Source organism: Cyrtonyx montezumae, unplaced genomic scaffold, assembly GCF_038088225.1.
Source record: "Cyrtonyx montezumae isolate F1298 unplaced genomic scaffold, pur_monq_1.0 scaffold_0, whole genome shotgun sequence".
NCBI classification, from domain to species: Eukaryota; Metazoa; Chordata; class Aves; order Galliformes; family Odontophoridae; genus Cyrtonyx; species Cyrtonyx montezumae.
The window spans coordinates 26,289,720-26,411,615 of NW_027071824.1; the positions used below are offsets into that span (position 1 = coordinate 26,289,720).

Sequence of the window (121,896 nt, forward strand, 5' to 3'; positions counted from 1 at the left end):
CCTGGATTTCCATGACACCCAGCCCTAGATGAGCCTCCTTGATCTCATTTGCACACCTGTCTTCTGACTACAGTTACCCATTAAAAAGGAGAAATCACACTGCTTTGTAGGCACAGTCTTCACAATGCTGTCCTTACACATATCTTCTCATAGGTAAGGACTGAATAGCCACCACAGCACCAAGAAATGTCACGGGAATGGTGTTAACCTAGCAGTGTGGTTACTGTCACTGCAGCTTCCCCGCTTTCTGCATCCCTAGATAAATGTTCACATATCCTGTTTTCCCAACATACAACCCATGTTATTACCTTCCAGATAGAACCAATATATAGTTCAAGATTTCTTTCCTTTTGCAGTTGCTACTAATTGTCTTCTCTGACCTCTCTCTTCTCCAGGAAAACTTCTCAACCTCTTTTGCATCCTGACCGTCTTCAACAGCATTGACACCCATAAGAAAGTTTGTACCTCAGGCAAATACTGCCAGAAATATACCCTGAACCTAGTCCTAGCAGTACTTAAAGATTGGTGTGTAAATTACATTTCTCTAGAGCCTTGAACTTCTTAGTAGAAAAGATATTTGCTGCAGGCAGCTGCAGCAGAAGTCAAACCAATTTATTTAGTGTAGATTAATAATTTGATACAATTATTTTCCAAGGACACTTATGAGGGTTATTTTTGAATGTTCAGTCTTTCCTTGGTCTTAAATGTGCTCTATGATGAGTCTAGCTGGATTTACACTTCCAAGTAATCTTTGTCTCATTTCATCTCTTTTTTCCAAGCAGACTCTCTACAAAGAGGAGCAGAGGTCAAATCATCAGCTGTTGGCTTTAATGCTGTCCCTTTTCAATTAAGTCAGTGAGCTCAAATCCCATAAATTTTGTTGATTTTGAAATACACAAAAGCAAGCTGAAATCTAAAAGGAAAACCTGGCTGCCTCAGGAATGCCTTTCCAAACATATAGATTTATTCTGTGAATCTTGTTAAACAGATCTGTTCAGTATTAGGCATCTTTTGTTTGGTTGTACAAGTAAAGAGACATTGGTTCCACTGAGAAAAAATAATAAGTAAAAGCTACTGATAAAATACTTTACTGTATATCTGCTCTTGTTTGGAAATAAGGGCACATACCTGAATTTATACAGCTGTGGAAAATGTACTCATATTTTAAAGAAATCTGGCTTCTCCATCATCACATTTGCAGTGTCAATGGTTGATTGCTTGTTCATGAGGATATTTGTTTGTGGCAGTTACCAAATTACATCAGTCAATAGGTTAATCCAGGGTTGTAACATTTTGACTCAATAATATTCAGCCTTACTAGCCTTATCTGTCCGTCAGATGTGTGCTGGTCGTGTTTAGAAAGCTCCTTATTTGTTTGTGCTTGAGTCTGCAGTTTCTTGATTTATCCATCTTGTGCACTGAATCAGAAGCCCAGAAATGCAGGCCTGTGCTCTGCCCAGCCACAGCCCACATCCAGAGAGCCACCAACAATATCTGTCTTACTTGTACTGCTTTTTCCTTCAGAAAAAAATCTGCTATGTTGCCTCAGAAAGACTCAGACTCAGCAGAGAGCCAGCTGCTTGCTGGATGAATTGTCCAACAGACTGAATGTATGCCCATCACGTTAACTAAGAGATCGCCATCACTGGGTGACAAGTTGCTTGACAGAGTGACAGATGCCATGCGCAGTGCCGCATGAGAGTCCTATCACAAGACTGGAGATGGACTGTATTTGTGGTTTCCATGGGAAGCATCTTCCTCTGGCATGAGCACAGAGCCTTCTTTCCATGACAGCTCTGCTGGGAAAGATTTCAGATGTCTTCAGCACTGTATTAACTTCTTCTGCATCATCTCAGAAGCAGAACTCATTCCCCTGATCAATGCTGAATATAGAGCGCATCCATCCATTTCTTTTTTCTGTCTCTTAATTTAGTTTTACTATTGATCCCTGCAACCACAAGGAAATCTGTGAGATGTGGGCACAATATTATTAAGATGGAAGATACAGTGACATTTCTTTGTCCCTGAAGGCATTCTCAGCAATCTGCAAATGTTAAAAAAGGATGACATCTTCCAAAATCAGTTTATGTTCAGATCAGCTTACAACATACATAGTCAAGATATAAGGCTAATCAAGATATCTTTCCAGGATGACTCAACATCCAAGAATTCCTGTGAAAGAGGTGGAGCATATGGGAAACATACTGTGGGAAAGATGACCTGTTGGAGGAAAAGATCAGAAGATGAAGCTACCTACCAAGAGGGAAGAAAATAAAACAAGAACAATAATGCTAAGGCATCCGAAAGGGCTCACTTGCTGACTGACTCTTCTTGTCAAGCAGAAGCATAGAGAAAAGCCTAATGGGACAGTGCTCTGGTATGAGGCCAGTGAGACCCTGACTTTATCTTGTCTGCTTACCAGATTTCAGAGATGGATGTTGTAACTACATTATGTCTTTCTAACAGCCTTAGTAGGCTTTATTTCCAGTCATTTTTCTAATTGCTTTTTGAGCAGACTCATTCTTTTGGCTTTCTCAATGCCCTTCACAAGTTGTGGCCATTAATTCCAGTTTAAGAGCAGTATGTAAAGTATTTCCTTTTTATTAACCTGCCACTTGATCCTTTCACGTCCGTCAGTTCTTCCATTGTGAGAAATAGTCAATAATTATCAACCATTCTTTTTCTCTATGGCGTGATTTAATTTTTACTTTCCTTTTCTTTTTCTACTTTCACTGTTTAAACTCCGATTAATCAAAATTGCGTGAAGGTTTCAATATGTGAGTGTGTTGCATACTTTTGCAATGACCTACTCATGTTTTCTTCTTTTTTTGCCTATTCCCTTCTTGCTAGTTTTTAACCTTCCATTTTCCTTTTTCACTGATGTTGAATATTGAACTGATATTCTCGGGAATTATTCAGAAAAAAAAATCCAGTTCCTCTTTCATGAGTAATTATTGCTGACTGGAACATAAGATGCATAATTTCCGAGTTGATGTGGTTTGATCTAATGTAAAAACAGAGATAAACATGTGGAAAAGAAAACAAGTATGCAAATGTTTGTACAAAGTTGAATGATGCAGACTTTTTTTTTCCCAGACCATCTTCAGAAAGAACAGAGTTGGATGAGAGGAAACTACAGAGAAGCAAATAACAGTCAGTGTTAGGGGTAAGAGGTGATCAAGATGTCAACCATAACCTCACTTGTCACACTGGGATGGAGGAATTATCAAAGAGGAATAATAATAATAAATTTTATAATAAATAAAAATATTAACATTAAATTATATTAATGTTAAGTATTTAAAATTACTACAACATTATTATCATCAAACATTTGATAATTATCAAACAGATCATACTGTAATTCCTAATGAGAGCAGACGCTACAATTGTGATGATGATGAAATTTCAGTGGAGACATAAGGAGAAGAAAAGGTTAGTGAAGGAACGATGTAGCTTTTTGGCACACAACTGCACTGGGGACCACTTGTCAGGGGGGCCCAGGTGCAGGCTAGGAAGACAAGGGAAGCAATGGCTGTGTTAGCAGCTGGCAGGAGGTGCAGCTTCATTTCAGCGACTGTAGTGATGCCTCCATTAACCACAATAATACTGTTGAAGAGAAATGCAAAACTGGAAGATTAGTCCCAACTTCTCCTTCTAATTTTTCTTTTTTTTTAATTGAGAGAAAATGAGATGAGTGAATGAAAATAAGTATTTTGATGAACATTTTCTATGCATCTAGTGACAAGTTCTTGTAATGCATTATCTCTGTTAAAGAATTACATATGATTTTACAGCCATTATTGCCTTAGGCTTCCAGCAGTTATCTTCTAGAATACTTCATGTGAAAATTCATGTTCACCAAGCAGTATTACTCTTTACTGCACCTATGGGATTATGGTGCACATATGTTGGCTTTATCCTACTCAAATAATTTAATTGCTTCAGTCTCTTGCAATATGACCATCAGTCAGAGTGATTTTTATACTTTTCTATTGACACCATGAATGTCTACGTGATTAAATTAACCTGATTTTCTCCAGAGCAGTGTTACTCACTTGTCTCGGAGCAGGATGGAGACTAGAAATTTTTCTCTATATTTCCAGTTTTAAATCTGTTTTTTTTTTCTCATTTATTATTTTTGAATGACTAATTGATTTGGCTTCAAAACTGACTGAAATAATTTGAATTCTAAGAAAAATAATTCCAGAAAGCCTTAAAAAAAAAACAGGTATGTGAAGAAATGTCTTCTTTTCCAGCTATTTTGGATTTAAAACAATTGTTTATTGTAACATGGGGTAATTTCTAGAATGGTCAGGTCCTGTGGATGCAGTCAACTGGAAAAAATATACATACATATTTGGAAATTTTGATTAACGCCCTCTTCAGCTGCTTAAAATTGGACTTAAAAGCAGGCTTAAGTAGAGGAAAGAAGCCAGCACTAGAAGAAATCCAGACAGCAACAGCATATTTGGAAACTGGTTTGTTCTGTCGGCCCCGAAAAACAGGTTAGAGTTGAAAAAGGCTCATAAGTTCATAAGTTCATAAGGTTGGAAAGGACCTATAAGATCATCTAGTCCAACCATCCTCCTATCACTATCTCTACCCAACTACTAAATTAAATCCTTTAGCACCTCATCTAAACGCTTCTTGAACAGCGCTAGGGATGGTGCCTCAACCACCTCCCTAGGCAGGCCATTCCAGTGCCTGACCACTCTTTCAGAAAAGAAATGCTTCCTGAGGTCTAATCTAAATCTTCCCTGGCGCAACTTGTGGCCATTCCCTCTCGTCCTGTCATTACTTATCAGGGAGAAGAGGCCTACCCCCTCCTCACCACAACCCCCCTTCAGGAAGTGGTAGAGTGCAATAAGGTCTCCCCTGAGCCTCCTCTTCTCCAGACTAAACAATCCCAGCTCCCTCAGCCGCTCCTCATAAGACTTGTGCTCCAGGCCCCTCACCAGTTTTGTTGCCCTTCTCTGAACACGCTCCAGGGCCTCAATGTCCTTCTTGTAGTGAGGGGCCCAAAACTGAACACAGTACTCGAGGTGCGGCCGTACCAGAGCTGAGTACAGGGGGATGATCACCTCCCTGCTCCTGCTGGCTACACTTTCTAATACAGGCCAGGATGCTGTTGGCCTTCTTGGCCACCTGGGCACACTGCCGGCTCATGTTGAGCCGAGCATCAACCAACACCCCCAGGTCCTTTTCCTCTCTACATTCTTCAAGCCATTCTGCCCCAAGCCTATAGCATTGCATGGGGTTATTGTGGCCAAAGTGCAGGACCCGGCACTTGGTCTTATTGAACCTCATCCCATTTTGCTCAGCCCAGCTGTTCAGCCTATCCAAATCCCTCTGAAGGGCCTCCCTACCCTCAGGCAGTTTGACACATCCTCCCAGCTTTGTGTCATCTGCAAACTTACTGAGGGTACACTCAATTCCCTCGTCTAGGTCATCAATAAAGATATTAAACAAGATGGGCCCCAAAACTGACCCTTGGGGGACACCACTCGTTACAGGACGCCAGTTGGACTTAACTCCATTAACCACTACCCTCTGGGCACGGCCCTCCAGCCAGTTCTCCACCCAGAGAAGAGTGAACCTGTCCACACCACGGGCTGCCAGTTTCCTTAGGAGAATACTGTGGGAGACCGTGTCAAAGGCCTTGCTGAAGTCCAGGTAGACATCTTCAGGTAAGGCATCTTATTTCAAACAAAATCAGCAGCACACTGTCATCCAGGTATGATGCAGAATTACAGCAGGTTTCCTGAGGGAATGGAGGATAGATACTTGATTTGTCCCATCACCTCACTAGAACTCCCACATAGAGATACCAAAGCTGGTGTTGTCCCTTGGGTACCCGAGACTGAAAAACTTCAAGGGTGGAAAACATCTTGTGTAGTTTCTCCTCTTCCTGGTAAGAACAAGGACAACTCAGTGCCCCCTGCTGTCCCCAGGCACTGAGAAATGCTAGCACTGCTCCAGGGTAGCAGTCCATGTATCTGACCACAGCTGGGATCTCTCCTCAGACTGCAGCAGACCTGCACTCAGAGTACTGCTGGGTGGACTGGGCTCAGCTCTGATGATGCTGAGGCCACCCAGTCCACCTGATAAAGGTGCTGGATACAGGCTAAAGCAACCAGAAGGTTCAGGTGTTCCTCCTTTCCTCACACAGTGCCCTGCCAGAGATGGCATCTGTATGTTCACATATATATCCCTGAGGTGGATGAGTCCAGTCTGGAAACCAGGCTAACTTCTGTGTTTAACTGATGCTGCACATGGAGTTTTTGTTATCTCGCAACACTAGTCACATGCACACTGTCACAAAGAGCAGTGAAATAGCAGAGAAAATCTGCCTCCATCTCCTCCAGTACCTGAGGTCAGCTGTCTGTGTCCAGAACAAGCAGCAGTTGCACCTCGCAGAAGCTCCTTTACATGAGCACAGGCCCTGGAGAAATTATGAAGTCTCTCGGACATCCACGCTTTAAAGTGCACAAAATAAAATGCTTGGTAATGACTGGAGTTCAAGGCCTTTTTTTGCTCATGACAGCTCTGTTTTCACTTTGCTTACTATTTGAATTCACGCCTTGACTACTTTTAAAATCACCTCTTGCACAGCAACTTCTTCTCATATTTGGATTTCAGTCTTCCTCCAAAGCAGGAGGCAGCTGGTTCAGGAATACAGCCCTAATTGCTGTCCCTGATAGGCAGGAGTTTGCCTTTTTATTCCACATGGATGCACCTGGAAATCACAGTAGATCTCTCAGAAAGTTGTGTCAAAGACTTAATCAGGATAAGAAATCACATCATCTGGAACTGCTTTTCAGTGTGACTAAAGTTTCCTCTAGACCAACCCAGGGAAAAACATCAAACCAGAAAGAACTGCATTAATCTTATTTGGCACACTGACGGCTCTGGCTTCATGTGTGGAATTGAATAGCTATTGACTTCACAGATCCAAAAGATACGAGCCAAATGATCACTGGTGTTAGTTCACTGAAATAAATGGAATTAAAGCAGGATGAATCGCCCATGAGAACCTACCATAATTCATTAATTTGAAATACTTTTCTCAGCCATTTGGTTGCAACAATCAATATACACTGGATGGACTTTTTTGATTTGAGGGGATGGGATGAAGTTTGGCAAAACTGAGAAGTAATTCCAGGTGATAGTGTAGAAATAAATGCAAACTTTTCTGGCTGCTGAGCCAGGAGTCTAATTAGACTTATTAGGCTGAACAAAAGGATTAAAGGAGTATCAGAGCATGGTAGGAATTACAGTCTGAACAATGTAGGACAGATCTGCCCTGGGATTATAATTGCTAAATTTCTGGGATCCCAAATGATAACTTGGGTTTCTAATCTGCTGCAGTCTTGGGGGCCAGTGTTGAAGGCCCTCATCAGCTCTCTTGCTTTGTGCCAGCCCAGTGGTACTGTACAGCAGCAAAGCTCAAATGGCAGCATGTGTAGCTCAAAGGAAAAGCTACAGACTTGGGATACCACTGTCAGAGGGACAACACCGAGCACAGGGATCTCTGAGGGACAAAATCAGGTACAGAGACAGCTGCATAATGAGGGACCTGTCCAACTCTGACCCCTTGTGCAACCTGGGAAGAAAGAGGTGATCCAATCCAGAACGTGCAGGATCTTTTTGCTCTGTCCCCACTACTCATCCTCCTCCCCACCACCCAGCAGCACAGAGCAGGCTGTAGGGGCTGCTTGAGAGCAGTGGGAGGGAGGAGCAGCCCTCCTCCTAAGGCAAGTTTGCTGTGCTGGCACACAGAGTGACTTGTCAGACATAAAAACACAAGAAGATAGCAGTGGCTCAGAAGAGCGATTGCACTTGACATCCTTTTTTCATGCCCTAAATATTGCTAGAGCTAGGCAAGTGTGCTTAGTAGAATCAGTACGAAGTATTTAAACATGTTTAAATTTGCCTAAATTCTGGATTTAAAGTTGCATTATTATAATTAAATTTAATTTCAATTCAAAACAAAATCTCTTTACAACTTTGAATTACCTACTCTAAAATACTCAATTTCTGGCCAGTTTTTATCATATATCCTTTCTGTGCATGTTTAATTGTTGTTTTTTTTTTTTTAACTGCTTCCTTTGAAGTCTTTATATTCAGGACCATCAGCTGCTGAGATGCCTCCACCTGTGGCAGAGAGGACCTCTCAGACTGAAGTCACTTGCAGCAACACAAGTTCAGAATGTTTTTGTTGTTATTAATTTCTGACCTCTTTAACTTGCACATCTGTCATTTTGGAGTCTGGGGCTCAGAGATACAGAATAATAGAGATATAATCACCTACACCTATAGGTGTTTTTCTCCCTCATCAGCAATGGCAGTGTTTTCCACATTCCAAAAGTTCCCAAGTGCCACATCAGAAAATGTCAGAATTTCAGTCCCTGGAGATACCTCACCTTCTCAGCTAGTCCCATTTATTTAAAGAACAATTTCTGCTTCTACTGAATCCAATCTCAAATTTCACTATACCCTCTCCTTTTCTACGCCTATAACTGAAAAATCAGAATTCCTCTCTTCTTCACTCAGCTGCAAGAGAGCATGAAGTCTGATGTGTGGAAAAATGGAAAATGAACTGCAAAGAAATACATGTGGTCACCTTATTTAACAGAGGTTCAGCTTGTTAATAATCCATCATGTGATGACAGAATTAAAGAGCAAGGAAAATCTGAAGAAGCAAACAAAAACAGTAGAGACCAGTTAACAAAATGAAACAGACAAGTGCACAGTAGGATAAGTGATGCTTTAAAATAATATTTCATTGAATCAGGCATAACTTTTTCTATATTGGAAACTGAAGGAATTATAGTGATTATGCTGGGATGATGCCAGAAAGCATCCTGGCTGCATTTTTAAGCTCAAATGAATCAGCTTTGACTATGAAATGCATTGTGAAATAGACAAGGACAGTAGCAAATTATAGAAAGGAAAGTGAGGGAGGAGGGAGGACATTTTGTCACTGCATGGCATGTGTGTAACCACTGATCATCTGTCTTGCTGAGGACAGCCCAGGGAGGTGGGGAAATACCTGCAACAAAATCAAACCTTGGTACAAGGCCACTGTGGAAAGATCCTATCTGTTGGCATTTCAGCACAGGTGGCAGCCACAGATCAGCATGTTCAGCAGCACATCTGGGCTGGAGTGAGGTCCTGTGGGGGAAGGCTGATCCTTTTCAGGCAGGTGCAGTGCCTAATGAGCATCCTGCCAACAAGGCAAGCCATGTGGTGTGGGCACCGTTTGTTAAAAATGCTGATAACACAAATACACCAATGCTTAGAATACAAAATATAGCAGCATAAGGTGCCAGGGTGAGAAGGGTAGTCACAGATGGAGAGGAATTCAGTCTGGGTTACAGCTTTCCTACCTCTGTGATGCTAATGGCACTGCTCTGTTTTAACTAAAATTAGCTCATGTGTCAAGCAGAAATGAATACTACCTTGCAGTACACAGCAACAATGTGAGCCTGTCATGTATGTGTCTGTTTTGAAACAAGTGTTCTCAGTTGATAAATCAATAATAATGGAAGAACACTCTCAGGCAGCCTTTTGCTTCTAGAAGACATGCACATAGGTAGACAGAAATGGAAGCAACCTAATGGTGTCTTGGAAGGAAGGAAGGGAAGAAAGGAAGGAAGGAAGGGAGGGAAGAAGGGAGGGAGGGTGGGAAGGAGTCGGGGAGGGAGGAATACATTACTCAGTGTTCTGAAATTTGCTTTTTGCTATACTTATTCACCAGATGTAGATAGATACTCCCAGAGTTTTCTTAGGAAAAGCAAAGCAAACAATTTAATTTCTCTATAGATAAAGAGATGAAATAATGGTATTTGTGGGTGCTGATTTTTTTTTGTTTATGTAATAAATCCAGAAATAAATGAATTTTGAGAACTATCTTACTCAAACTACAGATTATCTTCCTTCATGAAGGAATCCTCTAAAACTAATGAAATATGCTGAAATTGGAAACTTAGTTATACTGAAATCTTTTGTAGTATTCCATTTTTTTCTATTCCATAGGAAACCCGTTTGCTGAAAACTTCTTCAGTGATCCACAGATTAATTAACTTCCACACTGCCCTGTTCCTAAATGTATGAATTCTGTTTTTCAAAGAACACCCCACAAAGTTAATTTACATGATGGATATTTTTCTTACTTAATTTAGACCTCACAATTTTGATCATTTAATATGGGGGAGGGGTTTGAAATGTTGAACTTTTTTCTCTCAGGCTCAGTTCAATTTGACTTTTTATTTTTAAGCTGAAATAAAATTTCTTTGGTGGTCAGATTTTTTCAGCTCCACACAATTCAAAAAAATCAATTTAGAAATTAGATGTATGGGTTACTCAGTAATGAGTAGAAAATAACTTGATTTTGTACTTGATTGAGTCCAAATTTATCTTTAAGATCTAAAGCACTGTATCTATTTGGAAGGACATTGGATTGGCTGTTTGAAAATACCAATATATTTTAGAGGTTCGTGAAGGGCTATATGTTTATGCTATTAAGCTGATCCAAATTTGAACTGACCATGAATGTTGCCCTGTGAAATGCTAGGCAAGAAGGTGGTTCCTCTTTTTGGTACAAAATACCCACCCCAGTTTCAGAACAACATGAAGGGGGATTCATCTTCAGGAGCCCAATCCCTGAAGGGAAAGAGGATCCAGAACTGGTTCTTCCACTGATTCTCATGGATCCAGGATCCCAGCCCTGTTTATGGAACTCGAAAAGCTGTATCGTTTTATTCTTTTTCCCAGGTAATTCCTTGAGGTCACTTTATGAACATTTATTAAACATCTAGAGTTCACCCAACTGACACATTGCTATACATTTAATGTTTTATTAAAAGTACATTGAATCATTAAGGTTGGAAAAGGCCTCTCAGACCACCTACTCCAACCACCAGCCCACTCCCACCCCTGCTATGCCCACTAACCACATCCTTCTGTGCCACACCCACACAGTTCTTGAATGCCCTGAGGAACTGTGACTCTACCACCTCCCTTGGGCAGTTTTGCCTCTTCCAGTACCTCATCACTCTTTCTGAGAAGAAGTGTCTTATAATATCCAACTTGGTATCCAAATTCCAGATTAAGGCTGCAGCAAAGTAAAATAATCTCCATCAATTATTGTGCTTTTCTTTTTTAAATCATTAACACTTTTGATCTCAAAATCAAGAAGAATATTACATTCATTTAGCACTCCAGATGAATTTATAGGTAGTGTTCTTCAAATTATGTACTTATAAGTGGAACATTTAAAACTCACCTAGAACACTTCTTGTCTGGACTCTTGTTGCCCTACCTGAGAGGTACACACCTCACATACTGTGAGTGTTAAGTCAGAGCTCACTCACAGCAAAGTCTGTGACACTGGCTCATACACTACTCAAGCACGTGCAGGAACAAGTGTTGGCCACATCCCATAAGTGAACTAAGCACTGTCATCCTTGGGTTATGATTAAATTAATTTTATCAGCTGAAGATGTAGCCCACTGTTTTGAACTAAGTGCTTAAGACCAGGGAGCTCTGCATTTCTCACTTTTAATATTCATTATCACTGGCTGTAGTTGGCTGCTGTCCTGTCTACATACAAAATATGTGTTGAAGCACCAAAGCTATTCAGTACAGATCAAACACAAAAAGAACACCTTCAAGCCAACTTAAGAGGAGAAATGTGTGGCTGCCTTTAAGAAGCAACACAGAGAGGCAAAGCTGGATTCACCTCGGTTTTGATACTGGGCACGTCTGACATCCCTTGTCAAAAGCACCTGTCATATTGCATTACCTTGGAATAACTTTGCCCCTTCAACCTTTCCCTTAATTCTACATGTTTAAGGAGGACGTGGAGGAAAATGTCAGTTCACCAGGATTTCTGAGAGCTTTGCATCTAAGGTACTCTGAGGGCTGTACTCTGGGGAAGCAAACCGACCATGCAGAGCTACAGATCTGTCGGGATTTTTTTCATCAAGAAAAGATGTTCACACCAAAAGACTCTGAAAAAAAACCAACAAAAAACAAAAAACAAAAAAAACAGCACTGCAACAACTATTTGGCATCTGCCTGAAAAGATACTGATATGGTGAATGGATGAAAGGCATGGTAGCATGAGGTGCACACCAGGTGCATTTGTATTGTATAACTTAAAGCTGTTTGTCAATAATTTCCTGTGTGACACAGATAATACTACAGAGCATTAGGAGCAGTGTCACCGTTGTCTGCTGCACACAGAGGCAGTATAGACATTTTTGCTGCAAGCAAGAATTTGGAGCTGTTTCTCTCTGTCAGTCTGCTGACCTGATATGACTTACGCTTCAGATCAGCTCAAACGCAGTGAAGAGAAAGCCTCAGTGAGCACCCAGCTGTAACACTGATGTGTGGGCAGCACGGCATGTGACCATAAAGGGGGTATGGCAGTCTGGGGACTGGCTGAAAACGTCTGTGTTTGTAGGCAGAGCTCTCAGTCCTGATGTCAGTGGGCATCCCAAAGTGTCCCCAGGCAAAGTTGCTGTTAAAAACTAAGGCAAGGCACTTAGGGAAAAAATGTGTGGTAAGTTCTGCTGGTGGGTGCAAAGCCAAGGCTGGGTCCAATTGTGGAAAAGGGTGAATTCTGCACAAGAGGCACAGTGAGCTACTGAAGAGCAAGCAGTTCAGGTCATCACCAGGGCAGATCTGTCCTACATTGTTCAGACTGTAATTCCTACTATGCTCTTTGGATTACCCCAGTTATGCCCTGAGCACCGCTCCCTCTCCATCTGGCTCTGGCAGAGACATCCCCAGGTGATGGCAACCCCCAGGAAGAACCAGGGGGCCAGCACCAGCCTTTGTGGCAATTCCCATCTGGGCAGCAGCCGTCACAGCCAGAGGGTGAACCCCACCACCAGGAGCCCATTACAGGCCTGTTTGTCATGTTGCCATTAGTGTGACGGAGAGGAATGGCTCTAGCCAGGAAAAGGCATTAGCTGAGGTCATTAATGAAAGGTTCTGGGTATTCTTAGAAAATCACAGCATTAGTGCGATGACTTGAAATATTTATTAATGCGGGGAATCATGTCCATTTGCAGATTTCTCTCATTACCCTACTTTTTTTTTTTTTTTTGGCTTGCTGAAGGCTTCAGAGCAGGCCTGTGAAAAACCCAGCAGCAGTCTCTTCAATCACAGAAAGTGCTTTTAGGAAACATTATGGTAATGTTCAGCACTAAACACTATTTCTCCCTGAAAAAAAAGAGAAAACTTTGTGAGAAAATAAGGAAGTACTACAGAGAGAAGAGTGTTCTCTGCAGGAAAACAGCTTCTTCATCTGCTGTTGTTTTTAGAAAGCAAAATCAAGACGGTTTCAAGCAATACAATTCAGATGGTGAACAGTAAATAGGCTTGAATACAAGTCAAATGCTACTCAAAGAAGCCAAAATCATTGTTTCCATCACTGGATTTCCTTTTGCTTGCCATCAGTTTTTATGACCTAAAAGAAAGTATGCAAGCATGGTGAACAAGCAGATATTTGAGGTAAATTGAGCTAGTTTTTAAAATGACCATCAAATATGCATTTGGAGGTCCTTTGTAGGTAAGTCTGGATGCCACAAAGTTTGAATTTTCTCCTTACTGATAACTTCCAAATGTCCATTGTAACTACTTTCTTTTGCAACTGTCAGAGACACAACACTCTGCAAGCACTGTGAATCTATGCCTACATCTGTAGCCTGGGAAAGTTCAGAAGCTACAGAATTTACAGAAGGGGATTTCAAAATAGGTTCTCAAAGTCTATGTTGAATCAGACTCACACAGGTGTAGCCACTTCTAGAAAAATCCTCTTGGAAACCTAATCACATGCACATCTCCAGCTGAGCATGAACAATCACTCAAAGTGAGTGTGAGCACAGATGAGAAAGGCTGCTTGATCCAGTTGTTGTTGCAGCAATGGAAGGGCTATGAGGGTTACTTGATGAAAGGAAAAATGATGATAGCCTTCATATTTGTGAGAATTTAGGTGATTGTCACAAATAGGCGACAGAGCGTTTGTCTTTTGTGTAGGAAGCCAGGCAGAAATGGTTGTGTGTGTGTGGAGCTGAGTGCGTGTTTGTTGTGGTTGATTTAGCTCATGTCAGTAAATCTGCTGAGATAAGTAACTGAAATGCCAGACGCAAATGAAGACAGTGAAAGGCACCTATCTGAACTTCTCTGGAATCTGAAATCAAGTGTAATACCTCCACAGTTGCTATCTAAAATACATTGTCAGTTGATTCTGGGCAGAATTTGAGTTAGATTGGAAAGCTATAAAAATGTAAGAATTTACTACACAAGAAAAACTAACAAGTGATTCTGTTGCTAGTGCTGCTTTTAGTAGTCACTGTAATGATTAACCATTTACCTTCTCTGTATCTAAACCAAAGCAAGATACTAGGGGCCAAAAAGAGATTTCTATAATCATATAAACATAGGCTTTATACATTTTCTAGTAAACCTACCACATCACCATGTTCTTCTCATCAATGGGGAAGCACACTGAAGAAGGAAGCACAGTATGTTATTAATCATTTTTAAACGTAAATGAAGGAGCACAGAATGTAAAGCATATACCGACTCTCTGAGTAATTAAGGGAAATCTGTGGGGCTCAAAGTCAGAGAGAAAATACCAACTTAGGATTACACCATGCAAACCTGACAGCACATGGCATTTTCCCACTAATGCAAAAGAAAGTGTTTCATTATTTATAAGTAGAATGCATTCGGTATGAAGTAGCTGGAGTCAACACAAGTGCTAAAATAAGTCATAGTTACCACATACAGCTTAAAAGTGGGTCAAAACACTAGAAGGTGACTTTAAAAACTTCATGTAAAATCTTTATTTCAGACATTGGTTACAAATCTAGATAAATCAAGGATTATAAATGCCTTGATCATCTGTTCCCTTCTTTTAGAGAAGGGACAAAGACAGATAACTGTCTACAGAGATACAGAAATTCCTTACTATCCTCTCATTCATTTAAGCAGGAATTCTCACGTGACTAAATATTCATCAGTATGAGTAACGATTAATAAAGCCTACCCCGTGAAGATCTTTCTACCACTCTCTGATGACTTTTCTCGTCATTAACAATGTTAAATATCTGAAACTGGAACATTGTTGCTTGGATTTGATGAGAGATATATTTATAATGTTAAATACATGCCTCTGGACTGGAAGAATATCACTTTTGGAAGCAAACCCCTAGAGAAATGATTCTGTGCTATGCGTGCAAAATATATTCCCTTATTTTTCTTATTACTGCTTTTATTGTTGTTGCAGTTATTAAAAATGCTATCCAGAAAGTCTCCTTCAAGATTTTTCTTGCACAAAGAAATTCCTATTCTTTTATGTAATTAATTTTTTCAACATGGAAACTTTTATGGTGTTGTCTCACCACATTTTCATCTTCTATAATGTCTGAAGGAATTAAGGAGGCTTTCAGGCCTTATGAAAGATCATTCCGCAGAGGATCATCTGGAGATCAACTGCCTAAATGGAGTTCAACTGAAGTTCACCTTCAAAATGCCTTTAACTTGCACTGAAAAATGTCTTCTCCATTAATTTTAAATGCTACAGAATGCACATCAACCCCTCTGAAAACAAAACAAAACAACGCACTTCCACCTTAAAAGGCTAGGAGACAAGAATGAAAAAACATCCAAATTATTAATTTCTGAAGCCCTGAATTGCAGTAATGCCACTTGAGAACCTGTCAGCAGCTGTAAATACGAAGGTAGACCCTGACCATTTTGGGTTTTATGCTGCAGGATGTCCTAAAAATAGCTGCCATCCCTGCTGCTTTCGTACATAGGTGGTGATGGCCCCCACAGCTTTCAATAACAGAACAGTGGCATGGGAGGTCATGGTTCCTGGAGCCCTGGTAGGAGAGAAGAGATTACAGCTGTGCTTATGAAGTGAAACTGCAACTGAGATGAGAAGTTTGCTGAAAAATGAAGACAAGTTGTAAGCCCTCAGAAACTCATTGTCTATGCAGCCAACTTCATTCACTGATGCATGGGCATAAAATGAAATTGTTTTCTCATCATGAAAATACTGAGGGCTTTTTAACACCTTACTTCTGAGTATTCATTCCTTCCATTATTCTTCTATAGCCTTTCCATTTCTTTCTGTCTGAACAATGCTTTTCGTTTTCTTCTTTTCTCTCATAGTTTTAGGATTTTTGCTTTTCTCTATCCATGTCTTGCAAATTTTTAAACTTGTGCTTATTTTTTTTCCTTTCAGTAGACCCACAGACACCCACTGATTCCAGTATCTGTCACTTTGTCTCTCTCTACATCACCAGTAAACACACACAAACACACAGCTATTAGTTTTTTCTTTCTGCCCAAAAAGTCAAACTGAATGAGAAGGCAATTGGTGGGGGTGAAAGCATTTGCAGAATGGTTGCCTTCAGCTTCAGCCATGTTAGAGTCAAGTTCCAAACTGAAAAGTGATCAGCAAATGTGCTGCAAGAAAGGTGGAGAAGATGACAAGGAGGTTTTTGAAGGTTTTTTACCAGTCTGGAAAGTTTGGGACAATTATGTTCTCAACAAAAGTTTTGCCTAGAAATACAACATCCTCAGCTGAAAGCATGTTTAGTACTGAAAATCTTGCTTTACTGGAAACTGTTTGCAACCAGCCTCGCTCTACGTGGGAAGTCTGAGTACAGCTTGCTCCCAGAAATCTTAGACTTGTACAAAGTGTAAGGACTTCGAGATATAGTCCATGAAGATAACTGCTGAAAGTCATGGCTTTGTGTGTCTAACTTTTCAAACTAATAACCCTCTGGGAGAATTGTCAGTAGTCTGAAAAGAAGAGAGGCACACTGTATTATCTGACACAGAAGTTTTCTTTTTTCTTTGTTATCTGAAATTTAAATTAAAGTCATCCAGTCTGAAAGAGTTTTTGGCCTTGTGCACCAAAATAGCAAAAGTCACCACTAGCACAGCACAATATATCATAATGAACAGTCTCTTCATGCAGTAAAAACATTTCTTCAATGATAAACCAGGTGCAAGACACTGATGAAAAATGAGAAGACTCTGCAAAAAAAATACTCACTCCTTTCTCTGCAGTTCTGTTGGTCACATTAAAACACATGGAAGAAATTTTGTCAAAGCAATCAGAACCCTGTCTCAGTCAACTAAAACGTATAGTTTTATATAAACTAAAATTCCCTCTCAACCATTACTTTGATTCAAATAAATCATTAGGTATTTCTATTTCCTTGCTTTTAAAAAGATACTAACATTTGATAAAGAGCAGTTTGAGTGCATGGAATTGTAGGGAATAAAAGTAAATTCAAGTAAGTACTATATTTTTATTATTTCTTAATAATAAAATATTAAGGACAATTTGGTGACTGCGGGGTCCACTAACCCTTACAAAGATGGATAGAGCATGTAGCATATCCAAAGACAAAAGACAAAGCTGGGGAATGAAGAGATGATTCTAAATATTTTTCAAAAACAGTTTTCAGCCTCTCTCAGAATGACGTAACATTTAAGTCAGATGGATCAGAGGTAAGCAATAGCATAAATAGAAAGCAGGATAGGTTGAATGAGAGACCTCACCCATCTAGAACTGTCTGTCTTCAGTCATCATTCATCAGAAATGGACCTGCTGGGAAGTGGGAATGCAGTATTTCCTCCAGCCTGCCTCGTCAGTCTATGGCACCTATGCTGGCATCCTTCATCACTAACAGTCTGATGAGAAACTGAGCTGTTGGCTCCAAATCAATATTTGTTGTGGGACAAACTAAGATACCAACTTCACTATGTCTGAAAGGCTAGACCATGAATTAATTGGCAGTTTCTAACACAGCATTTTAGGACCAAGGGTCTTCCATACATATAGAGAGGCTTGACTGTGAGAAACGGACCAGGGTGGAGCATACATACAGGGGAAATTCCTGTGTTGCCCCCATTTGAATGACTAGAGCTTGCAGATATAATCATACTGTACACAGATGAGCCCCACGATTCTAGTAAGACTTGAGCAATACAACTCTGATCTGGATTTAAACTGACAGTTGGAGAGGAATGAGATATAGAGCCTCTACCTTAAGTCATCTAATCGTTTTTCTGTGATGTGATTTTAATATAATTCTTTGCATTCACATAGCATGGGCATACTATGAATTAGCTTTCTGAGCAAGATCTGGCATGGGCTGATCATTTAGCCTCTCCAACCTGTTTTGTCTCAGCCAGTCCTAATTTTAGGTCTCCTTAATGTTTTCTCCAGCTGTTTTGTCATGACCTTCAGTAGCTCTAGCTTCCCTCTGACTGACCCAGATGCTTTGCTGCTGTAATCTGAATCCCTGGCTATTAAAGTTCAAAGCTCCTTTCTAAGCCTTCAGTAAGATCCTTCACAGCAAGCTTTTAAAGTAATATAGTTATCATGACACAGGAAAGAAGGCGCTCTTGTCATTATAAACTGCTCATGATGTAAGTGAAAGAATAGGAACAAATGGTCACTTTAAAAAATGAGGGGAAGTTACTAACAAGAATCCAAAATATTTTAAGCTTGGTCATGATAGATGGATATGAATGTCTAGATGAGAAAGTTTTTTTGGACAATAAAAGATAATTTAGGCAATGAAAAGAAACATCTCAGATAACCAGCTGTCCACAGCTGAGGCTGCAAGAAATGAGAGACACTGTTATATATTTGCCTTTCTTCTTACATTCTTTTTCTAAGTATCTAATTGCCCAGTATCAGAGACAGGATGCTGAGGTATAGAGTTGTTATTCTCACTCAGTACAGGCATTCTTCTGCAGTGAAGGAGGAATGGCTGCACAAAAATTTTCTACCAGAAGTACTTCCATGCATTGAATAAGAGAAGTAAGCACAGAAGAGATTATACAGGTAGGAAAAATATTTGGAATGCAGAAAGTTTGATTCCAGTGCAGAATCATCTCAAGAAAATTCTAGCCAAGGAAGATTCTTGTTCATATGTTATGTTGCCTAGATCTTCGGATGCTGTGTTAACATAGTGCCTGTGCAAGCTATCCTGCTCAGGGGAATTTTGTGAACCACATGATCAATTATTCGGCTGCACAAGGAGCAAGCTGGTGATGATCTCAAGCAAGCTATAAATAAAATGGAAAACATTAAATAAACAAGTCACATTATGGATGTCACTGAGATTTGCTATTATGAGAAATAATAACTTCTTGTGGGGAAAAAAAAGAGCATACACACTAATGGCTTTGCTAATAAGCTCGGCTTTGTGTCAGGTGTAGAAAGCAGACAGCAGTAGAAGGAAATATGATCTACATGTACTTGTTGTCACGGGCATGCTCTGAATGCAACAAGCCAAAAGCCAACATAAGGGACAGGCCAAAAACTGTTTGCATATCCATGAGGGGAAGAAAAAGGAAGAAAGAGATGATCCAAACAGGATGCTGCATTTCAGGACATGAGGTGGGAAGTGTTAGCTCACAGCATCAGGCATGCACTTCTTTCACCCAGTGTGAGGAACCATCTGTGTGAAAGCACTGGCTCTACTTTCCAAAGCTATCTGGTACAGTGTGTTTTCAAAGGAAGCAGTGAAAGGCCACAAAACGAGGCTCTGAATGGTGGAGCATGTCATGCCAAATTGGAAAGTTAATCTACCCCCTTGCTATGGAACCTCAATGATCCATCTCTCTAAAGCACTGCAAAGAATGGAAATGTCATCAACAACCCTTCAAAGGAAACAACACTTAATTCACTTCTATCCACCTGAAGAGTTAAGAAACCACAGCTTTTGCTGGAAGCAATGCTGCCAGGAGCTGGAAATTAATGAGGCTTCTGAGATCCCAATACCAAACAGAACTCTAAGAAAATGCAAACGTATGTGCAAAAGTAAATTCAAACAATCAGGGTAACAAGTGAATGTTTTTAAGCCACCTACTTCAAAATTTTCATTTCCCAAAGTGCAGTATCAAATTAAAATTTGAAGGCAAGAGCTGCAAAACTATTAAAAAACTGTTAACTTTACACTCCCATCAAATGCAGAAGTTTCAGTTAAGGGTGTATGTATAGAACTATATTCTCAATCCACCTATGACTGAAATTTTCCAGCTTTACTTAGCTGACATGGCAGAAGTGATGATGTCACGTACAGAAAGAAAATTTTCACAGCTGTGTGTGAAATTAAAAGTGTGACATTGACATTAGAACTCAAAAAGAAAGTGCTTTTCATATTATATGAAGACTGACCAAATATTTCTTGGCTTTCAGTTGTTGCAAAGGAATTCCCTGAGAGTGCAAGAAGAAAAAGTTCAGCACCTCTTTATTTTCAGAAGTCATACCCAGTGAGTTCCTTTCTGCCATGATTTATTTCTTCCACTTCAAAAACAAAATCAAGGTGTGAGCTTCTCTTACAAAGGCAGTGTTTCCTTTATACACTTACACAACCCACAAACACTCCAGAGAACAGTTGTTTTTTCAGTCCTATCTATAAGGCTGCTGTGGCTTATCCAGTATCCACATACATGACAATGAACTGAGGATTCTTTTCTGGATAGTTCTGCTTCATAGGATGGCAGCCTGAAATCTCTTTTTCCTGATGGTTAATACCATGAAAAGCTTCCCCATGGTTTCTTTTCTGTCACTGAGTATTTAGCTGGCATTAAAAGAAAAATAATAATAATAAAACCCAACACCTGTTTAGGATAGACACCCAGCAAGGCAAGTTCTGTCCTAAACAACCATAGAGTTGTAGAATTACAATCAAAGACAGTAGTTCTACCTGGGAAGTGTCAGGCAACCTAACTTCTAGGCAGTGATATGAACTTGGACTGTTTTTTCATGTTTCTTCTTGTTATTGGTTCCTCTAGGTAATTTTGTGCCCTATTTTTCACTGGTTGTATTACCTCAGTATTAGTCTTCCATAAAATCAATGGGGACAGTAAATTAAAGAATATAGATTAAGAGGAAAAAGAAGGTTTTTGCCAACCTAATATTAATGACTTGTCAAGACTGCTAAGCTTGGCATAAGAAGGCAGCTTTCCTTGCCTATCCAAAATAATTTCTGTCATAATTGGCTTCTTTCTCATATTTTTGAAGGATGTGTCTCCAGCACAGTACTACGCAACTGACAATTTATGCTTCTCATCAGACTAAGGAAACTACAGAAAAAATAGTGACTATACCACAGGAGGGAAACAAGTGACCATAAGTTTTCAACTAGAACTTTCTTAAGCCACTTGATTAATAATTTAGAAATGAGGAAACTGCAAGGAATCGTTCAAATCAGTAAAGCTCGGGGTTCTCACAAACTGCAAAGTCATTGCCATATTCAGTGACTGGAGAAGTTATTTCCCCAGATGATTGTTAAATAACTTCTACAAAACAACCTGCAGCCCGTATGGAGGAAGTGCTTTTACCAGTTCTATTTTCCTACAGTGACACCAAGGAGCAGCAGCTCTGGATTTTGGCATGCCATCCAGTTGATTTGGGCCTATGTGTTAGGAACATGAAGATCTGTCTTTGAGGAGTGGGAAATGGTGACAACAAGAACTGGGAGTAGGTGCTTCATAAACTCTTATTTGCTGGTGGCTGAGTTGGATTAATCGGTCTGGTAGGGGCAGAGTATGGCCGGTACATCTGTGACCAGGCAGTCATCTGTTTTATCTGCATCCTCTACACACCTTCACTGTCACGTCCTGGGTATGGAGCATGGTAGAACCACCTGCACACTCAAAAGTCCATACCTCAGTGATTGTTCTTCCCATGCAAGGAGAGGAGTTTTGCAGACACTGGGAAACAGAGGGACTATAAGGTGAGAAATCAAACACCTTTTCTTCCCTGTGAAAAGAATAAGGCTGGACTGTTCCAGTCTGATGGTCAATGATATTCCTGTAAGAACTGATAGCTAACAGAGTTTGTACCTTAGACGAGGAGATTTTTTCCATCAGCACCACAGCTGATCACTAAAAGAGAACAATAAATACAAGAAATAGTACTGGGCAGTGACTTCTGTAGAAACAGAATTACACTAATGCAATAAATGATACAGGTGTAAGAATGTGCTGTATTAGCAGTGAAGGAAAGAGGAATCCCCACATCAGTGCTTTCAAAAACTCCCCATTCAGTTTTTTTACAGAAGTATTTATTAGAATACAGAGATCTGTCCCAGAGGATATACTGATACTAAGGTAGTAGAATAGCTTGCAACATTGGCAGGATTAGAAAACAACAAAACACCAGGATGGTCATATTTCTGTCATGCCTGCAAAATTCTTCTCATGCCAGGCCTGATGTGGGCCAGCTCTGATGAGCATCTATCTGCATTATGCCTCACTTCACTGCTCAGAGCTGCAGGCCTTTCAAGCTTTAGCTTAGAGAGAAGACAGGGAAAGGCTGGAGGTGGGCCATGGACACCATGGACACTCCCAGACTGATAGCACTCTTGGTGAAGTTTCCTCATGTTGGTAATAAGGTAGAACCTCTATTCCTCTCACTCCTGCAGTGTTACTTGTGCAACTTGTGTTGGTGCCCTTGAGTAGCTGGCAGAACTCTACATAGTGGATTGAGATCCCCATAGCTTGTTGACTCGTTTCTCCATTGTGCTTTGTGCAGCTTAATCAAACTCTGCCAGATACTAATGTGGATGCTAATGAACTAATTAACATTTATCAGTAGCTGTGCTTCCTGGGAATGCTATGGGAGCTGCTCTTCACATATGTCACTGCCTCTGTTCCTAGCTTAATCAGAGATTTCCACCTGTTGTTGATTTTCTTCACTGTTTGGCAAACCTTGATGGAAAAAAAAAGGATAATGTGAACTAAAGCTGGGAAGTTTTACAGCACAGTCACTGTCAATTCATTGATCTCAGGAAGGTGCATCCATCAATGGGAAAGGCAGTGATGGGAAGAGAAATGGAGGTTCAGCCACCTGAGAGCAGTCTTGCATATCCCATAAATCAGCCTAAGAAGCTAGGCTTGATCTTTGTGCTAGCATGCTTTAGAGGAATGCTGTGTTTTCCTGGCCTATTTGACGCAGCAAGAATGAGGAATTAAATGCTTGATATACAAATATGACAGATCAACTAACTGAGCATAAAAGGACATCTTCAAAAAATGATTCCAGGTTTTAGGCAGGGCAGAGCTTGTCAAAGAAAGTAAAAATAAATGCATAAATAATAAGTATTATCTTCAAGGGAATACCAATATTGCTATAATATGAAACATTCACAAGGGAGTCTGTGTGTTAAAATTAAAAGAGATGTGGCTAATTCAGAAATGGGGAAGCATGCAGAAAGCCTACAAGAGGACTGGATTTCTGCAAGGGGAAAAAACAACATATGGGACAGATTTGCCAAATTCCAATGTGTGATCTGTTCTTTGGAAGAAGACACCAAATAGGCCAAACTCCTGTTCTTGTTATGCTATTTTTTCTTATAGCTGAAATAGAGAGATTTCTCTTGGTTAAAATGAGTTTTAAATCTGAACCAGTATTCACATGGATCCATCTGAGTATCTGAGCTACTCTTGCAGGGAGATGAAAGTGAAAAACTGTAAGGAAAGAGTAGAAAGAGTAAGAGAGGGAAAAAAAAAAACAAAAAACTGTAACAGATAAGAAGTGGGGAGAAGGAAGAAAACATGAAGGAATGTCTTTCAGAAAGTGTATGTAGGTAACATACACTACAAAAAAAGAAGTGTTAAAGACAACAACAACAAAACAAATCTTTCTATGAAATTTCTCTGCTTTTTGAAAATGTCAGAGAGTTAAGGCACTAGTGCTGATAAAACTGTCTTACAGTTGTGGAATGGAAGCATCTTGGTTCATTTAGAACAGTCAAAGGAAGACTATATAAGTTTAGTGTGGTTTGAAAGAATGATGGTTTGATAACAAGTACTGGAGACATCCATCCAACTATGTATTAACTTTCAGGGCACTGCAGACAGAAATAAAGGTGATAAGTTTTGGTGCAGTTGTCACTTCTTTTGAGTGTCATGCAGTTCGGATCCTAAAACAGTATTGCAATTTGTTAAAAACGTGCTTCTGTCTCCTGTGTGGCAGTGTCCCATTAATCACTGAAGAAGTGTTTGGACTTGTGTGTGCAGGTACAATGGTGCCTTGTCATAGGGCATACGACTTTGAAAAAAGGAGAGTCCCAAAGCAGAGACATTTTTAAAGATTTTATAAATAACCTTCCAGAATCTTTACCTTTAAATCAACCCTAGTTATTTGCAAAGAAGGGGGCTGAATAAAATGAAAATATTAAACAATATTTTAAATAGTGGTTTTCAATTTTACTAAAAACAACTCTAAATCCCTTGAAAAGATTATTTTTTGAGTTCTTTCAAAATTGGAATGAAGCAGGAAGGCAGGAAATTGGTAAAGCTGCATGCTGCCAGGGGTCAGTTCCTCACTCTTCCACTTATGCACAGCTATAGACGAGTATCATTACAATTTCTGTGCTTTCGTTTTCCTGTGGATAAGGCACTCCTACTAATAACATTGTGGTTACTTCTCAGGAATGAGATGAAGGTTAAATAACATTGTTTTCAGATCCACTAGTACAAAATAATAATAAAAAAAAATCAAGTGCTGTTGATAACTGTGTTTCCACAGAAGACAGTAGACAACTGTAGAGAAAATACTAAACAATAGATCCCTTGAAAGATTGACCTGAATTTCCCAGATATAATTCATTTCAAATAAGTTGGGATTGTTTACTTCGTTTCTCTTGAGTTAATATCATTTCTTGTCTTTGCTACTGCCTTTTCTGTGTCTTAGCTGCATAGCCAAAAGAGTGAGGGGAGTGGAGGGAGCGGCACGGCCTCACCTCATGTTACACCAGCCAGTGACATGCTAATGGTGCTGTCTGGATAGCTGATATCCCTTCACCTGCACTTGTAAATCTGTGTTTTACTACTTTGTATTAGAGCTGTGGAGAGGCAAAAATAGCTAGGGCAAAATTCTAAGGGCAAGTTCTCATAGCTTTTATTCTCTTGATGTATAAGGTACTATGTGAGTGCCTGAAACACTAAGTGAAGACTTATCTTGAATTTAATGATTCAGTTGCCCCATTCCATAGCAAACTGCAGGAATCACTAATTACATCTCTTAGAGGCCAAGCTACTGAACGTACATCAAATGAGAGGCTAGGAAAAAATAATTACTGTTAACAAGTGAACTGAAACTATTATGCAGTATTCCCTGGTGTGCAGAAGCTGCAAGCCATAATCTGAATGAGATAGAGGATAATAAATATGGTGATAGAGCACATGGAATATTTTGTGTCCTCTCTTAAAAAAAAATAAATAAATAATGTAACAATCTGAGAGGTCAATGCAAAAAAATACCAGCAGATTTCTGCCCTAGGGTCAGAATGACAAACCAAGATGCTGATGAGACTGCTTTCTGCAGAGCTTTCTGAGCTGAAGGAACAAATTGCACTATCACCATCAACTAGGCCAGTGAAGACCACTTGAAAGACCCCCTTTCCTTTCACTGTCTCTCTGCTTCCAGCTGGTCCTGTCAGCTCAGATGTTGTGAAGAAAACTTTTCTCCTCTGGTGAGGAGTGAATGTGTGCTGTAAAGACTGGCTTGAAATAAAACTGGGCCAGCAGCCAAGCTTGGATTCAGGAGCTCTAAAATAAGCACATTTACCTTCCCCTTAGGGATGAGCACCCATCCCATGGCTGTTCTCACCATTCCTACCTCTCCCACCCTCTCTCTGCTCACCTCCATTGCTCACTTCTCCCTGCACCCTGCTTCAAGCTCTCCAGAGCTTTTGCGGGCAGCACAGGTCCTGGCATCACTCAGCCTTTGCATGGTGTGCTGCAGAAGAGGTCTGGGAGCTGCAAACCCACCACCTCCCAGGTGGTGTGCTCCAAAGGGCACATCAAACTGTTTCTCCTCCAAGGAGAAGGAGGCATTGAATTGTCTTGCAGACAAGTAGTTGCTGCAGAGGGGCTGCCTGATGGGATGCAGGATTGGGCAGGGTGGAACATGATCATAGCAGTGATTGGTTCTGTGTATGCACAGTTTTGGTCTTTTGTTTCATTAATGGGGACATTCAAATCACTGTTTGTGTCAAAAACAGGTGTTTTATGCTTTGTTTTGTTTTGTTTTGTTTGTTTGTGTGTTTGGGGTTTGGTTTTTTTGACATCCCGTATTGTTAACTTGCTTTGAGGCATCTGAGTGCTTTCAAGAACTAGCTAGGGAGAAATTTCAGTAGAATATCTTTCAGGAGATTCAAGAAATACTCTTATTTTTAGACGCATCAAAGACAGAATGTGGGGACAGCTGAGCTGTCAGTCAGAGTTTCTGTAGCAACTGCCACCGTGTATATAAAAAAAAAGAGCTCAAACACTGAACTGGAAACATTTTTAATTTACGAATAGGAATAGAGAAAACATTTTAGGAGAGGCATGTCGCAGCATGGGAGTGAGCTGGGACAACAAATTAGAACTGAAACCTCCCATGCCATACTTTGTGAGACAAGGAGAGAAAATAGCAGTGAGTTATATTCGTAGCAAGGTGACCCCAAGTGCTTTCACGGCTGAACTCACCACCTGCACAAAATAGTCATGGATTAGGGCCTGTGAGACAGAAATAAATTTTGAACTTCCATTTTCTACACTGCAAGCAGTATTCCTTTTTCTCTTCTGCATTCTCTCGTCCTTGCTGAGTGTGACACTCAGAGCCTGTGATCTGGGGGACTGTTAGAGGAGAAAAGATGGTTTTAGTCTACTTACAGCTATCTTAAGTGCACCTCAACCTTGAAAATTCCTTCAGGCTCTTTTTCTTCTTTTTCAAACAATACTGTTATTGTTTATATGTGAGTGGTAATACAGCTAACCGAGCACCACTTAGTAAAGTAAGCTTAAGAAGCATCAGACAGATACAAAAGCAATCAGGCAATGGATATAAATCAAAAGAGGCTGCACCTGGACAAGAGGAATCCAGCTGTGACCAGCAAGGAAAAAGGTCATTGCATAGCACCATACAGCTCAGCACTGCCAGGAATTCTGAAGGCAGCAACTTAGAAGTGGGCTTAAGAAAGGCTTAGAGTATTACAGTCTCGTTTTCACCATGCTTCAGACAAGGGCTATCCCTTCTCTTGACTTCAATCCACTTTTTTTCAGTATTCCCAAATATCCCATAACTCTTCCATGTTCCTTTCTTGTGGATTCTTTACTTCAGATAATGTTAATTCACACGTAACTCTTGGACATCTCAGCAGAGCCTGTATATAGGTTTATTGGGTAAGTTCAGAGTTCTCCATCTCCTTCAATATCTTTCTTCCTCTGATTTTGTCCTCCTGAGATGAGCTGCCAGGATGCTCTGTATGGGCTTCCTCAGTCCTATATCTTTTTAAAGAATAATGCCAAGTGCCTGTCAAAAACACCAGTCAGTCCTGCTCTGGACATATCTGTGAGATGCAAAACTCTTTTTCAGGATGAGAAGTTCTCCTAACTTCTCTGATCATCCATTAAATGCCTTCCCCTTGGCCTCTGTACATGCCAGCAAGGATTCAACCGCTAATGAAAGCAACCATTGTTCATTCTGTCATTTAGCTATGGAAAAGGAAAGTGAAACAAGAACGGAAGAAACAAGGAAATAAGTGGTGTATTGTGAGACCTATAATGAAGATCACCAGCAAGCAGCAGGAGTGGGAACACTGAGAGCAGCTGACACGGATGCTTCCCCACACTGTGGGGTGGCTCAGGTGCAGTCACCCTGCTAGTTCAACAGGTAGGGGCCACAGGCAGGTTTCTGCACCCCTGCACTCTGCCCTCCACCTTTGCATTTCCAGGAGGTGCAAGAACCCAAGCAGAGAACACTCAGTGCTATTCATGCAAGGTCTACATGTAAAGACAAGCCATCTGTGCTCCAAAAATGAAGAATGGCCAATAACTGATCAGTGAGGGAAGAATGGAAGACGTTCTTCACAGCAAATGAATATTTAGCATGTCTGTTTCTTATCAGTCTCCACAGCATATTTTTCCCATATCTCACAGGAACCTCATACTCGCAGACAGCAGAAAAAACAAAACCATGGTTTTTGCTTTCCAGAGACTATCAAAGGTGGGCATTGTCATCTTGGCACAATGATTTTTTTATATCAAACGTTGACCATTCATCAAAGCAAGTCTCTCTAATCTATAAAAAGAAGAAATATCTTGCTGTCAGCCTTCTCTACGAGAAATGAAAGCTTATTTGTGCTATTTGTGCTCTGCATTGCATAGAAATTACCCTGCTGTAAAGGGACAGACTTTATGACCAAATAGGTAATTTCTATTGCTCATTTATTTGTTTATATCTCAGGAGGTTGCATGCTAAAAATTCTTCTTCATAAGAAGAGCTTTCTTATCCCAGTGTACATAATTACACCTCTGGTAAAGCACAGACTTGTTCTACTTTTTTATGACTCATGATTTTTCCTGCCTTGCCTTCAGATACTGAATGTGATCCATTTTGGAAGGATCTGATTCTTAAGAACCTCTGAATATGTGGTCTCTTCAAAGTGTTATAGCCTATCTAAGTCAAAAGCACTACAAAACTAATTGCTTCAAAATTTCATTACAGTATCTTTCTACACTGTAGCTGAGGTCGGGGGAACTTTTATTGAAAAAGGCACTTGGCTGCACAAATGTCCTGTTGAGAGCCATTCATTATGTTTAGACTGCAGAGGACAAGTTGAAAATGGTAGAATGGAGAGAAAATGTGAAGTCATGTCTGATCATTTATTGCCACGTGCAAATTAGTTGGTAGCTTAAGTGAGACCTGACAAAGATGGCCTAAGGACAGAATGAGGACTGCAAATCATAACCTTGATGCTTTGTTGTTGTTTTTTTTTCCCCCAGCTCTAACTCTACAGCATTATATGAGTGACTCAGCCTGCATCTTATCTCTAGTTCGAGTTGCCATATGTCTCAAATATGGTCTTTTCCTACTTAAAAATTTTGCCTGGGTAGAATGAGAGCATTTTTCACATTTGCCTGTAATTTCTGGGCAGATGGCAGAATTTCTCACTAGCTTCAGCCATGTATGTCTGAAAAGCTGGGGTATTTCCTCAGAGTGCCGACAGATCAGCTGTATAGTGCTGGAGACACAGGACCAACACATGAGCACAAGGCTGCACCCATAAATCCTGTGCTCCTCGGGAGCATCCACTGGTTAGCACACGCAACTGATGTGTCCATGCACAGTTGAGCGCAGCACTGAACAGTTTGCATGGCTCACTGCAATCAGCCCAGTCTCACAACTTACTGTGTGCCACATGCGTTAATTTGACAAACCCAACACACTACTATTAATATTTCCTGGGCAGATTCAAAAGGTTGGTCCCTGGTGATTAATAGAGCCAAGGCTCACCTGCCAGTGTGCTGACTGGAAACAGTAGCATGACAAATACAAAAAAAAAAAAAAAAAAGGGATGACACATACAATATTTCTATGAGGAGTTCTTTAAACTGTCAAGATGGGCAAACTTTTTCAAAAATATTTGTATAAAGAGGAGAAAGATCTCTCCTCTATCAGTGACTCAAATTCAAGTCCTTTATCTACAAGTATATTTTTTGTGATTTCAAGGTAAGGATAATGTTTCCTTACATGGCTGCATCAGAAAGGTGCTTGAAATGACTGTGCAGACTGTGAATTTATGTCTTCTGAGTGTGTATATGTGTGTGATTGGTGCAGCACTTGAATTAACAGCTGCCCAAACCTGGTCAAGTCCTCGCGGACATTATTTACACAGAGTGCTGATCAGGCACGAGGTAAAATGCTGAGAAAAAGAAAAGAAAAAAGGATGATTCTCTTTTTAAATCACTTTACATGGAGCAGTACTGCTGTCCTAAACAACTAGACACGCTGTAATCACAGAGCAATCTCTGGGTGAAGCAGGGGAGACCAACACAAGACATTCTATGATTCTAATGGGAGTCTGATGGCTTCTCAAGGAGGCAAACAGTTGGGGATGGGATGGGATGGGATGGGATGGGATGGGATGGGATGGGATGGGATGGGATGGGATGGGATGGGATGGGGAAGCCATATAGCAATCAAGTGCCTTTCTGGTCCTCTCCCCCACCAGCTCTGCCAGCAGCAGGCAGCTTTAAAGCTTCTTCCATTTGGTAAACAGTCCTTTCCTGCTGACCCTATTTACTTCTGGGGATGGCTCCCAGCACTGAGCAGTTGAGAGGGATTGCCAGCATTTGGTGACACTTCTCTCACCACTTCTGGACGAGGAAGTTGGGTGAGGAGTACAGCTCCCCAGCAGTAACATGGCAGGGTTAGCAGGGTGGGAAGGATCTCATACGGTGGAGAGGAAGAAATACTTTTCGCTTCTCATTTCCACTTACTTTCCAATCACTTGCTCTGATACAAGCTGAAGTGCTACTGCACACTTCAGCATAGAAAAATAAGAGGTTGAGACAGAGCCTGATCACATTGGTTGCTAAGAGAGTAACCTAATTTACAGCAGATGGTGTTTATTGTTACTTCCCATCTGCATAAGGATTAAGAATTCTTCTCTGAAGAAAACAATGCAGCCTGACAGCATCCTGGTAGGAAGGGGCAAAATTCCAATCAAATACAGCTTTTCTCATAAAGAGATTCTTTTTTCCAGACCTTTGGGTAAGCTTAACTTCAATAGAGTTTAGGATCATTATCATTTCTTTAATATCACTAAGTTTCTAGCTGTGCAGTGTCATTTTTAGAAATGTGGAGGAATGGAGTCAAGTAAAGGTTAAGTACATTGCCTCTGATCAGAAAGAAACTTAATGCCAGAGTCAAGATTAAAGTTTCAGCTCTCCAAGGTCTTAGAACAGGATGCTGTTCCACAGACGAACTGACAGCACATCTTGCAAGCATCTGTCCTTGGCCCAGGGACTCACAGAAGAAAGCTATAGGTGTGCTGTCTGTGAATGATCAGTCCCTTAGAATTGCAAGTGTTTCTCTTACATTCAGCTCCCATTGACCAACATTGACTCAGCATGACTTTTTGTTCATATTAAGAAATTAAATTGTTCTATTGGTAAAATCCATGTAAAATCATTAAAGTTATAGCAAGATAACATCATTATACTCTGACAGGGTTTTCTTTGTATGTCATATTGTAAAATTCATACATTAAATATGTTAGTGCTGCTGCCACTTTCGTTTGAGTTGTGCCTAGGCTTTAGAAAATGGACAAGCATCACAACGATGACAATTAAGAAAAAGCAATGAAACAGACCTTTAAAAGTCATCTAGTCCAACTCCCCTGCAATGAGCAGGGACACCTACAGCTGGATCAGGTTGCTCAAAGCCCCGTCCAGCCCTAACTGTGCAGCAGGCTGTACTGTACTTACAGTTTACCTTTACTTCTGCTCTCTGCTGTATGGTTAATAGAGTTTTGAGCCTGGCACATCATTTTTTACTTCCTGCAGTTTTGGTCCTGGAAGAATAAGCAGTCTGGCTATTTTTCTGGGATTTCTAGAAATGAGACAGATCTTGGCAGATGGCTGGTGGTTCACAAGCAGATTGTCTGGGTACATCAGGAAATTCACAGCATTCTCAGCAAGGGGAAGGCAACCGAGGCCACTGGATCTGACCAAAGCAGCTGCCTCGATGGCAGTAGGCAGCCATTCCTTGCAGAGTGGCTGCACAGTTGATCTCTAAATTTGCAGCAAATCTGAAGCGGTCAGGGTATGTCTGACATCTGGCTGCATAAATAGAAATATCTCTCTCAGATTTCTTGAATAGAAGTCTGGAAATCCCACATACAGATATTCTAGTGATAATTTAATCCAAAAATCATAAGTCACTGAGTATGTTGTCTTGTTGAGACTAGCAATCAGAACTGCATCTGCAATCTGAGATGCAAGCCATCCAAAAAGGCACACCAACAGTAACACCTATGTGGTGACACTGGACAAAAGATGCTTTGCCATTTTGAAGTACAGTTATTAAAACCCTCAGACAGGTATTCTTCCTCTTAACTGGTTTATACAATATTGGCATAATCTTAGACTTTTTATTATTTCCTCTCCTTTGCTGATAATAGCTGAACTCTTTGTGTGCGTGAAGGTACACTTACATGCAATATAAAATATACATACATCCCAGCTCTTATCTATGCCTTCCCATTTGTAGTTTCTCTTGCAGCTTGGTTATGCTTGTGCTCCTTAACTGATCTGTGCAAGAAGCCTTTGCAGGCTTTGTTTCTCAAAGTCTTACAATAGAAGATCTGCTTACCACTTATAAAGTCATCCAGTTCAACACAACTTGGTGATCCAAATCTGCTCTATGCTTGTTGTACACTGATACAATCTGCTCCCACTTCTAACAGAACTTCTTCTCCAGACCTGTTCCTTAAGTTATTCTTTTTACAGCCTGGAAATGTACATGGATTTCCATGTTTGTGTGAAGCATCAGTGACATCCAGTGGTTACCGATGCAAATGCTGAGAATGCTTAACCTCTGTTCTCAAGGGACACCTAAAATTCCTCCATCTCCTTCTGTAACAGCTATTTGAAAAAGGAGAAAAGCAAAAAAAAAAAAAATGTTTCCTCACTCTTCCACAACACAACCTTACTGTAAATTTGAATAAACCTCACTGATCTTGCACAATATAATTGTTATTGTTTGTTATCTGTACAGAGTTCCTTTGAGAAACCAGGTGGTTGAAATATGCCACCAAAGGCATCTTCCATCATAACAGATACAGCTGACAGTGAAAACCAACTAAACAATCAGATGTGGGACTACTGAGAAGTATTAGCTGTATACACACAAGGGTTTCACTAGGGGGTCTCCCATGGAGGTATGTGAATGACAGCATGAGAAGATGAAGGAAGAACACAGAAAGAAACAAAAGCAACAGCCTTAATGAATGAAAAACATCACAGGCACTTTTATGCAGAGCACTGGGTAAGAGAGGCTCAGGACTACAAAAAATATATACATTTTGCTGCTGTTTAATTCTCTTCTCTTAAAGAAAATATACTCTGTTATAAATAATCAGGTTCTCAAAGAAATAATTAACCTTACCATCCATTTTCTCTCCCAGTGGAGATAAGCTGATAGTCTCTGAATTTTGGGCAAAAGCCTGTTGAATCAGCCACAGGCAGTTGTCTCAGCTCCAGTGCTTGTACTGAACACATCAGGGAACAAAGGTAATTCTGCAACTTTTCAACATGACATACATTCAAAACATGTTTTAGGCCAGTTCATTTTCAAATCCCAGTTCTATATTGTGTGTGCATTCACTATAGATCTCACAGCACATATCATACTTACAAAAAAACAAATCAAAACATAATCAACCCAACAGATTTTAAGATGATCACAGAACAATGACATTACTTCAATTTTACTGTTGGTCTCCATCACTTGAAGAATTAGCAAACTTCTTTACCTTGTCCAACTAGGACAAAGGTTTTTTTTTAAGTTGCCTTCTGATATGATCACACTGGAATTATTTACATCTTTAGAGATAGGCAGTGACATGTTGCAACAAGTGACAATTATCAAATAAATCAGCAGCATTCATCCACTCATCCACTGACTTCAGTGTTCAGAAGTGGAACCAGGGACATAAACTCTTCTTTCTGTATTCACATAAACAAGTTCATTCCTATATCTTATGCTTTAAAAGAAAACAAATAAAAAGCAGTAAAACGTCAATATTAGGAAAATATTCTTTTCTCTTGTTCACTTCCATGTCTAACTGGATTTCTTTGTTTCTATTATCTGCTGAAAGCAGCAAACACAGATTTCACACTTTTTCCCAGAGCCAAGCAATATGTTGACGAAGAAGTCATTTTAGGCAGGCAAGGTACTCAAGTTAATGTATCAGTGCCGGCATGATAGTTTGTCAAATAGTATCTGCATTTCCTGAAGGATTTTTGTACCTGGAGCGTCTACCACAAATTAATTGTAGTATCTCTGACCCTGCATGATGCACACTGTCACACTTTTCTCCTTTATCAGAAATTGCATGCGATGCCTTCAGCTTTTTAAAATAATAGAAACAGTGATAAGTCTTAGACTGTGGTGGGAGGTAAAAGCAGATGCTTTCTTTCCCAGCTTACCTAATGTATATTGGAATGAAAGTGTTTCCAAGATAGTGGACTAGTTACTGGCAGCCTTCAAGAAAATGATGATACAATTATACTAAGCATGAATTGTCATATCATTAATTTAGTAGTTGGGTAGAGATAGTGATAGGAGGATGGTTGGACTAGATGATCTTATAGGTCCTTTCCAACCTTATGAACTTATGAACTTATGAACTTATGAACATTATGCATCCTTCACAGCATTCATTATTTGACAATAAGAAAGGGGCACTGGAATCTTCAAAATTCAGTGCCTACACAAAAGCTAAAAGTAACTGTTCTACTCTCTGGCCCCTACAACACCCCTATTCAGGTAATAGCAATAATGGTGAGACAGACTTTCAGATGCTCCCTCTTCATTCATTCAACGAGTTCATTAATCATGTTACACAAAATCTGCAGATTAAATAGTGATTACAGCTTTCATAAATAAGTATATTAAGTGTCACGTCTTCATGTCTCAAAAAGTATGATGATGTACAGTTAAAAACTGTATAATTTGCTAGGCCTAGAAATCTCGGAATGAGTGATAAGAATTGGGAAAGGATGAAAGGCTTATAGTAGTAATGAAATAAAAAATTCTAGTACAAAAATAATGGAAGACAGATTAAGGGGGAAGTTGTTTACTGAGAGAGTGGTGAGATGCTAGAAGAGGTTGCCAAGAGTTGTGGATGCCTTGTCTCCAGAGGTGTTTAAGGCCAGGTTGGTTGGGGCCCTAGGCAACCTGATCTAGTACTTGATCTATTGGCTGGCAACCCTGCTTGTGAAAGGAGAGCTGAACTTGACCCTTGAGGTCCCTTCCAACCCAAGCCATTCTATGATTCCTACAGTTCTATGAAATGGCTCGTTTCTCTTCTTGGTTTGGTCTGCTGAATCATGAGGATGCTCCGGTTCATGCATGGCTGCACCAGATGAAGGTGGCTGCTTAGTTCAGGTTTTACTGTTAACTTACCAAACGTTATATTTCAGTTTCCACTGGCAAATGAATGCATTCCACAGACACTGTGGTTCTTTTAGAAATACATATTATACAAAACAAATTTGAAGGATGTAAACAGTCCAACAACAAACAAATTCAAGTGGAAGCATACTCTTTATTTTTTTTTCTCAAAGAACTTTGTAAGCAAAAGCACAAATGAGTAGGTCTTTTTAGAGCAGCATTTGTCTTAGGTTAAACGTAGGTAGAAGGCGAAGCATCTGTGTGAAGAAGGAGGTGGTTTGTTCTTCCATTCTGAGGCAGCATACAGAAGGATGCCACAGCAGGGCATATTTTTAGAGCCAAATTAATCTTTATTAACACGTAAGAAACCACAAATGAAAGAATTTAAAGGAAAGAAGACGTTTGCAGGAAGGCAGCAGAATGGAGGAGGTGAATTACGCTCTGTTTCTGGTAGCCAGGAACACATAGCCAGCTCCAAGCGCGCCTCACACCCCTCCCCCCGGCCGCGCCATTTTGAGCCGCCCGCCGCTTCCCGCAGTGCCGCTCGGAGCGCTGCAGGTGGCGCTGCTATGGCGGCGGGCGGTGCCGCCCCTCTCCCGCCGCACGCCGGGCCCGCCCCGTCCGGGCCGCGGGGCGGAGGAGGAGTTTCGCTGCAGCTGGTTCCTGGTGCCGCGTTGGGCCTGCAGAACGGGGCAGGGTGGCTGCCCCTAGCCGCGGCACGGCGTTGGAGACTGAGAAGATGAACCTGCCGCGGGGTCCCGAGAACCTCTGCTTCGATAAGGATGAGTTCATGAAGGTGAGTGGGCGAGCGGGGCGGGCTGCAGCCTCGGTGTCCGGCCGAGGCCCCCCGGGGAAGCGGTGCGTGCCGCCGAGGGGTGATCCTGGTGACGGGATGGGGTACGTGCGTGCTTGGTTTGCGCTCCTCCTTCCAGCGTTCTCCCTTTCCTGTTTCGTTTCCAGCCGGATTTTGACGTCGATCACTTTGTATCCGAGTGTAGGAAGCGTGTGCAGTTGGAGGAGCTCAGAGAGGATCTGGAGCTCTATTATAAACTCCTTAAAACGGCCATGGTAGAGCTCATAAATAAGGACTATGCGGACTTCGTTAATCTCTCAACGAACCTAGTAAGTGTTACTGTCGTGCTCGCGATTCGTCCATTGTAACGTGCTTCTTATTTTTCATGTGAAAAGCATATGGCTTGTATTTTGTGTTGTGTTAAACAGTGACTCCTTGCAGAGAGAGAAGGCAAAAGGCCATTTCCTGGAGAATTAATCTGGAATAAAGGATCAACCTATCATAAATGTTTTAGAATGCACTTCCGTTGTCTAACTCCTTAGGAAAATCTACTCAAGGCAGACACTTTCTGTTTTTATCTGCCAACGCTTGAAAAATTGAAGGCAATGAAGTCATTAAGATTCGGTAGTAAACTTTCAAACAAGGTCACTCTGAAGTATCCTTTAGGAATCTTCAGACTTACTGTCCAACTTCTGAAATTCCAACTCATTTTACTGAGAATTTTAGTCCCTTTCATGCTAAAGTGCTGTTTCTCCTACTCTTTTATCTCAATTTACATCTTACAGGTTCAAACATTGATATTTATCTTTTTCTAGTGTAAGGAAAGCTGCTATGGGTTGTGATTTCTCTTTCATTTTTGTCTTTATGTAACAAAAACAACTTGACATCTTTATGTTTGCATTTAAAGTAACATATGTTTGCACTGCACTTAAAACTAGATACTATTAGAGAACGTGTTTCCTTCAGTGTCTCTAAAGTAATAGTCAGTAATTCACCAATTAAGTTACCAAATGAGTTATAAATGTTTTTATGGTAATTTCTTTAGGTTGGCATGGACAAGGCCCTCAACCAGCTTTCTGTACCCTTGGGACAGTTAAGAGAAGAAGTTATGGTATACTCAAAAAAGTCTTATAACTTGTGTTCGCTTTTGTATGATACATAAACGTTTTAAATTATTATAATTATAATCTTTAAAAATCATATTCTTAGGTGGGTAATAGGGGAGATGTATTTTCTAGAACTTGCTGTGAACTTAACATTTTCTGTAGTGCCTTTCAGTCAAGAGATGATGGATTCCTTAAATAATAAATGAATGTACTCTTGCAGGATAAATCTGTACAAAGTATTGGAACTATTTCTGCCTTTTTTACTTTGAGAGTAGGCAATCTGTTTCCTATTCTGTGTTATTAAAGTTTAGATTTTTTAAGTTTTTTAAACATCTTCATAATACTAAGTCAGCTTTTCATACTGACTTTTTTTCTCTCATAGAGTCTTAGGTCATGTGTAAGTGAAGGAATTCAAGCAATAGATGATCGTCTGTCCAAACAAGAAGATATCAGAAAAAAGAAGGTACAATAGATAAGATATTACTTTGAAGATATGCTCATTAGGGCAAATTCTGACATTAATCCCAAGAAAACTGAATTTACAAAGATGTAGGTCGTGTGGATGTATACAGTGCAGAATTTCTCTTTTATTAAAATGAGAGGTTTTGATTGACTGACTTCATTTTTATCAAGTTTTCTTGATGGTAAATCTTTAGTTTGTTGGCTCGATTGGCTTATTTTAATTACAGTTGCTCTTACTTTTGCTGACAGTAGTCTATAAACTTGTGTATTATGAAAGTAATTGAAACACAACAGCTTAATTTTTGTACGGGGGAAAAATAACATTTGACGTTTTGCTTGACTTGGAAAAATTCAGGGGTAAGGACAGCTGTTCTACAGCTGTGGCAAACACTGGGATTTTATAGGATCATATGATACGTGATTTAAATATTAAGATGGCATAGATCTTAACAGCATGGGGAGAATTAAAAAATAATAATTAGAAAAAAACACATCCAAAATATCTGCAGAGGTATTGTAATGGGATTGGGGTCAGACAGTAAAAGTCTTTCTTTGCTTACAGGTCTGTGTCCTGAGGCTTATTCATGTTATTCAGTCAGTTGAGAAAATTGAGAAAATTCTGCATTCCCAAGGCACTAACGAGTTATCCACATTAGAAGGAAACAGGTAAAAAATAAATAAGAAAAAGTGCTTGCTTAATTGATGGGACTAACTGAATTTTATGGTGGTGTTGTAGGTAAATTTACAAATAGTAAAGTATGTTGTATGGGAACTGTTGAATCATGGCCTGAACCACTGATGGATCCCCTGAGGCGAGCACTGAGTCAGCCACAGGAGCACAGGGGAAGGCAATGTACCTGTGTGACTGGAAGGGATGGAGTCTGACTCCACCTCTCCCAGACCTCATTTAAGGGCTGACCACCACTGTGGAGGGATGTCTTGTTGGAGATCCCTCCTGTGTGGAGTTCCAGGTGAGCCTTGACCATCAGTGACAGGTGAGTAGTACTTCTGAAAAGTTCTGAGAAGATTGGACTGTGAGAAGTTTTGAACAGGCTGCGAGGTTTTCATTTTTAACGACTTAGTGGAAAGTGTTCTTTCCCTCTATCCTGGATCAGTGAAAGATGTCTTTTTGTTAGTTTTGTAACTGATGTACCATCTGGGTGCTTGCATCCCAGTCAAGTATAGCAAGTTTTACTTAAAGGCAGAGGTAAAAGACAATTTCATGAACCTGTTTGAATGTGATTGGTGCCACGTAGATCCAAGAAAGATGGTATCTCTAGAGATAGCTGTCATTAGTTTTACTGTAGGACAGAGGGAGGAAATTGGGAAATTGAATGGTGAGGAGCACTTGTTGCAGTCTTTGAGCTCTGCAAGACTGACTTCTGTGACAGCAAGCAGCATCACCATATAAAAAAATTATTCATATTTCTGGGCAGGTTCTGCTTGCACATTTTATATCCTTGTGGGCCCCAAACAATTCTTATGGTCTGTGTTTTTATTGTGTGATTTCAGCAGTACTGAATTTCAAATATTTATGTTAAATCACAAAAATTGAAGGAGGGAACAGATGCAGATGGAAGTGAGTTGGTATGAGAGGATCTGTGCATGGTCATTTTCTCATTCTCTTTTCCAGCCCGCTTCTAACTGGACAGGTTTTAGAGAGAATTGCCACAGAATTTAATCAACTACAATTTCATGCAGTACAAAGCAAAGGAATGCCCCTTCTGGACAAAGTGAGACCAGTGAGTATTGCATAATAGCCATCTTAACATTTGCATGATCAAACTAAAATGATAAAATTGGAAGACTCGGAGGAGAAGGTCAGCTTCAAGAGGCCATTTTTTTTTGGCTGTGGTGAAGTGTTATTTCTTCTGAGAGCTTGTGTTTTGTTTGCTAACTTAGGATAAATTACTTAGAATAATAGTGGGAAATATGGCAGGCACTTCTGTTAGCCTAATACATCTTGCAGTTTGTCTGCTTATTAATAGCAAAACATAGTTCCAGAGATGTATATTGTTTTTGTTAGCTACAGTGTACAGACCAGAATATAAATTGAATGTGCCTTAGAGTGGCTGACTTGACAAGTTTGTCTTTCACTGATATTTGGTGCCTAACTGTTGGTATCCTGGCTGGTAGGGTAATTTCCTTGATAGCCTGTTTATAGCAACTATCTAGTGTAAAAGATGAAATACTGTTTGGTTTTTTTCCTGAATCTTTCATTTGAGAAGGAATGAAGACTGGTGCTTAAGAAATAGATAGTATGAGTTGAGGTAATGCTTCAAACAGATCAGCATGGAAGCTGTCATTCTTGATGGCTTTTGAGCTGGTGAGGTGCTTCATCATTACAGCTTCATACTATTACGTGTTATTACTGGCAGTATGAGCTTGTTTTATATGAAGACATCAGTGCTACCTTGTTGATTCATGGACTGTTCACAAGACTGTTCTGGCTACTGAACTATGAAATACAGATAACAGCAGGACTAGATGTGAGCAGCAGAATAGTACTTATGGTGGGAGAACCTTTGTTGTGTAGCTTCCTTAATATTGTTTACCAGGACTTCTGTACTTTTTGTTGATGTCCCAGTTTTGTTTGGGTAATCTCTTCATAGCCTGTATGGTGTTTTTTATTTTATTTTATTTTTTGGACTTGTGATGAAAAATTTGGGATGTACCACTGTTTTAGTTGTCATCAGATAGACAGTGGTTTCTGTGGCTAGTCAACAGTTTGGGGTACTGGCTTTGTATATTTGGAGCACGTTCTGTGGTCATGTGAAAAATCAGTATAAGATGGATGTGTGTAATATAGCATCTAAAATGCTAGAGAGAAAATTTGACTTGTTAAATTGGTAGTTCAGCTGTGATTAATTTAATGTATTATTGAATTAGCTCCCAGTATGGAACTGCAAGGGACCATCTTGGGCCAACAGTGTATCTGCAGCTAATGTAGCAATGAGTTGGATCTAATAGAAGAAATGTTGCAGATGAGGAAAAATGATTAGAATATACACTGAACTGGAGGATATACACTGACTGAAGCAGCTGTTTAGCAGAAGCCAGAAGGAATATACCTTTGTTGCCAGTATAATTCAATGTCTTTGATTTGCAATTATTTGGGAAGTAGTGCTGGAACACACCATAGCTTTATATTTTGACAGAGGGATGAATGCTGCAGTTGTTACTGAGGTAACATACTGAAAAACTTTTATGTATTATCACACACAGTGGTTCAGTTGAGCAAGGAATAATCATTGACTTATTTCTTCACTATAATGAGTACCTTAGATAAGTTACGGTGTCTCTTTCAAAATATAAAAGAAAATAATTGCCTTTTAATTTAACTTATTATTTAACACAGTATTTGTTATATTGTCAGTAAACAAGTAAGCTTGTGTTAATTTTTGATAACATTTATCAGAACTCATGTGCCTTTCAAATAAAAATTGAAAGCTGAATCAAGTATTTCTGGTGGAGTTTACATTAGCAGTGATTGGAAAGCTTTTTTAACTACTGTATTTTGTTTCTCTTCACAGCGTATAGCTGGAATAACAGCTATGTTGCAGCAGTCTCTGGAAGGACTGCTCTTGGAAGGACTGCAGACTTCAAATGTTGACATAATACGTCACTGTCTTCGCACTTACGCGACAATTGACAAAACACGAGATGCAGAGGCATTAGTTGGTCAAGTGCTTGTAAAACCTTACATAGATGAGGTAAGAGAAAATCAAGAATCCTAGGAAAATGAACTAGCTTGCAAGCATACTTATTTTTCCAGCTTCAATTAGCAGCTTTGAAGTGCTGTTGTGAAGTGAGCAAGGGATCTGACCCCTGGATGGTTTTATTTTATTGCTTAAGGAAAAAAGGTGGTGAAATTCACCTATCACCAATTTTGGTTACATCCATTTGAGATTCTTCTCCTTATCTATGTTTTTCTTGGGGCAGGGGAGAAATCCTAATAAACTTTAAGCAAATGACTGTAGTAAAATACAGTTTACTCTGGACCAGAGTGTGTTGGATCAGAGCTGGGGTGAGCCTTTCTCATCAGTTGGCTCTGTACCAGGCAAATGCAGCAAGAATAGTTCTTAGTGCAATGTCCTTTTCTTCCCATTGTGTGAAGAAGCAATATCTGCGGTCCCATCTGTACCAGGACAAAAGTAGGAGCAAAATCAAGGCTTTGTTTGGGAAGCATTGACTCTTATATGAGCGGAGTGGCAGTAGATACTAAGAAATTTTTCATCAGTGTGTTGGCAGTTATGTCCAGGTCAGGTGATAATGATGTGTCATTTTAGGCAGCTATTTTTTTCCCTACTGAGATAGATGTGAATCTGTTTCATTTTACAGTGTAAGTTCTAATGCTAACTAACTGCCCTGTTATAGGTAGTTTCCCTGGTTTTCACTAGGTTATCAGGATATTTCATAAAACCCTTAAATTCACTGGCCTTATAGAAAAAGTTATGCTGGCCTAGGGCTATAAAGTTCTATTAAACAAGTGTTGTGAACTGCTCAGCAGTGTTAATTATGGTTTTGTACAGGAAAGCCAAGGAGGGACTTTTTGTAAGGGCATGTGGTGACAGAGCAAGGGGAAGTACTTATAAACTGAAGAGAGCAGATTTAGACTAGATATTAGGAAGAAATTCTTTACTGTGAGGGTGATGAGACACTGGAACAGGTTGCCCAGAGAGGCTGTGGATGCCCCCTCCATGGAGGCCTTCAAGGCCAGGCTGGATGGGACTTTGAGCAACCTGGTCAAGAGGGAGACATTACTGCCTACAACAGGGGGTTGGAACCAGAAGATCTTACAGGTCCCTCGCAACCCAAACTATTCTGTGATTGTGTTTGATTCTGAGCTTTCACTATTGTATCTGTGGGGTGGAAAGGCCATCAAGTCTGAGTGCTGCCTCGGTAATTGCAGTTGCTCAAATTGGTGTATGCTAATGGAAAACAGACTAGATCTCCTTTCCCTCATAATTACTTCTATAAGAGACAGGACTTCTCAGTGGCTTTGAGTCCCGAGTTATACACTATTGTATCTTTCCCTTTGCTGTCCAGATTTTCCTTTATTACCATTACTCTCAAAATTGAAATGAGAACGTTATTAAACATTGCTTCACAGACCTCTAAGTGAGAGGCATGGGATGATGCAAGGCACTCTTATTTTTCTATTTTCAGGATACTTAAAACTTTTTCTACTGGTATTTTATGCTCATTTTACGAAGTTAACATTTCTATTAAGACCCATTAAAAAAATGTGAACATTATTCCTAAAAGTATTGAATGTGTAGCATTAGGCAGTAATACTTGCCTTTTATTAGGCTAGTGTGTCTTTCTACACATAAATGCAGGAGAACTTAAGGTATTTGTTTCCTTCTTTTATTTAGAGGCTGTTTGCCACTTAGTGTTTCCAGTCAGGCAAGTTAGTCTGTGTAACTTGGAATCAAGAAAGGGGAAATAAATTACTATTTATTTTTTTACACTCAGTAATTCCTGCAGCAGCCAAAATGTGGAATTATTTACCTTTCCCAGTGAAAGAATAATGCTTTCTAGGACTGTAGCAACTGCTGCAGTGGGGAACAGTTGTCTTTCCCTCAAGCTTGTGTGTCCTGCTTGGAAACTGGGGAAGCAATGTACTGAATATTGCCGTATTTTTGGACCTGGTGTTGGGAGTTTTGGGTGAATTGTCAGCTGAATCTTATATTAATGTATTTCATACTTGCTTTTCTGATATTTAACACTGAGTTCTTCCTGACAGGTGATTGTGGAACAGTACGTTCAAGCTCATCCTAATGGCCTTCAGGCCATGTACAATAAACTGCTGGAGTTTGTTCCTCATCACTGCCGTCTCTTGCGTGAAGTTACAGGGGGAGCTATCTCAAGGTAAAAGTTTGGGGTTTCTTTCAGTTGCTCTGAAGTTACCACAAAGATAATATATTTTTGAAATACCTTATGTGACGTTCCATGCACAAATAGCTTACGTGGCCTTTCCTGGGGATTCATATTCAATTTTGATCTGTCTCTTGTGTGTGTTTTTCAAACAGTGAACAAATTTTCTTGATCTGGGGTCCAAACCTTCACAGGAGGCAAAGAAAATCCTGCGTTTTAGTAGTAGAGTTGAGTACTGTTCATAATCCAATGTGCCACATACCTTGGGTTTTTTTTTTTTTTGACTCAAGGAAATGTGATTTGATGTTTCATCCAAGGGCAGAGGTGTCATAAAGCTATTAGAAAACACAAGTTCAAAAGTTTCTGGGTTGTTAGCATACATCAAAAAAGTGGGAATGATCCCCAGTGATTTGACAGATTTATTACATAACATCTTTAATTGATTTCTATAGTACTTTCATTGTTGTCTTGAAAAGAGCTTAATTTGTTATGCAATTAAATTGCCTTTTCTGAAGTTTAAATGTTTTATGTCTACTGAATTGTATCCACTTTCCCATCTGTTTGCAGGCTGGTTAATACAGTGGAATGCTGTAATTAGCAGAACTGCAAACGCATCCCATATGGACTGCAGAATTATTTTTTGGTCATCTTTTGCTCTGAAGTTGTGAAAATGCTTCAATACGTCTAGTCTTTCAGCAAGTTTTTACCTATATTTGTTGTAATAGAAGGTTTTGACTTTGGTATACTGAAATGGAAAGAAATGCTTCTATCTCTTCTGCTCTCAATTAATACATTTTCCTAATGAGAGTGGCTTTTAATCTTCTGCTTGGAAGCACTTTATTGTGTATAAATACAGCTTGGAACACATATAAAAAAGAATTCTTTGTTTCCATTGTGTTAGGCACTTTACACATATTTGGTATTTCTTTCAAGTTTGAAGCTGTTTAAATATTGAAAATACAGGAGTAAGGGGTAGGGGTTTTCAGCTGAAAAGTAGTTGCTTTCCAGGCACGCTTTCAAAATATGTAACTGATAAAATTTTACAAAGCTTTCAGAGTTACAAAACTACTTGCAGTTTGTTGAGGTCATTGGGATCATCCAAACCTGGAAGGAAGAACAGGAAGAATCAGCATTCCTATGCTTAAAAAAAGTAATAATAATAGTAATTACATTTTGTCTAATGCAGTGCATGTCTTTTTAGTTGTCCTTACCTCTAAATAGAAGCCTAGTGGGAAAATCCAACCGTGGAATCATTTCATTTTTATTTCAGTGAGAAAGCGGATATTGTTCCTGGATACGATTTCTTAGTGAACTCAGTGTGGCCAGAAATAGTACGTGGTTTAGAAGAAAAACTGCCATCGCTTTTTAACCCAGGAAACCCAGATGTGTTTCATGAGGTAATTAATTTTGTGGCTTATTTTCCGTTGGTTGTTTCTGTGACACCTGTAAGCATTGAATGAGTCGTTCTCTAGTTTTTTGGTTTTTTTCCTGCTGCTTTTATGTTGTGCGTGGCTTGGAAGAGAAGACTATCCCACAGCACTTCATTTTTCATAGTAATTAATTCTCTCTTCAGGTTTGTCAGTGTCGTGGTTTCAGTTTGGTGCCTGGTATGGTGCTGTGTTTGGGGTTTAGGATGGGAATTATGTTGATAACAGACTGATGCTTCAGTTGCTGCTGAGCAGTGCTGCACATCAGAAAGGACCCACAAGGATCGTGGAGTCCAGCTCCTGGCTCCACACAGCTCTACCCCAAGTTCAAGCCCTATGTCTGAGAGCATTGTCCAACCACTGCTTGAACTTGGCAGCCTGGAGGGGATTGTGACTTTCATTGCTTAATGGGGCACTGGCAGTGATCAGAATGCTCATTCTCTTCCTGCAGAAGTACACTTCCAGTATGGATTTTGTACGGAAATTTGAACGGCAGTGTGGCTCACAGGCCAGTGTGAAACGATTGAGATCTCATCCCTCCTACCACAGCTTTAACAACAAATGGAATTTGCCTGTTTATTTTCAAATAAGGTTGGTAAGCACCTGTTGATTGTTTCAAAGGTAGAGTTGTTACAGCAAAAAGACCTCAAGGTCACATCTCATTGTGTTACAAAGTTTAATTTGTCAGCAAATCATAGCAGAAGTCATACTAGGAAAGTATAATTACTAAGCCAAGTGATTGTCCTATATATCTTCCCACACTTGAGCAAAATCATACTCTGCACGTTAGTTGGCTGTACTCTGTTGTCATTACACTGAATTTGATAAGTTGTTCATGATGCTTTCGTGAACAGATCTAGGTAAGACTTGGAAATCTTGTTTCAAGTTCTGTTTTTCCAGTGTCCCTGGAGCTAAGCTGTATGTTAAGTGGTTGGTGCAAAGTAATTGCTGTGAGGGAAGAAGTCTTTATCCTTAGAATAAAGGACTGACAATGAAGAGCTTTTCCTTATCTGTCTGTGTTTTTGACCTCTTTTTTCTGTCTCACAGAATTGCTACAACTTATGTGCAGTATGTTAATCTCTCTTTGTCAGTAGTCACAGAATCACTGAATAGAGGTTGGAAGGGACCTCTGGAGGTCATCAAGTCCAGCCCACCAGCTAAAGCAGGTTCCCTAGAGGAGGTTGCAAATGTTGAAAAGTCTTCTGAGAGTCCTTGTGTTGTTTGTTACAGGAGTAGATCTCATTGTCTTGAGGGTAATGCAGCACTGTTAGTTGGGAATCAGATGATAAGCAGAGGCAGCTAACAGTTTCCTTCTTCAGACCTCTGTACCATGCGTCTTTTAGTTTGCATACACACAGTGAGGATGAATGCTTGATTTTATGATTGTTTTTGTTTACAGTTAAACAATATTAATGAAGTTTTTAATATGCTGCCTTGTGGTTTTGAACATGCTAGCCTAACTGTGTTGTCTATGCTGTGCTGTAGCCTCTTGTCCTGCACTCTACTTGAAACGTGGTTTGATAATGTTTCCTGTGCTGGCAAAACCAGTCACAAGATTTTCGTGCCATCATTTCCCATTCTGCTGCTCATTTATTTGTTCCACCACAACTGTTTATGGGGCTAACCTACATGCTGGATCACTGAAATTATCGTCTTTTTTACAAGATAAAGTGGGAGAAATAGATGGTGGCAGAAAAGGGAATAATTTGCAAAAAGGAAAGGTAAGAAAATGAGGTTTATTTTTAACCTGGATCACCATGGTGGCTTTCCTTATTGTGTGTCTCCATAAATGATAATTATGGTACAGCCATAGCCACATTTATATGGCTTGTAAATCTATGATGCTGCTGAAAAGTTCCATCTGAGAATCTTACAAGGGCTGGAGCTAATTCAGGATCAGTGACAGGAATATGGGGGATGGGAGCATGTTTGTTAGTGTTGTGCTGCATTTTGTAAAATGATGGTCTTGGCTTCTTCTGACATCTTCCTTTTTTTTTACTTTTTCTTTCCATTTACACAACTGTTCTGTGTAGTGAACTAGCATGAAGAACTGTTACCTTGGGCAAAAAAAGGCTGACTTCCAACTCCAGTCAATGTTTCCAAACCACTTAACTGTACAAATATTGATGCTGGCCCAAGGGGAAGGGCAGGAGCACTCACTACAGTAGTGGTGCTGACTGTGCAGACCGTGTCTGTAGAACTACAGCAATTAGAAACTTCTTAATGAAAGACAGGTATCATTAGTGGGTCTGTGAATCTGCCCTTTTGTAAGCACGGCTTTTCTAACAGGTGACCACTTGGTCAAGCTTTGATACTGCTGTCCTAAACATTGAAATGAAGCTTCAGCATTTTCTTTCCAAAGAAAATAACAATCTGATATTCTGAGTTCTGGCTGATGGAAAGGAAAAAAATAGTAATTCTCCTTTAAGATTACCTTAATTTCAGTAAATGAGTGGAATAACAGGAGTTGCTTTGTCTTTCATCGTATCATTCCTATATGTTTTTTATGATCTGATAACTTCTGGAGTTGCCAGTGAGTCCTTTAGTACATAACTGTGAAAATAATGAAACATATTCATAGCAGGGAGGCTATTTCTGTAACTACGTATGTAACTATCCTCAAGTCACACAGGATTTGTATTGAAGGGTGCTCTTCCATTATTACATGTATGGTTAAGATTGGTAGTTTTTTTCAGTTCCAGAAATTGCCCAGAACAAAGAGCCCTTGCTAAAATCTGTACAGAGGAGTCTGCAAGGAATAGATGGGCATAGAGGCATTTCTTCTGTAGCAGTGCTGACTCAAGCAGTCTCAGCAACTCTTTTGTTTGCTATTTCTTTCAGTTATGTCAGCTCTACAGATAATGGAACTGTAGTAAGTTCACTCTGGGGATTTTTTTCCCCATGTAAGAAATATTCAGCAAAAGCTGCATAACTTCAGGAAAATAAAAAAAAGAAAAATGTGATTCAGATCTCTAATTCATTTCACTGTAAGAACTGAACATGCTGTTTTGTCAGTGAAAGTGTTGTGGAGGCAGGAATGAGGATGTGAAGCCATTTCACAAAAACTTCAGAACATATGCTAACAGTTGGGAGCAACTGAATGAGATCATAGAATCATAGAATGGCCTGTGGGTTGAGAAGGACCTCACAGATCATCTCATTCCAACCCCCTGCCTTGGGCAGGATCACCAACCACTAGAGCAGGCTGCCCAGAGCCACATGCAGCCTGGCCTTGAATGTCTCCAGGGATGGGGCATCCACATCTTCTCTGGGCAACCTGTTCCAGTGCACCACCACCCTCTGAATCTAATCTACATCTCCCATTTTAGTTTAAAACCATTTCCCCCTTGTTCTGTCACCATCAACCTGTGTAAGCAGTCATTCCCCCTTGTGTTTATACGCTCCCTTCAAGTATTGTAAGGCTACAGTGAGATCTCCCAGGAGCCTTCTCTTCTCCAAGATGGACCATCTCTTGTGGGTCTCTTCCTCTGTGATGTGTCAATCACAGATTGCTTCTTAAATTACTTCAAATATGCATCTAGTACATCAGCAGCTGGAACAGGAAAAGCTGGGCAGGTCCCTGATAGTTGAGAAGTTTTAAAATGAGCCTTGCAGGTTCATAATTAGAAAGTTTGGTAGCGGTAGAGATTACTGTGGTGAATGAAAAAGCAAGGAGGAAACATGAAAAAGCCTTCTGAAGAGTTCAAAATACAATTTTGTTTCAACGCTAGGTATAAAAATGTTATTAATGAATGCATTTGCATGAGGCTTATTTGATTTTTACCCAAGGGAAATGTTGTCTTATTTGCTGTTGAACTTCATGGGGAAAAAAAAAGGCAAAAAAAAAGGGGGGGGGAGTAGGGTATCCTGTGGGAACTATTGATTTTTATCAGTTACAGAGTTGTTTGCAAAACCTTGTGCCACTGTCCATTAACAAACACATAGAAAGCTAAAGGCTCCCAGTGTCACGTGACATACCTGAAGGCCAGCTTAAGAATGAGATAATACGTTCACTTAATACTAATTTATATGGTTTTTTGTAATGTGAGGTTTTAAATCTGCCTATATAAAATCAAATGTTGTCTTTCAAGTGTTTGTTGTCGGTCTTATTTTCCTCAGTGTAAGCCAGGTTATAAATAATAAATGCTTACTCTGTTAGTGTGTACGCCAATGGCATAGAGATTGAAGTTTGAAAAGTATTGAGGTGTCAGTTTAAGAAATGATTTATTTATAATCGAACCTTTCCTGTCTTTCAGATTTAGAGAAATAGCAGGAGCCTTAGAAGCTGCACTTTCAGATTCCCTAGAGGAAGCACCAGGTAAACTTTGCAAAAATTAATAATTTCCCTGTTATCATGAAAGCTGTATTTTAAGAAGTAGTGATCATTGCCTCTTCATCATTTACTGACTTGCATCCTTAGGATTCACGAGTGCTGTTTTTTAATGAACTGATTTAACAGTAGACTATGTTTCTATAGGGAATATTTGGTCCACTGATGCTTCACTCCATCATTGAAGGCACGACCTTCCCTTGGTGAAGCCCTGCTGGCTGTCTTGGATCACAAGTTTGGCCCTCTTGTGCCTTAACATGTCTTCCAGGAGGATTTTTCCATGGTCTTTCCAGGCATAGAGGTGAAGCTCACTGGCCTGTAGTTCCCTGGTTCCTTCTTTGTCTCTTTTCTTTCAAATGGGAATGATGTTTCCCTTTCTCCTATCACTGGGGACTTCACCCAACAACCAGGACTTTTCAAATATGGTGGAGAGTGTCTCAAGAGCCACATCAGCCAGCTCCCTTAGAATCTTAGGCTGCATGTCATCCGACCCCATAGACCAATGTATATACATTTGGTCTTGTGGGATGGTCTCAGACTTGCTCTGCTCTTGCAGTGTGGGGGGAGCTTGCACCCCCAGTTCCCACAAAGTGGTTCAGGGACATGAGAAATAAGAGGATGCTGGCTGCCAGTGAAGACTGAGACGAAGAACTCATTGAGTACATATGTCGTTTCCATGTCTGTTGTAGCCAGTTCTCCTTTCCCATTTATCAGAGGAGGTATGCTCTCTTTGGCCTGTTTCTTCTGACGTAAGTACCTGTAGAATCTCTTCTTGTTTTTAAGATTTCTTGACAAGTTCAGTTCCATCTGTGCCTTGGCTTTCCTAATCCCATTTCTGCATGTCTACAGTGCATCCCTGGATTCTTCCTAGGTCACACATCCTTGTTTTCGCAGCCTGTACTTGCCCTACTTTTCCCTCAGCTTGAGCAGCATTCTGATTTCCTACTTCCCCTGCCTTCCATATTCTGAGGGATGGAGACCTTTCAGAAGGGCATCCTTAAAGAGTAGCCAGCTTTGTTCCACTGTTTTGTTTCTAAGGATGGCTTCCCAGGATATCTCATTCAGCAATTCCTTAAACTGACCAAAGTTCACTCTCCTGAAGTTCAGGATCCTGACTCCACTCTTTGCCAGGCCCGCGTTCTTTGTGATCACTAAATTGATCAGTGTATGCTTGCTACAGCCCAGGCTGTCTCTGATCTTAACCTGTTTAACGTTGTCTTCCCTGTTGGTGAGCACCAGGTCCAGCAACACTTCACCTCTGATCATCTGTCCAGCATCTGAACCAGAAGGTTATCACTGATGGGCTCCAGGAGTCTCCTGGATCACTTACAGCTCACTGTGTTATATTTTCCCAGCAGATACCTGAGTGAAATACCCCATCCAGATGAAAGCCTGCAAGTGTGATACCTCTTGCAGCTGAAGACCTCCTCAACAGCTCCCCTTGATTAAGTGCCCTGTAGCAGGCCCTGATGACCAGTTGTCCTTTATTAGTCCAGTCTCTAATCTTAACCCACATGTTAAGTCTCAACCTGTTCCTGACTGTTTCTCAGAGGGAGCTCCTCACAGTCTACCACTTTTAACATAGAGGGCAGCTCCCCCCACCCCTGCTACCTTGTCTGTCCCTTCTGAAAAGCCCTCAGTATTCCAGTTATGAAAATCATCCCACCATATTTCCATAATAGCAGTAAGATCATAGTTCTGCAATTGCACCACAGTGTCTAGCTCCTGCTAATTTCCCACCGATGCATTGGTATAGAGGCACTTCATCTGGTCTTTCAGTCACATTACCTTCCAAGGGGAAAAATGGTTAGTGCATAAACTGCTTTATAAGTATTTGGTTTCAATATGGATATTCCCACTGTTTTCAGTACATATTTCTAGCATGTTCCTTGGACTTAACTGTGAAAGGAACAATGCTTTAGTGCTAATACAGTTTTGCTATTGCACACGGCCGTGCAAAGTATGCCTGCCATTAGTCAGCATTCTTAAGGAAGGAATGAGGAGCTAGCATATTCAGAGTTTGTTTTAGTCCGTGTTTAATAAATCCTCTTTTCTGTCTTTGTGGTTGTGTCTCTTAGGGATATTTTTTTTGTTAAATACTGGATAATGAATTTATTAACATCACTAATGTTACATCTTTCGAGAGTGTGTTTAGGACCTTAACCTTTGTTGCCTGATCCTTTTTAGAGGGCAGCTCGTATTGTCTTTTGGCTACACACATGGTCTGGATGAGTCTTTCAAAGTGCTGGTCGGATCAGATGTTTTTACCATTGTTAGCACACCGTCTCTGGAAACTTAGTCTGCAAATTTTGGCACGTTACTCTGTGTTCATTAATGAGGTAAGAGAACAACATAGTTCCAGTTCTGATAAATATGTCCATCAGTAAGAGACATCTTGAAAGGAAGTTGCATACTTTTTTTTTTGTAAGTCCTACTTCTGAATTTAAAAATGCTTAATAAGAACACTCAAATTAGTGAGTTTGTTTTATGAAAACAGACTGCAAAACACATCATTGGCATAGAATGTTGTTACTGCCCCGATGTTCTTGTCTGCTGGTTGCCAAGGCAGTAGTTCCAGATATGCTTAAGACTGCCTCTGCTACTGACAGGAGTTGTAATAATCTTATTGTTTTGTTCTGTTACTGTGTTTCCATATTGATACAGTGAATTAAGTTGTGAAACTGAGGTAGGTGGAAAGCAACCTTGAGGGGAAAAAAAAAACAGGCAGTGAGTTAAACTGGATCAGTTGTTCTGTGTTCAGGCTGCAAAGCTCAAAATATCGTGGTCAACTATCCCAATATTGTAACTCCAACTTCTGAGCAGAAAATGTTGTCCTTTGCTCCTCTGCATCCTCTCCAAGCCATATGTTTTCCCCTATTCCATGTGTCACAGAATGACAGCATGATATTGGGGAATAACAGGTTAAAAGGGATATTTGGAAATCACATGGTCCAAATTCCTGCTCAAAACAGGGCCAGTGTAGGTAAGGTTATGAAAACCTTGTTGAGTTTTGAATGTTCGAAGGTGGAGACTTCACAGCCTCTTTAGGAGCCTGTTTCCAATGACTGACCACCCTCACAATGAAATACATCCTCATATTTGGTACAGTTACCTTTGTTGCACTCGTCCAAATTCTTTTCTCTGAAGATAACAGTGATAGAATAAAGAAGTATGTTTCCATTTTCTCTATACCTTCCCCTTAGTTGTTTGAAGGCCATACTCCTTCTCTTGAGTCTGGTGGATAGTACAGTTCTTTCAGCTTAGCTGTCTCATGAAAAGTGTTAAAAAACATAGGAATCCTTTATGTGTTGTCTCTATATATGCATCTTCAGCTGCCGTTACTAGGATTCACATCTCAGTTTGACTTTTCAGGTTTCTGTAAGGCCCATTTCCAGTGAGAATACAAAAGAAAGCAAAAAACTAATGCCAGCTGGTAGAAAGGAAACTTCTGTGAATCTCAACCCTGGTGAGGACCAAGGGAATGGATCTTCTCCAGAAAGCCAGCCTTTGCCTTCTGTATCCAGTACTCAGTTGGTGTATGTTGCTGCAGATCTGGACAAACTCCAGGAAAGGGTTGGTGCTCATGTCTTTTTACAGAAGTCTTTGTTTACTCTGTGTGCCAGTGTTGTTTGGGATCCTGTCAGTTCAAAAACAAGTAAACAAACATAGATCTTTTATTTTTTTGTTTGTTTGTTTTTATCTTAAATGCTGAAACTGGAGTAGTCTGATCACAAAAATATCACCTGAATTAAAGGGTCTATTCTTTACCTAGTTGGGGTTACAAGTTGCAGAGAAACCACTTCAGGTAGTTAAACCTTATAGTATATTCTCTGCAATAAGAAAGCAGAGAAGACCAGAAGTGTCTTTTGATATGCTGCTAACTTTCAGAGTATATGAAGAGCTATTTAAATATGTTTATTATGAGTCCATGTCTGTCTTATGCTTCTTCTTCAGATTCCTGACATCTTAGAAATGATTAAACCAAAACTTGAGATGGTTGGCTTCAAGAATTTGTCTTGTATCGAAGGTAAATGTGAAAGACTGAATTCAGTCTTTCCCTTCTTTTCCCAAATCCCTCTGCTAACCAAACAGAATCAGCTCTTATACACAGTTTTGTTGAAAAAACTTGAAAATAAGTGTTTTTTGTTTATGTAATGGTGCCTTGTTTCTGACCTGAGCTGTCCTGTGATTCTGAGAAATAAAAACTGCCTTAAATGGTATTGTGAAGTCTAGAAAACGTTTGATTAAAATTCAATGAGTCTGAAGTCGTTTCTTGGGAAATAACTTGGTATTGTCTAGTGATTGGGATGGTTCTTCAGAAACTGAGGAACCTCAGTCTGAAAGATCAATATCAAATCTTTAAATTCTAGCAGAAAGGAAAACAGAGAACAATAAAGGAGATGGTGTGCATTATTCAGTTGAAACTACAATATTATGGATAGATTTCCATGTCTGTAGAGAGGTAGGTGCCAGTGGACATCTGCAACTCATAGATGGTCTCCTGGCAATTGCAGGTGTGCATTAGGCATGGCCCAGTTATTCCCTAGAGAAGTTAGGTACTGTGGGAAAGAAATTTACAACCCGTTTCCTTTTTAGGTCTGAGCATTTTGACTCAAGCATTGATAATGCTATAAAGAAATGTGAACCTGGAGAGTCTCTTTACTTTTTTTTTTTCCTCTGTGTATCCATTTTTCTATCTGAAGAATGACTGATATTAGTAGAGATGCTTTATAAATGGCTAGAATATCTGTATTTATTAACTGTCCTGTGTTTGACACCAGGAGCAGCCACCTAGGATGGTGAGATGGGACTGATGTTGATTTCTATTGTGATTGGGCAGGGTAGCTCATCTTAAACTTTAGTATTTTTACTTCAATAGGAGCCTTGGAAGACTCAAAGACTTCTTTATCAGCCTGCATTCCTATGTTGAATAACAGGATTATCCAGGATCTCACTGACTCTTCTTTCACATACCTGAAGAGTGCCCTGGAAATTCCAAGATTATATAGGAGAACCAATAAGGTCAGTGCTGATGGCAGGTTTAAAAATAGATCTCAGGAGAGTCTGTGTTAAGAATGCTAAGTGAGCAGTACATTTATGATATATTCCATATCTATTTAACAGTCAACAGAACTGTTTATTTAGTCATTACTGTTTACCCTTAGAAAACAAGGGGGATTCCAAGGGAGATGAGGTGAAATGCCTTCCTGAGTACCAACAGCTCTCTACAACTACCTGAAAGGAGGCTGTGGGTGGGGCAGCAACAGTGAGGACACAGGCTTGTGATGAAGGAAAGACAAGAAGTAGAACTATTTGACAAACAAAAAAAGGATTAGTAAGAATGTTTCGCTGCTCTGGTATCGTGTATCAGAAGATGAACTGTTCCTGAGCTGCAGGCTTCTTTTTGGAGTAAGGGGCAGGAGGAGACCCTTCTGACTCCTGTGTCAAGAAACTTTCTCCCAGTGTGCTCCCTCCCTTGCACAGAAGGAACAAATGAGAATGGCCAAAAGAAATCTGTTTTGATGAGAAACTAGTAAAGGCTAATTATTAAATATGTTACCAAAACTCCCGATCAGATCAGTTTTGTTACTGTGATTTTGTTTTTGCCAGACTGCACAGTTGTTACTGTGGCTAGTTTGGTCTCATGTAAGAAAATGACAGTGTAAGAAAACATGAGTAACAGATGTTTCAGGTGTGTATGTACCCTGTGTGTTTGGTTTCTTTGCAATGCATGATTCTTGTCCAAGCTCTTGGATGGAGCAGCCCTGGGGAGGTGAAGCATTCTGCATCCAGGACTGGCTAAGAAGAAGGTGGTGAAGGGATAGATATTAGAGCTGTCCCAAAAGCATTCCTGAAAGTATGTTGAGCTAATAGGGTGGTATAAGAATAGAAGGAGCAACATTTCAATTTAATGAAGTATAATACAAGATAGTAGCTATTTTAACAAAAGTAGGTGGTTTGTACTTAGCCTGTTCAGCTTTCCGTGAAGTTGGTGTGAGTAGGAAGTGCCCTTACAATACGAGTAGCTGGTTGGCACCTGCATCCACAAAAGCTTTGGTCATTTTTGGATGTTGTTCCATAGTAAGTTCCATAGAATAACACTACTGAATGATTTTGTCATAGTGTCTTTCCTGCGTATGAAGACATCTTAGGTCTCAGGTTTCAGGGATTTGATTTAGTAGTTGGGTAGGGATAGTGATAGGAGGATGGTTGGACTAGATGATCTTGTAGGTCCTTTCCAACCTTATGAACCTATGGTCATGTGTAAGGTTTCTACTTCTTGGCTTACATGTACACTTAACATTTTACATACAGGCTGTAATTGGTGCCCATCTTTTCAGTAGATAAATTACAGGTTCTTTTTCCCACCTTCTTTCCCTGTCATCTCCCAGGAAGTGCCAACTAAAGCTTCATCTTATGTTGACAGTGCTCTTAAGCCCTTCTACAGACTGCAGAATGAATACAGAAATGTACTGAAGCAGCCCATGATCCATCAGTGGTTGGAAGGTGCCCTCTCTGAAAGCACACAGAAGTAAGAGAGCCATACAGAGCGTTCTGCCCAGAAAGTGGGTTTTTCTGTAGAAGTAAACTTTTTCTTCTCATTATTTTTCCTTCTTCTAGGTATTATGAAACTGTTTCAGATGTCTTAAGTTCCGTTAAGAAAATGGAAGAGAGCCTAAAAAGGTTGAAGCAGGCCAGAAAAACCGCAGCTTTGAACCCTGTCGGTACAAATGGTGGTATGAGTGATGATGATAAAATCCGACTGCAGCTGGCTCTAGATGTTGAGTATTTTGGAGAGCAAGTAAGTTAAAAGAGAAAGCATTTGTTTGCTGCTGTTACAGGTTTTGGGAAGGGAGTGAGATACAGGAGGAAAGTTCAGCTTTGTTTTTTGAACTTGAAACTTTAGTTAGCTTTTACTCAAAGCTGAAAGAAATACTAAGTGGATAGATGAGGTCTGATAGAAATGACTTAATGCCTTCAAGGTTTTTCTTTGCCTTCTCTCTGGGTATTTCAAGCCTTGCCTTAATATGTGGTCAACGGTTTACATCCAAGAACTTTGAGGATCTCTTATTTGTTGTGTTATGTAATAGTAAGCTCTTTTCAAAGCCAAATATGAAACCTTAATTAACAAAGTAAAAACAAGTGGAAGAAAATAGTCCAGGATGTGTGTAGTAGCTGTGTCAAACTACACAAACGTACTGATTTGCAGTCATTATTCTATATGTAATATGTAGATATGAACTTCTAAGTGTAGGTCATTGATGCCAACTGCTTGGCAGCTCATCTTGTTTATGAGCAGGAGCTGTGGAAGCTCTCTAACAGGCAGCCTTGGTGTAAGCTGATGCTTTTCTCATTTCTGAAGCTTAACAGAAAGGAATGTGATTTAGGTGGAGGTGTGGAAATTGTTAATAGCAAATACCATTTGGCAGGTTTGTAGCTAGGAGCGTGAGTTGGGTTCTGTGCATTAATGTCAGATAAAACAACTGGGAAAGCATACATTTTAAGAACATGAACTTCCGTTGCTTCAAAGGAAATCAGTGTTTCTTTTGTTTCTTTATAGATACGAAAAATGGGAGTGGAAACAAGCAACATAAAAAGCTTTTCAGCCCTTACAGAGCTTGTTCTGACTGCCAAGGATCAGGCTACAATGGAACAGTCCTAGGTGGTTTTGAAAATATGTCATTGAAGATGAAGGAGAATGTAGCTGTTGATTATTTTACCAAATAAGTAGCAATGAAGTGCTTCCTATTGCATCCCAAGCAACAAATCAGTGCATCTTCTGTTTGTTTCACCAAAAGACTGAGAGTTTATCAAGTTTTCCATTATATGGAAAGCAATCATAAGTTCTAAACTTCTTACTGTAGAAGTGGAAAGTGGAAGAAAATGTTTCCATTATTTTGTAAATCTTACCATATAGAAGAGGGAACTTATATGATGAAAATAGTATGTAATAAATTGTTGTCTTAACTCTGATGTCTCATGTTTTTTGAATCAGATATATTGCTAGCTGTCTAAACCTTCTGAAGGAACAGCTCTTCTGGAATAATGAGATTGTTCACAGGAATACCAGTCCACTGTTTATTGCTGTTGCTTTGCATTCGCCAGCTTTCCCTCATCACGGGTCATGGTTGGCTCTTGTTAGGATTTCGGATGTTTTTGTCTTACAGATTTTTTAATGGACCTTGTTGGTGAGAAGTGCTCCATGCAGAAAGCTCCTAATGTACTGTATAATTCAAAAATCGTATACCAGTACCTATTTTCTGACCATTACTTTCCTGCATAATTGTTTCTCTTCAAACTAGAACTTAGTATTCTAAGCTAGAATTTATTCAGAGCTGGTGTAGTTCAATCTGTGTTATATTTTCTGTTGAGAGGAGCACTGTGCTTAAATACACGTGGAATTCTTCTGATTTGAAACCTAGCTGCCTCAGTACAAAATGCATCATTACATAGTTGGAAATTTTAAAAGTGTTATTAAAGTTTAAATGGTTAAAAGGGTTAACAGAGGGCTGCCTCAAACCTGCAATGATTTGCCTTCTGACACATTTTTACTTGAACAGGTAACAGAGTCTGAGATGAGCAGGAGATCAGTTTGAGGCTTTATATGCATAGCTGTAAGCTGTGCTTAGTGACGAGCCATGTTGTTTTGCTGAAACTTTAAAAGTCTGTTGTTATCCTCTGTTTTCTTCCCCCCAAATCTCCCATCTGCTAGAGCATGATTTGAGGTGGTCATTCAGTAGGCTGTTGATGGGAACTACAGCTGAGAGCTCATTGTTTGAATGGCACTTAGGATACCTACAGTGTATGCTACTGGATGTGGGGCAGAAGAATTCACTGTAACTGGGGAGACTGTTTCCTGCATTTCAGTGGGGATTTTGCATCCATATTCTGATGGGACAAACAGAAGGGTGGGTAGAGTATGTGTGGCACTGACAGAACAGATGCTGAGAAGTGGCAGACCTAGAAGCTGCCATTGTGCTTCAGTAGTGTTTAGTGTGCAGTTATATAAGAAAGATACAGTGTGAATACCACCAGGAGAAAATCTGCCTTAATGTGTTTCATTTTAGAGAGAGAGTGAGAGCTTTTTATACTGTTAGCCTGGCAAACTCCCTCATGGGTTTGGTGGAAGTCTGTCTGAGCTCTTGTTGACATCTGCTTTGCTGCCTGTACTGAAGTTCTTGGAGCTTAGGTATCAAGAAAATTGCTAACAGAGGAGGTAAAAAAGAATTAAAAATAAATAAAAACAATGCATCACCTTTCTGTTAGGACTTCGTTAGCTGTATGGAGTGAAGAGTAATGTGTGGTAAAGAATTTTAGACATAAAATTGATGTCAGAACAAGACTAAATGGAATGTATGTTGTTGGGAAAGTGAACAGCATTTGAATATTCAGGAAAAAGGTTGCATAAATCTAGTCTTTTTCATTCTGTAGCACAGACTCCAGAACTTCCCTCTTTCAAGTAGAACCCCCTCATCCTTTTCTGTGGGGCTGCTCTCCAGCCTCTCCTTCCCCAGGTTATACATATACCAGGGCTTGCCCAACCCCAGGTGCAGAACTGGTCATTTGTTATAATTCATGCAGCTGATGATTGTCCAGCTCTCTAGTTTGTCAGGATGTCTCTGCAAGGCTTTGTGGGTGTCAGCAGCTCCTCCCAATTTAATGTTGTCCTCAAACTTGCTTAATATACCTTCAAATCCTGTATCCAAGTAATTGATGACAACACTGAAGAGACCTGGACCTAAAACAGAGCCCTGCAGAACCTCAACAGTGAGATGTAACCCCATCTATTAGCATCCTTTGAGCCCAACCTGCCAACCAATTGTTCACCCTTCCTATTATGTTTTTGTCTAGCCATGTGCTAGACACTTTGTCCATTAGGAAGCTGTGAGAAACACTATGGAAAGCTTAGCTGAGATACAAAAAGATTACATCAACTGTCTTCCATTGCTCAACTAGGTAGGCAGTTTTTGTCATAAAAGGAGATTCTGTTCGTTAAAAACTTTCTCATGATCCCACGTTGATTGTGACCAATGCCTGCATTGTATTTCAGATGCTTTTCAATACGTCCTTGAATAATTTTGTGGTTTGTAGTTACCAGGCTCTTCTTTTTTGCACTGCTTGAAGAGTGGGGGAGCATTTGTCAGCCCCTACTCAACCAAGCCCTTTCCAGATTTGCAAGACTGCTGAAAAATAGGTCTTTCCTGTCTTTCAGATTTAGAACCTTTCCTGTCTTTCAGATTTAGAGAAATAGCAGGAGCCTTAGAAGCTGCACTTTCAGATTCCCTAGAGGAAGCACCAGGTAAACTTTGCAAAAATTAATAATTTCCCTGTTATCATGAAAGCTGTATTTTAAGAAGTAGTGATCATTGCCTCTTCATCATTTACTGACTTGCATCCTTAGGATTCACGAGTGCTGTTTTTTAATGAACTGATTTAACAGTAGACTATGTTTCTATAGGGAATATTTGGTCCACTGATGCTTCACTCCATCATTGAAGGCACGACCTTCCCTTGGTGAAGCCCTGCTGGCTGTCTTGGATCACAAGTTTGGCCCTCTTGTGCCTTAACATGTCTTCCAGGAGGATTTTTCCATGGTCTTTCCAGGCATAGAGGTGAAGCTCACTGGCCTGTAGTTCCCTGGTTCCTTCTTTGTCTCTTTTCTTTCAAATGGGAATGATGTTTCCCTTTCTCCTATCACTGGGGACTTCACCCAACAACCAGGACTTTTCAAATATGGTGGAGAGTGTCTCAAGAGCCACATCAGCCAGCTCCCTTAGAATCTTAGGCTGCATGTCATCCGACCCCATAGACCAATGTATATACATTTGGTCTTGTGGGATGGTCTCAGACTTGCTCTGCTCTTGCAGTGTGGGGGGAGCTTGCACCCCCAGTTCCCACAAAGTGGTTCAGGGACATGAGAAATAAGAGGATGCTGGCTGCCAGTGAAGACTGAGACGAAGAACTCATTGAGTACATATGTCGTTTCCATGTCTGTTGTAGCCAGTTCTCCTTTCCCATTTATCAGAGGAGGTATGCTCTCTTTGGCCTGTTTCTTCTGACGTAAGTACCTGTAGAATCTCTTCTTGTTTTTAAGATTTCTTGACAAGTTCAGTTCCATCTGTGCCTTGGCTTTCCTAATCCCATTTCTGCATGTCTACAGTGCATCCCTGGATTCTTCCTAGGTCACACATCCTTGTTTTCGCAGCCTGTACTTGCCCTACTTTTCCCTCAGCTTGAGCAGCATTCTGATTTCCTACTTCCCCTGCCTTCCATATTCTGAGGGATGGAGACCTTTCAGAAGGGCATCCTTAAAGAGTAGCCAGCTTTGTTCCACTGTTTTGTTTCTAAGGATGGCTTCCCAGGATATCTCATTCAGCAATTCCTTAAACTGACCAAAGTTCACTCTCCTGAAGTTCAGGATCCTGACTCCACTCTTTGCCAGGCCCGCGTTCTTTGTGATCACTAAATTGATCAGTGTATGCTTGCTACAGCCCAGGCTGTCTCTGATCTTAACCTGTTTAACGTTGTCTTCCCTGTTGGTGAGCACCAGGTCCAGCAACACTTCACCTCTGATCATCTGTCCAGCATCTGAACCAGAAGGTTATCACTGATGGGCTCCAGGAGTCTCCTGGATCACTTACAGCTCACTGTGTTATATTTTCCCAGCAGATACCTGAGTGAAATACCCCATCCAGATGAAAGCCTGCAAGTGTGATACCTCTTGCAGCTGAAGACCTCCTCAACAGCTCCCCTTGATTAAGTGCCCTGTAGCAGGCCCTGATGACCAGTTGTCCTTTATTAGTCCAGTCTCTAATCTTAACCCACATGTTAAGTCTCAACCTGTTCCTGACTGTTTCTCAGAGGGAGCTCCTCACAGTCTACCACTTTTAACATAGAGGGCAGCTCCCCCCACCCCTGCTACCTTGTCTGTCCCTTCTGAAAAGCCCTCAGTATTCCAGTTATGAAAATCATCCCACCATATTTCCATAATAGCAGTAAGATCATAGTTCTGCAATTGCACCACAGTGTCTAGCTCCTGCTAATTTCCCACCGATGCATTGGTATAGAGGCACTTCATCTGGTCTTTCAGTCACATTACCTTCCAAGGGGAAAAATGGTTAGTGCATAAACTGCTTTATAAGTATTTGGTTTCAATATGGATATTCCCACTGTTTTCAGTACATATTTCTAGCATGTTCCTTGGACTTAACTGTGAAAGGAACAATGCTTTAGTGCTAATACAGTTTTGCTATTGCACACGGCCGTGCAAAGTATGCCTGCCATTAGTCAGCATTCTTAAGGAAGGAATGAGGAGCTAGCATATTCAGAGTTTGTTTTAGTCCGTGTTTAATAAATCCTCTTTTCTGTCTTTGTGGTTGTGTCTCTTAGGGATATTTTTTTTGTTAAATACTGGATAATGAATTTATTAACATCACTAATGTTACATCTTTCGAGAGTGTGTTTAGGACCTTAACCTTTGTTGCCTGATCCTTTTTAGAGGGCAGCTCGTATTGTCTTTTGGCTACACACATGGTCTGGATGAGTCTTTCAAAGTGCTGGTCGGATCAGATGTTTTTACCATTGTTAGCACACCGTCTCTGGAAACTTAGTCTGCAAATTTTGGCACGTTACTCTGTGTTCATTAATGAGGTAAGAGAACAACATAGTTCCAGTTCTGATAAATATGTCCATCAGTAAGAGACATCTTGAAAGGAAGTTGCATACTTTTTTTTTTGTAAGTCCTACTTCTGAATTTAAAAATGCTTAATAAGAACACTCAAATTAGTGAGTTTGTTTTATGAAAACAGACTGCAAAACACATCATTGGCATAGAATGTTGTTACTGCCCCGATGTTCTTGTCTGCTGGTTGCCAAGGCAGTAGTTCCAGATATGCTTAAGACTGCCTCTGCTACTGACAGGAGTTGTAATAATCTTATTGTTTTGTTCTGTTACTGTGTTTCCATATTGATACAGTGAATTAAGTTGTGAAACTGAGGTAGGTGGAAAGCAACCTTGAGGGGAAAAAAAAAACAGGCAGTGAGTTAAACTGGATCAGTTGTTCTGTGTTCAGGCTGCAAAGCTCAAAATATCGTGGTCAACTATCCCAATATTGTAACTCCAACTTCTGAGCAGAAAATGTTGTCCTTTGCTCCTCTGCATCCTCTCCAAGCCATATGTTTTCCCCTATTCCATGTGTCACAGAATGACAGCATGATATTGGGGAATAACAGGTTAAAAGGGATATTTGGAAATCACATGGTCCAAATTCCTGCTCAAAACAGGGCCAGTGTAGGTAAGGTTATGAAAACCTTGTTGAGTTTTGAATGTTCGAAGGTGGAGACTTCACAGCCTCTTTAGGAGCCTGTTTCCAATGACTGACCACCCTCACAATGAAATACATCCTCATATTTGGTACAGTTACCTTTGTTGCACTCGTCCAAATTCTTTTCTCTGAAGATAACAGTGATAGAATAAAGAAGTATGTTTCCATTTTCTCTATACCTTCCCCTTAGTTGTTTGAAGGCCATACTCCTTCTCTTGAGTCTGGTGGATAGTACAGTTCTTTCAGCTTAGCTGTCTCATGAAAAGTGTTAAAAAACATAGGAATCCTTTATGTGTTGTCTCTATATATGCATCTTCAGCTGCCGTTACTAGGATTCACATCTCAGTTTGACTTTTCAGGTTTCTGTAAGGCCCATTTCCAGTGAGAATACAAAAGAAAGCAAAAAACTAATGCCAGCTGGTAGAAAGGAAACTTCTGTGAATCTCAACCCTGGTGAGGACCAAGGGAATGGATCTTCTCCAGAAAGCCAGCCTTTGCCTTCTGTATCCAGTACTCAGTTGGTGTATGTTGCTGCAGATCTGGACAAACTCCAGGAAAGGGTTGGTGCTCATGTCTTTTTACAGAAGTCTTTGTTTACTCTGTGTGCCAGTGTTGTTTGGGATCCTGTCAGTTCAAAAACAAGTAAACAAACATAGATCTTTTATTTTTTTGTTTGTTTGTTTTTATCTTAAATGCTGAAACTGGAGTAGTCTGATCACAAAAATATCACCTGAATTAAAGGGTCTATTCTTTACCTAGTTGGGGTTACAAGTTGCAGAGAAACCACTTCAGGTAGTTAAACCTTATAGTATATTCTCTGCAATAAGAAAGCAGAGAAGACCAGAAGTGTCTTTTGATATGCTGCTAACTTTCAGAGTATATGAAGAGCTATTTAAATATGTTTATTATGAGTCCATGTCTGTCTTATGCTTCTTCTTCAGATTCCTGACATCTTAGAAATGATTAAACCAAAACTTGAGATGGTTGGCTTCAAGAATTTGTCTTGTATCGAAGGTAAATGTGAAAGACTGAATTCAGTCTTTCCCTTCTTTTCCCAAATCCCTCTGCTAACCAAACAGAATCAGCTCTTATACACAGTTTTGTTGAAAAAACTTGAAAATAAGTGTTTTTTGTTTATGTAATGGTGCCTTGTTTCTGACCTGAGCTGTCCTGTGATTCTGAGAAATAAAAACTGCCTTAAATGGTATTGTGAAGTCTAGAAAACGTTTGATTAAAATTCAATGAGTCTGAAGTCGTTTCTTGGGAAATAACTTGGTATTGTCTAGTGATTGGGATGGTTCTTCAGAAACTGAGGAACCTCAGTCTGAAAGATCAATATCAAATCTTTAAATTCTAGCAGAAAGGAAAACAGAGAACAATAAAGGAGATGGTGTGCATTATTCAGTTGAAACTACAATATTATGGATAGATTTCCATGTCTGTAGAGAGGTAGGTGCCAGTGGACATCTGCAACTCATAGATGGTCTCCTGGCAATTGCAGGTGTGCATTAGGCATGGCCCAGTTATTCCCTAGAGAAGTTAGGTACTGTGGGAAAGAAATTTACAACCCGTTTCCTTTTTAGGTCTGAGCATTTTGACTCAAGCATTGATAATGCTATAAAGAAATGTGAACCTGGAGAGTCTCTTTACTTTTTTTTTTTCCTCTGTGTATCCATTTTTCTATCTGAAGAATGACTGATATTAGTAGAGATGCTTTATAAATGGCTAGAATATCTGTATTTATTAACTGTCCTGTGTTTGACACCAGGAGCAGCCACCTAGGATGGTGAGATGGGACTGATGTTGATTTCTATTGTGATTGGGCAGGGTAGCTCATCTTAAACTTTAGTATTTTTACTTCAATAGGAGCCTTGGAAGACTCAAAGACTTCTTTATCAGCCTGCATTCCTATGTTGAATAACAGGATTATCCAGGATCTCACTGACTCTTCTTTCACATACCTGAAGAGTGCCCTGGAAATTCCAAGATTATATAGGAGAACCAATAAGGTCAGTGCTGATGGCAGGTTTAAAAATAGATCTCAGGAGAGTCTGTGTTAAGAATGCTAAGTGAGCAGTACATTTATGATATATTCCATATCTATTTAACAGTCAACAGAACTGTTTATTTAGTCATTACTGTTTACCCTTAGAAAACAAGGGGGATTCCAAGGGAGATGAGGTGAAATGCCTTCCTGAGTACCAACAGCTCTCTACAACTACCTGAAAGGAGGCTGTGGGTGGGGCAGCAACAGTGAGGACACAGGCTTGTGATGAAGGAAAGACAAGAAGTAGAACTATTTGACAAACAAAAAAAGGATTAGTAAGAATGTTTCGCTGCTCTGGTATCGTGTATCAGAAGATGAACTGTTCCTGAGCTGCAGGCTTCTTTTTGGAGTAAGGGGCAGGAGGAGACCCTTCTGACTCCTGTGTCAAGAAACTTTCTCCCAGTGTGCTCCCTCCCTTGCACAGAAGGAACAAATGAGAATGGCCAAAAGAAATCTGTTTTGATGAGAAACTAGTAAAGGCTAATTATTAAATATGTTACCAAAACTCCCGATCAGATCAGTTTTGTTACTGTGATTTTGTTTTTGCCAGACTGCACAGTTGTTACTGTGGCTAGTTTGGTCTCATGTAAGAAAATGACAGTGTAAGAAAACATGAGTAACAGATGTTTCAGGTGTGTATGTACCCTGTGTGTTTGGTTTCTTTGCAATGCATGATTCTTGTCCAAGCTCTTGGATGGAGCAGCCCTGGGGAGGTGAAGCATTCTGCATCCAGGACTGGCTAAGAAGAAGGTGGTGAAGGGATAGATATTAGAGCTGTCCCAAAAGCATTCCTGAAAGTATGTTGAGCTAATAGGGTGGTATAAGAATAGAAGGAGCAACATTTCAATTTAATGAAGTATAATACAAGATAGTAGCTATTTTAACAAAAGTAGGTGGTTTGTACTTAGCCTGTTCAGCTTTCCGTGAAGTTGGTGTGAGTAGGAAGTGCCCTTACAATACGAGTAGCTGGTTGGCACCTGCATCCACAAAAGCTTTGGTCATTTTTGGATGTTGTTCCATAGTAAGTTCCATAGAATAACACTACTGAATGATTTTGTCATAGTGTCTTTCCTGCGTATGAAGACATCTTAGGTCTCAGGTTTCAGGGATTTGATTTAGTAGTTGGGTAGGGATAGTGATAGGAGGATGGTTGGACTAGATGATCTTGTAGGTCCTTTCCAACCTTATGAACCTATGGTCATGTGTAAGGTTTCTACTTCTTGGCTTACATGTACACTTAACATTTTACATACAGGCTGTAATTGGTGCCCATCTTTTCAGTAGATAAATTACAGGTTCTTTTTCCCACCTTCTTTCCCTGTCATCTCCCAGGAAGTGCCAACTAAAGCTTCATCTTATGTTGACAGTGCTCTTAAGCCCTTCTACAGACTGCAGAATGAATACAGAAATGTACTGAAGCAGCCCATGATCCATCAGTGGTTGGAAGGTGCCCTCTCTGAAAGCACACAGAAGTAAGAGAGCCATACAGAGCGTTCTGCCCAGAAAGTGGGTTTTTCTGTAGAAGTAAACTTTTTCTTCTCATTATTTTTCCTTCTTCTAGGTATTATGAAACTGTTTCAGATGTCTTAAGTTCCGTTAAGAAAATGGAAGAGAGCCTAAAAAGGTTGAAGCAGGCCAGAAAAACCGCAGCTTTGAACCCTGTCGGTACAAATGGTGGTATGAGTGATGATGATAAAATCCGACTGCAGCTGGCTCTAGATGTTGAGTATTTTGGAGAGCAAGTAAGTTAAAAGAGAAAGCATTTGTTTGCTGCTGTTACAGGTTTTGGGAAGGGAGTGAGATACAGGAGGAAAGTTCAGCTTTGTTTTTTGAACTTGAAACTTTAGTTAGCTTTTACTCAAAGCTGAAAGAAATACTAAGTGGATAGATGAGGTCTGATAGAAATGACTTAATGCCTTCAAGGTTTTTCTTTGCCTTCTCTCTGGGTATTTCAAGCCTTGCCTTAATATGTGGTCAACGGTTTACATCCAAGAACTTTGAGGATCTCTTATTTGTTGTGTTATGTAATAGTAAGCTCTTTTCAAAGCCAAATATGAAACCTTAATTAACAAAGTAAAAACAAGTGGAAGAAAATAGTCCAGGATGTGTGTAGTAGCTGTGTCAAACTACACAAACGTACTGATTTGCAGTCATTATTCTATATGTAATATGTAGATATGAACTTCTAAGTGTAGGTCATTGATGCCAACTGCTTGGCAGCTCATCTTGTTTATGAGCAGGAGCTGTGGAAGCTCTCTAACAGGCAGCCTTGGTGTAAGCTGATGCTTTTCTCATTTCTGAAGCTTAACAGAAAGGAATGTGATTTAGGTGGAGGTGTGGAAATTGTTAATAGCAAATACCATTTGGCAGGTTTGTAGCTAGGAGCGTGAGTTGGGTTCTGTGCATTAATGTCAGATAAAACAACTGGGAAAGCATACATTTTAAGAACATGAACTTCCGTTGCTTCAAAGGAAATCAGTGTTTCTTTTGTTTCTTTATAGATACGAAAAATGGGAGTGGAAACAAGCAACATAAAAAGCTTTTCAGCCCTTACAGAGCTTGTTCTGACTGCCAAGGATCAGGCTACAATGGAACAGTCCTAGGTGGTTTTGAAAATATGTCATTGAAGATGAAGGAGAATGTAGCTGTTGATTATTTTACCAAATAAGTAGCAATGAAGTGCTTCCTATTGCATCCCAAGCAACAAATCAGTGCATCTTCTGTTTGTTTCACCAAAAGACTGAGAGTTTATCAAGTTTTCCATTATATGGAAAGCAATCATAAGTTCTAAACTTCTTACTGTAGAAGTGGAAAGTGGAAGAAAATGTTTCCATTATTTTGTAAATCTTACCATATAGAAGAGGGAACTTATATGATGAAAATAGTATGTAATAAATTGTTGTCTTAACTCTGATGTCTCATGTTTTTTGAATCAGATATATTGCTAGCTGTCTAAACCTTCTGAAGGAACAGCTCTTCTGGAATAATGAGATTGTTCACAGGAATACCAGTCCACTGTTTATTGCTGTTGCTTTGCATTCGCCAGCTTTCCCTCATCACGGGTCATGGTTGGCTCTTGTTAGGATTTCGGATGTTTTTGTCTTACAGATTTTTTAATGGACCTTGTTGGTGAGAAGTGCTCCATGCAGAAAGCTCCTAATGTACTGTATAATTCAAAAATCGTATACCAGTACCTATTTTCTGACCATTACTTTCCTGCATAATTGTTTCTCTTCAAACTAGAACTTAGTATTCTAAGCTAGAATTTATTCAGAGCTGGTGTAGTTCAATCTGTGTTATATTTTCTGTTGAGAGGAGCACTGTGCTTAAATACACGTGGAATTCTTCTGATTTGAAACCTAGCTGCCTCAGTACAAAATGCATCATTACATAGTTGGAAATTTTAAAAGTGTTATTAAAGTTTAAATGGTTAAAAGGGTTAACAGAGGGCTGCCTCAAACCTGCAATGATTTGCCTTCTGACACATTTTTACTTGAACAGGTAACAGAGTCTGAGATGAGCAGGAGATCAGTTTGAGGCTTTATATGCATAGCTGTAAGCTGTGCTTAGTGACGAGCCATGTTGTTTTGCTGAAACTTTAAAAGTCTGTTGTTATCCTCTGTTTTCTTCCCCCCAAATCTCCCATCTGCTAGAGCATGATTTGAGGTGGTCATTCAGTAGGCTGTTGATGGGAACTACAGCTGAGAGCTCATTGTTTGAATGGCACTTAGGATACCTACAGTGTATGCTACTGGATGTGGGGCAGAAGAATTCACTGTAACTGGGGAGACTGTTTCCTGCATTTCAGTGGGGATTTTGCATCCATATTCTGATGGGACAAACAGAAGGGTGGGTAGAGTATGTGTGGCACTGACAGAACAGATGCTGAGAAGTGGCAGACCTAGAAGCTGCCATTGTGCTTCAGTAGTGTTTAGTGTGCAGTTATATAAGAAAGATACAGTGTGAATACCACCAGGAGAAAATCTGCCTTAATGTGTTTCATTTTAGAGAGAGAGTGAGAGCTTTTTATACTGTTAGCCTGGCAAACTCCCTCATGGGTTTGGTGGAAGTCTGTCTGAGCTCTTGTTGACATCTGCTTTGCTGCCTGTACTGAAGTTCTTGGAGCTTAGGTATCAAGAAAATTGCTAACAGAGGAGGTAAAAAAGAATTAAAAATAAATAAAAACAATGCATCACCTTTCTGTTAGGACTTCGTTAGCTGTATGGAGTGAAGAGTAATGTGTGGTAAAGAATTTTAGACATAAAATTGATGTCAGAACAAGACTAAATGGAATGTATGTTGTTGGGAAAGTGAACAGCATTTGAATATTCAGGAAAAAGGTTGCATAAATCTAGTCTTTTTCATTCTGTAGCACAGACTCCAGAACTTCCCTCTTTCAAGTAGAACCCCCTCATCCTTTTCTGTGGGGCTGCTCTCCAGCCTCTCCTTCCCCAGGTTATACATATACCAGGGCTTGCCCAACCCCAGGTGCAGAACTGGTCATTTGTTATAATTCATGCAGCTGATGATTGTCCAGCTCTCTAGTTTGTCAGGATGTCTCTGCAAGGCTTTGTGGGTGTCAGCAGCTCCTCCCAATTTAATGTTGTCCTCAAACTTGCTTAATATACCTTCAAATCCTGTATCCAAGTAATTGATGACAACACTGAAGAGACCTGGACCTAAAACAGAGCCCTGCAGAACCTCAACAGTGAGATGTAACCCCATCTATTAGCATCCTTTGAGCCCAACCTGCCAACCAATTGTTCACCCTTCCTATTATGTTTTTGTCTAGCCATGTGCTAGACACTTTGTCCATTAGGAAGCTGTGAGAAACACTATGGAAAGCTTAGCTGAGATACAAAAAGATTACATCAACTGTCTTCCATTGCTCAACTAGGTAGGCAGTTTTTGTCATAAAAGGAGATTCTGTTCGTTAAAAACTTTCTCATGATCCCACGTTGATTGTGACCAATGCCTGCATTGTATTTCAGATGCTTTTCAATACGTCCTTGAATAATTTTGTGGTTTGTAGTTACCAGGCTCTTCTTTTTTGCACTGCTTGAAGAGTGGGGGAGCATTTGTCAGCCCCTACTCAACCAAGCCCTTTCCAGATTTGCAAGACTGCTGAAAAATAGGTCTCATGATAACATCAGCCAGCTGTGAGTTCTCTAGGATGAATCCCTTTTGGACTTGTACACTTAAATATCCAGCTGGATGCATCTGCATTCCTTCTTTCCTCAGTGTGTCAATGGACAGGTGCTTTCTACTGCCAGTGTTATGTTTCTTTTCTCTCAAATACTGAACAGTATATGGAGTCCTCCATATCCTTTAGTCTTCAACTACAAATAATGGTGTTTGGTCCCAGAGCTTAGTGGCAGCATTGCCAGAGGCTCTCTTATATTACACTCAATTTTCTTGGTAAAAATGGAAACTTCTGTGGTCTGCAGTTTCATTTGTGACTGATGCTACCTCTGGCTGCAATGAATAAGTGGAATAACTTAATAGAACTCCTACAAATACTTGGAAACTATCTGTTTCATGCTTGCAGCTACACCATTGGCCGTAATTCACAACTGTCTTATAAAACAGAAAGTTGTTAGAGGCATAAACCCAAATGAACTGTGGCAAAGCAATTAGAAGGTGGTTTTATTTGCAACTTCCTTGTTCTGTGTCTTCATAATTAATTGCTGCTGTATATAATGCAAGCACAGTATTTGTTAGAGCATCTGCAATACATACAGTATAATCAGATAAATGCTTGGATGTTTTAGCATTGGACATCCTTGTGTTCACAAGATACTGTGTTGTTAATGTCTTTTTTTATTAAGCTAGAAGGATCCATTGTATATCTGTAGCACTGACAGCTGTAGCTGCTGACATGAGTGGTTTTGGATAAGACAGATATTTGTACCACCATGGATGACAGAAAGCTGCTGCACTCTGCAGAATCCATCTGGTATCATACTGCAAAGTGGTTTGCAGTTACTGTCTGAGTGCCATGAGCTCTAAAGGCAAGTCTAGGAATGGGAGGTGGAAATCTGTGTGCCAATGAGATCAGAGGGAAAAGCTCTTGCAGGCTTTCCTTCATACCAAGATTTCACTCCCAGTTTCTCCCTTTGTCATTCAGGATTCATACCTAATCATCTGTTGTTCCACTTTAGTAAGCTTGAATGAAATGGTTTCAATAATCCAGTTCATGTGCAGCAGCCCACTCACCATTAGAAGAGACACTACTCTAGATTACTGCCACTAATACTCTTCCGTAGCTTTTTATTGAAGAAAAGATGGTTTGGATGTGCTAAGGCTTACAGATCTGAGCACTAACCAGTAGCATTCCTTTTTTCACTCTTAAGACATTTTTTCCACTAATAATGTCTCTCAGATTGGCAAATACTCTAAGTAGCAGAATTGTATTGAAATAAAACAACAGGAGACTTACTAAGTAATTGGAGATAATGCTGTCAGAATTCATCTGCAGCAGTTCATTAATGCTACCAGCCCTATTTTTAGTTTTTCCATGGAGTTAAGAAATAAATGCATCCATCTGGGCTGCAGAAAGAAGAAGCTTCCCTTAAATGTGGTTTTGCTTCCAAGGCAAAATCTCATCTCCGTGGGATAAGTAAAACCCCACCCATGCTGTTGGCAGCATTTCCAAGGCAAATATTGCTGATCAAGCTAGCAATCTCCCTGGATAATTTGAAAAATTGGAGAGGCTGCATTTCTTGCAAAACTGATCAAACTACAAGGTGACCTCTCAAGGAATCAAGATATCCTTCTTTATGCCTTTCTGTAGTAAATGGCACTTGCACTTAGAAAATAACACTGAGATCAGTGGCTTGCCGCTAACTGTTTTATCCCGACTGCCTTGGAAAACATTGGAAGGAAGACAAGAGGGGGAGAAGGAAAGAAGGGAACTGAGTGGAAGAGTTTGTCACTTCACATGAAGCAGATGAAGATGGAATGTCTTAATTTTTTAGCTTTTAAAAAGCTGCATTTCAAACTCATCCTGCTTCATCTCCAAGCAAGGTAGAGCACTCAGCATGATCTTAAATATAGCTTACGGGTACAGAAAAGGTGATGGGAAACACACATCCTTTTTCTTCTCCCGTCATCCTTGGTGCTCGCATTTAAACCTCCTGCAGTGGGTTTGTTACTCTACCCAGGAAAAGCATTGCCCTTGACTTTGCTTCAAAAACAGCTAAAAGAAATGGTTTGTTCAGCATTACTTCCTGTGGCACCGAATCTTCCTGTGCTGGGGCATCTTCTGCTTGATCTGTTCCATCACTGTCCAGTTTGAAAAAGGCTTTATTCATTACCTGTAAAGCAAAAGGCGTAAGTCATCAGAATCATGATAGAGTTTAAGTAGATGAAAAATCACATGCAGTAATCAGTAGCTATGACCAGCTGTAAGCACAGTGACTGTCCCCTGCTGATCATATGTCCCACATGGTGGGATTTTTAATTCAGGCTTGCTTTTTACAGGTAACAATTTTAGGAAGGATATTGCTTTCACTTGCTTGAGTTCCTAGTTGCTGGAAAGCCCCAGGGAAGTGGTGAAAGCACCATGTCTGGAGGCTTTCAAGAAGAGGGGAGGTGTGGCACTCAGGGATGTGGCTCATTGGACATGCTGGTGAGGCTAGATGATTTTAGTGACTTTTTCCAACCTTAATTATTCTAAAGTTATACAGCTACAGGAGGAGTGTTTGTCAAACACCAGTGATGTTTACTGTACCTTTCCAACAGTGAGGTGGGTGTCACTTATTTTACTGAGGTCTGCCTCCTTCCCCAGCAGAGCAGGCAGTTTCATATCTGCAAGAAATCCTTGTAGATCAGAGCTGTCTTCTATTCTTAATTCTGGCAAAGTTAATTTAATTTTTCTGTGGGAAAAAAACAGAAAGATGAGAGTGTATCCTTCACAGTGACAGGGCAGTGGCACAGCTGCACAGAGAGGTGGTGGAGTCTCCTTCTCTGGAGATGTTCAAGACCCACCTGGATGCCTACCTGTGCAACCTGGGCTAGGGAGCTGCTTTGGCAGGGGGGTTGGACTTGATGATCTCTAGAGGTCCCTTCCAAGCCCTACAGTTCTGTGATATCAAAGCATGCTGTTTGGGCAGTTTGGGGGCACTTGGTGGAAGATTTTTCCACTAGTATTGTGACATTCCTGGGTTTCTGTGTGTCTGTTTGCACTAGACATTACAGTCTCACTGCTAGGATCCAACTCGTGCTGGACAGCAGGAAGTAGGCAGAGCTGTGCCACACACCCTCACCCACTCATTCCTACAGAAGGCTATGTGCTGAGATGTACCTTGGGGACAGGTTCTCAAGCCAGGCTGACGACTGCAAAGGGAGCTCAGCTTCTACTTTGTCCAGGTCATTGCCATTGATGGGCTGCAGCAGCACCAGCAGAACATTCTTGCCCACAGGGACTTCAGTCGCAGAAAAGATCCCACTGGCATCAGTCATGTACTTGACCATCCCAGTTACTGACAGCATGGGGACCAAGATCGCCCGCTTGGAATCAACCCAGAACTCCTGAGGCTCTTTCAGCCGAGAGGCTTTCCTAGCATTTACTGAAAAACAGATAGAGAAACTTAATATTGATTCTTCTCTTTCATCCTCCCCCCACCCCTTAACTGAGGGGTATCTTTGTTTATAACACACTGTGTCAGACAGGGATTGCGTGTGTGAAATCACACTTAGCTACTGTAAGCTTGCGTATCCTGCCTTTAACATGCCTTCTGGTAGCAGCAGGTAGTGGCTGGGGCAGACACTATCACAACTGTGACCAAAACTGTTGTGTTTATACCACTTTTGCAGTCAGAGAGGACCACAAGGCTGGCAGAAATTTGCTCCGCTGTCTACTCCCCCCCCAAGCTGCTAAGAGGTTGCTGAGTGTCTAATACAGATGGTATGCATTCCCTTGCTCATGGCAGGGGGTTGGGTCTGGGAAAGCGTTGAGGTCTGTTCTAAACTAAACTGTTCTATGATCAATAACAAAACCTACAAAAATATATATATTAAAGAAAAAAAAGCAGAAAAAAGTTGCTCACTTTAACATCTCATGAGAAGGAGAGAGCACCTGAAAGCAGAAGTGAGCCACTTTCACAGCATCTGTGCAGCCTTGCCAAACTTAGTCACAGGACAGCAGAAGTCAGGAGTGGAACAGAATTAAACAAAAGGGAAAAAATTAGAACCAAGCCTTCAGGTAGTTAAATTGGGGTTGTAACTGTTTTTAAATGGTCTTGGGAGGGGAAAATAAAGTGGCATCCAACTCCTCATGAGGCAGCAGGTGATCAGTAAGCTGCCTACTGGTGTTTCTCATCCATTTCCCTGAAGCAGAGGTGAATGCCTGAGGGCAAAGACCTCGGCTTTGCTCCAGTTAAGTTTCTGCATTCCTGTTAAATGGAAAGAGCTTCCAGTAAGGCTGGACACAAAGTGCTGGGAAACTCACTGCCTCTAGAGCATTTAACATGACTCTAGATGCAGAAAGTTTGCCATCTGAAGCTAGGGTGCTGCTTGGGAACATCACCATTTAGTTATATGAGGAAGTTTAGCTTTTGTTTTGTATAGATTTCTGCTGCATCATTATATCAATCCTTTGGCTCTTGATAGAGTTTCATAAACCTATGTAATGTGCTTCAGAGTAAGACAACTGGTTTACTTTCTTCCTTTCTACAGCTATGAGGCAGAACATGAGACACAACAGCAGTAGCTATCATGGTTGCCCCTCTGTAACTGAACAGCCAAGCCAGTGCTGCCATCCATCGCTCGTGCTTATTAATAAAGAGTTGCTTATCTAATTACTTCATCCTTAAGCCAATATTTTCCACCCCACAGGTGGGGACTGCAGCATCTCAAATGCATCATTTTGAGAGAGAAGGCAGCACAGCTGACCTAGTGATATTCAGACCTTCAAGCATGATTTTATTAGCTTGGGAAAACATAAGTTTCTAATATAGAAGATGAAAAACTGCTCTGTTAAAAGAAAATTTTGCTCTTATGACTATGTCTACATCTGCTATACAAAAATTGTTTTTGTAGTGCTATCTCTATGCTAGACCTCACATTAAGGAAAAGGTGATCGTCTCAGCTCATTCGGGATTGAATTAATGAGCATTTGGGATTGGTTAATGAGCATTACAGAGCATCCTCTGACAGCACCCATGAAAGGCAAAGGAAATCTGAAATACAGTTTGCAGATGAGAAGATAAAGGTACAAAAGCATTTCGTGAATGCCAGAGCTCCCATGCTAGCAGTAGAAACCCACTCAGAAACTTAACAGTTCACTGCAAATTTTCTGAAATTCAGTCACTGGTACATGAATTGCCCTGAAGTTTGCCATCTCTGGCATTGCATTCAGGCATTAGGATGCTGAAAACCAGCTACTCTCAAAATTGCAGTACAGAGGGATTTCTGGCATGTCAGCAATGGAATAACACTAGGTAATAATGAGATTGCCCTACTTCGAGTTTTGGATTTTCTCCCAGCTTCCATAACTGGCAGTTTACTTTCTAACCTTGATATTTCCTTTAGTCTGTGGAGAGGTATTGCTTTTGTTTGCTTTAAACCTACTTTCCAGGTGACTTTTGCCAAAAGCTCCTCATGACATTTAATTCTTTTCTGGTAAGAAATCAAGCATAGTACTCTATTACTCAACTTCCCACACCTTTCTGCACCCTTAGCTCCCTGGTTAAGGAACATCCCCTGACACCACCTCCCTTCATCTTTTATCCATTGCCCTGGTTTTCTTGTGGCTGGGTGAGAGGAGGTGATGTATGGGCAGGACCACAGCCAGGAACAGGACAGTGCTTGGAGTGCACTGAAGTTCCCCACATGAGTGAGCTCCTCCCTGTCACCTCTTGGCCTTGTTTCTACCCTGGGAAGCAGGGTAGCTAACTTCTCCTTGACCCAGCCTGCCTCCAGCAGGAGTGCTTTGCTCCCTCTTACCTGCCAAGCGAACATCCACTGCAAACAGTAAGTCAGTAGTTGGCTCGAGGTCTGTCAGTAAGTGCTTGCTTTGGCCCTTGCTTTTGGCCTCCACAAAGGCATTTATTTGTTTCATTGCCTCACTGGGGTTTGTAAAGTCCACCGCTCGCGTGTAGAAAGCATCAGCAGAGGGAAGCAAGTTATGCACAAACTGCAGGGATAAGGGTATGCCAGGTGCAGAGAAGAGGCACAGCATCTTGGAAAACAGTAGCTCCTCATCCTGGTTTCTGATGAGGCTTTCAATAGTCCTTAGACTTGCAAGGAGCTTGCGGCCATCCACCCTGGAAGTGCAATTGGAGTCTCCAGAGGGGGGAACAAACCCCAACAAACCCTGCAAATCAGCAGCTGTCTGGTTGGATGCACCCAAGTAGAAAGACACCAAGGAGCCATAAAGACTGGTAGGGGAAAGGAGAATATTTTGTCCCTGCCGTGCTTCCCTCTGCAAACTGTAAAACCGCATGCCAAGGACGTGTACAAAGTCTTTCAGGTAGCTCAGTTTCTGCCTCCCACGGAGGCTCAGGCTCGGGGAGTCCAGCCTGACTTCATCGTTCAGGTTCCCTTCATAGGCAGGTGTGGTTTGGGATTCAATGGAGGCAGGCACAAATGTTTTCTTTCCCTCCTGGGAAAAGTGTTCCAGCTCCTCACAGGCACTCTCATTGAAAGCATACAAACTGAAAGGGTGGACGTAGACCCGGTCACAACCCACTGCAACAAGACACAGGAGCAAACAGAGAAGATCTGCCACCAGCTTCATGTTGAAAAACCACTTCCACAGCGTCTGCTGAAAGAAAAAGCAGGGAGGAAAGAAGACCAGTCAACCTGTTATAAGTACTTTTTCTTGTACTGATACGGTGAGGTGCTCGTACTGTGTGTGTTACGAAGGCTGGAAGCACAGTTTCTAGTGCTGGCTATGTTGTCTGCTCACTGAAAAGGCCAGGGTGGTACGGCCACCAGTTTCAGCAGCAGCAGGTGGGAAAATGCTAAGTGTGAACCTGACTGCATTGTCCACTGTTGCATCCTGAAGACTGAGCACTGGAAGCAACAGGGCTGTGTATTGCAATGAGCTAGGCTTGCAAGCTAGACTGCTAGTTCTTCTAAAACATTATAACAATGCAGCTACATTGCTCCCAGAACCCAGTCAGAGCTGTCCCTGCAAACAGCTATACTAAATCTTGCTGACACATGGACAGGCTAAGCAATTTGCCTGCTGTTACAGGGGAAGTGGGTTTGAAAACCAGGTCTCTTAAGGTCCCACCACTGAACTCTCCAGCTTTGTATGTCAAGTCAGCGTAATGCATGTCACTGACAAAGCACTTCGTGTTTCCACAGCTCAGCGCAAACATTCATTGAAGCTTCTAGGCAAACTGCCTCAAGGCTCACTTACTCAAACATACTACCACTGAAATCAAGTACATACATCCATAGCACCTTCATTATTTAAAAACAGGTTAGGAGTCAAACTGTTTTTCTTTACTGCACAAGCAATCCTCTCCTCTGGAGAAAGGTTTCCTGCTGCTCTTGTTTTTCATGACTGAAACGGAGACTTTTCCTGAATGTAGGCTTCACCACAGTTTTAGCACAAGGGATGTGGTGCATACAGGGTACAAGAAAGACACAGAAATGTATGTGCACACATTCATATACACTTGCATATGCAAACACACTGATAACTTCTTTGTATTTAGAATTTTCACTTTTCCCATATCAATTTTTTGATAACTAATACTCTGTTGCTCATTCCTTCCTTCTTCTCTTGAGATTTTCTCTGAACATTTTTTCTCTGAAAGAGTGGTCAGGCACTGGAATGGCCTGCCTAGGGAGGTGGTTGAGGCACCATCCCTAGCACTGTTCAAGAAGCGTTTAGATGAGGTGCTGAGGGATTTGATTTAGTAGTTGGGTAGGGATAGTGATAGGAGGATGGTTGGACTAGATGATCTTGTAGGTCCTTTCCAACCTTATGAACCTATGAGATGTTCAAGCCCCGCCTGGACACCTACCTGTGCCACCTGGGCTAGGGAGCTGCTTTGGCAGGGGGTTGGACTCCATGATCTCTAGAGGTCCCTTCCAACCCCTACAGTTCTGTGATTCCAGAGGTTTGTAGCCTGCCACTTCAAATTCGCACAGTTGAAATCCAAATACGTCAAACTGTTCTTCTGCACGAGTAACACCTGTTGCTGGCCACAGTGCTGTTATCTGGGGCTACATTTTGACACTACTAGTCATACCTGGTTTGTTTCAACTCTTCACCCTCTTACTGACCCTTCCAGTCTCTGCAGGGTTCATTGAATGGGTGAAATGCTAACCAAGCTCTTGTCACCACCTTCTTCCTCCAGTTTTTGAGTGGTGCCAGTCCCCAGGTAACCTGACACTTTTAAGAAGGCACAATGCAATATCTGTTTCATCAGCACTTTAATTTTACACAGAGCAGAAATATTCGGGATTGAACCCAGCCATTCAAGATCTGACACACAACCTGATTCACAAAGTATAACAAAATCCATCTCGCTTACAGATCTCCAGGTGTTCTCCTGAGATGAACAGACACTTAGTAATTAGACAGACAACTTCCTAGGTATGTTTGCCTGTTAACATGCATTTACATTCCCAAGCTGAAGGAACACATTTAACAAGTTGGCTTGCAAATTGAATTTCTGCTATTGTAGTTAACCCCACCCCACCTTCTAAATCAGCATGCTGGCAGCAGTAGCTGGTGCTGCTATTCCCTCGACTCTCTGCCTTTATCCTCTCAGCAGCTGCCGCTGGCAACTTGTTGTTTCTGCCCATGAGGGTTGACATGTTGGCTCTGGGGAGAAACAAGAGGGCAGTTCTCACCACTGTTGCTTAAACAACCCAATCTGTAGAAAACAAACACATTGTAATTCCCTAAATAAATCCACCCAGAGCTTCTCAGAAAAGTAAGAAAACTGAGCAACTGGCATTCAGAGCAAACCCACCGAGCGTGCTTACTGTCCGTGCTGCTGTCCCCCCACAGATGTCCTGCTCTCTGGTGCAGGCTCCTCGTGGCTCCTTCTGAGCGGTGCGTGGTGACCGCAGGGACATTTATGCCCTTTCCCAAGGGAAGGGCCTCTTTGAATGTCTCCAGTGACATTGCACAAAGCTACCTCATGGGTGGGAAAGCCAAAAAAAGTTAGATCAGAGCAGATAAGGCCCAATGAAACTCGAGTGTAATTTAACACTGGATGATACACAGAAAACTCTAGAGGTCAGTACACAACCTTTAACCTGGCCCAGCTCATTTGTGTAGCCTGCAGCCCTACAGTTACACATTGACTAAGACAGACACAGACATGCAAGCTCTGTCTGAAGTCCTCAGCACCAAGAACACAGAAGCCTGGGTTGTTTCAGGAAAGGGCACCTTGTGCGCCATAAAACTGAGAAGTATCCTTAATGAGGGCTGCTCAGTAATAAGCTGCCAGACATATATTTATTGAGGACATTAAGTACTGGATGAGAAATCATCTAACCTATAGTCACTGTATTTATTTCCCCCCCAAGTCATAACACCTTCTGCAAGATACAGAAATGCTGCTGTAGCATCCAGTGTGAACAGTCTGGGTAACCCCAGCTTCTAGCTGCCCTGTGGGCTGTGACCACATCCCATTGCAGCTCCTGCAGTGAACCACAGTCTCCTTTTGCTGTCTGTAGGCACAGTTCCCAACAGCAGTAACTCCCTTATAGTGGTGTAGCCTTTGATTTCAGCCCACGTTTATGCCCCAGTGCAAAGCTCAGACAAACCCCAACAGATTTGCCAGGCACTTACACTCATTCCATTAATATTCCTCCACAATTACATATCACACACAAGTGTATTTCTTAGAGATCTAATATTTATCTTCTCAGTTTCTGAGAAAGAAGATACTTTCAGACTATGGAGAGCGTACACTGCCACAACTGGGAACATATTTTATCCTAGTATGGCTTGATTACAGTTAGCTTTTCATTTCACTTCTGAGCCTTTTTTTGAGGTAGACAGCACAAGTATTATCATAATTATTACAAGTAGACCTTCTAGTCAGGCCTTTCTTCGTTGGGTTGCCATGATTTTAGGAACAATGTTGTGCTTGAAGAGCTAGACTTCAGCAAGATTACGGTCTCTATCCTGCCTTTTAGCTACAATGACTACAGGTTTGCTTCCTCATAGAGAACTCTGCCAGAAAAATTACACTGGGAAAAAAAGAAATGGTTGAAAAAGTTTCATAGAACCAAAAGGTTGGAACAGACCACTAAAATCACCTCATCCAACCACTATGCCCACTAAGCCACATCCCAAGCGCCACACCTGCCTTCTTGAAAAGTTCCAGAGATGGTGATTCTACTACTCCCCTGGGACTTTCCAGGAGTTAGGAACTCAAGCAGGTAAAAGCAAGATCCTTCCTAAAAATCACTGCATGTACAATGTAAGCTGCACAACAAATATCCTGCAATAGCAACAATGAAGGAAGCATAGAGCTCTCAAACCTGCTCTTCAATAAAGAGGTTCCCGTCCTTCCTTTGCCCCACTCCTCCTGATCTCTGGAGGGGTCTCAGGTCTCCCTTTTATACTCACCCTTATGTAAGCTGGCCTGAGCTCCTTTCTTCCCCTGCCCTGCCCTATTTATTTTTCCTCTTCAAGACCTGTCTCTGTTTTTCCTGTTTGTTATTCATGGCCACACTGCCTTTTCCAGAGAAGTGGAGCAGAGAATGCCTGAAAAGCTGCTCCTGCTGGTACTGCAGTCACTGCTCTGTTTGCAGTCTCCCTCATCTCCTTTGCTCCATTGAAATGAAATCCTTTCGCCACCCTTCCTCTTCTGAAGTGCAAATAGGTGATCACTCTGCTGCCCAGAAAACCTTCTGGAAGAAGTTCTGCTTACTTATGTAAAAACTGCCAGATATATTTCAGAATTTTTAACCCTACCAGAGCAACATCAATATTATAGTCAGATCTTCAATAGGAAAAATGTTTTTGTCCAAGACCAAGTTTTAATTGATTGGCCAGCCAGCAATGCTCTTGCTGAATAACACCTGGTCTCCGTTCTGCTGAAGCATTCATTGATCTAAAAATAACACTTCTATAAGGAATAGCTTCATATGTAATTAAAGTAGTTCTCCATAAAATTACTTTGCACAGCCTTTCCCTGTCAGAGATAGGAAAGTTTAGAGAGTTCTGGGAAAGGCTGTATGAAATTCAGCACTTAGTGCAGAGACAATAGTAAATATTTTATTCTGCTTTTTTTCCTTTTTGTTTTCCACTCTTCCAAGATTTTGCTCTGACACCTGAATTTAAAGGAGCCTGACATACTTCTAGGATGGCATTCTAGTAGTCTCCTGTGAAGTCAGGATAGGATTGATGAAGAAAGAAGTGATCTGGAGGGAGGATAATGAACGATGCTGCTCAGACTCAGCCCATGGGCACGACTAAGAACCTCAAAACAAGCTCTTCACAGGCTGAGCTGGCACTTCTGGCATGCATTGATTTTGAGTTTGTATAGGGTTAACTCAGAGTGCCTACACATATTCATATGTTGTTTGTTCCTAAAATTGAGAGTTTTTCTTTAAGACTAAAATTACCTTGGATAGGAAGCAGGACACAGTTTATCAATACAACCTGTGTATTTAAGTTGGTAATCACAAATCTCTATTCCCAGTCAACATTCATTACTCCTCCCTCTCTTTTGCTTCAAAAAGGGAACTCCACATCAGGTCTGGACAAGGCACTGAGTGGACAAACTGCAAAAATGACAGGAAAGAGAGAAAGAGGGTGCCTGTGTGGGAGGAGTCGCCAAGAAGTAGGCAGGAAATATTGCTTCATGGGTAAGTGCAGTGATTGCTGCAGGATGGAAGGCAGAGCTTTTGTAAATGCCCCCAGTAAAATCTTTGCAGAGCAACCAAGTGCTTGTGGAGACAACAGCAGTTTGGTTTGGAAGAGTAACCACTGAGATGGGGAGAGCAAAAGCAGAATCATGAAGGCATGCACCAAGTCCTGACTGTTTCTACCATAATGTCAGAATAAGCAGGTTCCCAGTAAAATTACAGGCAGAAAACATAAAAGAAAAGAAGTGTCTTCCTTCACATACAAACTGCAGAAGGCACTGCCACAGGATACTGTGGGAATTGACGATGTTAACTGGAGCAAGAAAGATTACATGAAATCACCAAGGACACAGCCATCAGAAGCTACAGAACATGATGGTCCAGGTGCTAACTTGGGAGATTTCCACACAATCAGCTGTCACAAGTTCAGTTTGATCCATGTAGTAGCTCACACACTCCTCTCTAAGTACCTGTCTACAGCCTGTGATGGAAATAGAGATATCTGAGCCAAGGTCAGCTTAACCTGGCTCATCCAGCAGCAATGGAAATACTACTTCAGTGTCACCACATCAGTGAAGCATCACACCCAGCAAACATGACCCCAGCTGGGCAGTGCTCCTTTGTACAGCACATTTAGGAGCCCACTATTGCCTCTTCAAAAAAAAAAAAAAAAAAAAAAATCAATAAGCCCTGGGAAATGTGAGCAATTTTTAAAAACAATGCCTAGGCTTCTAATATTAGTTAGCCACTTTTCAGGGCATTTTTTTTTCTTGGTTAGTCAAAACACCTGTAGCAGCAGATTGATTGCACAGGGGGCTGAAATTTGTCCCTCTACCACCTGACATATTCTTGGGGTCTGTTCTCATTTCTGCTGCACAAAAAGTACTCATTGGACTTTTCCAGAGTAAATAAGGAGGGAAGAGTCAGGTGGTACAGATCTGCCAGTGGGCCAGGCAGGTTTCTGTATGATAGTAAACCAGTCTTCCCCCCGTCCTGTGAAAACTGCGGGAAGTTGCCATGGGCCCAGTTTATTTTTCCTATCTCTGACAAGGAAAGGCTGTGCAAAGTAATTTTTTGGAGAACTACTTTAATTACATATGAAGCTATTCCTTATAGAAGTGTTATTTTTAGTTTTCCCATGTTCTCTCTGTACTCCTGACTTCTGCCCTTGTTGGCAGGACACACTTTTCTGTGAAAGCAGCTGGTGAGCATGGGGAGGGTGGGGGGAAATGTACTCAGCATTGCCCAATTTTTTGTGTAAAGAGGATTGCAAAAACACTTCTCAATAATAGCATTCAAAGTACAGATGACGAAAGAGAGATTATCCAGCTTCTGCTGCTGGTTCTCACCAGGAATAGCACAATGAGGAATAGCACAACTAAACCCTGGGACTGTGTGAGTGAAGGTTAACCCTAACACCAATCTTTCGGTGTGAAAACTGAATCAGTGCCATGCTCGACTTGGTCATAGAAACATAAAATCATTCAGGTTGGAAAGACCACAAAGATCATCTAGTCCAACCATCCCTACCATGCCCACTAACCATGTCCTGCAGTGCCACATCTACACTGTTCTTAGACGCCTCCACCACCTTCCTGGGCAGCCTGTGCATGCAAGTACCACACCACTCTTCCTTCCTTTTGGCTCCCACCTACCTGCAACCCTCCCCTAACAATACAACACCTGCAAACGAGCGCTTACGAACACCAGCAGGCGTTGCTCCGGCTAATAACTGCGCTCGGTACGATACAGCCGCTGTCGGCACGCTCTGAGCCGGCGGAGCAGCAGCTCCGCCCGCAGGCCGACTGCTGCAGCTCCTCTCTCCCGACCTAAAGCTGCCGCCGTGCGGAGGGCCCCGGCCCAGCAGCGCTTGGAAATGCCATTATCCTCCCCTCGCTTTGCTCAGCCGACAGCTCTGGAAGCGAGGAGGGAAAAGAATTAAACGTAGGGCCGCCGGTGTTTTCTTACAGGAAGCAATGAAAGCGAGTGAAGCTTCGTAAATCCTAAGCTCCCCAAAAGCTCAGTGGGTGCCCTGACACCTGTTCTCCCAGTACAGCCTGAGTGCCTGCAGGGCTTTCCTGCGATGCAAGGGCTGAGGGGTGCAGCAGCTGGCTCCACTCCCACGCTGCCACTTGCCGTTTCTCAGGTCAAAAGAAAAGAACAAAAATAAATAATCTTCCAAAGTAACTTCTGAACGCACCAGGGCTGGCTCGGCTCTGACAAATGCCTGGAACTGCAGATCAGAGAGCTGCGAGTGTTTGTCTTGGTAGAGCACTTTGAGGGCTGCAGCTGCCAGCACAGATAATGCTGTCATTACTCACCAAAGCGTACAGGATGATGTATTTTATCTTTTCTTCCGGGTGCACAAAGAGAGGAATAGCAACCCGGGCTTGGGCAGGGAGGGCAGGAAAGGGGCCTGCTCATAGGGTTTGTGAGTGTCAGAGCATCCTGGGCAAGGTGGGCTGCATCAGGGGCCTGCTCTGGGTGTCACCCCTCCTTAGGGTGCACCAGCTCTGTGTCAGCATTTCATTGCCGGCAGTCAGCCACAGGTGGTGTGAGCACATCTGAGTCTTAAGACCACATTTGGGGCAAACACCTCTTTAGGACAAGGCCCGTTTGTTACTACTCAGCAGGGAAGGCAACCAAGCTGTGACCTCTAGCATCTCTCTGCTGTGCAAAATGATACTAAGCACTTACTGTAATTTTGGCCTCCCCCTTTGGAAGAGATTTTGATATCTGTCAGTCGTGCCAACATTTTTTCTTTAGTCAAATCAGAGCAGGATTTTCAGAGGGCAGTTATTAAACACCCTCCCCTTGATTTCCAGTACTCTTTTGTCTCATTGCTCTGCAGCATTTTTCACTAGGCTGGCCATGACATTTTGTAGGGCAGCCTAGTCCTTAAGTCTGGCTTGCAGTCCCAGCACAACTCCTAAAACCCTGCATGACCTTCCCAACCTCCCCTTCCTTTGCCTCTCTTCTGCCTCAGGAAACGAGAGAGACAAAGATGTTCTCCTTAGAGAACAGACCCGAGAAAGTCTATATTGCCTTACTGCTGAAAGCTGAAGAAAAAGTCTTTAAAAAAAACCCTAACCCCAAGCTGGACTGAGTTTCATCTGATCTCAGCTATAACTGCAGCATTACTGCACGTTCCCAGTTAGCAAAGATGTGTGCAGGAACATGAGAAAAGTCCACCAGGCTGAAAGACACTGGGCAGAAGTCCACACTACACTGGGCCAAAGTAATGGAAAGTATAAGAAACAGTGTGGTTTCATGTAACTGTGGCTGTGACATTTGGATTCAAATCAATGCAAAGTTCAGAAGGCGCCAAGCAGTTTAAAGTGAGACTAATCTCAGAGACAGAACAAAGATGTTTTATATAACTTCATACAAAGTCAGAGGAAGAAGGAAGGACAGAGAGCTGCTCAGTTACACAGAACGCACCTCAGTCCACATGGTAAATTCTATCCATAAATCAGTACAAATATAGGGAGAGCTATAAAGGGACCCAGACAAAACTACTTGTGTTGCTCAAACCCCTGGAGACAGCACAAAGTGAAATCATCTGGCCTAAAACAGCCCCCTTAGAGAAGGGCAGACAGTAGTGGAAGGGCTTAGCTAGCAGTCACAGGCACTGGAGAACCTGGGACCAGTCAGGTCAAAGGCTACAGATAAACCCTGAAACTTTAAACTGATGACAGGGCATAAGGTTTAATGACAACAAGGTTATGAAAGACTTAATCAGGTTGCTGTCATCTAAATAACCAACTTTAAATCCTAGAGCAACCAGGGTCCACCTGGTGTCAATGGGGATGGTTTTATATAAGTGGGACAAAGAAAAGCACACACCAGATGTCGAAAAATGAGGGCTGAAAGTCAAAGCTGTAGCATGAAGCTCAGCAAGAGGCCAGGGAGAAGCAGACATAATAGTTTCCTATGCTGGAGCTTCTGGGTTCAATTTATGTCACCTTGAATAACAGCTGCAGAGAGAGAGAGAGACTAAGTCTTCCTCTGTGGCAGTTACAGCCACAGAAAACCTTATACATTCTCAATGAAAAGGCAGCAATTCAGGAGAATCTGGTCTGACAGCACCGGTGATAGAAAAGAAAATTAAGTCTCATCACTCAAAAGCTCTGGAGAACAGGAACAAAGGTATCACCTCCAGGGCAAAAGAAGTGAAATCCCACCTCTCCAAGCTGCTATGGGCTGGTGGTTCCTATCTCTGTGTTTCATGCAACCTTTGCCTAAGGGTTTCAATAGCAGCCTACATCCTTTGTGCCAGCGGTCTTCATCTGTAGCCAGCAGTCTGAATGATGTCTATGAGCAGCAGCTGAACTAGAGCTCACACTCTGTAGGTTTTAGAGCCCTTGGATAGGGCTGAGGGTAAAAGAAAACTCCATGCATTTTAAGGAGCAGGTGTTTAACGACAGATAGAGAAGAAAATGACTTTCAACTTTACCAAACATTGCCAGTCTGTGCATTACGTGTACTCTGCACTGTCAACTTGACTTCTTACCCAGTCACCTCCACAGGAGACCACTGGTTTTCCAGGGTAGGCCTACTGGGAACTGATTGCATGCACTCTGACATCTATCTTACAGCACCTTTGCACCCATGGAGGCACCCACTTTGCTGGGCCAAGGCAGACCTGCCCTATCATCCCCACTTCCCATGAGACAGTGCAAACACAGAGGAAGGAGTTCATTGCTCTGGCCAGTCAGAAGTCGTGCTCTTACATTGCTTTAATGTGACAATATGCCCATTGCAACAGCTTACCAGGTGAAAGTGTACTAAGCCTGCTGTTACAGACCCTTATTGTCTGCGTTCACTTCTTCCAGCATTAAAACCTACTCAGAGAAGAAGCATGCTTACTAATCAAAGCAGGTACTGTGAACTACAACAACATGCTTTTGTTATCTGTATTCTATAACATGATGGAAAGCACAACATTAATAATGGAGTTGCATGAGCAATATACATACAGCAAATGAGAACAAGTCCAAACGCAACCACCGTGGATGCAGAAACAAAAGGAGAAAAACCACTTACCTTTGGAAGACCCTCCAGTGGGCAGGGATCTCCAGAGGGATACCCTTACCTCCCCCCTGCCAACCCTTATATGAGGTCTGGGAGGGGGTAGATCCTGGCTCCACCCCTTCTGGTCACTCAGGTTCACTGCGTGCACCTGAGCATCCCTGGGTTGGACTTCCAGGTGCTTAATCACTGTTTCAGGCTACGACTTATCATTTCTGCTATGCTGTCTATAGTAGAATGACACAAAAATAATTGCTTTTCTTGGTGTCCTTTCACTTATCCATGACAAAGAGGCCAGGACAAATAGGTATAATTTCCCTTTTATCCAGGTAATCCCTTCACATCAAATCTCCCAGCCACATCCACCTTTCAAAACCACTTTTATAGCCTTTCCCTTTTATCTTCCCATTACCTTGTATCTTACACATATACTGTTGTTCCTGCAGGTCAAGATATATCTTAAAGTTACATATCTACACAGCAACAAACACAATGCAGAGTTGAATAGTCCCCACTATACATAAATCTAATACAAATAATTTCCCTGATGAGTGAAGGGACTGGCCCATGTCATTCATAAAGAGATGTTATCAATTTCTTTCACCCACTCTTTTCCTGTCAGAAATGCACAATTTACTGCAACATACTACCTTATATAAGATGCAAAAATTTCACTTTATCCCAACGTGTAGCCACACCTGAGGACTCATAGACAGCACCAAGTGGCAGCAATAACAAGAGTTGTCTCAGGGAAAAACTGTACTTCTCTCTGCTTTCAGAAGTGGACTTCATGTTAAAGAGCAAAACTGCTGGAAGACCCTTCTCTTGTAAAATATCTGAGCATAGCTAGCTAGATACAAAGTGATATAGAAAACTGGGAAACATTTTGCAGGCATTTTCTGATCATTCGTCTCTTTCCATCTGCCCTCCCCAGGTATAGTCTGTTTAGGCCATTTTCAGGCAGACTTGAACTAAGGCTGAGATCTCAGAAATAAGAAGTTTCACACAGCATTCCTATTTTAACCACTGTCTGAATGTGGGACACTCAGTACGTCACATCCCTAAAACTTGTGTTGGCATTTGTGCCCTTTGCCTGCCTTAGACTTTTAGCTGAGATTCATCTCACTTGATGTACACATTTATTAGCTGGGTATCTACAGTAAGCTAGGCCATGAGGCTTCGCCTGCAGGCTATCAAAAGACACGGTCATTTCCAGAGAGATTTTATGGATGAGGGCATGATGAATCAGCTGCTGGAGGCACAACTCTTCTGCACTGACAGTAGAAAAAGCAGAGGTGAGTAGGTTGGGATCTGGTCTGCAAACTCAGGGTTTGGTCAAATGACTGGCACATTTGGAGCACAAGGCCTGGTTCTTCTCACACATTTGGACAGCATCTGTATTCTTGGACAATGGCAACTTGGTCTCAGGAGGGAGCCTGCAGACATCAACAGTGGGAGCAATTATGAGGAATAAACATGGGAATATATGCTCTGAGAAAGCTTTTCTCACAGCACTGTTGTGAAAAATAGCAGAACAGAAAGGAATTAATTCTGTTTCACCTAATTACTCTCCATAAATAATCTCTGACAGCAAGCTCTGACTGGCCCACCAAAGGGCCAATTAAAGAAAAGGGAAGCTGAGCAGTGTTTGTAATCAGGGCTGTGTTTTGTATTACAGGAGCTGTAATTTGTTCTGAGGGGGTGGCATCTCTTGCCTCTCAATCCATGGAGGAGTATCCATGCCTGTTTGGCTCCGAAACCTTGCCATTATTTCTTCAGAGCATCCTCAGTACTGACATCCTCTCTAGGACATTGTTTTGCTGTCAAATGTGAGATGTGAGGTGGCGGGCAGCAAAATCACAACAGGAGATGAACAAGGTTGTGAAACTCATAACTCAGTGGCAAGAAAGCATGTGTTTGGTTTTAAAATCCTGTGTTACAGAGCACACAGATCTCCTTCAGTGCCCAGTCCAGTAGGGTCCCTCCCTCAGGTAAAACCTCCTGCTACCTGCTCTGTTCTGAGCTCTCTGCACAAGTGTCCACCACCTCAAATATGGGGCCAGCCCTTAACAAATCTCAGCCCTAGTGTCTTTCAACAGGGTCAACACCTGGCCACAGAGTCAGCCCTGCCATCAGGCATGCCAGGCTTTTCTTGTGTGCGGGATAAAAAGGGTGAGCTTTCAGTGGCTGCAGAGGCTACACCCTCCTGCAGCTCCAGTTTCACTCCAGTGGCTCGCTGCCACCAGGGCTTTCCTCAGGATCTGCATACCTCGAAGTCAGTGGCCACCTCCTGCCCAGCCCCACATCCTCGTTGGGGCAGTGGGGAGTGGTGCCAGCCCCCATGTGGGCCCATTGTCACCAGGTGGGCACAGCAGCCCTGCCCCAGGGAGGGCCTGGCACCACCTCCCCGCTCCCATCCCAGCAGCTGGTGTGGTTGGGTCAGATGCTTTCCCTCCCTGTTTGCTTTCAGGGTGTTCATCATCTCCCGTGCTGCTCAGAACTGCTCCCGCTCATTTCTCCCCTTGTATCCTGTACTGCTAGACCTCAGCCCACTGCACTTCTCCCTGTTGGGAGCCATGCCCTACCTCCTCCACAACTCAAAGCCGAGGCCACCGCCGCTGCCGCAGGAGGCACGTGGCACCCACAGCTCTGGGAAGGCCTACCAGGAGCTGAAGCAGGAGTGCCTGCGCAGTGGCTGCCTCTTTGAGGACCCTGACTTCCCTGCCAACAATGCCTCCCTCTTCTTCAGTGAAAAGCCACCGATTCCCTTCCTCTGGAAGAGGCCTGGGGTGAGTATACAATGTCCGCTCACCCCACTGTTCTGTGGGATCGCTGCTGTGTCCAGCAGTGAAATGTGATGGATGCTTGGGGTGCTGTTGTGAGATTTCATCCTCTCAGCAAGGAGCAGAGCTGGAAGGTTTTGCCCACCAGAGCTGCATGTTGCTGGCTTACAACCGCAGAGAGGTGTGGAAGGGTAGGGATCGTGCTATAAATGCTAAAATCTTTCATAAAACATTGCAAGTGTTTCTGAAATACAACTTTTTAGCCTATTCTGTAAAATCCTATAATTAGTCCATTTCCCCTTGCTCGTCTCGGTTTATTCATTTAAATATTGTATGTAGTTTTTCTTCTGTTCTGCCTTCTGTAGCTTAATGTGCAGCCACACTTAATGTGCTCAAGTTTACGTGTGTGCAAAAACAACTTCTAATCAGGCTTCTCTCCTACATTATTGCTAAACAAAAGTAGTGTAAAGATGGAAATGAGAGGGCATGCAAGGAATTAAAGGTAAAATACATCATGATGATGTGATGACTACTTAAAAAACAGGCGTTCTTAATGTAGGAAATTCATAATTAAGGCTAAACAAAAATTAAAAAAATTAACTTTTTAAAATGAGAGATGCTTGCCTCTTTCATGAGGCACTGAGAAATTAGGAATGCATGCCATGGTTACTGAGCCATTCAGCAGTAGCCAAGGGCTTGATGAGTACCTCTTAATGCATCTTGCATAACAGTCATTAATAACACAGTGATAGCCTGAAGCTTCACCAGTCGTATGCTCTCAGATCACAAACCCACCATCATCCCAGGTTCCCAAGTTTAACTAGTAGCCACAGAAAAATTGTGGCTAATTTTGTTTCTTTTCTAATGCTTGACATTTATTCTCTTTTCCTTTGTAGTCTGAAAACTTCTCACTTAATAGAAAGCTTTCCTTTGCTGATAGTGATAACGAGAGAAAAGGAACAAAAGAGGCTTAGGTTTTAGTTTCACTTAATACACGAGAAACTTTCAAATGCCATAGTGTGTGATAGCTAACAAAGTGCCACTGCAGTGTCATTCCTCAACAAATTTCAGCTATGAAAAGACAGGAGATGGCCCCAATGGCACTGATGCCACCTTGCCTGGTAGTGCCCTGAAAGATAGCTGGGCTTTGGGCTGCCCCAGGAGCAGGCTGGATGTGTGGGTTGGCTTCTTCCAAAGTGTGACAGGTAGCAACTGAGAGCTTCTGTGTCCCTGTATGTGGCACCCAGGGACAGGAGAGCGGTCTGTCTGTTGTACTTACTGCTCTCAACTACTCTTCCTGTGTTAATTTGTGCCAGAGTTTAATTGTTGATGTGGCTAGTATATCTCTCATTTATTTCTAATAGCTCTATGTCTGGGAAAGCTAGAGACTTGTAAGTTGAAGAATGAAAAACCGGAAAACAAAGAACAGATGTACTTTACCCAGGGTCTACAGGAGGAATTAATAAGGAAATTACCCTAATACAAACAGCCACTGGTCTGACAAGAACTATATACTGGAAACAAACAGAGAAACATAATCACAAAAATAAGGCTCTAATAAGCCTTATTTTCTCAGATCTCCACATACCACCATACCAACATGTGACAGAGACCCAAGGGATGCTATTTATCTTCCTGTGTCTCCAAAAAAACAAAGGCAGCAGGAGAGATACAGGTGCTCCTTTCATCTCTCTGAGCATTGCCCTGCCCTGCTTCTAGGCAACACCCTTCTGCTATCTGCTGTGCATGAATGCAAGACTTAATTCTGGGCTTTGTCCTTTAACCTTCTGAAAGGACTGATTAAAAATGATATACTATCTAGTCTGAGAAACCCTTAAAGAATATTTTTATAATGCCTACTCATAAATTGCAATACTTGTTTTTTTTTCTCATGTAGCAGAGAACATGACACAAGTCCATTCAGAGTCCTTTAAATCTCTTTTAATTGATTTTTATTTGCTTTAGATACAGAGATTGAAAACATTTTGCCATTTGTTAGTTGTAGAGCTGTGTAATAGGCAATGAGCCGTGAAACTCTCACAATGCTCAGCAGCATTTGAGCCTATGCCAGCATATCTCAGCCCTCGCTAACACACAGGGTTTCTTGGTAACAGCTAAATGCAGCGCTTGCTGTAAGAATCATGTTCCCCAGGAGCACTGGTGCTAAAATAAGGCATGTTCTTAAAGATCAGCTACATTATCAGCCATTGTGATACTCATGTCTAAAGGCAATGAACTGTACTTTTATCACTCCCATCTCATCCACACATACTGCGTGTATTTAACAAGCAGGTGGGCCAGGTGACAGGGAGGTGCTGTTTGGTTTCCCTGTGCCAGGTACACTAGGGACGCAGCATAACCTCACTGCCACCTCCTCCACAGCAAAGGCAAACAAAATATGCTTCCTGCCCAAATGCTGCCTCTGTGAGACTGGCTTTGTAAGTGCTGCTTCCCTCATCTGTGGCCATGTGCTCTTTTCCTTTACCATCTAAGTGATTCTTTCTTCCCCTCGGCTATAAGAGTTGGCTCATTGGTGTCTGCAGGTGTGTACTTCAGTAGCCAAAACTGGCAGTAGGCATTGAGAACTTGTTCAAATAGAGTGTTAATGACAGGAGAAGGCTGACTTGCCCCTGTTCTCTAAGGACCACTCTCCAACACTGGAGTCATAGAAAACCTCTTATCAGCTGGTTGACAGCCAGGTAAGCTGCTCATACATAGACATAGTACCTGGGCCGTTTTCACTGTTATCATTGCACTCTGGCAAGGATGGAATAGAGTTGGTTATCTGCAGTGCTCTAGATGCTATGGGAGAATCCCTGTTACGGGATGGACAGAGAGGTGCAGATTTTCTCTGAAAGGCTGGGTCACCCACTGTGTGTCTTAAATGTGAACTTTGGAGAGGATTCAGGATAGCCATTGCCTTAGAGCAGCACTGTTGGCTCTCAGCCATGGACATCCAAAGCAGAAAGCTTAAGACACTATAGTCAGGATCGCACATTCACCAGTGATCTGCAGCTGTTCCTCTCTTCCCTCCTTTTTGTACAGTCCACAATAGAGTTTTCAACAGCTCAGTCCTGCCTAAAGGCTTTCAGCAATTTGGAGAGAGGCTGTGTGGTTCGGCACAAACTGCCCATCAGAGGGTGACTTTGCCAGGAGAAACTCACTTATCAACAGATAAAGCATGGCTAACTTGCTCTTTTAAACAGGGAGGTGGCTGATGTGATGAGCTGCATGGTTTGCTGTAATACTCATCATGTCTTCTGGGCACAGCCACCTCACAGGAAGTGATGATTACAACAAAATGTACTGAGAAGGCTTGAGGAAATGAAAAAGTGGTGCTGGCATGCCTTGCTTGGCTCACTGGACAATGCTTGTGTGTTGCCTGCTACAGAATGACACATAGCATGATCTTTTTGTACTGCTGCTGCAGTAAACCTGCTCTGACTGACCAAAAAACACATCTGTGCTTTTTGTTTAAAAATTTTTTAGATATGTTGCAAATTGTGCACATCCTAGCTGAACTCTCAGGCATGACATCTTCAAACGGCAGCTCCCCTGTCTAGTAAAACTGCTTGGCATCAGTACTAGTCCATTACCATCTGCAAACCCTTGGTAAAGCACTGCATGACCTGACAGACCAAAAAGTCAGGCTGCATATCTGGGGCATGCCCAGGATTTGCTGGCAAAGATAAACACAGCAGTAGGGATTGATTGAGTCGCAGCCCAGGTGTCAGCAGTAGCCAGTGGCAGATGCTTCATAAGCGCAGGAAGCTGGACAAAACTGTCAGTATCCTACCCTGATGGCCTAACTGAATGCAGTGACAGGAACCAAGAGTAACCTAGTTTCCTTCTGGATAAATGACAGGTTAAGTGATTGAATCAGCTTTGCTACTTTTTCTCCTCTTTAATTTGCTTTTTTTTTTTTTTTTGCAAGCTTCTGGTTACATAAAGAACCTCGTGCAACAGTGTGTGCAGTAGGATATATCAGGGCAATCTGATTAATTAAAGGAAAATTCTTCCAGTAGTATATTACATGTTATCCTCTCTTTCTTATTCAATTCCATCCGATTTACAGTTCATTGGGAAGGAGAGAAGGAAGGGAAGTTTTTGCCATTTTTATGGGTTTACCACTGTAATTTTTCTATCTGGCTGACATACTTGAGAATTGCTTTAATGCCACCACGATCACACGCTCCCTCCAACCTCTGAGTACACAAGGGTGGATAGTGTTAAAAAAAAAATAACTCCTAAAAACCAACTCTATAAAACAAACAAGGCTGGAGTCCACTTTTTTGTTTCCTTATTTGAGAAGGAAATAGAACATATAGTGTTTGACAACTGTATTATGTACAGGTATATACAAGACATAATGCTTTGTTTAAAGTAAATTACCAGTTTCAGGGTTTCTTTTTCAGCTGATGGGGAAAGAAAAAAAAAGTATTAGCCAGGCTTGTAACTTAACTTTGGGATTCTGGACCAGGATGTGCTATGTTTTAACAATTGCCCATGGGTGAACAAAGAATGCCAGCCTTTCATTAGAAGCCAACTAATTAGGAAGAAATGAGGGTAGCAGATTCTTTAATTGCTCTACACTATAATTCATTAACAAGGAATCCCCATCTCGTTCTCTGTGGTGGTTACACTGCTGCAGGAAAATGTGGCTCACATGCAGAGAATGCTGCACATCTGGGCTCAAGGTGACAGCAATATTTCCTGGCATGTTTTCAGTCACTCTGTGTCTTACTCCTGCTCTTCCAGGATATTGTCAAAGATCCCAAGTTTATCCTCGGAGGAGCCACAAGAACTGACATTTGCCAAGGGGATCTTGGTGAGTGATTCCTCTGCAGGCTGTGCAGAGCAGCAGGCATATTCTCACAAGCGAGGGGATGTTGTTCTTCCCAAACTGATGGGAGCAGTCAGGCTGGAGTTACCTCCCATGCTGACATTGGCCTTAACTACCTCTTTGGTGGCACCCTCCCATCTTTGTCAGGGATCATTCTGATACAGTGGGATTCAAGTCCAGGGAAGGATCACCATGCAAGTGTACTGAGAACCAAAAGGAGCTTTTCATCTCTTAGCACAACTCAACCACGCTGGCTGGTCAGGGACATTTCCTGGGGACACAGGGGTCACTTTTTAATGGGGGTGGCAGCTGTCTGTGACAACATCTCTCCTCATTCCCATGACACCTTCTTTACCTCTCAAGTGAAAGAAAATAAGGCTTTTTCTTCCTCCTTCTCAATTCACAGGTGATTGCTGGCTGTTAGCAGCCATAGCTTCTCTCACACTGAATGAGAAAACACTAGCAAGAGTAGTGCCACTGGATCAAAATTTTGGGCCTGGTTATGCTGGAATATTTCACTTCCAGGTAAGATGAATATCTGGCACAGCACAACAACAGTTCTGACAGTTGATCATTGCATGTTGTGATTTGCTTTGTGGTGGGGAAAACACTTATTCCAGAGGAAACTTCACAAGAAGTGAGATTGCTGTACTCACTGCACTGTTTCATTTTGAGGAGCAGCCTCTTACAGGCATATACATAGTCACTCTCTGTGAAGAGAAATATGGCTTTAAGTCATTTCTCATTTTCCACCCTAACCTCTCTCAGGATACACGGTGTTAAAGATGAATCAAGAGTTGGACTATGCCCTTCCTTCAGACCAACCTAACACGGCATAGTGGGAGCAGACAGTCTACATCTGACTTCTGAACAAGCCTTTGCTTGTCACTGACTTATGCTTAGAAGCACTGGGACACCAGATTCTTAAGCTCAGGAAATGACACACTGTCATGATACTCATTCTTCGTCCTTTCTAAATAGTTTTGGCAGCACAATGAGTGGCTGGATGTTGTGATTGATGATCGACTGCCTACCTTCAAAGACCGGTTGGTATTTGTACATTCAGCTGAACACAATGAATTTTGGAGTGCTTTACTAGAGAAAGCCTATGCCAAGTAAGTCTGGTATACCACACTGTACATATACAGTTTGCTATTTGTACATACATTTTACACAGTTCAAGCTAACAGCTTCTATCCAGGTTTTTTTTTTTTAACTATTACTATTATCAGCATCCTCTTTGCTGCTGTCCTGATCTAAAGATGTGCCTATTCCTTGTAAGCTGGTCCATCTTCCATGACATCATTAAATACAATCTGAGATGACAGCAGTAGAGCTGGATCAAAGCCCAAATCCTACCATTTGTGTCTCTACTGAGACTGAAATGATGGTTCTGGCTAACTCTAGATTTTTTACTGATCTCGGGGGTAGCAAGCCACTGATATGCAAAGATATCCAGTCCTTGACAATCTGATGACAGAAAAAAAGCTCCAGGCTTTAAGATATGGAGGAACAAATGAATTAAAAAGAAATGAATGAGCAAAGCAGAAGGATCCCAATACACTCATGTGTCTCCTGGGTACGTTCTGGAACACTTCTCTTGATTTAATTTCCCTTGTTGCAATTTTATCCCCACATGAGAAAGCTCTCAAGTATGGGTATCTTCAAAGTTTTTAAAGCATTTCTCACATTAACATGTGTTTTCCAGGCTGAACGGTAGCTATGAGGCTCTGAAAGGAGGCAGTACAATAGAAGCCATGGAGGATTTCACTGGGGGAGTGGGAGAAATGTATGAGGTTAAGAAAGCTCCTGACAATTTCTATGAAATCCTAGAGAAAGCTCTGGAAAGATCTTCAATGGTGGGCTGCTCTATTGACGTGAGTAAGAAATGGGTACTGATTTTCTGTTTTCTGCATTTAAAAAAATGCACTGGACTCCAAAAATGATAGCTATGAAATGATATATATGTGTAGGGTGAATAACCCAAAAGAATAGCATGCACAGAAAATAGTGAGGAAGATGGTATATTTTGCTTGGCTTATCTGAATGGAAAACCAACAACCAGTAAATAAAGAGAAGCTCACCTTTTGCAGATGGTCAAGGCTCACCAGTAACTCCACAGGGGGACCTCCAACAAGAGATCCTTCCTCAGTGGTGGTCAGCCCTTAAATGGGGTCTAGGAGAGGTGGAGTCAGATTCCACCTCTTCTGATCACACAGGTGAACTGCCTTCACCTGTGCCCCTGCAGCTGACTCAGTGCTCGCCTCAGGTGACCAATCAGTGGTTCAGGCCATGATTCAATGGTTCCCATACAATATGTAATATTGTTATAATCACTAGTTTAAAAACTGTTTAAAAGAAAAAAAAAGATTCAGCACATTTCATCAGCTGATGGCCACAGTATTTAAGGCAATAATGAGCATCGTAAATAATAATAGTAATAATAAAGTATGAGCACTTGAGGAGGGTGAATTTTATTTCCTAGCTTACATGGTCACTAAAACTAGCCATAGCTTTGTGAGGGCTTAAAGGCTCTGGAGACCAAAAATTGATTTTCTTCATCCCTACACTCTGTAACATCTGTTGGGTCTTAGGGGACTCTAGAAACTTTTCAGGATCAGTGTTAGTTAGTAAACAGTGTCTGTGTCTTAGAGTGTGTCAGATTTATCCCTTTAGATACTGAAACTTTCCTTCCCTTTTCCCTGAGAAAAGGTTGCAGGTCGGTAGTGGCTGTGTAGGAGGCTTTACACTGCTTTGACAGCATGTCTGACATGGATGAGCCACTCATCTGTCTTCACCCTTCTGGTGAAAAAGCCTGAGTTGCTCAACACCCACAGAGAAAGCTCCATTGCTGTTCCCTGTCCACCATGCCCATTGGAAGGGCAGTTCAGAAACAAAAGTGTGTCAGGTTTCTGAACAACTGGAGAGGAAGGTTTCGAGGCACATGAAAAATCCCAACAGGCACAAAACGAGACTGTATCAACACCAGTCCAAGAGCACCTTTTCCTACCCCTTCACTTAAACCCTTTGAGTGGTAGTTTATATTGGTTTCCAGGAGCTGTGGATGATGTTGATACAAAATCTCAGGGACATAGAAAGGATCTGGGATGGGAACAACCTTGCTTTCCCTCAGAGTGCACAACACTCCAAAAAAAAAAAACAACAACAAAAAAAACCCACACAGCTCTAAGGTGCTCCCTTTCAGAGAGCACCATTGCACCATCACTGCCTGCATGGAGCAGAAAGACAAATTGCCCATTTGCAATGCTGTTTAGCCACTGGTGTCCCACTTGATGCTTGGAAGGGACCAAGTGGCACCGCTTGCAGTCTCACCACAAAAAGAGATATTCACATTGTTTTCCATATTTCAGACCAGCAGTGCTGCCGAGTCAGAAGCCAGGACACCCTTTGGTCTCATAAAGGGCCATGCTTACTCTGTAACTGGGATTGATGAGGTACGTTCCCTCTGGTTTGTGTCAGCAGTGCAGGGCAAGGAGAGGTTTGGTCAAGAGACAAAGGAGTGTCCAACACCCTTAAGAGATGGGAGGAATTATCCTGGGGGAGTTATCCAATTTCCCATCCATCTTTCCCTCCCACATCTCTTGTGGCAGTGCACCTTTAGCCTGGCTGTTACACCAACTTGGCCAACCTATGCATGTTGGAGAAGACCTGCTCCCTAACTAATGATGTTCAGTATTTTCTCTGCTTCCTTCTACTGTAGGTGAGCTATCGGGGCCAGAAAGTGCAGCTCATAAGAATAAGGAACCCCTGGGGACAAGTGGAGTGGAACGGCCCTTGGAGCGACAAGTGCGTGCACTGTACCATATATACTCACAATGCAGAAAATCAACCTGCTGCTCTACATCTAGCTTTCTGTAAATGCAGTTATTTTACAGATAATTAAATCAAGGATTTGCATACGCTTAACCATATTACTATCACACTGGCATGCCATCCTCAATATTTTCATGGCTGCTCAATTAATGGGATGCTGTCCAGATTGTTTAGCCCCTAAAATTCAGTATTAGCAAAAATCATGCATTAATATAAATAGGATAAGTGAATTTTAAGACACTCCCCAAAGTTACTTGTTTGAAGTAATTTTTTTTTTAATATAAGCCTGTTCCTGTAGTACTTGTAACACAACATCCATAGTTAGTCTTACTGCAGATAAAGTTAAAACTAATATTATATTGCCTCATCTAGATTCATTTACTGTTCTGGGTTTCTAAACATTTTAGGAATAGGCAAGATCCTTGGGAGATTTAGATCGGTCATAAGGAAAAGTTTTTTATGATAAGGTTGGTAAAGCACTGGAACAGATTGCACAGAGAGGTGGTGGGTACCCCTTCCTTGGAGATGTTCAAAGTCAGACTGGTAAGGTGTCCCTGTTCATTGTAGTGGAGTTGAACTAGACGACCTTTAGAAGACCCTTCAAACTCAGATGATTCAATGATGATTCTATGATAAGGCAGTTAGATGAGACTCTCTCCATGTGGTACCATTCAAAGTTGTGGGAGGACACAAAAATACGATAGGACTGGTCTGAAAATCAGTCTGCTTCTGCTACTAAAAGTGCAAATAATACAAAAGGAAAAAAAAGGAAGTAGTAAAAAACAATAACACATCTCCCTTCCAACATATACTTTTCCAATATATTCTTACACACATAAATCTTACTTCCTTTTTATTTCACTTTCTTCTGATGAGTATTTTCTTATTCACACAGATGAGGTGGAGAGGAGCTGTAGCCTGGCTGGGCCTTTAAAATTGCTGAGACTTGCAGTCCTCTCTAGCATTCCTTTGAATGCAAATCAATGAATTATTTTTGCATAATCTCAAGTCCTTTGTTTTACATGAAAAAATGCAGATATTTGGCGCACATAATGGGTGATGAAATCTCAAAAAAAATAAAAGAGAGGTTATGATCAGGACAGGCATCTGACAGTTCAGGTTGTGTGTTGAAAATCCTGTCTCTGTAAAGCAGAGCTCTGATTCTGCGCTTTGGAGGAGTTCTGGAGCTCAGGATACCAGAGCTTTGCTAAGGCATAATATACCTTACTTTGCTAAGGCAGAGGGTCTCCCCGGTCAATTCAGGAATTGCATTATCTTTTTGCAATGATTACTGGAACTGAAAACCTGGCAAGAGGTGCCCTATATATCCTATCAGATTGAAAATGCATTAGGGCAATTCCAATTTTTTACTACAAGCTTTAGTAGATTTTTGTTTGGTTTTGACCTGCTGCAGGTAGAGATGTAAAGATAAATAAATTGAGGAAAAGATTTTATCTGCAACCCCAGCTACTTCAGCAAATCTCTCTGTACAGGGCAAGGAGTCTATTTGGTTCCCATTAAGTCAACTTTGTCAAAATGTCTGTCCGGAAATTACTGACAAACCTAAAAGAAGAGATGGTGCTATTGATGAAAAACAGATTTAAGGAGGAGTGTGACTTAGTAAAAACTCGGTGTTTACTGACTACTGCATTTTACCTAAGTCCAATGCCTGGCAGCAGTCCCAGTGCTGAGTGCAGAGAATAATTCAGGCAGGATGCTCCTGGGGAAGTCTGGGAATCTTTGTCTCAGACCTGCTTCCAGGTACATTAGTTGAGTCTATTCCACTAGGTGAAATGGTAGTAGAGTTCAGGAGACCTTTTAAAGGCGTACATGTTTGTGTGTGCTGCTCAAATAAAATACATTTGGAAGAACAGCAGCTTACTGATGTGTCCAGCCAGTTGAGTGAGGAGAAATTAAATGCCATATATCCTGCTGGAGCTGTATTCAATTAATGGAGTTGTACTTGATGACAGAGTTGGATTTGTGATCCTTGTGGGTCCCCTTCCAACTCGGGATGTTCTATTATTCATAGTGAATCTTGATTTTATTTTCTTGCAGCTCTCTAGAGTGGCGTTCTGTCAGCCCATCGGAGCAGAAGCGCTTGGCTCAGACTGCACTGGATGATGGGGAGTTCTGGTAAGCTACAGGGTTCGAGTGTGACTTCAGTCAGAAATCAAGACACAAGTGGGCAAAATGAGTGATAAGTAAGAGATTTGAGTGATCAACTGCTCAGTTTCCTCCTAGGAGAGAGTGGGTACTGCATGTTTCATGTGAGTACATGCGTATTTTATGAACAAAAAGTTTTTTAAATATTGGTTTAGTTATTTGTATTAGCATATTTCAAATACTGTGTCTCCCATGGCTTTAAATCCTTAACAAGCACACTCTATGCAAGGAAGCATTGAACTGCACTGTATTAGCTATGAAATGCCTTCAGGGTTGATCTTAGTCATACACTGCTAGGGAAGGGAAAGCTTAGAAGCAATGCTACATGTTATAGAAAGTACAAGAACACCAGAATATGTGTGAAATGATGGAAAGATTTAAGAAAAGATGAAATGAAGGGGGGAAAATGTGGTAGCAATTGCTTTAGAAGTGTGAAGTGTTCTTCATGCCAAATTCACTATCTCAGACAGAGCAGATGGCTGACTTGCACAAGATTCCTCTCCCACCCTACACCATGTCAGCTATGCCATGCTCTCCTGACAGTGTGTCTGGTCATATTCTCTGGGGCCAGATGCTTATCTCTTTTACACAGAGGCATTCAGCAGCACTACTCCAAATCTTTCTCACATGTTAATTTTAGGCCTGAAAGGCAATTTAATACAGATGATAAAGAACATAAAGTCACACAAAATGATTTCTCCTACACTTGGGTAGCTCCTGAAGGAAGTAGGACCAGTGACTGATCCATTACTTAAGCATACCTACATATGATGTTTTTCAGTTATTTTGCTACTGACATTGGAAATACAGTAGTGCATTTCTGGCTTTTCCAAAAAGTTTTAATGTCCTTTTTTTTCCTTTTGTTTTGACTTGCTGCAACTGCATCATAAGGGATTAATAAAAAGAAGACAAAAACTTCATCTGTGACTCCAGTTATTCCAGCAAATCTCTCTGTACAGGACATGGCTAAAAGTCTGACTGTGTAACAGAATACAGGTGTGCAAGCAGGCATCAATGAGGGATGAAATTAATCAGATAGCTGTCCAACAGTGCTAGGCTGATACCTAAGTAAGTTCTCAGAAGGTCAGTAAAATGAATGAGGTTGAGCACACTCAGGCAAATGCTGGTCTTCTTCATATAGCATCTCAGACACTGAGAGCAGAAACAAAAACTATTGGGACTGAAGTTTTCTGTGAAGGGGTTATGTGGACAAAAATCATTTGCAGAATATAAGAAATTCTTCCAAAACCAGTCAGGCAAGTTTGAGACTAGTTAACTTTCCGCTTAGTCCATCAAACTTATTTATTGTGATGCCTTTTGACTTTTGTGTGGTTCTCTAAGGAGTGTTTGTCTGTTTGCTCTTTCAAAGACACTTTGATGGTTTCCCCATCAGGATAAGTACACAGACTCTGGATGATCAGTGATTGTGGTGCACCCCTAAGGACACTGAAACAGTCAGGAGAGGAACAAGATGAACAGAGCTGCTTCTCCCCTGCTTTCAGTTTGCTCCTACTGCTGACAGAGTTTAGATGAGGAGATGGAGTTTTATTATTATTTCTGCAGCCTGTTCACCACGTCTGGCAGTGACTTGGCTTGCTTCCCTGGAAAGCTGGAGTGATCTTTGTGAGGTGTTTTTAAACCTGCTGCTAGAAACTTTGAGTAGCAAAGTAATTAGATCTTAAAGCATTCAAAACATTCTCTGTGACACACATTATCTTCGAGCTTAGTAAATAACATCGGGTACACTGTCGCTTTTCTTGCTGGTGATAACTAGTTTCTACTGAAGTAGACCTAATGTCAGGTATTACAGTCAGAGAGCTCAACAAGTATCCTCTTTGTCATTTCTGAATGTGTCTGCAAGGTGAAAAGAAGCCCAAGAAACCTACTGCGAGCTCCTGAACAACTGCTGTAATTGTGCTCCAGGTTTTGGACCCAGCTTATTTCATGTGCTGACTGCACACAAAGCAATGGTCCTTTCTCATGTGCAGACTCATTTTTGTTAAACAGAAGAAGCGGAAGAGGAAAGACACCTGTTTGTTCTCAAGCACTGTGTTTGGTTTCATGCAAGGTAGAACAGGAAGGCTAGGAGGATGGATAGTGTAGGAAGTGAAGACTGACCAAAAGCCACAGGACATTTAAAGGGAGATAACTGTTGTTTTGTCACAGTGGCTTCACTCAGTGTAAAAAGACAGCACAGTTGTGAAGTAGTACACAGAATAAGGCAGCCAAGGTGGGCGAAGTCATCTCATAAGTCCTTTTGAACTTTCTACTCTTTGGGCTGAAGAGGATCTTTGTGGTAACATGCTCAGGGCCTACTGATCTCATGAACTATCCCAAAGATATTTGTCTATGTTTTATAAGTAAAGGTCTGTCTTGTCAGGGCAGATGAAATGATGCTTCTACCAGATGGGAAAAAGATACCCTACTGTTCACTAACAAATGAGCTTCTTACTTGCCCTAGTCTCTTCTCTTCTAAAATCAGAGGGTTGGAGTTTTCTCTTGCCTTCAGCACTGGAAATCTAGGACAACCTTACAGAAGTCAAAACAGATGTTGTATCTCTTAGAAGCCAAATCCAATCCATAAAGGATAATTCCTTCATCTACTTTGCAGCATGCTTCCAAAAAGCCCCAAATTGCCTAGTATGACCAGGAAATTGGAGGCAGAGATTTTGCTGTACTGCTCCTGCTATAGTGTACTGAGCACCATAATGAGAATTAGCAGAGCCTGTGATGTGCAGTGCTAGCAATATATATGAGAACAGCTGACAAGAAAGAGGAAGAATCCCAGGAACACAAGTTGTACCATTTCATCCCACACTGAAAAAATGTTGTAAAATGGCCCATGGCAGATGTAAAGATCTACATGAGCTGGGAGCCTGGCCCTGGGACCCTGGCATATAAATGCTTTTCTGGTCATTCACTGAAGTGAATCATTGCCCATCCGTTCCCATATCTTTCACTCAGGATGAAATTTGAAGACTTCAAAGTGCATTTTGATAAAGTTGAGATCTGCAACCTGACTCCAGATGCCCTGGAAGACAGCACTGCCCACAAGTGGGAGGTGACGATCCACCAGGGGAGCTGGGTCCGGGGATCCACTGCAGGAGGATGCAGGAATTTTCTAGGTAAGTAGATACCACATTGAAAATGAAAAGCAGGCACAGAAACCCGTACCTCTCTCAACTACCTCTCCTGTTACTTACTCTAGAGCTACAACTGTGGATGTAGGACAGACTGGCTGAGTCTCAGCTAGTAGAAGCCAGCCAAAGGTACAAATACAATCCCACTTGAAACTTTGGGATAAAAGAACTGCTTTCTTTGCTCTCAAGTTCGTTGGATTTGTCATTTGTCTCTCACATTTGTACAAGCTGTACTAGCTCTAAGTAAGTAGCTTAAAATGCAGCAGTAAGTGTAAAATGAGACAAAATTCCAGCTCCACTAGCATGTTTATGTGGCTCTGAAGCAGCATTGTGGATCTGAACTGTGTTACTCCATATTGGCACCAGTACTATGGAATCATTGTAACCATGTGAACAAAATCCCAGCTGACAGCTTTATTTAAACCACGGTAACTTAATAAAATATCAGCCCTAAAATCTTTTCTACACCTAACTCCATGAAGGACTTTGGGATTCGGCTAATTTTCTGCAGAGTTGAGTGGAAAGAAGCATGAGAACTAATTAAAAAAAAAAAAAGTAATTTTGAGCAAAACCTCAGCTGAATTGTCCTTTTTGTTTACTTATTTATTTTTGTGGTTGTGGTATTACTCTGAGGCAAGAAATGTTCTGTTGTTCTTTACCTTGGCAGATACTTTCTGGACAAATCCACAAATCAAGCTGCATTTGACAGAGAAAGATGATGGTCAAGATGACTGCACATTCATAGCAGCACTGATGCAAAAGGATCGCCGTAAACTTAGGAAGCTTGGTGCTGAAATGCTGAGCATTGGCTACTCAATTTATGAGGTGCTCCATTGCTTTTACAGTGCAGTAGCCTCACCATCAATATTAGCATCTTTCTCCAGATTTGTAATCCTGCCAGTCATCGGATATTTTTAGGGACCTTTCTCCTGAAATACTCTTCTTGGTTACATCAAACCCCATGGAGAATTTTGACTTGGTTAGGACAGAGTCCTTTCAAAGGAGGATTTAAGAGTCCCTTGGGTATCTAGGGTAAACTCCTCAGTCCTTTGACTGTGTCACTCCCCTGCCTGGCTCCCAGAGAGAGGATGTTGCTTCTTGTGAGCCTCCTGGGGCTCATCATGCACAGTGGTTGCTGTCCCTGTATGAAGTCTGGATTAGAAAGTCTTTTAAGGCATTTTCTCCAGCCAGAAGAGGACTGTGAAGTCTCACCTGGGATTATGATATTTAATAGCAAGGAATGTTTAAGCAGGAAGGCAGTGTCCTAGTGTCCTCTTAAACTGTCTTCTGGGTGGGAGAGAACTGTTGGTAACAGGTCTTTGTCATAAAGCATGAGCTAGGTTGCTGTGAGTGCTTGGGAAAGGGAGTGACAGTTAAGGTTGTGTTGTGCCAGGCAGAGTTTGGTGAATGAGAGTTTGGAAGAGGGCAGGGGTAGCCCTCAGTATTCCACAGCCAATGCAGTGCTGCCTTGAATCCCCTGTAGAGCCCTGGTGGAGATGAACACCTGAGCAAAGACTTCTTCAGGTACCACGCCTCCAAGGTCAGAAGCAAAACCTACATCAATTTGAGGGAAGTGTCTGACAGATTCAAGCTGCCGCCAGGTGATTACATCCTTGTTCCAACCACATTTGAGCCACACCAGGAGGCAGATTTCTGCCTGAGAATCTTTTCAGAGAAGAAAGCCATCACTGAGTAAGTCAGCAGAAAGCACCAGGCCTTTTGGTGCTTTCCTCTGTGTGGGGCTGCCAGCTCCTGGGAAGGGTCTGGTTGCTGGGTGCTCAGTACTATGGCAGAACCCTATGGCTTCTGAGGGCTTTTTGCCTCTATGCAATTTTTATTTGCTTAGTAAGGAGAATAAGGAAAGGTCTGAAAATGAGCTTTTGGCTCATGGTGCATCCTCCAATGTGAGGCTGAACTGGGTCAAGGTTCATCTGCCTGGTTCCTTTCAAAGTAGTTGGGAAAAATCCATCTGCAGATGCATTTGTCCATTTTTGCTAAATCTGGATGTTTTGGAGAGGAGTGTAGGAAGTGGAGAAATACAGCTTGCCATGATGAATCCATTGGAAGCCTGCAGGGAACAACTGCTAGCTGCCTCCTGCTGTTCAGTAATATGTGGGTGCAGTAGCACATGTTAGTTTCATCTTTGTTTCTGCACAAATTCTGCCCACGTGACAATTCTGTATTAAGAAGGAAAAAAATGGGGAAAAAAGAGTGCACAATTGATCAGATTAATTCTTTTGCAGAAGCATGCACAGAGGCTATGCCTTTACTGAGTCCTGCTTAAAATCTGTTATAATGGCTCCTGCCAAAATTCGAATTGTGCAAAAAGCTGTCTGATTAATTTTGTCTAAACATAAGAAGTTCAGAAAAAAAAATAAATGCATTTTTATCTTTCATCTCTGGAAAATGCAATGAGCAAGCTTGTGTCCTTTCCACACCAAGCAGACATTGAGCATCTTCAAATACTGAATAAGGTTTTGTTTTCCCCAGGGATCTGGATGAAAATGTTGCCATTGATCTCCCCGAGGTAAGTCTACAGAGTTAAAATAGCAAGGGGATAGCTCAGTGTAAGCCAGCTCACACTGCTTTTACTGTCTTTGGCTAAAACACGTTCATTTCTTAGGAATGTTCCACAATTGCCAGCTTTGTGTGAGTGACTGAAACATTCAGTTCTGCTGAATATGGTAAAAGAGCTACAACAATTAAAATCTCAGTCATTGTACTTCTGCAGCTGCTTCAAGACAGAGTCAGATAGACCAGAGGCTGCTGTCAGCCACCACAGGTGCACTGAAAGTGCAACCCACTTAGCATGGAATTGCACATGGCCTTTCCTATCTGTTAAAATTCTGTTTATTGTAGAAAATGAAAATCAATAGAATTTCCACAGAACTATGTTTGTTTTCAGTACAAACCTACCAATATCCACAGGGCTTGGAAGGAAAGGCTTGGTACATGCGTGTGCCCAGTGAGGTGATTAAATTCTTTTTGTGCCAAGCACCAATTGCAGCTGAATCCAATTCAGCTCCTGTTTTAGTGTTTCCCCGCAACATATCTGCTGATTGTGGTGTGAAGTCCTATGGAAACAAGCTAAGCCCTGATTCCATGTGAACCTCTTCATTAGAAACCTCCTCCAGAGACCACCTAGCAAATGTACCCCTTCATTTTAGGGCCACATTCAGGGTCAAAGTAAATCTGCCCAGTATCATTCAAGGAATTCCTCCAAACCTGAGCAATACAAAGTGAGGAACAGACACGTGGTAAAAAAATAAGTGCAAGTGACCAAGCAGTGCTGACAGGGTGACGGTAAGCTGAATATCACCCATATTGTATCTCCTTTGGGTAGAGAAAGCAAAGCTCAGTTATTTGCATCCTGAGCTGTGCTGTTAGTTGCCTTCTTTTTCCCCAGTTTTTGACTCAAGAACTCTGTGTGCATGGTCACCACAGCTATGGCAATGGTCCTGTCCATATGCTGCTGCATGTCTCACTGGCAGACTGCAGCCTGGGTTCTATACTCCTGCAATGATACTAAGGCTCTCAGTTGGCTGAAAACACTTCTAGGCATGCAAGGGTTCTGTGTAAAGTGCTGAGATGCAGCCACCTCTAGCTGCTGCCATTGCGAGAGGCCAGAGGTCCCTGAATGATGCCTCTAGAAGGAGCTGCCTTGAACTAAGTAGTTCAAAGACTGTGGAAGCAAAGTGGTGCAGGGGTGGGATGAGACAAGAGGCAATTTTTCAGGACAGATGCTCATGGTTCTGAAATAGCCAAAGCAACAGCACACTATGTAATCGTTCAGGAAAAGGAAATAAGAGCTGAGACTCCCCTCAAGAAACGAGATGCTTGGAAGGCCTGAGGTCTGCACTCAAAGCAGTGTTCAGGAGCATGTACCCTTATTGTAAGATTTGCTATGGTCTCCTGTTGCAAAAAAAGGACAGTGTGCAGGAGAAACACCATATTTTACATATAGTGTCTTACTGTGGTTGATATTGCAGCCTCCAAACCCAACCCAAAGTCCACAAGAAACTGAGGAAGAAAAGCAGTTCCGGGCTCTGTTTGAGCAGATCTCAGGAAAGGTAAGTGCCAAGTCTTTGTGGGTCATGGCAGCGCATAGAAAGGAGGAGATGATTCTGCTCCCTCCCATGGAGGCAGAAACGTCGTTATTCTGGGGGACAGTATGCTTAGCTGTAGTGTGTCGTTTAGGCACCAGATGTCACCATGCCTTATACTTAGATGAAGAAGGGCACAGTTCCTACTAAGCAAACAGGAGGTTCACAACCAGAACCCAAGCTCTGAGGGGGCCTATCTGTTTCAGTGTCCAGATGCATTTTTCTCTTCCTTTGAATCATCTTGAGATTGCTTTCAGACAGCCTCATGCACAGTAGCACTCCCATATTTTGCTAGCTCTTCGATTTTTAGCCTTTTCTGAGTTTTGTATGATTCCTTTTTCCTGAGTACAGGTAGATAGGATTATATTTTCTGAGGTTTTTGATATGTCTTATTCCGGAAACACTCAAGTAACAGCTGCGTCTTCCCTTTTTTTCTCTTTTAACTTTAGGACATGGAAGTAGATGCAGAAGAACTTGAATATGTTCTAAACGCCGTATTAAAAAACAGTAAGTGCTGATAATCTCTGTACTTGCTCACTGGCATGCAGTTAAGGGCCATAAAGAACTTTATAAAAGCTGCTCTTAAGCTCCCTTACAGGTGTAAAAATGAAGGCTGTGCTACTTGGCATCCTCCAGCCAGGGGAGAGCTGGAAAAACATCTGTTCTGCGATCTAACCACTTGATTGCCCTGCCCCCTGCATGATCCATGTCAATTCAGTGAGGCTAGGTCTACACTGCACTACTGCTATGCTCTAGGAAGACAGGGAGGGGGACTAGTGAGACCTGGATGGCTTGTTTGAACAGCCATCATGGCTCTGCTATAGGCCCTTAGTATAACAGGAGACAAAGACAGTATTTCCTTTTATGTTTTCAGTACCTACCTCCTCTGTCTGGATTGTGATTTCCACACAGTTTGGGCTCTCTTCATTTTCCAGTGCAGAAGTCTTTCCACAATGAGGCCTAAAAGCCAGTTATCAGTGCTTATCAGGTCCTGTTTTCTACTATGAAATTAAAAAAGGCAGATTTGCCCAATGATTTCTTTCTTATTTGTGTTCTTTTTCAGGAAAGGACATAAAATTCAAGAAGTTAACTCTCATTTCATGCCGAAACATCATTTCTCTTATGGATGTATCCTTTTAAATATGTGCTTGTGAAGCCAAACAAATACAGAATATAATTGTTCATAGCAGGGAAAGTCCTGGATTTTGGAAATGAATGTGGTGATGTTGTGTGAGAATGCTGTCCGCAGGAAAAAAAATAAGTGAAAGTAGTATCCTGATTTTTGCATTAGATATTCAGGGTTAGGATCTTCAAGTCAGACCATTTTCTGCTGCAGACTTCAGAGAGAGATGTTTCAAGCTGAGTACTTGTAGAAAGAAATCTAAAATTATTTACATACAGAACAGTGGATTTTTCAAGATGCAGATTATTCAAGAAAGATCTGGAAAAGATTACTTGAAGTAAATCCTGTTGTCTGAGAGTGGAATTCACCAGACAGAGGTGTGCATGGAAATTATGGTTCAAAAATCAGGAGATTGGTAAAAATTATTGACATCAAGACTAGGTTTTTTTTTTGTTTGTTTGTTTGTTTTTTACTAGTAGATGAAAAGCTGGTAAATCTGTTCATTCAGCTAGACTATGGAACTTCAGGAAGCAGACTCGTGGGTAAGATTTTTCTGGCCAAATTTAGGCATTTGTGATGGAGGTGGCCACATCTATGCTAGCTTTCTAGACAACTGTGAGAAATGCTAATTCATGGCATAGATATTTAGATCTGATGAATCACAGCTCTGATAGCTCTTCACCAGGTTCATCCTTTGCAATGTTTTGCTGTCTGTTTAATTTAGTATGGCTTCTCTTCAGGTAGAACTATTTTTGATGGTATGCTTTTCTGACTGCTGATTTTGTTACACAAGACAAAACAGATACAGTTCTGACAAGGCAACTATCTAACATTTGGGTTTTGTCCTGCTTGTTCAGCTAGTAAATTCTTATGTTTTCCTTCAGTTGTTCAAGTTCATGATGGAAGTAGCATGCTCTCAAACACTTCCAATACAAAACCAAAACAAACAAAACTGCATCCTGTAGAAGCCATGTCCATAGTGTCAAAATTTGGTGCAGATCAGTCACTGTGCACATGCAACAATGAATAGTGGACCAGTCTTAAATCTTCTCCATTAGAAACGAAGCTTTGGTAGGGAGCCAGTCCCTGCTCACCTCTCATCCTTACATGGTATTGGAGCACAACAGGGATCTATACTTGACCCTGGTGCATGGCAGTCCCTACTGTTTAGGTTATAACTAAATAGTTTCCATTTTGCAATACTTCCAAGAAAATCTCTGCATAGTTTCAAATTAATGGAGAGATATCTCTTCATCTCCTTTGGAACCATGAAGAATGCAGGCTCAATCATCCCATTCTGGTCGTGGCATTTAAAGCACAATGGAGGAGTGAAAGAACATGAATGGAAGCTTGAGCTGACACTTCCAAGTCCACTCCATATCATATGCCAACAAATTCCCTGGTTGTCACCATAAAACAGTGGGGATGGGAGTGAAGACTTGACACGACACCAGGAAGAAGAACCTGGCTGGGTACAAAGACAGACTTTTCATAGGAATGACAATGTCGATGGAACCTGTGGGTGCCCTCAGTAATATCACTAGTATAGGTGCTTAAACAATAGCATGCTTTTTAAATAATGGCAAGCTAGACCCTGCTTGGTGCATATTGGCCATTGTGAATACTTGCTGATCTAGTGTCCATAGGAGCAAGGGCGTTATCTTGAAAAGTAAGAGGGGAAGGGGAATATGACTGAGTTCTACTTCGGGACTATCCGTAACTCAGTACTAAGTACTAAATATTAAATAATTATATAATTAAATAATATTATACTCAGTACTAAATACTAAATACTAATAACTCAGTATTAAGAAGAACCTCACATTTCAGGAACAGTGAAGTCCAGGTACATGTTGTCACCATCTCTTGGCAGCCTTGCCTCACAACTCTCATTAAATCTTTGATAGAGTCATTGCAGCAGAGCCTCGTCTCTAGATAACAATACTGAATAACACATTGGCTGACTAACTGCTTCAACTACAGTAGCAATTTGTTTTAATCAGGTAATTTCATTCTCTGAATCATTTATATCACATTTACATCCAAAGCTGTTCTTACCTCAGAACAATCTGTCCTTCTTACTCCCGTGGAGCCTGAATTGTTCAGCTGTGTTTTTCTATCACATTATGTTCCCTAAGTATCGCAGCCATGAGTGTAACTGCTTGAGCTGCACCTCGTGATAAATCTCACATCAGGTTCAGTGGCACCAGACAATGCAATGTTATATGTTTAAAGAAATAGAAAATTCAGCTAGAATTTGCACCTTTATAAAGTATGTCGTTTTCCTTAATTCAGATCATTAGACCAGTGGCAACGGGAAACTGGAATTCAGTGAATTCAAAGTTTTCTGGGAAAAACTGAAGAAATGGATAGTAGGTGACATTATGCATTGTATTTGTTTCTCCGTGTTACTAGCTATTTCATGCCTAGCTTATTATGCATATGCAGACAAAAATAGAGACAGGAGTGTTTATAAGCCAGAAATTTTAACTCAAAACAAATGTTTTAAAAGTACACTGCTTGTTTTGGATTATCAAAGACATCCTTAGCTTTCCGTGATGCTAAACCTTAATGGTTTTCTGGAAATAACAGATATTTATAAGGAAATCAAGTATGTTTGGGACAAAGAATGTAGTGGGCGCTACCAAGGAATCCAATCAAAATGAAACTTAAGGAGTTTCCATTACTGTTGTACAGAGGAAGAAAATGATGATTCATCACTAGTAGGAAACAATCATCTCATAAGTCACTGCATTTCCATTATCGATCTCTCAGCAGTCAAAAGTACTGAAGTCTGGGAAAGTCAATTCCAATTTTAAACACATTTCCCTGCCACTGTATATGGTAGTAAAAAGAAGCAGACTTTCAGAATCAGGGCACAGACGGAATATTTAAATAAAGTCATCCTAATTACTTCCTCATGGTCGTTAACAGTTTTTTTCTGAATTCATACTTCACCCAAGCATTCAAAATATGCAGTTTTCTGCTTCTTGTCTGAGCCATCAGAAATGGCAAACTCTTATTCTGGGTCCTAATGCCGTACCTCTCTTATCAAAAGATGCATTGTTTTTTTAGCAAGGAAACTTGAGAAATTCTTGTCTTTTGTAAGAGGATTGAACATATATCTAATAGAAAATTTTAAACTGAACATGAAAACAGCTCCATTTAACTCACATTCTAAGGGAGGTTTGTGTTTGCCGTCTCATTAAAAAGATGGATTTTAACTCCAACTTAATCATTTAATACTTTCGTCAAAATTAAAACCATCTGCACCAGTTATACCATGAATGTTTAGAACCTTTATACCCACAAGCAAATGACAAGTAGGGGATAATCTCAATATCATGTTAAACAATTTGTTTCTACCTTTGGGATTATAGAAAAAAAAAAAAAACAAAAAAAAAACACCCCAACAACATCAAAAGAGATTCAGGATTCTGCCTCAAGACAAGTGAAAATACATCCTTCTCAGATAAAATTACTTATTAAAAGATCACTTCATTATTTCTGAATGCTTGGGTCTGGCAGTGTTTAAGTTCCATAACAGCCTATTCATATGACAGAGAATTGGGTCCCAGATTTTCTTCTCAGTTACTGCAGATCAAACTAGATCTAGACTAAAGCCTTGTTGGCCTTCCTGAATGCTTATGTCATACAGAGGTTAACACCTTGCCTTTGTATGCCATTTCTGCTCTCCCTTTCATGTGGAAATACTGAGCTTTTCATCTGCTCCTTTTATAACAGAACATCTTTCTTCGATTTGACTTTGATAAATCCGGCTCCATGTCTTCCTATGAGCTTCGCAGTGCTCTCAAAGCTGCAGGTAAGACAAGCACTATGAGCACTACAGGTAAGACAAGTCAGGCAAGTTTGCTGTAGGCAAAGCTTGCTGCAGCCAATGATGCCAGCTGGGCACCCCTTAACTGCAAGAAGTGCTAAGACCCAGAAAGGACTTGGGTATATAGAAGGTAAATTGAATGGACTTTTAGCATCTAAGTGAAAACCTGCAAGCTTCTTTATGATGATCCTGCAGCCTCTGATCCTGCAGCACAGAGATGTAGGTAAGACCAAACATCCCTTTAGTTAAAGCACTTGTTCGGCCAAACTTAGCTTTCCTTGTGCCCACAAGGGTTTGAAGCAGCATGGTCAAGCTGGGGCTGAGAGCAGCCAGTGATGGATCAGTGGCATTCCCCATCCTCCTGTTTGTCAGATAAATGTTTACATTTTTACTGAGCCCTGTAAAACTGAATACTGCAGGTTTAGGTCCTAAAAGAAAACACTTCAGAACCCACCTCCACCTGAGGTGTGGAGGAGCAGTGAGTGAGCTGTTTGTTTGAAGAGCAGTCAGTGGGTTTGCATAACATCACAAAAAATTTTTATTAAAGTACCTAGCTTTGGAGAAATCTCTTCAGTTTTCAGAGAAACTTAATAGTCTGTCATATGCAGTGACCACAAAATTCGTTGTTCACCACTAGATTGAAACACTCTGCAATCAGATCACCTTCTGGGTGGATGTGTGCCATTGCTCATCCTCCTGTTGACTGGTTTTCAACACTAGCTAGTACAGGTTTGCAGAATCCTTCCTGTTCTATGAGGCTCCTCATTTTTTGTTTGTGTGTATGTTTGGCAAGGATACCAGCTCAACAACTACCTGCTGCAGCTGATTGTTCTCCGATACTCTGATGAACAGTTCCAGATTGATTTTGATGACTTTCTAAACTGCCTAGTTCGCTTAGAGAATGCAAGTCGTGAGTATCTTCTTCCTTTGGAATTTCTTTCCCTTTGAAAAGAAAATTCCACTTTTGGCTGCCATCAAGCATATCATGTAATATCTGAGATAAAGTGTGTATGTTCAATGGCTAACATAAAATAGCTGTGTTTAGCATTTGTTTTTAGAATAGCTTTTCTCCTGTAAAGAGAAAAATGCTCTGCTGCTGATGGAAATTTTCCCTGTGTGAATAGAGCCAGCTTCATAAACTCCACAGCAATGCAGAAGGCACGTAAAGAATGCTGGCAAAGTCTTTGTTGTGTTCTTTTTATGTGGCTCACCCATTAGACTAGTGGTGCCCAGCCACTTTTTAGCCAAATCTCACCCATAAAAATATGGAGCAGTTGTGTGTCCTGTTGGGTCGAGCCCCAGTAATCAAACTCACTGTCACCACTTCCCTCCAATTCCTTTTGAGCTGGCTAAAGACACTGTTCTCTGCTCATCAAGGCACCTTAGGTCTCAGATCATTTGCACACAGTGTCTCTCTCATTCTGGAGCAGAGGCAGTAGAGACAGGTAAAATGGCTGGATGAATGCTGAAGTGATCATCAGTGTGTCTCCAAACTCAAACACAACATAACCCAATCAGAATCATAATGAACTTGAGTGATCTTTTTTGGTTTTACTTCTCTTTACTTCCTGGTTATGTCTGTGGCAATAGAAGTATTAAGTACTGAGAGAAAAAATAAATAAGATAGAAAAAGAAATTGCAAATCCATTGGCTTCATTTCAGATTATCCAAATCTGAGTGCTTAGACACACAGTTCCAATTGATTCCTGATACGAGACTTGCACAGAGGCCTGAAGTCAGGACTCTTGCAAGGAAGTCATTTTTCAGAGCAGTCACCACACCCAGCAGCCCTAGGCGTCCAGCCTTTGTGCCAGGCCCTCCATGTCCTAGGTACATCCACCCATCGTTGTGGGATGGGGAGCTCATGCATGAATATGAATGAGGCATATTTATAGTTCTGGTGTCCTGTTTTCCATTTCAGGAGTATTCCAAGCATTGAGTGTGAAAGACAAGGATTTCATTAACCTGAATATTGGCGAGGTACGAGCACAGCTTCATAAACACCAGCAAAGTGATGGGGTTTCTCTAGAGCTCAGTCCTCACATAAGGACTGGAGCATTTCTGTGTGACGCTTCAGGTGAAATCTGTGTCCATGAGAGCACAGAGCTGTCTGCCTTAGATTTCAGCAGGGCTGTGATTTTACAGCTCACACACTGATTGCATTTCATTGGTGCTATTTCCTTCCTTGCCCTGTTGCATACTGACAGCTTCCCATCTTCCCTTCTGACTCCTCTGCTTTTACCTTCCTTGGATACCAGATTGGGATGGGGTAAAGGGACTGGTGGGGGGGGGGGGAGCTCTTTCTCTCTCTGTGAATCGCCCAGGATTTGTAATCAGCATCTCAGTTAATATGCATCCTCAGCTTCTCAGCATAGGCTTGTTATTTTCTTTGTGCTCTCTTTGTCTTCCTGTTGCACACATGGTCTGTGTCTCATTTTACACTTTCCCAAAGTTTTCTGGGGCAATGCACATTGAATTCCCTGGCACTGCAAATGCAAAACCTCATGTGGGCTGTGGTGAAGGAAACAAACACACTGCTGTTACTGGCATCCACTGCTCACAGAGCTCTGCCCTCTTCCCTCCAAGCACAGAAGTAAACGCTGGAAAGTCCTACTTGCATAGTAGCCAGGGTCTTCATGTAGCAAGAGGACATAAAAGCCAGTGAGCAAAGATCCCCCTTCCTTGTGTGGGGTCAAATCAGAGCAAGGCAGTGCTTTTGAATTCTGTTCTTTCATTTAGGGAGGAAGGTGAAGGGCCTGGAATTATTTATTGTAAATCTGATCTTTCTTTCAATGTTAGTTCATCAACCTGGCAATGAACATCTGAGGAATTTGGACTTGGATGCCAGGAGTCTCTCGCATTGTCACTGCCACAACTTCTGCCCCACCAGCTGTGGTACCCTTCTGTTGCAGACTTCACCAGGAGCTTTCGTGTGGAGGAAGACGCATGCTGAAGCTCATCTTTCTGGTTTCACGTTCAGGAGTTCAAGAGTCAGATCTCGTTTTGTTTTTAATTTTGACTAAGCCTGTTGACAGATTTGTTACTGGGAGAAGTATTTGGATGGGGCACACATGCCTCTCGAGCCGACTGAAACTGATGCCCCTGAGTGAACACAGCCTTTTATGAAATAGGATTGTATTTAGTTCCAGCACAGCACAGACTACAATGATTAAACAACTTTATTGCTGCTTGGCTACAGATTACTGTAAGATGCTTTTAAAAATATAAGGTTGCATAAAATTTTGTTCAATTTGCAATTTATTTCCAGGCCTGCTGTCTGGCTATACATAACAAGTCTCTTGTTGCAGCCACGTGAATTTCAGTCTGCTGTTCTGTGAAGGGAATGGATGGATGAAAATCTATCCCTGAATACATACTTAGGACGGAGATCCCTGGTCCAGGCAAACATAGAAGGACGTTTATTTAAGCTAAGATCTGATGTTCACCATAGATTTAATTTAGAGAAAAAAAATTGTGTCTCACCTCCCCTCAGTTCCTCTCCTGTCTGGGACAAAGTATGTCCCACAAGCCAAAGTCTGTGGAGTTGCACACAGCTTGGCTGCATCTTCAGACACACACGTGGCTTAGGAGACAGTGAGCTCTTGCTTGGGGACATGTTGCCCCCACCCACAGTCAGCACTTTTATCCCACAACAACCATGCCTCCAGAAGACCAATTACAATCATATTATATGATCTAAATGCTACCAGTGGTGGGGCCCTGATCTCTGCAGCTATTGCTATTTTGCATTTGTCTCTTGCATTGCATTATTCATGTGATGTTGATAGTCAGTGCTGACTTAAAAAATAACAGTAATAACAGCCAGGGACTTAAGAGGACTTCAATGGATTTGTTTCTATGAATATCTTCATAACTTATGTCTATTTTATAATGAATCAACTGTCTGGATTTGTTTCTGAAAGCCTTTCTTGCAGCAAAACAGATGGCCCTAGAAGAGCTTTGTATTCCTTACTGTCCAGGATCGCTGAGGCAGCCAGGGCTCTGTTTTCTCTAGAGTTAGACCTACTGAGCAATTCTGGAATTAAAATGAAGCTGCAATAAAAATGAAGCTCAAACTACAGGAAAAAAAATAACAAGGAACATGGTGTTTAAAACACCCATTTCTTTTCCCAACAACTACAATCTTGTAACTGGATAGAAAACGCACTGGAGCTAACTGAAAGCTGAGAGAAAGCCAGTGTTTGCAGAATGTGACCAACCAAGGTACTCAGCCCTATGGGATGTATTGATTTTCAGATATGCTGGTTGTATACACTTTCAATAGCACTGGAGGCAGCTGTCTAAATTTGTGAAAGTTTGCACTGAAATCTAGACCTTCCTATAAGTGTTCAGCTGCATAGTTGAAATTAAAGCAATGGATTCTTAGCTGGTTTATTGTGTGAGCATGGATGTTGATACAGATTTGTTGTAATACCTTTTCCTTCTGAAGCAATATTTACAAGCTATGCAGAAGAAAAGAGACTTCTCCATGTCTGGCTCCTCCACTGTAGCTTTCCATTTCTCTACACAGAGCTGGGGGTGTCTTGGAGAGATCAGGTTTAGTCAAAGAAAGTGATAAATGTTGGAGTGAGAGCAATGGAGCACAAGCAAAAATCTCTGCATTTAAGTGAAAATTCATGCATTTAAGACAAAAACACCTCAGCTCGTTTTCTGCCCACTCAGAGCAGTCACCTGCTGACTGTATCACAAGGAATCTGAGAGTTAATGCCTGAATCCTTTGCAAGTTAGAATAAGGCCCTGTTCCAAAAGTGAAATACATCCTTGGGAGTGAGAGCATCTGTAAGTGGAGGATTGTATAATCTCCTGTAGTATGGGTTTTTATTGTGCTATTACATTGCTTGTGCGAGTGAACAAGTGGGAAAGTGAAAGCCATTTGACTTCGCATCCCATCAGAACGCAATAGCCCCCTTTCAGTACTTGGTGCTTGAGCAGGAGGGCAGTCCAAAGCCCAGAAGCAGGGCCCTGGGCTTGCTGGCTTTCTTCTATTTCAGTCAAGGCGTTTGAAGTCAGATCCTTCTGCCTTCTGTGACATGAGGTACAGATGTGTTAGGCTCTGCATTGTTACAAGAGCTATGGCAAATCACTTAGGGCAGTCTGAAAGCCGTGAGAGCTGTACATTCCTTAATGTGGTGCACACAGATCTTGTCAGCAAGTACTGGCTCATGCTGGGAGTCCTGCCTCTCTGTTAATGGCTGCTTTAATGGGAAACATTAGATGCATTTTTCAGACTTATATTTCTGGTGGAAAAAACATCACTTAGCCACAGGGTTGCAATTTGAGCATGCTCTCCTGCTCCCTCTCAGAACAAAAACTGCCTCTCTAAAACCTGCTGCTGAAACCTCAGGACAGATGTTGGCCAGAGCTGGCCCACCCACCTCCATCACCAGTTTCTGATGTAGATTTTGCAATGGATTTTCCAGTCTCAGAGGTTTCCTGCCCTATTCACAGGAGATGTAGAATCACAGAATCATTAAGCTTGGAAAAGATCTCTCAGATCACCTAGCCCAACTGTCAGCCCACTCCCACTGTGGCCATTAACCATGTCACTCAGTGCCACATTCACATGGTTCTTGAACACCTCCAGGGACGGTGATGATTCCGCCACCTCCCCATGCAGTCTGTTCCAACCCCTCACCATTCTTCTGGAGAAGAAACTTTTCCAAATATCCAACCTAGTGGAGAGAACCACAAGGAACTGCCATAAAAACATCAAGAAACTGAGGAATAGCAAATCTGTTTTCTGTCCTTTCTCCATGCGGAGATGGAAGCACTGAAATTTCGGGCACCCATATGGGCTGAAGTAACCTCATGCTTCTTTGAAAAGCTCAGTAATCCTGAGTCCTTAGAAAAAATCCTATTTCTGTCACGGGACTATTCTAACCCCCATGAGGTGTGATTGAGACTCTTGATGTTATACACAGGGGTGCCTGAGGCATAGCAGGGCCAGGGGGTGCAGGAGAGAACTAAAATCAAGGTGTGGGCCTACTAATGGCACTGTTGTAGTGATGAGGCATCTGGTGGGAGAGATGTTTGGAGCTACAAGGAATTCTCTCTATTTCTAATAGCTGTGGTTGCTTCCAGTCATGAAAATTAAACATTTGTATAGAGATAGATGAGTTATCTCCATCATTTTCATTTCAACTGCATCATCTCCCTGCCTCTCCCCGGAAACATCTGAGTTTTCATGCTTTTCAGCTCATGGCAGTGCATGCTTTGGAAGCACATCAGAGTGCTGAGGGTCATTTATAATGTTCCCAGTATGTCTGGAGCTTCATCGTTTTAGAAATGAATTACAAATACTTGTGGATTGCGGTAAACACAAGCTGTCAACTGTCGCAAACAACCATCTTTTGCACGTCAGCCACTTGTAAGGGCAAGTGATATTATAAACTGCCCTCCCAACTACTCTGTTTTCATCTACTGCCCTTTGCGTGGCCCTCAAAGTGAGGTCAGCACTACTGAGCAGGGCCACCCAGCATGGAGAAGGCCTGAGTGCTCCCGGAGCACTGTCTGCAGGGGCAGAAGAGTCAGACTTCGAGAGGGCTGGAGCCTGGGCATGGCCACAGACACCAGGACTCTGTTCATTCTTCCAGCAGACAGCCCCACAGGACACAGCCCTGCCCCAGCCCTGGCAGGGAGGGCACCACTAGTGTCTCCTGACAGTTTTACTCAGTTGCTAAGCAGCTGGGGACACAAATACAGCGGAGACAAGCTGTCCAGAGGGGAAAATGCTGCATTGTTCTGGAAGTCTCTGGGCCTCTCCTGCCCTCTGGGCCTGCTGGGATTCCCAGCTGAGCTTCCTTTGCTGCTGAAGAGCCCAGATCTGGCTCCCCAGCTCTCCAGCTGCTGCTGTGCCAGATCTGCAGCCCAGCACTGGGCACCCAGCCCAAGAAGAGAACAGCTGGGATGCAGTTTCTGCTCCTCTTGATTGTCAAGTGTTTCACAGAAGGCGTTCACCTTGCCTGACTGTCAGGATGGTCAAATCACTTTTAAATTCCACTGTACACCTCCCACCATTACTGATATCTTGAGGGCTGCCTAGTTTCAGGGCACAGCAGAGCATCTGCAGCACTAGGAGCTGCGAAGATCCCTACCACTAAGGCACAGTGTCCTGTATCACAGTGCCAGAGCAGAAACAAGAGATATGGCCTCAAAATGATTGAACAATTTGAATCACATGTACCTTTCTCCAGTCTCCTGCAGTCGGAAGGCATGTGACCTTTCTGCACAAATTTAATACCCAAATGAAAGGCTGTAAGCCTTCCAGGAATTAACCAATGATACCTTTAGAGAGATGCATCCTAATGATGCATCATGCAAGAGTGGCATATGCTGTACCTAACCAGAACAATTTAGGACACATTGTTGCGTACCAAACCCACTTACTGTGCACAGGAGTACTGACATAAGACTCCTGGGCTGCAGCTACATTGCCCTGCAGCACCTTGGCTGTCCTGCAGCCAGCTGTCAGGATGGGCAGCTCTGCGCCCACTGCGGCTTGAAAACAGATTATCTAGGGCCACAGAGGTTGGATTTATCATGTCTGATCCCATCCATTTCCTAGAGGATGTGCTAAGTGACCAAAATAGAAATGGGGTCAGCAATTAATAAGGTAGCTCTCAGTCACCGTCACCATATGTTGATGAAATGGAAGGCTCTTTTGCATAGCTACCTGATAAATCACCTACAGTTTTAGCAGGACATAGGTCAAGGAGAACAGAGGCAGAAGTGCTGAGTCCCTGAGAACTGGAGAGGACATTGTACAGAAAGAGTCATCTTCACAGATTTCTTCCCCAGTGTGAAAGCATGAATAAATCTCCTCCCATTTCAGTGAGGGCTTTTTTGGCGCTGGAGAAAGGATGGTGGGTGGGTGGCAAACAGTTACAGCCTCAGCTCAGCTTTGTGCCCCACCAGGCTCAGCTGAAGTGCCTGACATCATCCCTAAGAAGAATGTCACATGTACCATCTTGTCTCAAATTGGGGTAGGCAAACATCTGAGTACAAGAAGTAGAGGCTGAGAAGTCCAGAAGCCCTCATAAGGCCAGGAGCTCTGGGACATCTTTAGTTCCATGATGGCTGGTCCACTTTCTGATCCTTTTAGCGAGTGCAGCTTTCTCTACAGCTCTGGGTAAGATCTCTCCAGGAGAACCCAGTATAGTGTTTGAGAGATGTTGTTCTTTCCAGGGGCAGAAAACCTCATGCTTGTCAAAACACTTTTCTGAGCCAGCAAGAGCTACAGTAAGTAATTTTAATTGAAAACAGGTGCATGGCTGGCTGGCTGCTGAAAAAGTCATGGTGCAGTTTGCATAAGCCCCAGGGGAAAGATGTGCATTCAGCTCAAGGAAAAGAATGTGGGCACCAGGTTTGGTTTGGCAAGGAGGAGAAAGGGCGATAAAGCAGGGGCAGCACAAGCAGTCTTCAATGCTTTAATGTAATTATGAAAGTCGATTTCTTTTAGCCTTAAGAAAACAAATTCCCGTGGGTGACCTGCAAATTGTCAGGCCAACATGGCAAAACTTCATACAGTAGTAAAGCGCAAGCACTATTCACCCCTCCCCTCCTTTCTGTACCTGCAATTTGTCCTGCTAGTGTCAGTCTCCCTGCAGAAGCATGTCCTCTGCTGTTTCTCTGAGCACAGCATGGGCAGAGCCAGCACTTAGTGCTCCAAAAGTCCCATTTGCCCAGGCTGATGCACCTGAGGCTCATTCTCCTGCCAGGTTTTTTTATTTAGTAAACAAGGTACCTGCTGGGAGAGCAGCTATGCTGCCAGGATGCAGCATCCTGAGTCTTGGGCATGGTCTCATGCTTATGGGCAACCTTCCTAAGCAGAGGGTAGGACCAGGTGACCTCCAGAGGTCCCTGACAACATCAGTCATTCTGTTGATCTGGTGATTCTGTGTTATAGCCACCTGTAACCAAAATGCTTGTAGAGGATGGCTTGATAGGGGGGGGAGAAGGTCTGGCACTCAGTGGCCTGCAGATAGATGCAGAGATGTACGCACAAGACCCACAGCACAGGGGCAAGATGTGCTAAAGGCAAATGTGGTACTGTCCTTATTTCCCTCCATAGACCAGAGCAAATTTCACCAGCAAGGTGCCTTTATTGCTCAACTCCTTGACCCAGGAGATCCCAGAAGGCACCAGGCATGAAAGACACAATCCATGGTATGGGCTCAATGAAAGGATGGTCAGTGCCTCCTTTGAGAGGAAATCTACTCCACTGCTCAAAATGCTGACCTTTATTAGAAGGTCTCCTCCCTGTTGGCAGTTTTTACAACTACAGTCAGTGGCACAAGATTTCATGTTCTCTGTGAGCTTTGCCTCATCTCCAGAGGTCTATGAGAAAGTGAGAATTGACAGGGATTTCTACTCTAAGTTGCAGCTTTAACGATAGAAAATCTAGAAAATGGCATTTGAGCAGGTTAAAGATTCAGAAAACAGAATACAATGATCAGCGTTATTTTACTGCTTTTTGAAGTTCAAGCCACGTTGATAATTTTAGTGGCCTTAACTTATGACTCCTTTGATGTGTCATTACTGCTCCTGGCATGAAATAACCCCTTGCTGACTCTATTTACAGGCAGGGATTTCCTTCCCTAATAAATAATTGAAAGTGTTCTGACAATTAAGTCTCCAGAGCTGTTAATTTAGTAGCTTCTCTGGTCACTAACATCCAGCTCTGGAAAAACATTAACACCAAACTGCCACAAGAGTGAGAATTTGTGATTTAAAGATGTTTGGAGATCTAATGTTCATGTTGCAGTACTCTCTCATCAGAACAGAGTTCCTCCTTGCAGTCTCACTGCTCCTGTGCATCACTCAGATGCGCA

General features: G+C 41.5%; 4 protein-coding genes across 7 annotated transcripts; 3 read left to right on the forward strand and 1 right to left on the reverse strand.

Moving 5' to 3' along the window:
* The first annotated feature begins 35,678 nt into the window (after window positions 1-35,678).
* COG2 (component of oligomeric golgi complex 2) lies at window positions 35,679-56,983 on the forward strand. Its single transcript, XM_065730545.1, has 18 exons — window positions 35,679-35,813; window positions 35,978-36,139; window positions 36,856-36,921; window positions 37,299-37,379; window positions 37,941-38,044; window positions 39,012-39,120; window positions 40,912-41,091; window positions 43,128-43,252; window positions 44,529-44,655; window positions 45,137-45,276; window positions 48,942-49,003; window positions 51,203-51,354; window positions 52,388-52,588; window positions 52,970-53,042; window positions 53,895-54,037; window positions 55,408-55,547; window positions 55,637-55,817; window positions 56,577-56,983. Exons 1-18 carry the CDS (start codon window positions 35,757-35,759, stop codon window positions 56,676-56,678), a joined length of 2,205 nt encoding a protein of 734 aa, XP_065586617.1. The 5' UTR covers window positions 35,679-35,756; the 3' UTR covers window positions 56,679-56,983.
* Window positions 56,984-59,260: 2,277 nt separating this feature from the next.
* On the forward strand, window positions 59,261-67,295 carry LOC136044975 (conserved oligomeric Golgi complex subunit 2-like). The gene is made up of 8 exons (XM_065730559.1): window positions 59,261-59,315; window positions 61,515-61,666; window positions 62,700-62,900; window positions 63,282-63,354; window positions 64,207-64,349; window positions 65,720-65,859; window positions 65,949-66,129; window positions 66,889-67,295. The coding sequence occupies exons 2-8, from the start codon at window positions 61,547-61,549 to the stop codon at window positions 66,988-66,990; spliced, it is 960 nt and encodes a 319-aa protein (XP_065586631.1). The 5' UTR covers window positions 59,261-59,315; window positions 61,515-61,546; the 3' UTR covers window positions 66,991-67,295.
* Window positions 67,296-71,383: 4,088 nt separating this feature from the next.
* AGT (angiotensinogen) lies at window positions 71,384-79,873 on the reverse strand. 4 transcript variants are annotated; one of them, XM_065730729.1, is made up of 5 exons: window positions 79,853-79,873; window positions 75,335-76,154; window positions 72,693-72,957; window positions 72,120-72,264; window positions 71,384-71,703 (listed from the first exon to the last, which is right to left on the reverse strand). In XM_065730729.1, exons 2-5 carry the CDS (start codon window positions 76,125-76,127, stop codon window positions 71,515-71,517), a joined length of 1,392 nt encoding a protein of 463 aa, XP_065586801.1. In that variant the 5' UTR covers window positions 76,128-76,154; window positions 79,853-79,873; the 3' UTR covers window positions 71,384-71,514. The 4 variants fall into 4 exon arrangements, with proteins under 4 accessions (XP_065586801.1, XP_065586793.1, XP_065586774.1 ...); XM_065730721.1 differs by lacking the exon at window positions 79,853-79,873 and adding an exon at window positions 79,674-79,813; XM_065730702.1 differs by lacking the exon at window positions 79,853-79,873 and adding an exon at window positions 78,328-78,398 and having other exon boundaries at window positions 75,335-76,151.
* Window positions 79,874-88,750: 8,877 nt separating this feature from the next.
* CAPN9 (calpain 9) lies at window positions 88,751-114,965 on the forward strand. Its single transcript, XM_065730573.1, has 20 exons — window positions 88,751-89,004; window positions 93,757-93,826; window positions 94,248-94,366; window positions 94,823-94,956; window positions 95,550-95,718; window positions 97,213-97,296; window positions 97,563-97,648; window positions 99,734-99,811; window positions 102,806-102,966; window positions 103,649-103,806; window positions 104,465-104,673; window positions 105,472-105,508; window positions 106,971-107,051; window positions 107,534-107,591; window positions 108,148-108,212; window positions 110,511-110,579; window positions 111,952-112,030; window positions 112,839-112,955; window positions 113,967-114,025; window positions 114,845-114,965. Exons 1-20 carry the CDS (start codon window positions 88,792-88,794, stop codon window positions 114,869-114,871), a joined length of 2,073 nt encoding a protein of 690 aa, XP_065586645.1. The 5' UTR covers window positions 88,751-88,791; the 3' UTR covers window positions 114,872-114,965.
* The last annotated feature ends 6,931 nt before the right edge of the window (window positions 114,966-121,896 follow it).

Bases quoted from the DNA above. Each gene is read 5' to 3' on its own strand.
- LOC136044975 (XM_065730559.1), top strand. From the start codon at position 61,547: ATGGTCTGGATGAGTCTTTCAAAGTGCTGGTCGGATCAGATGTTTTTA. The intron at 62,901-63,281 runs GTTGGTGCTCAT...CTTCTTCTTCAG, and splicing joins TGGACAAACTCCAGGAAAGG to ATTCCTGACATCTTAGAAAT. The intron at 63,355-64,206 runs GTAAATGTGAAA...TTACTTCAATAG, and splicing joins GAATTTGTCTTGTATCGAAG to GAGCCTTGGAAGACTCAAAG.
- COG2 (XM_065730545.1), top strand. From the start codon at position 35,757: ATGAACCTGCCGCGGGGTCCCGAGAACCTCTGCTTCGATAAGGATGAG. The intron at 36,922-37,298 runs GTATACTCAAAA...TTTCTCTCATAG, and splicing joins AGTTAAGAGAAGAAGTTATG to AGTCTTAGGTCATGTGTAAG. The intron at 41,092-43,127 runs GTAAGAGAAAAT...TCTTCCTGACAG, and splicing joins TAAAACCTTACATAGATGAG to GTGATTGTGGAACAGTACGT.
- AGT (XM_065730729.1), bottom strand. From the start codon at position 76,127: ATGAAGCTGGTGGCAGATCTTCTCTGTTTGCTCCTGTGTCTTGTTGCA. The intron at 72,265-72,692 runs GTACATCTCAGC...TTTTTCCCACAG, and splicing joins CTTGAGAACCTGTCCCCAAG to AAAAATTAAATTAACTTTGC. The intron at 71,704-72,119 runs GTACAGTAAACA...TTTGCTTTACAG, and splicing joins CCCACCTCACTGTTGGAAAG to GTAATGAATAAAGCCTTTTT.
- CAPN9 (XM_065730573.1), top strand. From the start codon at position 88,792: ATGCCCTACCTCCTCCACAACTCAAAGCCGAGGCCACCGCCGCTGCCG. The intron at 89,005-93,756 runs GTGAGTATACAA...CTGCTCTTCCAG, and splicing joins TCCTCTGGAAGAGGCCTGGG to GATATTGTCAAAGATCCCAA. The intron at 97,297-97,562 runs GTACGTTCCCTC...CTTCTACTGTAG, and splicing joins CTGTAACTGGGATTGATGAG to GTGAGCTATCGGGGCCAGAA.